At 46.3% G+C, this 144,179-nt stretch overlaps 1 protein-coding gene across 1 annotated transcript; it reads left to right on the forward strand.

The window, feature by feature from the left end:
• Nucleotides 1-24,092: 24,092 nt before the first annotated feature.
• On the forward strand, nucleotides 24,093-105,861 carry LOC115329269. The gene is made up of 8 exons (XM_040218004.1): nucleotides 24,093-24,159; nucleotides 29,374-29,486; nucleotides 57,831-57,905; nucleotides 57,962-58,107; nucleotides 65,737-65,774; nucleotides 81,108-81,219; nucleotides 102,404-102,577; nucleotides 105,795-105,861. Exons 1-8 carry the CDS (start codon nucleotides 24,093-24,095, stop codon nucleotides 105,859-105,861), a joined length of 792 nt encoding a protein of 263 aa, XP_040073938.1.
• Nucleotides 105,862-144,179: the final 38,318 nt, after the last annotated feature.

The raw sequence follows: 144,179 nt of genomic DNA on the forward strand, positions 1-144,179 counted from the left end.
GGTAAGGCAAAGCGAAAGCCCCTGGCACCGTTCATTGCTGACTAACGCGCCCAATATTGCAGCTACAATGACATATTAGTTTCGAAGCGAGCGGCGCTCACTCACCGGGGCACCGCCATGTTTCCCTGCATCCCTGCCGAGCCAGTCACGTGATTTCAAAATCCCTCTTCTAGGTACTGCGGCTAACTTCAGCCGCGGTTAGCGCTTGAGCAAACGGGCCCTGGAAGCCACACACTTTAGTTTGAAATATCAGAAGATTGAATTATCAAAATTCATCTAAATATTGTAACGAATAAAAACATACTTATTTATTAAACTTAAAATCAGTGTGTAATGCGCCGAACTTGTGCTGAGAAACATAAATGAACAAAGACCTTTGATGGTGTCGGAGGGACAACTGCCTCAAGCAGCCATGCGAAGGTACTTTTGTAAGCGCATGGGTATCTAGACGTTTCTGAGCTGGAACAAAAAAAATTTAGAGTCATCTCATCATTCCAGTAACGGAAACAAAAGAGAGAAGGACATGCGCTGGCGGGGTCAGCGGCATGAGAGTCGATCACGCTGCTGACTCGGCTATTTGCATGTGTCATTACTCCCCTCTTGTGAAAGACTCATCGTCTCTATGCAACACAAAATTAAATTAACAGCTTAAACAAGACTAGGTCAAAATACAGAGTCACGTAAATAGCAGATTTTCACAGTCCTACCGAGCATACCTAGTTCAGTTGAGTCGGAAGACGTGAATCGCCTTCGGGTCGCAGAGGGCAGCGTGACAATGTTGATGTGCCATTGGCCAACGACATGAGACCTAAGTTGTAAAACTTAGGTCTCATGTAGCGAATAACCTTGAGGTGGAAGCACCACTTTAACAGTTCCTTGCTGCGACAATGAATTGGTGTTTAGATTCACAGTGGGTAGCCAGGGTGAAACTGGGCGTCGTGGCGACAAAGATTGTAGCAGTCATCGTCGGGAAGTTCTGGCTTGCATCAAAATGCGACCAAGCTGGCAAACTTCCTCCGTTCGTTCAGTGACATATCAGGCGTTGTCGTCCTGTTCGTCCTCTAGGCAGATACCACACTTGCCATAGGTATCGTCATCGGGTTCATCATCAAGGTCGCCGTCAAATTTGTAGTCGTGGTTGTCGTTAAAGGGCAACTCCGGACCATACTTTCAATTTTGGGATTATGACTGTTTTTAGTGCAGTCAGCGTCCCTGAATTGCAAGGTGTAATTTTTTCCTCGTTATTGTGCTTACTTTTAAAGATATGGACGCCTCAAAGTTTTGTTTGGGGCACCACCAACAAAACCGAAACTAGCCGCTCGAGGCCCTGTCAGCACTAGAAATCATTATAATGCAATTAAATGCAAAGGGGCAAGCGAGCTGGACAATAATGATGAAAATAATCCCTGGAGAAGGGGAACAAGTGGGACAAGGGACAAACATAAATCTCCAAACACAGCTAGGTGACTGGTGAGCGACCGAAAAAATCCGCCTGCTCCGGGTATCGAACCCGGGACCTCTCCATTACAAGTGGATCGCTCTACCAACTGAGCTAACCACGGGTTAGACGTCAGTAGAGCAAACAGGTTTTATCAGCTGCTACCAGTCTAACACCAACAAGGGTGAAGCTTGCAATTTAATGTTATAATTATAATGCAATTAAATGCAAAGGGGCAAGCGAGCTGGACAATAATGATGAAAATAATCCCTGGAGAAGGGGAACAAGTGGGACAAGGGACAAACATAAACCTCCAAACACAGCTAGGTGACTGGTGAGCGACCGAAAAAATTTTTTCGGCCGCTCACCAGTCACCTAGCTGACGAGCGTTGTCAGGTTGGTTGTTGACATTGTAGCCGGGTTTGGTCTTTGGAGTTGTCGTCCGTTTCATCATCAGCGTAGAAGTCGGCATGATGTTTTCGTCTAAGTGTGGTAGCCAGGAGCTTTGTCAAGTTCATTGTCCGGGTCGCTTCCGAGGCCATAGTTGAGGTCGTCGTTGATGTCACAGTTGGAGTCGTCCTCGGATGATTTCAAGGACTTCGCATTCACGATCGTCGTCTTCAGAGTTATCGTGTTCACAGATGGTATGCTTTATGGGCATAGACTGCGTTACCCTGCACACCCACCAATATGTCATGAACAAAAACAAACTTGATTAATAAAACTTCAGATCAATGTTAAATGCAGCAAACTTGTGCCGAGAAACATAAAGTAACAAAGACCGCACATACTTTGACAGCGACAAAAGGACGACTGACTCGAGCAGCCATGCGAAGCTCTTTTTGTAAGCCCGTAGGTATCTAGAAGGTTCCGAGCTCGAACAAACAAGATTCTCGAGTCATCTCAAACATTCTAGGCATGTAAACAAACGAAAGATTCCCCATTCCACCCAACTCCAGTCCAGAGAATTGGAATTTTCTAATACTAATTCTATTCCTTTGAACTCCTGGAAAGGAAAAACTGCGCCCATCCCCACTCCTGGAATGGCTGAACTGCTGCATTCCATTCCTCTCAATCCCTCCCAATTGTGAAAATGGCACTTGACAGCTAGTACTAAGTTACCAGAAAATAACGTCGGCGTAAAGCTGGCGTTGTGAAATGCGTACACAACTGCAAAATTCAAAACCCTACCCGCAATCATTGATTTTACTAAGTTGAGCGTTGGTCGCACATAGCACTAGTGGCAATTGGTATGGGGGCACTGCAGATATAAATCGCACCTCCAGGCGTAAAAGCCTCATAGCAGAGAGGAAAGCTAAGTCACCCATCTTTTCCACAAAAGAACCGTATGTATCCTCCACTTTTACGAGATACATGATAAGTGAGGAGTCACGTGTATTAACGAAATGCATGCGGTGTGACATTGTCCCTGCCTGGTGGCCTGCAACTGGTGCTGTAATCACGCATTGTCCCAACAGCCTTATGGTTGCATCTCGCAGCGCCAGGAATGACACTTTGGCTGTGTTCCAAATCTTGCCCAAATGGATCCGAGTTACTCCGGTGGGTCGTGTCACATGACAACACAGATTTAAAAGTGCTAAGCACGGGTAGGTTTTGGAACGCCGAACTACAAAACCCTTACCCTGGAGTAAGATCGAGTAAATTGCCCTTGTCCGCCTACAACTCTAGAGTTTGGGTTGCTTCACTAGGGTTGCCACTTTCATCCTCGAAGGAACATAAGCAGTCAGATAACCAAACCGTCAGTTACCTAAGTGCAATAATGCCGTTTCGAAAGCCCCTTTGACGGCATCGACGCAGCTTGCATTAGAACAAAGCCTATTCCATTCCTACTCTATTCTGGGCAAAATGTAACTACTAATTTCATTCCCATTCCATTCCAGTGCTGCCACCATTTTATTTGCATTCGATTCCAGGGTTGTGGAAGTGCAGAATCGTTTCAACTCTGGAGTAGCAACTCCTCAACACTGGTGACAGTCACCAAGGCACCCAGTTCAGTGCAAATGCTGTCCTCACAGCCCATCCAAAGCTGTTATTACTGTAACAGACTCCAGTACGACGAAGTAGTTGAATTCGGAAGCCTGTTGTGCAGATTTGTACCTTGCATTGTTTCCGGTATTTTTTATTTCTTTTGTATTTTATAATGGACAACAACCGTTGTAATCTCGGTATTGTTGCCAAACCTGAAGGTTTTATCATCGGTGCACTTTTAAATAAATACATATATGCCACAGCCGCAGCTCAGCGATGAGCACTTACACTGCGACTTAGGTGTTTCGTAAGTATTCATTTTGATTGTGCGATAATAATGTTAGCCTTCTGTTAGAATTAAAAAAACCAAAACAATATTCAACATGATGGATAATTTTGGGCACCCGCGGCATGTGTGATCTGAGCATTTGTTCTTTTCATCTGAAGTGTGTCTTTTGCTTAATACCTATAGAGTATACGATGTTGTGGACGGAAAATATGCTGCGACCAACTCCGAGCAATAAAAACATTCTGTTTATTCTCATGTCGTTGAGTTCGTGGCAACGAGTATGAGTAGCATTGTCATCTTTGGCGATGCCAAGGCTGAACCGATAGTCTGCCGCAGAGCTATCGCCCTCAGCTCTGCACTGTGAGGAATGGCACGATTTTGTTGAAGTGATTGCGGCTCCAGAGAGGTGTCGTTGCTGTTGACATGTACCGCAAGCAGAATGACATAATAGAGAGCAGGAAAGAGAGCGTTCGGAAGCCGTGCATGGTAGTCGACGCCGAGGTCAGGAAATGAGGCAGCAGACGGGGGAAATCGACTCGGTCGTGCTTTCAGTCCGGTTCGATCAGTTTCGAGTGTACAGCCTCGGACTGAAAGGGGGATGCTGGCCGACTGCGGGGCCGATGCAACATCCCCTAAGATGAGGAACCGAACTGAGAGCAAATGCCTGACATGGCAACGATGAGGAGACCCTGGTCGGCTAGCAACATGCCTTGTGAACAGTGTGAAAATGTCGATGAATATTCACTTGCCGAGCCGGTGGGGCAAGCAAGGTGGTCGCAGCCCATTGCTGGGAGATGCCGGCGCTAGATGCGACAGAGCAGAGGCGGTTGCGGAGGCGCTGCAGATGTGGAGGCTGAGAAAGTTGAATATGTGCCTACTGCATTTTCGTCCGAAAAGGCAGAGCCGTTGCCGTACCCTTGGCCACGAAGAACATTCCCCTGGATAGCAGGTGCTCGGAGTCAATCATCATGTCCAGGTCACCAATTTGTAGCACTTTCGATCTTGAGGACGGAAGAGACGGTGCAACAGGCTCTGAGTTTAACTGTGAAAACATTCTCTTTATTCTCGTACCGTCAAGCTCGTTCCGACAAGTAGCTTGCTTTTATACACTGCAGTCATTAGCATTACAGTTGATCTAAGTATTTTGCGACACTATTAATACGGCAGATTGGGCGAGTTGGTACGGCATAATTACGAACCAGCGCACAGGTAGACAGTTACTCGAAATCTTAATACACAAAAATATACACTCGCACAGCGCTAATGTGAGTTTTTTGTGTTTGGATTTTGGGTAACTGTCTACCTGTGCGCTGGTTCGTAATATTGCAACACTGCCGTCTTTAGACGGTGTGGAGGCTGAACCGATGAACCGCCAGAGGCCCATATCTGTATCTGTTTCATATACTGAATGCCTTTTTGAACGGCTCTGTGTTTACCTTTGTCTTCCAGATTTTTACTGCTCACTTGTTTTTTTAATTTTATTTAGACGATACTACAGGCCATTGAAGGCCCAAGTAGGCGTGGGGTACAACATATGCATTCACACACCTACAACAACAAACAAATAACACAACATTAAGAGGTTTACAACAACTAACCAGCAAATATAGAGTATATATATATTTAAAAGGGGGTGGGGCGGCACACCATGCATCAAGCAGCATGTAATTCAATCATTTGTAATAATAGATGTGAAATTTAAAACTCATATTCAAGATTGAACATTATCAAACAATTGTGAATTTAATGAAGCTGTAAATTTTATAGACTGTTACTTTTTATACAATTTTGTCTAAATTTGTCAGGATACAATCTGCAAGTACACATAAAGTAACTGAAAAGTTGAAAGAAGCAAATTAGAGATTGCAAAACCTACTTCTCAATAGATATTTTTTTCCCAAAGTATTTACGTGATAGTGCAGCTGAAATAAGGCTCCTTTTTCAGTTTTTTTTATTTGAAACACCTTAAAAATACATTGTTTTCTAAGATTTTTTTTTATTATTATGCTTGGAAAATTAAGTTACCGATTGTGTTCGGTTTATTCTAAACTATTTATATGAAATTCCAGAGTGCTTTTGTGCATAACAGTGACTAGATAAGGTTTTTACAATTTCTGATAAAACAACCTGACTAGTTTCTCTTTAGTGACCGTTTCGCCAAGGTGACAGCGGAACAAGTAACGGAGCCCGACGTCAAACTGCAGGAATTTGAGATATATGTTTTTTTAGCGAATGCATGCACGCCACTGTTCTGACATAATTGAATATCCTTATCGCTTGCTTGGGCTCAGCGGGTAATGCAGGTAGGCACTAGCGTGAGTATAAAGGCTGAACTGCATAAAGCGATTTAGCGAGCGACGGCGACAGCGACGAGTCAGCGACGTATTACGAAGATTTTTTACTATAGCTCGTCGCGTCACTCGGTTTTTGGATTTCTAGGAAACATCGTTCCGCTTTCAAGCGGCTTGCGTCGTCGCGCGAGTGACCGAGCGTCAGCGAAGCGGGTCGCCGTCGCTGTTCTCGTCGCTCGCAAAATAGTTTACATTCGGTTTATACTTCACGCTGTCAATAATATCGACTCGAGCGCGCATAATTTCATTTCCACGGGAGCGCGTGTAAATCAAACCCTAAACCAAGACGGGGGCTGCAGCCAGCAGCCCCCGTCAAGCTCGTTCCGACAAGCAAGCTACTTGTCGGAACGAGCTTGACGGTACGAGAATAAAGAGAATGTTTTCACAGTTCAACTCAGAGCCTGTTGCACCGTCTCTTCCGTCCTCAAGATCGAAAGTGCTACAAATTGGTGACCTGGACATGATGATTGACTCCGAGCACCTGCTATCCAGGGGAATGTTCTTCGTGGCCAAGGGTACGGCAACGGCTCTGCCTTTTCGGACGAAAATGCAGTAGGCACATATTCAACTTTCTCAGCCTCCACATCTGCAGCGCCTCCGCAACCGCCTCTGCTCTGTCGCATCTAGCGCCGGCATCTCCCAGCAATGGGCTGCGACCACCTTGCTTGCCCCACCGGCTCGGCAAGTGAATATTCATCGACATTTTCACACTGTTCACAAGGCATGTTGCTAGCCGACCAGGGTCTCCTCATCGTTGCCATGTCAGGCATTTGCTCTCAGTTCGGTTCCTCATCTTAGGGGATGTTGCATCGGCCCCGCAGTCGGCCAGCATCCCCCTTTCAGTCCGAGGCTGTACACTCGAAACTGATCGAACCGGACTGAAAGCACGACCGAGTCGATTTCCCCCGTCTGCTGCCTCATTTCCTGACCTCGGCGTCGACTACCATGCACGGCTTCCGAACGCTCTCTTTCCTGCTCTCTATTATGTCATTCTGCTTGCGGTACATGTCAACAGCAACGACACCTCTCTGGAGTCGCAATCACTTCAACAAAATCGTGCCATTCCTCACAGTGCAGAGCTGAGGGCGATAGCTCTGCGGCAGTCTATCGGTTCAGCCTTGGCATCGCCAAAGATGACAGTGCTACTCATACTCGTCACCACGAGCTCAACGACATGAGAATAAACAGAATGTTTTTATTGCTCGGAGTCGGTCGCAGCATCTTTTCCGTCCACAACATTGTATACTCTATAGGTAGTAAGCAAGAGACACACTTCAGATGAAAAGAACAAATGCTCAGATCACACATGCCGCGGGTGTCCAAAATTATCAATCATGTTGAATATTGTTTTGGTTTTTTTAATTCTAACAGGAGACAAACATGATTATCGCGCAATCAAAATGAATACTTACTAAACACCTAAGTCGCAGTGTAAGTGCTCATCGCTGAGCTGCGGCTGTGGCATATATGTATTTATTTAAAAGTGCACCGATGATAAAACCTTCAGGTTTGGCAACAATACCGTGATTACAACGGTTGTTGTCCATTATAAAATACAAAAGAAATAAAAATACCGGAAACAATGCAAGGTACAAATCTGCACAACAGGCTTCCGAATTCAACTACTTCGTCGTACTGGAGTTTGTTACAGTAATAACAGCTTTGGATGGGCTGTGAGGACAGCATTCACACTGAACTGGGTGCCTTGGTGACTATCACCAGTGTTGAGGAGTTGCCACTCCAGAGTTGGAACGATTCCGCACTTCCACAACCCTGGAATCGAATGCAAATAAAATGGTGGCAGCACTGGAATGGAATGGGAATGAAATTAGTAGTTACATTTTGCCCAGAATAGAGTAGGAATGGAATAGGCTTTGTTCTAATGCGAGCTGCTTAGATGCCGTCAAAGGGGCTTTCGAAACGGCATTATTGCACTTAGGTAACTGACGGTTTGGTTATCTGACTGCTTATGTTCCTTCGAGGATGAAAGTGGCAACCCCAGTGAAGCAACCCAAACTGTAGAGTTGTAGGCTGACAAGGGCAATTTACTCGATTTTAATCCAGGGTAAGGGTTTTGTACCTCAGCGTTCCAAAAACTACCCGTGCCCAGCACTTTTCAATCTGTGTTGTCACGTGACACGACCCACCGGAGTAACTCGGATCTATTTGGGTAAGATTTGGAACACAGCCAAAGTGTCGTTCCTGGTGCTGCGAGATGCAACCATAAGGCCGTTGGGACCATGTGTGATTACAGCACCAGTTGCAGGCCACCAGGCAGGGACAATGTCACACCGTCCGCACTTCGTTAATACACGTGACTCCTCACTTATTATGAATCTCGTAAAAGTGGAGGACATATACGGTTCTTTTGTGGAAAAGATGGGCGACTTAGTTTTCCTCTCTGTTACGAGGCTTTTACACCTGGTGGTGCGATCAATATCTGCAGTGCCCCCATACCAATTGCCACTAGTGCTATGTGCGACCAAAGCTCAACTTAGTAAAATCAATGATTGCGGGTAGGGTTTTGAATTTTGCAGTTGTCTACGCATTTCACAACGCCAGCTTTACGCCGACGTTATTTTCTGGTAACTTAGTACTAGCTGTCAAGTGCCATTTTCACAATTGGGAGGGATTGAGAGGAATGGAATGCAGTAGGTCAGCCATTCCAGGAGTGGGAATGGGCCCAGTTTTTCCTTTCCAGGAGTTCAAAGGACTGGAATTAGTAATATTAAATTCCAATTATCTGCAATGGAGTTGGGTGGAATGGGGAATCTTTCGTTTGTTTGCACGCCTAGAATGTTTGAGATGACTCGAGAATCTTGTTTGTTCGAGCTCGGAACCTTCTAGATACCTACGGGCTTACAAAAAGAGCTTCGCATGGCTGCTCGAGTCAGTCGTCCTTTTGTCGCTGTCAAAGTATGTGCGGTCTTTGTTACTTTATGTTTCTCGGCACAAGTTCGCTGCATTTAACATTGATCTGAAGTTTTATTAATCAAGTTTGTTTTTGTTCATGACATTTTGGTGGATGTGCAGGGTAACGCAGTCTATGCCCATAAAGCGTACCATCTGTGAACACGATAACTCTGAAGACGACGATCGTGAAGGCGACGTCCTTGAAATCATCCGAGGACGACTCCAACTCTGACACCAATGACGACCTCAACTATGGCCTCGGAAGCGACCCGGACAATGAACTTGACAAAGCCCCTGGCTACCACACTTAGACGAAAACATCATGACGACTTCTACGCTGATGATGAAACGGACGACAACTCCAAAGACCAAACCCGGCTACAATGTCAACAACCAACCTGACAACGGCCTCGATGACAAACAGTCTTCAACCGTGGTGACGAGACTGATGACGCCACTGATGATGACCCAGGCGAAGACTCAAACAATTTCATAAAAGACGATCCCGACTACGGCTTTGACAGTTATCCATGGACAATCCGGACGATGACTTTAAAGGGCAACTCCAGCCAAAACTCGAAATTAAAGAAATTACTGGTATCGCTGTAGTGACACAAAATACGACCCCAGCCAAAATATTACGTCCGTGGGATGCCGCATTCTCAACTAATGCCGATAATAAAAATGTGACCCGCCGCGTGCCGCTGCACCTTAGCGGTCGGCTAGCGGGTTGCCGATCACTAAAGCAACATTGGGCCGTGACGTCAGTATCATTCTTTTTTTCCTCCAAGCGTTACGCGGAGTGCGCTTCTTTGAGCCGCTACCACCGCTACTTGGACTTGTGATTGTCATGTTTAGCCATTGCTTTTATCTGTAGCCCGTGTAGCTTCGGTATAGCCTTTTGTTTATTTGCTTGTGAGGACTCAAAGACTGGTTTTAGCGAGCAACTCGTAGCGCCCAAGACTGCCCAGCTGTTCCTCGAAGGATGCCGAGTAGAACTTGTAGTGCTGTGGGCTGCTCAAACAACCCGCTGCACAACCCGGAGGTGCTTTTTCACAAGTTTCCAACGTACCAGAAATTGAAGAAGGTGTGGGTAAACGCTGTTCGACGAGTGGACTTTGGCTTTTACGCGCCCAAGGAAAAAAGAATGCAAAAACAGACATGTACAGCCCTAACGCAGCAGCCCGTGCCGGAGAGCCTCAAAGCTACGTGTCTGTTACTGACCCGCAGCGCGTAAGCGAGAGGGCCCCCAGTACTGTACTTCACTGGCAGCGCGTCGTAGAGCAACGCCGCTCCATCCACGGAGCCCCGATGACAATTTAGGCCTAGTGACAGAGTACGGAAGACTGCACACACGGCGACAGCCGCTGAGTACGGTACTGAACGAGTTCACTCGCTTTCCAGTCGCTACCTTTTGGGTATACTAGCGACAAGTACGGCATGGCACACGCACGGCGGCAGCGGCCGCCGAGTACGGCACTGTACGAGTTTACGGGTTTTCCAGTCACTAGCTTTTGGGTATACGCACTAACTCTTCCTACATGTGCTGGATATCTACCACATATACAGAATTAAAATAAAATCAGCTTACCTCCTACCTTTAGACGGCTAGCGCAACAGAAGTAGCTGCTGATCATCCTGCGTACTCGTTGAACGAGAACGATCCTGACGTCACGTTCACATAGCGGCTGATTTCTAGTGCTGCCAGGGCCTCGAGCGGCTAGTTTCGGTTTTGTTGGCCGTGCCCCAAACAAAACTTTGAGGCGTCCACATCTTTAAAACTACGCACAATAACGAGGAAAAAAGTACACCTTGCAATTCAGGGACGCTTACTGCACTAAAAACAGTCATAATCCCAAAATTGAAAGTATGGTCCGGAGTTGCCCTTTAACGACAATCACGACTACAAACTTGACGGCGACCTTGATGATGAACCCGATGACAATACCTACGGCAAGTGTGGTATCTGTCACGAAGACGAACAGGACGACGACGCCTGGTATGTCACTCAACGTACGGAGGAAGTTTGCCAGCTTGGTCGCATTTTGATGCAAGCCACAACTTCCTGACGATGACTGCTACAATCTTTGTCACCACGACGCCCAGTTTCAGCCTGGCTACCCACTGTGAATCTAAACACCAATTCATCGTCGCAGCAACGAACTGTTAAAGTGGTGCTTTGACCTCGAGGTTATTCGCTACATGAGACCCAAGTTGCAAGTCGTTGGCCAATGGCACATCAACATTGTCACGCTGCCCTCTGCGACCCGTAGGCGATTCACATCTTCTGACTCAACTGAACTCGGTAGGACTGTGAAAATCTGCTACTTACAAGACTCTGTATTTTAACCTAGTCTTGTTTAAGCTGTTAATTTAATTTTGTGTTGCATAAAGACGAGTCTTTCACAAGAGGGGAGTAATGCCACGTGCAAATAGCCGAGTCAGCAGCGTGATCGACTCACATGCCGCTGACCACGCCAGCGCACGTCCTTCTTTCTTTTGTTTGCGTGACTGGAATGATGAGACGACTCTAAATTTTTTTTGTTCGAGCTCAGAAACTTCTAGATACCCACGCGCTTACAAAAGTACCTTCGCTTGGCTGCTTGAGGCAGTTGTCCTTTCGACACCATCAAAAGTCTTTGTTAATTTATGTTTCTCAGCACAAGTTCGGCGCATTACACACTGATTTTAAGTCTAATAAAGAAGTATGTTTTTATTCGTGACAATATTTAGATGAATTTTGATAATTCAATCTTCTGATATTTCAAACTAAAGTGTGTGGCTTCCAGCTCCCGTTTGCTCAAGCGCTAACCGCGGCTGAAGTTAACCGCAGTACCTAGGAGAGGGATTTTGAAATCACGTGACTGGCTCGGCAGGAATGCAGGGAAACATGGCGGTGCCCCGGTGAGTGAGCGCCGCTCGCTCTGAAACTAATATGTCGTTGTAGCTGCAATATTGGGCGCGTTAGTCAGCAATGAATGGTGCCAGAGGCTTTCGCTTTGCCTTACCTCATTTAAATCGCAAAGCATGAGCATATGACCTCGCCGCATTTTTTAGATAGTCTTTCGATTCTGGCCATTCCTAAGCCTAAATGAACGCGATAAATGTTAGCATGGCAATGTCTTTGGAAAGTGGATTGCCTTGACTCAATCGGCCGGGCATTAATAGCACACAAAAGCAGACAGCGTCCCAATAAACCATAATAGACCTTTCTCTATAAATTTCCCAAGCACCGAGGTGCATGCTACAAGTGTAGTTACACGCGTTGCACGTGCTGGCGTCTGAAGTAGTAACTGTTCTAAAGCAAAAAGTCTAATACAAATTTTGTCTTGCACGTGCGTTGGTCAAATTTTTATTATGATTATTTACTTTGAATCTTTTATAAGTGGAAGGCCAGTGCGCGCGGACCGCAGAATTATACTTCCAGCGTTCTTCTCGAAGCTTTGGTAATTTAGAAAAAGGCCTATAGGGATGCTGTCTGCTTTTGTGTGCAATCAATACCCGACCGACTGAGTGAAGACAATCCGCTTTCAAAAGATGTTGCCAAGCCGACAATTACCGCATTCATTTAGGCTCAGGAATGGCCAAAGTCGAAAGACTATCTAAAAAATGCGGCGAGAGCCTTGCTCATGCTTTGTGATGAAGTGATTTAAGGCAAAGTGAAAGCCTCCTGCACCATTCGTTGCTGACTAACGCGTCCGGTGTTGCAGCTACGACATATTAGTTCCAAAGCGTGCGGCGCTCACTCACCGGGGCACCGCCACGCTTCCCCGCATCCCTACCGAGCCAGTCACGTGACTTGAAAATCCCTCTCCTAGGTACTGCGGCTAACTTCAGCCGCGGTTAGCGCTTCGAGCAAACGGGCCCTGGAGTTTGAAATAATGAGAGTCGACTGTAAAACAACATTTTTGCTACCCCAAGTAGCAATTTATTTTAGTGTAATTTCTGGAATCTTTTATTCAGACCAAACACTTCTTTTTCAATAAGCTTGTCGGACTTAAGTTGAACTGGTTTTGAATGCTCATAAAATTTAGACTATTTTTTATAGCCTAAACGTAGCAAGCGTTCAAAACAAATACAACCTAGTGCATCAGATACACAGAAAACACAATATTAGCAAATGCTACTTTTATTGAACACATCTGGAGTTTCTGTTGGATACATACAGCGCTGTGAAGAAGTACACCATTCTTATATGAAAATAAGCTTCCCACCAGTGAAATTTCTCAAGTTGGACAGCCTTGTTGTAAGTCAGGCATGTTAAAGGGAACCCTGCCCAAGTTTTCATAGACACTCTTACAAAGTTGTTTCATCCGTACAATAGCGACTTCAAGGTATATGTGTAGAAACTTCCCAAAGTGCAAACATTATGTGAAGAAACTGCATTTCAAAGTTGACGTCCTCGCAACCCCCCCCCCCCCCCCCCCCTATCGGTAGCTGCTCTACCGGCAACAATGAAAAGACCTATAGAAAGACCGCTGAGGCCACATAACGTAAGACATGGTGTCCAAGATTCGCCATGGACAGCATTGTTGGAAGTTGGACTTGTTTCTGCTCACTCTTTTACCCAGTCTGTCGATTGACAGCTATTTAGAGTGCATGATAGGACTATTTGTGCTGTAGACATAAAAACATGTACACGTTGCCCCCCCCCTTTGAATCTGGCAGGCGAGACCACTCGAAAATGTTTGAGAGTAGCTGTGTAGAACTGACATGTTCTAACATTCTGATGACACAATTATTCATATTAAAAGGTATGCTTAACCGAAATTCGAAGCTTGCAAAACAACACTGGGGCGGTAGGCGGGACGCTGCAAAACCCCCAAAACATCACACATAGAGCATTATTTCTAACGGATGGCCGTATTTTTGGAAACATGTGGGATTCAACAAGGCCGACGAGACATGTGATGTCGCGATTCTCATTCCCTCTCCTCTAGGGTTCATCCCCTTAAGCAGGTGAACCGAAGCGGGAATGAGAGAAGCGAGGCCGCTTCCCCTCATTCTAAAGTGTACCAGGAGAAGTATGATGTCACATTTCTTGTTTGATTGTGCCCTTTCCTTTCCAAGAATACGGCCATCCGTTTGAGATATTAATGTACGAGTGACGTTTCGGAGTTTGTAGAGCTCCCATTCAAAGCTTCCGCGGCCTCATTTTATGAAATCCAAATTTAGGTCCAGCATCCTTTTAAACAAGCTGTTTCAAATATTAGCATAATGAACATACAATTGGACAACTTGCTAACTCACAACAGCATCCTCCCGATGATGCCGTACAAAGGTTCTGTCACACGCACCAACCGAGGGGATTGCTGCAAGTCCATCCACCCTCAACTTTTAGTCACCTTTGAGACTGAAGAACTGCTGTATGAGGCCCGTCCAGCCACTGCGCACACAAAGAGAAACACGGGAAATAACACTCAGTGACGAGCAAAGTCTCTGGGCGGAAAGCCCTCCATGACAAATGAGCACTGTTGGGTTACGGCAACGGCGTAATACACAGGTTCTGCTTCTTGGATGCCTTCACCGCTGTGGTGGGTGGTTGTAGCTAGTCGTAGCAGATAGTGTCACGTTTGTTGCTCATACCAAAACACCAAAGCCGTGTAGTATTCTTGTTGCCGAAGTTCATAAGCCTATGTTCCCGGTCTACACACACTACACAAAGCCAGCCACGAGCAAAGCTAGCTAACCCCGTTTCTGCTTCGGCGACAAGCCGCCAGGGCGGTGACACCGCCGCTGAAACTTCTGCCTCGGCTCTTCAAACCAGGGCCCCTCAGTGCACAAGCATGACACTTGCTAGGCTGCTCTGCCTGTACCAAGTGACACGCGCCCGCATGTTCCCTCTCATAATTCTTCTGACTGTACTATCGGGGAAAAATGAAATGCGAACAGAGGAGTGCGTGGCTCGCGGTACAGGCTGCGCCGCCTGGAAGTGAGCCCAGGAGCGGGGGTGCGTGGCCTACTTCGATGTGTTCACGCCCCTCGACTGGCGCTCCCCCAGCTTCGGCAGTGCGCCTCTCAGTGCGCTGAAAGCTGTCACCGCTATCTTTGCCTGCTCGGTGAGCGCGGCGAGCTTCTTTGCACCGCACGCGCTGAGCCAGCAAAGATAGCGGTGATAGCTCTCAGCGCACCAAGAGACCAAGAGGCGCACTGCTGAAGCTTGGGGAGCGCAGAGGGAGGGGCGTGAACACGTCGGAGTAGGCCACGCACCCTCGCTTCTAGGCTCACTTCTAGGCGGCGCAGCCTGTACCGCGAGCCATGCGCTCCTCTGTTCGCAATTCATTTTTCCCCGATAGTACGTGCCCCGTATTGTACACGGCCATACTGTGCACATGGCGAAAGTTCCCTTTTGAAAGTGCTCCACGGTCGGCTTACAATGCTGCGAACACATAGCACATGACCACTATAGGTGACGACACTTTGGACACTTGCCATCCGTCGTTGTGGCGCAAAGTCGCTTTCTCAGTCGTCCTCACAAGGGGCAAGGAAATGCAGGCACTGCATAAAAAATCAATACATATTATAACACTGGCTGTGGCAAACTAGTTTCAAAGATGATACAGTCATGTCTTCTTAATATGGACACCTCCGTACTATAAAAAGATTTTTTTTCTATAATGTAAGGTGTTTATATGAGAAAATTAAATTTAAGACAAAAATTGGATAACAAGCATAACCAAACAAACAGTTTATTCAGCTAAAAGATAATGAGATGTGAGTTTGCTCTATCGCTTTAGAGCCGTTTAACATGTAGCACTACTGTCGTTTACAAGAACAGAGACCCAGGCTGTAAAGTGATGATCGGCTGAATAGCAAAAGATGTTGCACTGTATGCACAAGCCGGATGTAATTGACACTTAGCTGCCGGCAGTTAGGATCCTATAATCTTATGATCGCAGACGGGAATTACATCTGGTGCCTACGGCTGGAATAATGTCTCGCTTTGTAATAGAAAAAGCACAAAAAAAAACACAGGATGGAGAAACCGGGTGTCACAAATTCAGGCTTCTCTTCATTTTTTTTAAATACTTTTATGATCTTTTTTTTGGACCACTTTAAGTGTTGGTACGGTCGAAAAGGGGGAGTGTGGTGCCACATTTAATCTCAGTTCGTCCCGTCGTAGTTCCTTTCTAAGTCCCCAACGAATTTGCTCGTTTGCGGAATGGGTTTTTGTTAACGGGCGACGTAGATCATCCCAGGTCACAGTTTGTGGCTTTGACCTCGCGGACGGAGGGGTGCGTCTGCTGGCTCGCGTATGGTGCCGATTTGACATGCAGGGGCGCCGCCGGGATACAAAGATGTTTACGCTGGCTAGCGCGCTTTTTGAAGGCGGCGGCTTTGCTCAGTCTGCCGCCTGTCGTGTTCTATGTATCGGCGATAATTGATGTTTTTGGACTCGTGCGGGGGAATGGATGGGCACATGTGTTTGGTTGTCTGAAAAAAGTAATAGGTTTTGCCATTTGGGTCGTTGCTGTGTAGCTTTGTTTTTCTTTAAAGTTGACTGACCCGAAAAGCGGGGAAACGGGAGGTTGGTCGGTAGACGAGCCTATAAAAGGGGGTTCGGGAACAAAGAAGGTAGTCCAACCCCAGAGCTGGCCGGGTCGCTACTCAACGTGGTTACTCCCTGCAGATGAGTCTTGGAACGTGTAATTTTTGGCTTCTGCCCTGCCTGTCGGACAAGTGTTTGAGTTTGTTGTGCTGAAGCGTGTGTGGCTGTGTGGTGCGTGGTGTCGACCTCATCAAGCCTCTAATTGGACCGCTGGACTTCGAGACGCCGTTCTTCGGCCGACAACTCCAGACTACGGACTGCTCTGGACTCGGCACCTACCGGAAAGCTAAGCCTGGTTTTCTAGGACTTGTCTACTGCATTCTCTGGCTCTGAAGTACGAATTGTTGAATGTTGGGAAGATTTTTACACAGTGCTACTTTCTGTCGCGACTGTTTTGGGGGATTATCCCATGTGTGTAGCGGTAACGTTTGAGCTCTATCTCGGTTTGCTCTCGTTGTTAGTGTCGGGTTTTCGTCACTGTTTTGTTGGCTTATTCCGGTTTTATGAGCGTCGAGTCTTTTTAGTATTAGTTTCTGGCTCGCAGGGCTCCATAGCTTTGAGCTGGAGTGTGGTTTGTGTTGAGTGCTCTATTGCCGTGTACAGCTTAGTTTTTCACTTTATTAAATCTAATCTTTTGTTTGCTTATCCTACCTGTGTCATCATCTTTCTCTACTGATTATACACCAGGCGTGGACCTAGCGCTAGTCAATGGTCTAACTTAGCTCTCTTGTTCTTTTCCCGTAATTTCTCGTTTATTCTCAGAGTGGATCATAAATTATTTTTATTAATTTGAACCCCACTCCGTGACACCGAAACAGATGGGAAAGCACCACAACGTATTAAACTCGTCGAACATTAAATGTTCTTGAATTATACCTCACCCATGCTTGCTACGTGATGAAGCCCAAAGGTTAGTTCAATGCCAATCAATATTAAATGTCTTTAGATGGGCACCTGCTGCCCGATCATGGCCTTTATTGCAAAGCACTGCTCACACATTTGCGAGTCCTGCAGTGCCTTGTGGAATGGTGGGCGATACTTGCCGTTCCGCAAGGCACTGCAAGACAGATCAGGCTCAACTTTTGAATGCCGACGTGCTTACGGAATGCTGCAGCAAACCAATCATTCGCCGAGGGAAAAAGAAAGAAAGCTGCATGCCTCCGTGTGCTCATTGCCAGTGTTTTCTGCTCTGCTACGTACCCTGCTTGTGTGCTGTGATTTGCAAGCCAGCGCGGGATATATTTCCTTGATTTGTTTGTCAGTTCAGCTGTGCGAGGTTGTGATTGAAACAACCAAGAAGTATAGACCGCCATTCTTTTCATCAAGCTAAGGCTTCGCTCATCCGAACCGGGGACGATGACTGCTGTTGTTTACATGATTTTCGACAGCTATGTGGAGTGGCTTTGTGTTAAAAATTGCATTCCTAAGTGCAAAAAGAAGTTACCGCAGACTATATTGTTAAAGGTTGATTTCAACTCGCAGGCTCTGGCTACAACCACCTTAATATTCATTCAACATTGTTTGCATTTCTACTTACCCGTGATCGCTTCATTTGCCAAACACGTTAGTGGCCAGTCACCTTACCAATGGAACTAATGTGCTGGTGTCTCCGGCGAAGAATTCCCTCAGGGCTACATGCAATGCACAACCCAGTTTGTAGCCGGTTGTGACTGAAAGCTTTCACACTGGGGAAACGTTGTTGTCACAAACGCAGTCAAAGAATGCGATAGAATTGAGGGAACAGGGGGATTGTCCAAGTTGACTGACTGCATGAGCATATGTTTCTATCGCCACCGTGTTTCCTCCACGCAGGCGACGGAGAAAACGATATAGAGACTCCTCGCGCTTGCCAATGCCAAGTTTCTCTAAAACGTCGAAATACGAGACACCCAGCAGCGAAGTGTCGATATTGCCGGAGAGAGCGGCGGGACAACGATCAGCGCAGGATCGCGGCTTCGCCACTCTTATGCGACGGTGTCTTCGGTTTGCGCTCTCTGCAGCTTCCACCGGGACGCTAGCCGTGCCTAATTGTGCTAGCTTTGAGCACCACAGTTCATAGGGTTCACAGCGCCCGAGCGAAAGCTCGCGCAAAAGAACCGGCGAGCAGTCGAGTTGTTTCCAATCGACGGGGTGGCTAAACGCCGGTTGTGTGAATCGGGCTTAACGCCTGAGCCGGTTTGCTCAAAGCAAATCTAACGTTCTTGAATGTCATGTAATAAAAATCTGAGACGTGCTACATTCTATACAAACTTGATAAAAAAAGAAAAAAATCAAACACTCACCTTCGGCTGCTACGTCCGCCGTACCGCTTCAAGGCAGAAGCAACATGGCGCTCGACGTTTTGGGGTGTTGGGCTGGGGTGTTTTCAGTGTTGCTTACACGCCTAGTCGTGTAAACCGAAACCGAAACACCAATTTTTACTACCCCAAGTAATTTTTTGACGATTTATCACTAGCAGAGCGTGTAAAAATATGCTAACGAGTGAAAATGGGGTGTAAACAGGCGAAATATTACAATTTCGCTAACGGCGTGCTTTCTGCCGTCAATGCTACGACGGAGTCCTGGGCGGGTTCGCTCATCTTGCGGCAGCGGACGGGCTGCGGCCAAGAGAGATTTTTCTTGTCTCGTGACCGGCTCCACGGGGACAAGGAAGTACCTAGCGTCCCTGTCTAATGACGGAGAAATCCGTATCGCTTCAAGCACAAAAACCTAATTTCTCTCGTTGCGCTGACTGCTGGGACTTTCAACTGGAGTCCAATGGGCCGCCCCTTTATACTGTATGAGCGGCAGGTAAAGTTACAGCCAGGGAGGGTAAATATAAGCCAAAATGAAAAAGAAAAAAACAACTCACGAGATAAAAGCGGCGGCAGTATATTTTTATTCTTCCGCCAGCGCCGGCGGCTCGCGCCTTCTGCTGTGTTTGAGAGGTCAGAGCGCCGGCGCCTGGAAGTCGCGGCGCGAAAGTCACGGGTTAAAATCGCGCCAAAAACTCTCTTTCTTTTTCTTGTATTTGACTGCACTCACACTAAGAATGTAGACAAGGCCCTATGAGCTCTATAAAATCATTCGTCGGGTAGTTCGGACTTACCAGTTCGTTGTTCATGACCACGGAAGAGCGCATACATGTCTCTGGCTTTCTTTACCAACTCCCCCCACGCCTACTGCATCTGCCGTACACTCCATGGAAAGCTGACAATATCGTCCCATGCCCGTCTCTTCGTTCGCCAGGTAACTGTGCTACTGAATTTCTCTAGAATTTGTTGTTTCCGTTTTCCAACTGCTCTAATTCATTCCATTTGTTGATCCACACTCATTTTAGGTGTTTGGGCTAGAGGCACGGTTTGCGATGTCGACGCCTGCTTCGTTTTTGCATTCGGTTGTGATCGTCTGCCATTCTAACTAAAATTCAACAAGTAATGTGTTAGTATTACAATACGATTGACACAGCAAAATGTAAGGAGTAAAAATATACATTTTATTAGATTTCATGCAAGTAAAAGTATGATCTTTTTTATTTCGGTTTTACTACTTTCGCAGACGTTTGACTTGCTGCCCAGCCTGCAGGATTTCGCTCAATCAGTGCATCCACAGCTGCTAGGCTTTATTACTTTTTGCTTATTTGGAGGAAGTTTTTTTGTGTTTTTATTTAAATTGTCACAACTGCGGTTTTTTAGTACTAAATAGGTGTCTCCAGTTATTGAAAGGAGCCGTAGCAAGAGCGTTGTATATTTAAAAACACAAAAAATTATAGTTGCTCGAGAAAGGATGCTTGTTTCGACTCCGTTTGTGTGAAAGCCATATCGGGGCGATCAAGGCGTTAACTTGACTTGATCTTTTTTTTTTCTTCCCGGTGTTTCGATTGAACAGGTGGGACTAACAGTAAAAACCGTGTAAGGCGCAGTAGTGCAAGTGGATGTTTCGTAAAAAGGATCACAGTTAAAAAATGGAACCCGCGAAAAATACAAAAAAAAAATATATAACGTAGCGCAATTTGAACCCGGAACCTTCACGTCGCCGTTGACAGGTACCGGCGCTCTAACCTCTCGACCGCAGAAAAAGGCGCGAGACGTCGGCGCTGGCGGAGGTATATAAATATATTGCCACCACTTTTATCTCGCTTGTTCTTTTTTTTTTTGGCTCATATTTACCCTTCCTGGCCGTGACTTTACCTGCCGCTCCTACAGTATAAAGAGGCGGTCAATTGGACTCCAGTTGAAAGTGCCTGCAGTCAGTGTCTACGAGCGAAATTAGGTTTTTGTGCTTGAAGCGATACGGATTTCTCCGCCATTAGGCAGGGACGCTAGGTACTTCCTTGTTGCCGTGGAGCTGGTCACGTGACAGAAAAATCCCTCTTGGCCGCGGCCGCAAGATGAGCAAACCGGCCCTGGGAATCTATATTGCACGTTTTGGACTACCAGGAGACCAGGGAGAAGGAAGTGACGTCAACAACGCTCTTTGTATGTTGATTGGTGGAGTCGCTGATGACGCGTTGTTTGGTGCTGCTAAGATACGTTCATTCACAAATGCGTCCCTTCCTACTTCCTAGTCTCCTGGGAGTCCAAAACGTGCGACATAACCCCCCTGGCCTTCTGGCATTGCTAAAGGCGCGCGTCGCTGCTCATGGGCCGCCTGAGTGTCTTGCGAAGAAATCCTCGGGGTTGGAGTCACCGCCGCCTTGGCCTCTTCTTCATCCATTACGAGGTTTCTGTCCTGGCTTTCGATGGTCTCACTGCCAGCACCTCGAGCGTACGGCCGTACGCAACCCGAGGCTTCATGCCCGAAGGCTCGACACTCCTCGCACCTCGGCACTCTACAGTCGCGCCGTAAGTGTCCCGTGCGTCGACAGTGGAGGCACACCGGTGCGCGTCCGGGAATAACAACCAGCAGCGTGCCTCCGTAAAGGCGCAGCTGATGCGGCAGGGACTCCGGGGTTAAGTCTTCAAGGAGCACAATGCGTACGATGACAGCAGTGGAATCCACGTCTTCCAGGCCCTCGATTCTCCACTTCTCGCGGGTGACACCCTTGACCTCCCCGTATGGCTGGAAGGCCCGTCGAAGGGCGTCTGCAGAAACGTCGAATGCCACCCAGTGGACATTTACTTTCAGCTCTTGTTTTTCTGGATCAATGACCAGGCATGGTCGCCCCTTCACCAGCATAGTCCCCTCTCGCAGAAGCTTCTCTTTGGCGGAGGTAGTGTGCAGCTTCAGAAGCCAGACGTGCCCCGTTTGAAACGCGCCAAGTCCTGCTACGTCTTCTCGAACTCCCACCTGGTTCAGAGGCCCTACGAAGTCTTCAGCACGGTACGGCCGCCTCCGGGTATCAGCATGCAGCACTAGGCTGCATTTCATGACTTCTCCGGTCGGCAGGGTAGGCAGTATCACTGCGGAGTCATTTGGAACATCGCCGCGTACGGCGTCACCGCGGCTCGGAACCGCCGTCATCGGACTCCCAGGGGAGCGTTCCATTCCACGTGCGCGCGCTACCGCGTTCGAAATTGGAATCTCGACCACCGATCAACCCCAACACCCCCCCCCCCCCCACCCCTATTTTTTTGTAGTGAATCCACTCTCAGTTTTATTGCCGTCGGACCCAAAAATATTTAATAAATAAATAAATAAATACATTAACGAGTGCAGCAGAAGTAAAAGAACTTGCACAGGGCAACTTTTTTAAATAAAAAATTAAACACACGCACACACAAAATAAAGAGGACTTAACTTTAAAATAGCTAAAAGAGGCTGACAATTACGCCAACCGCATTTTAGTTTCGAAACGGCCTGGTGCCTTTGCGTTAGCGATAGGCAATCTCGCGACACATTTAGCGCTGAAGGGTATGTAATTCGGCTAGTTGGTGATTCATTGCACTTTAATAAAGACGCTAAAAAAATGAAAGCCGTTTACGATTCCCAATAACGCCGGTTGGAGCGCAGCTCTTGATGAGGATGGAAGCGTACTGAGGGACAGGTGACTCCTTAAGGTCACGTGACCTCATGGGAGGTCGGGTGACGTCAAGGGGTTCACGTGACCTCAGGGGAAGGGGGTCACGTGACCTCAGGAGAACCACGTGACCTCACGGGGTCACGTGACCTCAGGGGGTTCACGTGACTCCAGGTGGTCACGTGACCTCAGTGGGGTCACGTGACCTCAGGCGGTCACCTGACCTCGGGGGGTCACGTGACCTTGACGATGACGATTTGATGACGTCATCAGTGACCTCACTGATGACGTCATCAGTGATGATGACGATGACGATCCGGATGCCAATGACGTCATCAGTGATGATGACGATGACGATGCGGATGCCAATGACTTCATCAGTGATGATGACGATGACGATGCGGATGCCAATGACATCATCAGTGACGTCACTGATGACGTCATCAGTAATGATGACGATGACGATGCGGATGACGATGACGTCATCAGGGTGCATGCAACCTGAATTGCATGCAACAGGTTGTATTCAACTCGTTATATGCCAGTTGCATGCAACTCTCGAAGGAACCCGAGGTCCTCCCGAAGGAACCCGAGGTCCTCCCGAGGTGCTACCGAAGAAACCCGAGGTCCTCCCGAAGGGACCCGAGATCCTCCCGAAGGACCTCGGGTTCCTTCGGGATGACCTCGGGCTCCTTCGGGAGTCCTCGGGTCCCTTCGGAAAAATTTACCCATAATGCACCGCGCGGTTACGCCGACGGCGACGGCGACGCCGCTCAAGCCGGAAACGGGCGCCCAAGAGCTGCGCTCTAAAATGCCACGACAGACAGGTTAAAGGACGACGAACACCACGAAGCGTTGAAAGCGTTCTTTCCGCTTTCAAGCGGAAAGAACGCTTTCAACGCTTCGTGAAAGCGTTCTTTCAACAAGGGCGCAGTCAAGTGCGAAGAAGGTTATGATAAAAACTGATTCATGGCGTCGCGGTAGTGGGGCGCCCCTAACATTCCCAGGCGTTACTAAAGGATGCCTAGAAAACTAATGATGTATATAGGCAATTTGTATCAAGTAAAACATAAAATTGAGGCATCTTTCAGAAATAAATTTTGATGTTAACCCAAACGTGTGGGCCTATTTCCACAGAAAATAAATAATGTTCACAATTTAATTGAGCAGCCGTTTTATTTTCCATACAATCCGCTCCGATATTTACAATATCTAGAGTTATAGTGACATAAATTTGCATAAAATCTTGCAGATATTTAGTTTTCAGTCTGACCCTTTCGAAGCATATATGGACAGGCTATGTCTTCTTATGCACCCAAAACACACGTTCCTAACAGATTGTGTCAGACGATCTTGAGAGTGTTGTGGAATGTTTAAAAGAAAAGTCTTCCTAGCACTCATCACTTCATTGAGGACAGCCACGCACATGGCTGATGTGACGCCGATGTTTCTGAGTAAATGGCCGCAATCGCATGATTTAAACAACATTAAGCCTTCTTCAAATTACGATTCACTTCTGAGATGTTGAAGAATGTGTTAGCACTTTTTTTCTTTTAACGCGAATTTTACGTCCAAAAGGAGAGCTATTCTTCAATTGATGCACTTGCCTCCTTGTTTTTTCAGGTATGTCGCTTAAGGTAATTGCAGATGCGCACGCTAAGAGCAACAGCAATATAAAAATTATTGAACTCCGTAAGTATTTACTTTCGGTGCGAATTTATTTCCTGGGCGACTGATATTTGTTTGGCTAGACTAGAAAAAGAAAGATCCGTCCAGTTATGTTTTCTGGACTCGGTTTTCTGGACCAGAAACAAAATATAACTCCATGAAAAATATATGGTTATGTTTGAAACAAGAAAACATTCAAGGTTTAATTACCAATAAACAAAATATTTTGCGGCATAAATGTTGATGTAAAAGAAGCATGAAATTTATAACGTGGAGAAGAATATAGCGGGGAGTTTTCGTACACCGCGTTTTCCACTCCGCTAAGCCCTCCTCAACGAAGAAACCGCTGCTGTCCGTGCGCGCCGATGGCCTCGACAGTATAGACTTCCGCGTATTGTTGCGGGTCGCCGAGAGCGTTGCGGGACGGCGAAAACGATATAAGAAAGCTCTCTATTGCAGTAGAAACTACGTATATTCTAAAATATTCAGATTTAACCGATGTCACTCTCCTCTTTAATACCCTTGTAACACGGGCACACTTAACTGCAGTTATGCTAAGCCACAGTAAGCGCACAATACCTCCCGACAACCTTCTGCGGCTATTCAGACAAAGCTACGGGCACACGGGCGCTTGACCGAGCATCTTGAGCATCCATATCAAAGCAGTGCACGCGCACTCTAACTTCTAAGATAGCTATCCGAGAGTATAGCGCGGTAACTGTGTTGAAGCGTGGCAGCAGTTAAAGCTGAGTTAACCGCGATTGAGGGTGCCAGTGTAACACCGGCATAAGTGGACACTCAAAACTATTCAATGTGGGGCGGAAGGAGAAGAAGAATATGATGGAACATACTCAGTCGCTGAGGGGCTTCACCAACAAATTTATATTCTAATACCACGTAGCCTCTATCTCGCCTGGGAGCTTTGAAACACTGACTGGGTTCGTGGTTATCTTTTTTCCGTTGAGCGAAATCTTTATTCATTTATTTTACAAGGTATTCTGGACCCATTTGGATAAGAGCCATTGATTCGATTAGAGCCATACCGAGCCACTGCGGCTACACTCTAAAAAATATATGCGCGTCTACTTACCCGCAAAACATAAAAAAAAAAAATCTCTGCAATCTACAAAATGAGCTCAACGAATGATGAGGTGGAACATCCGTCTAGACCTAAAAATGAAGTCTGCGTTGTGGCATTGCGCAATGCAAAGCGCCATGCTTGTATTGCAATGTCACAGCGCAGACTTAATTTTGAGGTCTCAACAGACATTTCGCCGCAGCATTCGCTGAGCTGATCTCTTAGGTCGCAGAGATTGGATTTTCGAGTGTTTTTCTGGGTAAGTATCACTCAGGTCATTTTTAAGAGAGTAGCATTCCGAAATCACCAAATTGTCCGTTATGATTTTTTTCGTTCTTTTTTGTAGAGTCGAAGATTCATTCACTTTTTATGATTTAAACTTAATGTTGGTAGGATTCCGTGATATCGAAAATGCTGGGCGAATATTTTGTAAAACTATCGTTCATAAACAATGCGTGCAACTATTTCGTAATCGAGAGTGTAAGCTAGAAAAATGATACACAAACCTGTGACAAGAAATGTTTCCGTGCCTAGATGTTTATACGAAGACAACACACACACACACACACACACACACATATATATATATATATATATATATATATATATATATATAGTTAAATATGTTTACTTGCATTACCTCATAACTGGGTTTCGTTCCGCGGAGTAGCAACCGAACGGGATTTAACCGATTGCTCTTTTTCCAATCGCTTATGATGACGCCATTTTGAGAATCGTCTGTCTCGAGTCTATTGTCACATATACAAATACCTAATACGATACCAAGAAATGTTATAAACAAAAAAACTGCAAGGATTACAATGATTGAAATGCCAAGAAAACGCATAAAGCCTTGTAATCAATAAAACGTAATACTCCGAGTTTTCAACATTACGTTGGTTTTCTCGGTTCGATTTCATTATATTTTCTTCGCTCGTACATTACACGTTTCTTTCGCGAGGCACTATACACCAGAGATGGCAAAATTACTTCCAAGAAGTAATTAAATTGCATTACTAATTACTTTTCTGAAAACTGCAAAAATGTAATTAAATTACATTACAGATTACCGCAGACTAAAGGTAATGACATTACATTACAATTACTTTCCAAAACTAATGAAATTAGTTTGAAATTACTTTGACATTACTTTTAAATACCTTGAGGCAGTAATTCATGTTCATTTTATTTACAGTATACACCAACACAGTGTTTACAGACCAAGCCCTCGTTTGCCCACACAGCGCGTGCGCAGGAACCAGATCTGGTAGAAGCGAGGCGCTGCGCATGCGCAGTGCCGACAGCAGCGCCAACGCAGTGATGTGACGTCAAAGACCTTAGTTGGTCCATATGTACAAAAACTCAGATCTTCCTGGTTACACCACAACAATCTTATGCGCCTCAAAGTGAACAATACTGAACAGTGGTTTTGCTGGCGCACACCACATAAGTGTTAAACATATTGAATAACTTCTTCTTTAGATGGGACTCAAAAAGGCAGTCGACTCACCGGTTTCGCTGTTCATTCATCGGTGAAGGTTCTTAGTAAAAGGGTGATATGTTTCCGTCTTCCTGATTTAGAATTTGTAGTCCGTGTCAGCTTGTTAAGTCGCGCAATGGCAGCTCGTTTTTATAAGGATTCGTCACGGGAAACGTTTCCCTTCCGTCCCCAGGTGCAATCCAAGTCTATTCTCCCAAAAGCACTTACTATGCTTGGCAACAATTTTTCTTGGCATTTTTGGGGAGAGGAGGAGAGCCCGCGCACAGCTTTATTCAGCGCCCAAATTGGGAGAGGGAACGCGTGCCTATACCTTCCACTGCATTGCCAAGAAAAGTTGTCGCCGAGTATTCGCAACTTTCAGCGATGGTGGTACCACGGCGTGAGAATCGCGCTCCCTAGCTCCTGGATGATCGGCTTCGCAATTTTTTGTGATTGCCTACACCTTGCTGGCTTGAAAACGTAAAGTAAGGCTCTAATACTGCCCGTATATAGCAAAACTTGAAATACTTACGCGTCGCAGACCCAGCCTCGTACTGCTGTCCTACGACGATCATCCAGATGACAGCCATTTTGTTAGGCACCCGTCCGCCCCCCTATAGGTCGTGAAGGTTGTGAATAGCTGACCTATTCTCGGTCATTCCGTTCAAGCATTCTTCCCAAACACCCGAAGAGCCTTAGTTTTTGTGCATTGTCCCACAAAGGGCCTGTATAACTGATCAGCACAAGCGTCGCCAGTTGTGGAATGGCGCGAGCTTCCTAAATTGTGTACTTTCCCAACAAACGGGGGGCAGTGTCTCCTTGTAGGCTTATTCCCGAATAAACTTCCCAAAGGACGGCAGCGAGGCATAGCGCGAGCTGCACCTGCTTTCCTCGAGGACGCACGAAATGTTCTGGGGCTTTGACAAGGCATTTGGAATTTACTATTTATTCCGGTTTTTGTTGTTCACAATGGTCGTAGCTTTCGGTTTGACCTTGCTTGACGAAAAGTACAAGGCTGGGGATCTGTTTGTTCGGTCCTCTTAGGTTTTAAAATGCGTTGACTTCACAGGTGACGGGTCCTTCGCCTTGTAGCCTATAAGCCGGTCACCCCTAAGCTGACAGTGCAATGGGAGACGTGCTCGTTGGAACAGTCACACGTCTGTCTTTTGCCACGTAACCACGCTCTCGTTCTTGCCCACGCGCAGAAAAAAAGGATGGGTCAGGTGGTTAAAGAGAGGTGTTTTATTAGTTCTGGTTAGCAAGCAGCTCCCACCGCACTGTCAGATTAGGGATGAACGAAGTATAGTATCGTCGTGATGACGCAACGCCGTGAAGCTGTCGTGACTGGAGTTCGTAAGCCTTTGCCTTCCAGCGATGTCCACACGGAAGCTGTTTTACTTCACTACTCCAGCCCTCCTTTGTGCGCCTTTTTATCTCTTCGTACGAGGCTTAGCGTTCAGGTGGCCTTTGATTATTTCCTCTGATGCTCTTTCACATTTCCCCAGGTAAACTAATTTTTGTTTTATTTATAATGCTTGCAAACGAATTTTCTAATTTAGAACAAAAGCAATTTCAAAAGTAATGAGTATTTTATCCAAATTACTGCGTGAGAGTAATTCATTAGATTACTAAATTACTAGCCTAGAGGAGTAATTCATTACATTACTCATTACTCCAAAAAGTAATTTAATTACTGTAATTACATTACACTAATGTCATTACTGCCATCTCTGCTATACACTAGCACTTTGAACATTAAAAAGAATAAGCGTTTATTTCAACACACAGAAATAGTTAACTGCCATTTTATAAGCGGAAGTTTTTTAGCTGCTACTTTGAGCTTGAAATAAATTTTAAAGAGTAAGATCGAGAAAATCAAACTGGGGTTACGGCCTGTATAAATAAACTAAGCATCCCAGAAAGCTGAAACTGCGTGCAAATGTAACGCTAGCGGTGGCAATAAAAGTCGAAAACTTGAACACCGGACATTATCGGGATGAAAAGATAGAAACGAAAAACAAAACTTTTCTATGTGGCTGTGCTTGCTTAAACCTAATATTTATCGAAGTGAAATTTAATATTGTAAGCAAGTGTTGAAATTTTGTCGGTGAAAAACCCTTGTCAGCGAGAAGGAAAACAATATTTTATTTTTTCACTGACAAGTTTTTTTTCACCCGAAATAAATGCTACGGGCGCCCACAATATCAAATATTCGTGTGACGCAAATTACGCCTAGGTGGACGACTTCTAATAAAAAAAAATGTTTGTCTTCCTTTTGTATCTTTCGATCCCTGCAAGGTCACCTGCTCAACATTTTACATTTTATTACCACCACTAGCGTCACTTTCTTGCAGAGTTTCAGCTCTCTGCAATGCGTGGTTTATTTATGCGGTACGAAACACCAGATTTTATTCTGTCGATTTCACCCTGAAATTTATTTATAACCAAAAGCTTTTAAAATGTAAGAAGCAAGCATGAAATAGAATGTAAAAAAAACTGTCATAATAAGAGTCGAAATTGTTTTTGCCATCCAGATTCTGTTTTATTTAAAATATTCGGAATAGAAGGCTTTTTTTTCTATGTGTAAAGTCGTTTAAAACATCAAAATGACTTTGATTCTCAGTCCCTTGTTTCTTTGTTTTTTTGTTTTATTTCTACTACATCCTCTTCTGCTTTCCAGGTGAATTATCTGCTAAAGGTTCAGCTCATCTTGAACTTTACTTTTTGTTTAGTAGAGAGCACAAAAATCGTGTCGAAAATGAGCGTGTATATTTAGAAGAGTTTGTGGAAAGGGTAAGTAAATCTGAATTACGTGGGACAAAGGAGTGTAACAATATCCCTCTAATAATGCTGGGATATGGCCTCTAATAGGTTACTTTACCAGCTTGACTGCATTTTTTTACTTCCTTCGTGAATATTTTGGTGATTAATTAATATATTGCTATTTTCGCGAACAATGGCCATAAAGAATTAAAGACTAAACTAAATAATTCTAAAATTTATCTGGCCAACTCCAGTCATACTGCTTTATTCCTGAAATCTATTTAAGAAAGAACCATTTACAAAGCGCACAGCACAAATTCTGGTTCTAGAATAGTTTTTAATATATCAAACTCACGACCTTATAACTCTATCTGTTACACTGCTATGAGTTTTCGCAAAGCTAAAAACGTAGCTAGACAACTGAGGGTATCAAAATATAACGTTGACACTTTAGGAAATTGACACAATAATAATGACACAACTGCGACCCAAGTATTCCCGCAAGCACGATCAGTGAGCTAGATACTTTTTTGTCGAGGTGCAATGTTGATGATAAATCGCATTATTGTTCTCGGTCGCTCTTTCGATAGTCACGCTTTTCGCAGTGAGCCCTGCAGAATATTGATACAGTTAGGAAAGTAGCGGCGAACCAGTGCTGCAATACTCGCGCTGGGTTTTCAATACGTCGCATGATAAATCTGCATTTCTCGCTCGCAGTGGCAATGCGGCTAACAAGCGAATAGATAAAAACATTAAAACGTATTACATTGGAGCTTACAAACACTTTGTGTTACTTCTATCAGAAATATTGGGCAAGGTGAAACTAAACTTACCCGTGTTTACAAATCACTAAATGGCTGGATGTTTGAAGTGAAGACCATATTGATACTACACAAACACATATAAGCGCTTTCTCGTCGTTTCAGGTTTACAAAAATCGTTTTTACTTCTCTCTTTTAGCTCGCTCCTTGCTCAACTTTTGCGTGATTTCGCTCAACTTGGCCTCAACAGACCGATCTCCCAAAGCTTTTCACGCATGCGTGATCCAGCCATAACTGTAGGTCAACGTAGAGCCACTAAGTAAGCTACGTTTCAGAGTAACGACACTCGAGCTATCTTGGTGGTTAAAATCATAGGTTGCCACTTTTCTGAAGCTTTATCTGAAATCGCAGAACCGTGTTTCTGGCCTCCAGAAATGTTAGAACAGTTCGCGACAAAGCAAAACGATATCACCTGAGCTTCCTAACACCGTGTCGAAAGCTGAGAAAGTCTGGTTTTTGAATTGCGACGATCCAGTGTGCGTATTCTTTGCTCGAATCACCAGGATGGCGGCTCGCACTAGCAGATCCGGGAACGGAGTACCGATACTCTAAGCGTTGCTCATTAGATCGATCTCACTAAGCGTTCGGCGCATGCGTGACGCCGCCATGACTTTATTTCGGCATGACGGCCGTGCATGCGAGGGATCGTATACCGCCGCGTGCTCCACCCGCTCAGAGCTCCAGTGGGGTTGTCGCCCCTGGAGAAAGACTGAATTTCCCTCAATGCATTGCGGCAGCGGTGGCGTAGTCAAACTGGCTGGTGAGATCCATAAAGTTATTGTAAGATCGGTCTTTTAGTGGATCTAGTTCGCAGGAGGCAAGTGCCAGTGCACCTGACAGCCCGTGCCGTCGCCTGCTCTGCTCGCGCCACCCCCCAGTGGGGTTCTCACGCGTGCAAAAAGACTATTCCCACCGTGCATACCGGCAAATGGCGGCGCACGAAACTGGCTGGAGAGATTACCTTATTCTAGTATACTGTACTGAGATCGGTTTATTAAAGGGGTACGGAAACGAAATGTTTGCACTTAATTTTTTTTTAGTTATGGTCTATGCTGTGAAATGAAGTGTAAAGTGAAGGGAAGTAAACTAATTTTAAAACAAATTAACAGGTTTTAAAATTGCGCCTAGGGTGGTCTCTGAAGCTTCGTTGGAATGCCGCCACCTTATGAACTCCTAAAAATCAACGCCATTTCACCGCAGCATGGCTCACTCGTATTTAGTCCTGAATGTGATTTCGGGTAGAACGCTAATGTGTTTACTACGTTGTACTATCACGATCAATTTTACCACCCTCCTCCCAGTCAGGGGGGAAGCGCTCCGCTTGACACCTCCTCATTCGCAGCAAACACAAAGAATGCGGTGCTACAAGGTGAAGGTCGCCGCAAACGAGCACCAACGTGGTAAATATTACCTCCCAGAGGTAGCACCTGTTTGGGCGCGGCCAGAGCCTGGGCGCTGCGATTGGCTGTGGAAAGGCGCAAACGAGTTCGCTAATTGGTATCCTCGTATGACACGTCATTCTTCGCGCATGCGTGGGAGAGCGCCTGCCCGGTGCCGGGCGCGTTCCCCTCCAACGCTCCCCGCCGGTCATAACGGTCTTTCTTCTCGAACGTTCGAGGGAGGCGTCCCAGCGCAGGAACGTTCTTTATTGTTCTGTTCGGCTCAGTTTCTTCTTACGAAGTCACGGAGAGCGCTGCATTGACTTCAATCGAAGGTCCAAGTCGTGTGCACCGTATGCAGGTAAGGAAATGTTCCGCGCGGGCGACAGTTGGCGTCGGTTATGACCGCCCCGGGAAGGCGCCTCCCCCCCCCCCCCCCCCCCCCCCGTCTTAGACAAAGAGTTGGCGGACACGTTTGCACGTTTGAAGGCGTCGACAATTCGATAAAATTAGTGTGTGGCGCGAACGCAGACCCGGTTTAGACCAACGAAGTTCATAAAGAGCAACAACAGGAATGACTGTCGCTTGCGCTTTCTAGCGCATCTTTAGAAGGTTGGCATACACTGACACTGCAGTACCGTAGCGAGGAGCTCTTCCCGGTGTATGTGTGTGCGGGTGGAGGAAGGGGGAGAGCGGCGGCCCGGCGAACCAAAAGCCGGGCGACAACACGCATTTTGAATCGGGGGTCGCCTACGTTTAAGGAGCAAGGGGGTAGGAGGTTTTCTCTTTTTGGGGCCGTTGGTGGCTAGCGTCGGACGTTGAATTGAGGATCTGATCAAATGTTTAAAAATCTCCTAAGGTGGTCGTTATCCTTTTTTTTTCGCAGATCAGTAGTCGATCAGGCATTCATCGGCGGTACTGGCCAACCGGCGCGATTGATTTTCAGCGACGTTGATATTCGTGGAAGTCAGTTTCAAGCACTAATTTTATTATCAACGTTTTTCTTGTTTTTTTTTTTTTATTTTAACGAGGTCCAATAAATGTTTTGGTAAAAGGTCACGTTACCTTGAAATACCGAATATAGATGTCTGAGATAATTATTCGTGCGCTTCCCAAACATTAATAGTACCATATTACGGAATAGGATCATGAAGTTGTTACCGGCAGCGAGACTAGCAATTATATTGTCTTGGCATTTTCTTTGCGTGTGGTGACGAGGCATTTCTAAAAGTCTGATCATTCAGTAGGCTTGTTAGATATGGCTCAACTTTGCATCATTTGAAGTTGATTGAATATATTTCTTTCGTCCTGCAGCAACAATGTAGGGTGATTTCGTCGAGGGTACTGGATGCCTGCTACCTTCGACTCATCTCGTGACAGTTCTTAACACTATTTAATGCGCGTAGCGGTAGCCCGATATTTTATTTTGATTTTCTTGTTCTCATTTCTGCACTTAAAATGGGGCTCTTGATTTTTATGCTTATTTTGTGTGTGCTGTTTGTTCATTTCTGAGAGAAAATTAAGAGTATACTTCAAGTAAATGAATTAGACTAAGACACACCAGGCGCTTGAGTTTGTCTTTTTCGGTCTTCTTCTTTTGCGTTTTTGTCCTCGTGTGCTTTTCTTGTCATGTCTAAATAAGACATACATTCAATTTTCTTCTGGGAAATTATGTCGGCAAAAATATTTACATATTTGCTGGAGTTCGACATTCGGCAGCTAGAAATTATTCGCGCGCTTCGCAAACATTAAAAGTAGTATATTACGCAATAAGGTCATTGAGTTATTGCCGGCAGAGAGACTAGCACTTATATCGTTGTCTTGGCATTTTCTTCTTTTTTTTTTTTTGCGTGTGATCAGGCCTTTCTAAAAATCTGGTCATTTAGCAGGCGAGTTAGAAATGGCTCAAGTTTCCATTATTTGAAGTTGATTGACTATATTTCTTTCGTCCAGCGGCAACGTTGTAGGGTGATTTCGCCGAAAGTAGTGGATGCCTGCTACCTTGGACTAATCTCGTGACAGTTCGTAACACTGTTTACTGCAGGTAAGCGTAGTCGATATTTTATTTCGATTTTCTTGTTCCCATTTGTGCATTTGAAATGGGGCTCTTGATATTTATGTTTATTTTATGTGTGTGCTGTTTCTTCATTTCCGAGAGAAAATTGAGGGTATACTTCGAGTAAATAAAATAGAGTAAGAAAAATAAGGCGCTTGACTGTGTCTTTTTCGGTGTTTTTTTTTTCTGTGTGTTCGTCCTTGTGTGCTGTTCTTCTCATGGTATAAATAAAACATACATTCAATTTTCATCTGGCAGAGAACTTCGGAAAGACATATTTGCATATTTGCCGAAGTTTAGCAGTTAGGGTTGGCGGTCATGGGAGTCTGCTGTGGTGCTGTGTAGCTGATGTGGTGTAGTGCTCTGTGGTGTATGCTCTTCTTCCTCTGTCCTTGTCTTAAACTGCAATCACATTTTTTTCACTTACAATACACACTCCCCCAACAATCAGCACTTGTATATACTAACCAGCTACACTATACTCCGCGACAACTTTTCTTGGCAATGCAGTGGAAGGTACAGGCCCGCGTCCCCTCTCCCATTTTGAGTGTGCGCGGGCTCTCCTCCTCTACCCGGAAATGGGGGAGGAGGAGAGCCTGCGTACACTCAAAATGGGAGAGGGGACGCGGGCCTGTACCTTCCACTGCATTGCCAAGAAAAGTTGTCGCGGAGTATAGTTGTACCCCTTCGACTAAGATTTGTTAGTCACCTATGTAAATCGGGTTGACAAATTTAAACATGATCGGCGAATACAAAGTGCTGACTAATCTACGTTTACCACTCGCCATGTGATAATTTTACCTAATGGTGGTTAGCCAACAGTTAAACTGGTCACGTCTGGTAAGTATGGTTCATGCTTTATAATGCTGGAATCAGTGGCCCATCGAACGCTCCAAATGCGTCTTAGAAAAATTTAATAATGCTTCACGGTTTCTTTAAATTGGGGATGATAGGATTCTGCTTCATATCACATGATTTCCAAATTTTTTTGGTTCCAGGCAGGAAGTGCAATCTACCCGGTGGCTGTCAGCTCAAGCCTAATTAATCCTGAGACGCCCAGCAATGTGGCAGCGGAGGAAGACCTCGAAGCCGCGTCGCCTCTTGAGGCAGTCCTGGTTGCATTCTGCCTCTACTTCATCTTTATCGATGAGTACCATCACCAGTTCAGGCACAGACTATTTCACTAGATTACTTAATTGATCTGACACACTCAAATGTGGAGTCATGTGCAACACATTGCTTTCAAACCTAAAAAAATGTCAAAAAGTATTTTCTTGTTCTTAGTGTCTTTTTATGCAGGTTTAGGAATTTCTTTATGTCGTTTGTTTAATGCTTTTTTTTGTCTGACATAAGGCTGGATGGTTGATTTAGAGAGTTACAGAAGGTCAATGATATTGTCACGGTTGGTGACCAATAAACAAGAAATAAACAGGAATAAATAAACGTTTAATGTGGCGAACTTGTGCCAAAAATGAAAGGGTAGAAAAGATAATAACAGAGCGTCGCGGGCGTCGAAGTCGGCGTAGCAGCAGAGTCGAACGCTGGGGCGAAACTGACTTGACAAGGTTGCGGGCGGCCTCTTATCTCGAAGATTCGGCGGAGAAGGTTCGAGCGTAGCGCGCTCGGGGCGAGAATGAACACGCACTTTCTGGAACAACAAAAGCAGGGATAAAAGGTAGAAGTTACGTCTGGAACAAGAATAAACGAGAACTTTCCAGAGGTTCGTGATCGAGCGTTGCTTTCTCAGCCCTGCGCGCGGCAATATTGCTTTATAGTCACATTTTGTAATTTCCAAAATAACAGCTTTTTGCTTTGTGCAGCATTGGCATACTTAATTTATTTCAGTCTACTTCATACTCGCTGCCTGAAAGCATTCGAGGGTTGTGGTTCCATGTTCACAGTGATTTCTGCTTGCAAGGTTTAAATACAATATGGTTTTTGATGGCTTGCAGTGTTTAAATACAAGCTGGTCAAAACTGATTTTTGCGATTCATTTGAAGTGCGCTACATTACTTTGGCCCTCGCGGTAGTTTGTTGCAGCTCATTAGCAGCAGGATAAACGAGCCCTTTCTTCTTTCTATATTAGAAGAGCAAATCCCCGAGTCTACTTTCCTTTACTCCAGCTTTCATTCCACTTCTGTGTATAGAACGGGTATAGTGTACTGCTGTCCTTGAGTTGCAACGCACTACTCATTGCTAGTCGTGTCTTGGTTTGTATTGCTGTTTGCAATATGTGTCATACATAATCTATGTTATATCACAGTGCGTTCATTTTGATTCCGGTTGGTACAAGACTCAGTCATTTGAGTTCACCCCGGTGAAGCTTCCCTATTCCAAGCAGTGTTCCAAGCATTCACCGTTATTTTCCGGGTAGACACCGATTGTTTATGCACTTTTTGTGATAATTTTGTTGACTGTCGGAAACTAGAGCCCCGAAAGTGTTGTTCCAAATGCCTTTATTGCGCTTAGCAGTTTCATCTTAGAACGTTTATGAGATGTCTGGTCATGTCATCCATTTGTATGCCCTTGTGTTTGTGACAGCCACAATAAAGCCATTGTCATTTACTTTCAGAACTTGGCCGTCTTCATCAATTATAAGACCCACCCTTGAAGCATGTACTATCACACCCAGAAAGGGCCATAGTACCTTTTTTCGGGGGGGTAAAAGTGATTTCATCAAGTGTACATTTAACCTGTATTAAGGTGGTGAACTGGGCCAGTTTGTTGCTGTTATACAGGATGAGAAAAACAGCTCGTAAAGCGCGGACTACGAAGAACACGACAGGATAGCATTGTCCTGTCGTGTTTTATTCTTCGTAGTCCGTGTTTTTTTAGCTGTTTTCCTCATCGTGTACATTTAACCCCAAAGTGGATCATAGTTCCCTCCTTAAGGGGTAAAAGCTGAAACTAGGGGCATGTACTATTGCCCCCAAAGTGGGCAACTGTTCCCTCTATATGGAGCGAAAACCAGCCCCCTATAGCAGGTGCTGTTGCTTTCAAAAGAAGGTAAAACCAGAACCCTCAATTATGTCGTCTTACCTCTTAAGGGGGTTGAAGTTCACCCCTAAAGGAGGTAAAGGTGGACCTTGAAAGGGTGCACTTTAACCCCAAAAGGAACTAAGGTTACCTCCAAAAGGGGGCAATGTTGAACCCTTACCCAGGGAGTAAGTTTGCACCCTCGTTGCAGGGGGTAACGTTACCTCCAAAGGGGGTTGTCCTATGTGCGAGTAGTTTACCCCGTTAAGGAGGGTACTACAGCGCCCTTTTTTTAAGAGTGTTGTGCTTCTGAGATAGCTGCGAGCATGATGCGAGAAATACATTTAGGTGACTCCTCTCGCCCCCCTCGCCGGGAAGGAGATGCGGAGAAGAGTGTGTTAGGATGTAGCTTCGAGCAAAGGCTGGTTCGTTTCCCGCCGACGTAGAGGGCGCTCGAACCAAGAGGACCAGAGTAAAATGGATTAAGAGGCCGCATGAGGCCCACTTGCGCGAAGGGCGAACGGCAAGCCGCGCGGTGACACCACGAAGATAAGAGCCGTTTATACTGAGAGAGTTTGGCCAATGGCGGATCTTGTTGCCCGCTAGCAGTCGGGGATTTCGGGATAACGCAAAAAGGCGTTACTTCTTTATCTTTATTCCTGAGAAATAGCACGGAATCCATGAGTCAGAGCCCCAAAATGGCGGACGTAAGTACTTATCCCTCAGTTGTCAGAATACGCTGCCTTGGTTGTCAAACTGTAAAATTTTATTAAGAACACCAAACTTTCTTAGTATAAACTAGTACCACTAAATAAGCTACGCTTCAGAGTAACAACACTTCGCAATATTGCAGATTAAAATCATGGTTGTCAGTTACCTGAAGCTTTATCCGATGTCACAGGAAACGCTTTCCGTCCTCCACAAATGTTTAAAAAGTTCGCGACAAAGCGAAGCACTATTACATGAGCCTCCTAACACCAAATTTAATGCTGAGGAAGTTGCACTTTTGAATCATGACGATCGGCAGTTGCGTCTGCTCTGCGAAATCACCAAAATGGCGGCGCCAACAACAATATCAGGGAACGGAGTGCCGATACTCTAAGCGTAGCTCATTTAGTGACTCTATTATAAAAGGCTCCGACGAAACAGATTTGAGGAAGAAGCTCTTCATGCTGATATAACTCAGAAGAGGCGAATAGACAGTGATGATGATGATCATCATCATCATCATTATAATACTGTGGCTGCTTCCTTTACTAAAGGAATCAGCCGCAGTATTATTTCCAGCATTCCTGGACACAACAGTTTTCTATTAGCAATGGGCGCGACCAAAAGCGTCGCTGCGGTCAGCTTTCTTTCCACGATTGGCCAGACCATGCGCATATGAGCATTGTCAGTTTAGAGGGCGCAACCCTCGTGTACGAGATTGCCGCAGGCAACCCTGCGCCACCGCGGAGGCGGCTTCGTATGTTATTTTCAACAGAATAAAAGTTACTTCTGGGTCTGGCACGAACGTGTTCACACGAACCTTCTTCTTGCCCTGCATTGTCTCCACATGGTGTCAGGAGTGCCTAACGTTATGCCTAACGAAGTAGGCATCGCCTTCGCATGAATTGTCTCCGCCGTAACTGCGTAGTTCGCTCGCCCGTCGCCCGGCTTTCGATCGCCGTGCTTTTGCTCGCCGCCGTCCTGCTCACTGCCATGCCTAACGACGAAGGAGACGACGCCAAGCCTTCATAGCAGGGCCTTTCCCTGCATCAGCCCGACCGCTTCGACTTCAAGAACGCCGGTTCCTGTCTGACGTGACTAAGCCTTTTCGAGGACTACGCCTTCGCTTCCGGTCTTCGACAGGCGTCGGAAGAAGTTCAGGTCCGCATATTTCTTTATTGCATGGGGCCGGAAGCTCGTCCTCTTCTTGCGACGTTCGGCCTCGGCGACGCTTCTAATGACCACAAGGTGGTCTAGAGAAGTTTACGGCCCATTTCGTTTACCCCCTCAACAAGGTGTAAGAGACGGCGTGTTTCACCGGCGCGTCCAGCAGCCGGGGGAGACGGTGGACAGCTACTATGCGGAACTCTGCAAGCTCTGCAAGAGATGCAACTACCCGTCACCCGAGGTTGTGGAACGCCTTGTCCGCGACCGCTTCATCGTAGGCTTACGCGACGCTCGCCTCGCCGACCAGCTCTGCCGCAACCCCAAGTTGACTCTCAAAGAAGTATGGGTGCAGGTGAGACAAGCAGAAGACGCCCAAAAGCGGAGAGACTAGCTCGCAGGCCACGACACGCAGTCTCGACCGGTGAGCCTCGACGCTGTCAAATCTCGGCAGCAACAAGCCGGACACGTCAAGCACAGCTCAGCACGCGACAAGCGCACCTCAAGCTCTAGCTCGTGCGGTTACTGCGGTCGTGCTTCACACGCTCGCTCGGAATGCCCCGCCCGCAACTCATTGTGCAACCACTTCAAGAAAAAAGGCCATTTTGCGGACGTCTGCCGTTCCCGGAAGAAACGGTCGACGCAGGTGACAGCGCTGGGATTGTAGGCCGTTCGCAACTTTGACCAAGGCAAGTTCGTGGAAGTCACTGTCAACGACTACACGGAAGTATTCAAGGTTGACTCGGGAGCCGAAGTTTCAGCCGTCTTGAACACCTTCCCCAACCTGCCGCCGTCCCTCGACAAGGTGGACAACACCTTCTTCGGGCCAGGGCAGCAGCCACTCAACGTTCTTGGGTCCTTCATGGCCACTTTGCTGTGGAGAGGGAAGTCAACCCAGCAAAGGCTGTACGCGGCAAAATCCCTCTCCGTGCCTCTTTTGGGCTTTCCAGCCAGTCAGGCACTTCAAGTCGTCAAATTCTTCGACGGCGTCCCATCGAAAGAAAAGGACCTTCCTACCGTCAAATTCTCTTCTCAGACTCGCGATAAGATGTTTAATGGCCTCGGATCTTTCTCTAAAGAACACAAGAACCACCTCCGGCCAGACGCTGTTCCATTTTCTCTTAGCGTGGCAAGGCGCATCCCCATCCCGTTGCGTGAAGTCGTCCGCAGGGAACTGCAGAGGATAGAACAAGAAGGTGTCATTCGCCGAGTTGACACGCCAACACCATGGTGCGCCGGACTGGTGGTCGTACCCAAAGCCACTGGGGGTCACAGGCTTTGCGTGTACCTTACGAAGTTAAACCGGGTGGTCCTGCGAAAACGCCAGGTCCTTTCCACGGTCGACCAGGTCCTGGACCTGCTGGGAGACGCAACGGTGTTCTAAATGTTGGACGCTAAATCAGGCTTCTACCAGGTGAAGTTGCGGAATAATCGCAAGAACTCACCACATTTATCGCACCTTTCGGACGCTACTGATTCCGTCGGATGCCCTTTGGCATCACCTCTGCGTCGGAATGTTTCCAGAAGCAGATGTCCAGGATTTTGGAAGGCCTGGAAAGCGATGTGTGCATGATAGACGACATACTCATCTTCGGACGCACTCTCGAAGAACACGACTCCCGCCTGCAGCAAGTCCTGATGCGACTATCCCGGGCAGGCATCACCTTGAATGAGAAGAAGTGCTGCTTCCGCTTGGAATGAGGTTTCCTTCCTGGGGGTGATGGTATCTGCAAGGGGCATCCGTCCTGACCCAAGCAAGCTCCAAGCGATCAAGGAGATGAGCGCACCAACTGACCTAGCAGGTGTAAGACGCGTCATTGGTATGGTGAACCACCTCGGGCGTTTCCTTCCGCATGTATCGGACATTGCAGCTCCTATCAGAGCGCTCCTCGGCAAGAATGCTGCATGGAACTGGTCCTACGAACAAGAAACAGCATTCACCAAGCTCAAGTTGATGCTAGTATCGGACCGCTGCATGGCGAAGTATCATCCGGCGTACACAACAGTCGTCTCAGCGGATGCCAGTTCATTCGGCTTGGGGGTAGTCCTTCGACAAACTCAGCCTTCCGGTGAAACAAGACCGGTTGCTTTCGCGTCGAGGTCCCTTACAGCGACTGAACTACAATATAGCCAAACGGAGAAGGAAGCCCGGGCGGCTTTATGGGCAATTGAACGGTTCGACGAGTTTCTCCGTGGGTTGGTCTTTGACGTAAAGACAGATCACCTGCCACTGGTTTCACTGTTTTGCAAGATGGACTTAGAAGTGGTACCTCCACGTATCCAGCGCCTTCGACTGAAGGTGATACGGTACCAGTTCACGATGTCGTACATCCATGGGAAGCTTCTCGCAACAGCGGGCTCTCTGTCTCGCGTCACCACGGAACCTGCCGATTCGTATCGTCCTCTAGACACAATCGAAGTGTTTGCTGCGGAAGTCCTTCAGAGCTCATCCCTACAGCTGAAGGACCTTCGAACTGCCCAAGCAAGCGAGGGGAAGTGTCACGCACTCACGTCAATGTGCCACAACGGGTTTCCTCCGAAGTCGAAGTTACCTCTCCACCTGACGAAGTATGCAAGCGTGTTGGACGAACTTTCGGTTTGAGATGGTTTACTTCTGAACGGCACTCGCATCGCGGTACCAACAGTGCAACGTGCGACAGCGCTGACTTTGATTCATGAAGGTCACCAAGGCATTACCAATGCAAGGCTCGGGCCCGGGAATCAGTATGGTAACCAAGTATCAACGCTGATATAACAGCACTCGTGGCACAATGTGAACAGTGCACGTTGTACCAAGACAATCCGGCAGAGCCACTTCGGAGCACGCAGCTTCCAAGTATACCTTGGGACTTTTGGGCACTGACTTGTTTCACCTGAACCGACAGACTTACCTCCTCGTGGTCGACTATTATTCCAGTTACCCGGAAGTGGTCTCACTCAACTCTGCAACAGCTGGGTATGTCATCCAACTACTTAAAAGCATTTTCCCTCGTCACGGCATCCCATCCTCTCTGCGTTCAGAGAACGGACCACCCTTCCAGTCCCACGAGTTCGCTCGGTTCATGGCACCTTACGGAATCGCACACCAGACAAGCAGCCCCAACTTCCCACAGTCCAATGGAGAGGCAGAGCGCATGGTGCGCTCGGTGATGAACTTGCTACGCAAGGCGCACGATCCGTGCCTGGATTTGCTCAACCACCGAGATACCCCGGACCTTCGGGTTTCAGTCCGGCACAATTGTTGATGGGGCGCCGACTCCGCACTCGACTTCCCAAGGAGAGGAGATTGCTGGTGCCAAGTAGCAAGCCGCAGGAGGAGGTGGCCACCCAGGCCGCGAAGCTCAAACGTCGCCAAGTTACCGACTTCGATCGCCGCCATCGGGCTAGAAGCCTCTCGCCACTGGAAGACGGTACCCGCGTCTGGGTTTGTCCAGAATGAGTAAAGGCTACTGCCCTCAGTCCAACACAACGTCCCAGGTCGTACGTGATGGAAACCGATGAGGGAGCAATCTGGCAGCGCAAACGGAGAAACTTGGTGCCTTTCAGGACAGGCAGTGAAGATTCAACCGCGAGAGAAGCGGCTCAAGGACTGGCTCCTTCTCAAGAGCCGGCGGCACCTGCAGCACAGGAACGGGCTTCACCTCAACAACAACCTGCAGCTGCAGCTCAAGGATCGGCTCAACCTCGACAGCCACCTTCGCCTACGAGCCACAACCTCCGGCGCCACGAACCCGACTTGGATACCTTACCTGTACAAAGAACCAGGTATGGCAGACGGCTGGTGTGTCCCAGGAAGTTGAACCTTTAGTGTGATTCTGAGGGGGGAGATGTAGAGGGCGCAACCCTAGCGTACGTGATTGCCGCAGGCAACCCTGTGCCACCGCGAAGGCGGGTTTGTATGTTATTTTCGACAGAATAAAAGTTACTTCTGGTTCCGGCACGAACATGTTCACACGAACCTTCTTCTTGCCCTGCATGGTCCCCACAGTCAGGTTGTCAACTTTGACGGTGTTAGTTCCGGTTACGATGGCTCCTAGCTTCCACTGTGCATTTAAAACACACCATCGAACTCGTCGTCGCACCTGGTGGTAAGTAGCCAGGGTAACAACTGGTGACGTCATGGCGAGGCAAACCCAGTCGGGACGTCACGGATGGAAACCATTAGAGGGCGCCACCGATATATCTCGGCGCTAACGGTATCCACACGAAGGAGAAATCCGCCACTTTCCTCCGTGGAGCTTGCATCACGTGGGACATACGTCATCCTTTTTTGACGCCTCGAAGCGCCGTTCTTCTCCGTGGCGGAGGCGCGGAGGCTTCGTTCTGTCAGCACGAAAGATCCGCAGGTGCACGCGGCGGAGCCGGGGTTGGAGTTTCCCGGGTTGTTGACGTCACGACATCCGTCCGCGGAGTTCTCCTTCGTGTGGATACAAGGGGTATCCACACGAAGGAGAACTCCATGTGGATACCCCTTGTATCCACACGAAGTTGCGCAACTAACGCGCGACTCTAGCTCCCGTAGGGAGCCTATACAGGAACTCTACTGGACACGGTCTCCATGCGCCCTGTCTTGGCCATTCTCAGGAATACGCAGTAAAATTATAATTTCAGCCAAAATACAGCAGAAATCCTAAAGTTCCCCGGGATATCTATAGATGGCACTAATACGGTCTTATGTTATACCAACTTGAACCTCAGGATTGTGTACTTCTTTATTCCTGGGCCCGATATAATATTGTTGCATTGTGTCCTATAGGGCACTTCGAAAAAACTTTAATTTTCATCTCACTGAAATGAAGAATCGTAAAGTTCCCGAGGAATATAATAGCTGCTGACTCATAGCACACACCGCAGTTAAAACGTCGGTATTTTAATTAATACATTTTATTCCTCGAGACTCAAATTCGGCCCGCTTTCTGCCCCTCTAAAGTTAGCACTCAGCCGTGCACAAAGAAGCTTGCGGCCAAGCTACCTTTACATAGGCTCATCGGAAAAAAAATTTGTACGATTTGTTTGTGACAGCATATTAGAAAGTTTTAGTAGATCGTTCCGATACCTCCGATAGCCCCGATAACGATACTATGCATGCACAAGGGAGGCGGTGGCGGAGTATCGGATACTGTTATCGGAGTCACGGGAACTATCTACTAAAACTCTTTGTTGACTAAGAATGTGGCGGTTATAATATGACTATATAATAATTAGGTGTTTACAATCAAAATTAGTGCCCTGGATTTCAAATATGAGCAATTGTTATTTAGGGTCAGAAACACTTGCATTGCATATATTTTGCATTGAATTTGCTAGTGTACGTAAAGTTTTAGCTCGCTTACAGACACAAACTGAACAAAATTCGTTCAGGCGTGTATAACTAGAAATAACTAGAAATATAACTAGGACGGCGCGCCGCTGGCCGTTCGATTGTGTGTCTTTTTATCCATCTTATTTTATTTATACATAAATACGCGTATAAATAAAGAACATAACGACGACGACGTTGAGAAGATGGCACGCCGGGTGACGGTGGTGCCTCAATCTAAGCCCTGGGCCTCGGTTCCTCGGAGGCGGCAGCTTCTACTTTGACTGGGCTACCTCCTTCGCCTGATGCTTCGAGACCAGTGGACCCGAGTGAGCAACAGCGCCATGCCATAATGTTCCTGGGGCTCCTTCATGTACCGATCGAACAGCGTGCCAGAACCCATGGCTCGCTGCTGACCCGCCCAACCTAAAGCCCCTTGATAAAGGCGTTTTTTCAAGTACCGCCAACCATTGTTGTGGAACCGCGCGAGACACGTGCCACGAGCGGGTGCTCCGCCGCCATTCGCTTCCTAGAGCCGCTCAATTCAGTGCTGCGCCGCCATTCGCTTCCAAGGGCCGCTCGAGATGCGGGTCCCGTGCACTCGCGCATTTGACGCTACTTGCAGGACAAACGCAAACATATCGAGGGGCTTTAGCCCAACCCTCCTCCACGAAATCTGGACTTTTGCGAATCGGACTGCCATCCTCCCCAATACCAACAATCCATGTCGTTGTCATCATGCCATGTATATATATACTCACCACATTATCATGTTCACTAGACGCGGCACCGCGGGCCTTCATGATACGGGCCTTTCCGCGGTGCCGCGGCTCTCCAAAGCCAAATAAATAAAGACTAAAAACTAAGGACCAAAGAGAAAATTCTTGGCTGACCAACAGCCGGTTGCGCCTAAAAAGAAAGAACAATAGAGTTTCCTCGTTTAGAGGATACAGATTCCAAAACTACACCATACTAGTGGCGCACATCACTGAAATAACATACGCAATACAGAAAACAACAGATTGTCTCTTGAACGCAAAACGGCAAAATACACACATTCGGGAGATTTTTTTGTTTCTAAAAGCCAAATTCAGAAACCTAAACTAGGCTAATGTTTGCTGAAACTCGGGGTATATCGTGTGCATCGTTTCTAAAAAGTATCTAACAAAAACACCACGCAACACATTTGTCGTTGTTTCACTCCTCGAGACACTGGCTTGCACTAGAGTCACTAAATAAAGCTACGCTTTCAGAGCACCGAAACTCCCAAACTGCGCGTCTGAAGCACGTCAGGCGCCGCCATCTTTGGTCCACGTGCAGATGGAGGAGTGACTCTAGCCGAGCCAAGCCGAGCTGTAGCCGTCGTCTGCGCCAGCTGCCGCAGCCGTAGCTGTGGCAGCGAATCAAGGTCGTGTTGTTCGTATCTCGACGCAACGCGGAAAGTACGCGTGCTGAGCGACGAACTTCAGCGTGCGCGCGCAGTAAACAGTAAACATCAGCAGGCAGAGGACCGACTGACCCAAGATGGTGGCGTTGAGAAAACGTGGGGATACTGATAGCGACTCACGTGACTGCCGCTGTCCAATGACGCCGCAGCGAACGAGAATATAGTTGGATAGAGCGTCTCTATTGTCGGCAAAATGTCAAAGAAAAGGAATGCGCTACTTTGAAAGCGAGCTTATTTAGTGGCTCTAGCTTGCACTGGCGCACCGACCGCCGGCGTAGCATGGCGCGTAGTCGTGAAATGCCGGCGACTGATAATAATGACAGCTTATTTGCCAAAAAAAAAAAAGAAGACTCAGCGCAGACCTCCCCTCCTTCAGGGCTGGATTCGGCGCTGTATCCGTTCTGTCTAATGCAAATGAGCAGAGTGTAATGTATTCCCCATAGTAAAGTATTTGGCCAGACGGAAACGGTGAAAATGGTGGGAGGCCGGAGAGATGCACAGAAGAGGAGGTTCAGATAGGCGGTCACGCGCTTCGAATTTTCCGTTTATCTTGCTCTAGGCTGCTTACATGTCTTTCTGTCTGAGAATGAAGACATCCATTGTTGCCCTGAATGTGCCAGCACGTGACGCTCTCGCACACTCGGTGCGTGACAAGACGGTAAAAGTGGCGTCTATGCAATAAGCATAGTTCACATGCAGCGGTTTTGGCCCTAGAGCGGCGCGATTTCTGCCGTCGCGGCGCTCTGACCAGCACCAGCAATTCTGCGGCACGAGCGCCGCGACGGCAGAAATCGCGCCGCTTTAGGGCCAAAATCGCTGCATGTGAAACCCGCTATAGCCAAAGTAGAGTGTACTAGAAACGACAAGTGCGGCCACCGGAGTGCTATTTAGGTACTTCCGCATGTGGAAAAAACCGGTGAATCCAAACCACTTCGCTCGTAGCGCCTTCTCGGACGCTACGAGCGAAGTGGTTTGGATTAGCCGTTTTTTTAACGAAAAACACGTTCCGTTCCATACGCAAGCTTGACCGGCACACTGGTCAAGGTCATAGAAACAATAGAGCGCTGGACTACATTTTTTATACAACCTAGACGTCACTCATAACGTACATAAAGTCACCGCGACCTGAGTTGTTGTCACAACACCATGCGACATCAAGACGACGCCTTGACGCCAACGTCGACGTTGACAACGTGCGTTACGCGACATCAAGACTGTGTTCTGACGTCATATTGCGTTGACAACGACGACGATGTCAACGTTGACGTTGATGACGACGACGACATTGTCACAGGACGTCAAGACGACGGCGTCTTTGTCAATGTGACGTCATAAGGACGCTTGGTGTCAGTTCGTCGACGTCGTTGTCGACGTGACGCACTTTGACGTCACGAAGACATCCCGACAACTTCAGGACGTTGTCGTTGACGTCATCGTTGACGACGTTACACGAATTCAGAACTTCGTCGTGACTGCGCGTCGGCGTTGGTACTGGCGAAGGCGCCGACGTTACACGCCGTCAAGTCTTCGTTGTGACGTTGACGTTAACGGTGACGTCAGGACGTCGTTAACGTGACGTCATAGCAATGTTTGACGTTGCGTGGGGCGTCGACGTCAACGCCGGCATCGACGACCACGTCCACGTCGTCCTCGACGCGGCGCGCGACGTCATGACCGCGTTGTAACTGCGACTTGATATCGCGTAACGCCGTTGTCCTCAACGCGACGCGATGTCCCGACCGCGTCGCAACGGCGTCTTAATGTCGCGTAACGGCGTTGTCCTCAACGAGATATCACGACTGCGTTACAACGGCGACTTGATGCAGTGAAACAGCGTCATCCTCGACGTGACGGGATGTCTCGACGGCCTTACGATAGCATCCTGGCGTCGCGTAACCTCGTAGTTGACGATGACGTCGTGGCGTCGTCGTAACGCCACGTCATCGTGTCGTGGTGCTTTGACGTTACCTCTGACGTCAAAAGCATAAAAAATACAATATATCCCCTAAGGGGCTATATTGCCGATATGATCTTGACCTCTGTCGTTGCTCGATCGCACGCAGCGAAGGTGGCGCTTCGATCGAAGTGGCTTGGTTTCACTTGATCGCTTTCCACATTTTGAGGTGCAACTGAAAGCATTAACAGAGCCTGTATCTCGTCCCTCTCGTACTTTCTAGTACATTCTAGTGAAAGCTACGCGCTCGAGCTGAGTGACAATAGATTGCGTGCGCTTCAAAATGCAAAAAAAAAAAAATCCATTCGGCGAAAAAATGACTGAGATGTCACAACTCGAGCATAAACGCGCGTGCGAATGAAGGCACTCTATCTTGCTCAAGGCTGATGCGCCACGTGTCATGAGAATCGGGAACTAAAAGAGGGTGTCCCAGAAAGCTGGTCATGTAACGGCCGGTCTCGATTAATTGTGCCGAAGCCTGGGGGTGAATTCCGCGCCCCCTGTGATGTGTTTCATGCCACCAATCCGCCAGTCGTCTTTTCGTCTGCTGATGATCTTCCAAAAGGCCTCAGTATTACTGGCTTTCTCGCTTGTTGTCGAGAAACAAAGCACTGTCGCTAGAGGCAGGACATCTCCGAGTAGTCGGTTCACCTCTTCGCTGGGATAAGTGGCAGATGCTTGGATTCCGCCACAATGAAGTTTGATGTGCTTCACGGATTCGCTCGCAACCTCGCATAATCGGCACACAGTCGACATTATTGTCGACACTGTTTGTACACCAGTGTGCGCAGGGCACACGCACAAGCGTCGAACAATAGGCGGCTGCCCAAGCTGTTGTCGTTCAGCCGCGTCTCTGCCATGATTTGCTGTTTGAATTCCGCATATATTGTCACGGTTGACTTTGCTCGGGCAGCCTTCAGCCATTTCACATTCTCCTGTTCGCGAACCCTCTTGCGTACAACATACTTTTATTTTTTTTCTGTGATGGCCTCCACCGGTTCTGCGAAAAAGCCGAACTTCTCCTGAAGCTAGTAAAGGCGCTTTCGCCAGCGGCTCAGCAGAGAAGGCATATGTGTGTATACGAACAGCCTCTTGGGCCCAGCGGCACCGCTCTATGAGTCGAAGCCGCCCGTCGTAGGAAACCTTGCTTGTCCCCTCTCTCGCTCCAAAAGACGACCAGCCCAGGTCCTCCTGCACTGCCTCATTCGCAACCGTGCCATGGCAGCCCAGCGCTTGGCGTCCTACTTCTCGTTGTCTGCGCTCCAAGGTGGTTCTTATTGTTATGAGTGCGAGAAAAGACATGCGAACTGGATGACAGCTCACAACACACTGATCTTTAATAACCCACAAATAATACATTGCCGTCCTTCCTACACCAGTTTAGAAGGCGGTGCAGGTGGCGCTAGTAGGCGGTTGACACTCCTCCCCCCTAAGTGAAGTTTTATTTTTTCATTTTCCTGGAGAGTACCGCCGAAAAGGTCGCTTGATTCTTAAGCTCCTCCTTAAAATAGCGGGACTCTCCTCGACCAGGGCAGGGGTTGGTGATGTGCATGTTTCCCCTGATGGTGTCGGCTGCTGCTCAGGTTCGGCTTCACTTGGTGCGGTATTTTCCATCGGTAGCGGCAGCTCGGGATGCTGTTGAAGGACGACCTCTGGCTGGGAGAAGGATGCATGGGGTTCAGACGAAGGTGATCTCCATCTCTATGCCAGGACGTTCCATCTACCGGGGTAATCTCGGCTGAGGATGCACTCACTGGGCCCGAAACTGAAGCAGGCACCCAAGGCGGTCCGGGTCTGAAATTCCTTGCAAATACCGGCGTACCAGAATCGAGCAGTGGACCACAACAGCAACCTTGGTCAGCGTGCAACTTCTGCTTCGGTTGTTTCAGTTGAACGGTGGTCCGAAGGTTGGGGTGCATGACGTCTAATGGCGTTTTGATTTTCCTGCCCATGAGCAACTCGCATGGCGCTCGACCCGTTAATTCATGCGGCGTCGTGCGATAGTAAAATAGAAATCTTGCTACCCGAGTTTTGAATTCACCAGGCGCACTCTTCGTGAGCTTGTCCTTTATAGTTCGAACTACTCTTTCTGCTGCTTCATTAGAAGCGGGGTGGTATGGTGGTACCGGCATGCGACGAATGCCATTCCGCTGCAAGAATTCAGCATACTGGCTGCTGTTAAATGCTGGCTCATTACAGAAACAATGAGGTCGGGCAGGCCATGGTGCGTGAAAACGGCCCTGAACACCAATATCGTGGCCTCTGCTGAGGGTGATGGAACAGGATGTACTTCCACACACTTGGAAAAAGCGTCTACCATAACTTGGAAGTAGTGGCCCGTGAATGGGCCCCCAAAGTCGACATGGAGCCTGGACCAAGGCTTCTCGGGAAAAGGCCAAGGCGTGATGGGTACGCCACGTGGAGACTTGTGATAAGCTTGACAGACATTGCAGTCTCTCACTTGATTGGCGATAGCATTATCGATGCCTGGCCACCAGACATGGCATCTGGCAATCATCTTGGTTTTTTCTACTCCAGGGTGTCCAGCATGAAGAAGTTGAAGCACTTGGGGCTGTAGGAGCTTAGGCACTACTACACGAGATCCCCACAAAAGGCAACCTTCGTGTAGGCTGAGTTCGTTGTACCTGGCAGAGAAAGGACCCCAGTCTCCACCGGCAGGAAAAGCTGTTCCAGTGAGCACAGCCTGCACCACCTGCGAGAGCATAGGATCTCTCTTTGTCATTCGAGCGACTGTAGCTGGAGATAAGACATCAGAGTAGGACTGCTCCAGCATGAACACGTCGGCTGGCGTGCTATCGGGGGCGCTGTTCGTCGGAAGAGGCAGTCTGCTGAGACCGTCGGCGTTCCCCAACAGCCTTCCAGGTCTGTAGATGAGTTTAAACTGGTAACATGAAAGGGTCAAAGCCCACCTTGTAACTCGGGGAGAGGCTTGGCTTGGCACCGCAGTTGTGGTCGGTTACCGCAGTGAATGGTCTCTCCCACAGCTATTGGTGAAACTTGCTTACGCCGAAAACCAAAGCAAGAACTTCTCTGTCAACTTGACTGTAATTTTGTTCAGCCGGAAGTAAACACCGTGACGCAAACGCCACTGGTCGCTCTCTTCCATCATTCTCGATATGCGCCAGCACAGCATTAACACCGTACGGTGACGCGTCGCAGCTGAGTAGAAGCTCTTTTTTGGAGTCGTAATGCACCAGAACAGGTGCTCTTGTCAAGAGCCTTTTACTTTCACAAAAGGCTTGCCGTTTCTCCTTCTGCCACGTCCGCCTCTTGCCCTCCATGAGCAGCAGATGCAGGGGCCGAAGCGTCGATGAAAGATTTGGCAACAAACGTCTGTAAAAGTTCATCAAGCCAAGGTAACTTTGAAGTTCCTTCGCGTTACGAGGAACAGGGGCGTTGACGATGGCATCCACCTTCTTTGGGTTTGCAACCAGTCCGTGGTTGTTAATGACGTGGCCCAGGTACTCCACTTCAGGTGCAAAGAACTCGCATTTTTCCAACTTCACATTGAGATGGGCATCCTGAAGTCACTGAAGAACGCTCTTGAGGTTCTTCAAGTGGTCCTGATCATCAACACCCGTGACAATGATGTCGTCAAAGTAAACGGCTACGCTTCGTAAGCCTCGGAAAAGATTCTCCATTTCGCGCTGGAATATGGCCGGGGCCGAAGATACTCCGAACGGGAGCCTATAGCACCGAAAAAGACTCATGTGGGTGTTCAACACGTGGAACAGGGTAGGTTTCCAATCGTGACACGGGATTCACTGTCACTTTATAGTCTCAGAATATGCGCACCCTGCCATCCTTCTTTCAGAAAGAAACAATGGGGGCTGCCCAGTCCGAAGTTTTGACAGGTTCGATCACCCCCTCCCGTTGCAATCTCTGGAGTTTCTGGGTGACTCCATCGCGCAGTGCAAATGGGAGAGGTCGGGGCTTGCAGAACTTTGGTGAAGCATCCGTGGGCACAAGAATTTTTTGCAGAAATTCCCTTGAAGACGCCTAAGCCCTCTTCGAAGACTCCAGAGAATTGACTTATAATGGTTCCGACATCAGTCAGCTTGTTCACAGTCTCGAGTCCCTCGAAGCTCAGGCCCAGAGCGCGAAACCAGTTCCGGCCAAGCAACGTTGCTGAAGGTTCGGTGGTAAAGAACAGTGGAGAAACTTCCTCATGACCTTTGTACTTAATATGAACGTTTGCTTTGCCTTTGACTTGCACAAGGTCTCCAGAAAATCCCCGCAAAAGAACGTTTGAATGTTTGGGACTCATATTGGCACATGCAGCGTGAAACCTGGCTGCAGACATCACCGAGACGCTTGCTCCGGTATCTAGCTCCATGGAAAGAGGTTTGCCGAAAACTTCAACGGAGATCAGAAAAGGTGGTACCGTGGCCGATCCACTTAGGTGCCACATGTCGTAAGTCGTCGCTTGCGAGAATTGACTTGAGTCTTCAGAAGTGTCAACGTCGTTGTGGACTGTGTTCATCTGAGCCGACGGCGTTGATCTTTGCTGACCTCGACGAGGCGTCCGCGAAGCCTTTGATTTGGGCAGATTCACGTTCTTCCTTGAGTTGAACACCGCCAACAGGTGACCTTTCTTCTGACAGCAATGGCACGTCGAATCAATGTGTCTGCATTGAGGTGTCAGGTGGCTTCTCTCTCCGCAGCGATAACAGCTGGTATTTTGGGCTGGGTCTCCAACCTTGTGTGTAGACAGAATGCTTACACCAGCCTGGCAGAGATCGCCGGCATCCTTCTTCGCAGATTCCATTGCGAGCGCAGTTTGAACAGCAATTTAGAAGGTGAGGTCCGGTAACTCGAGCAGCCGGGTCTGAATCGTAGCGTTGTTGATGCCACACACGATTCTTTCGCGCAGCATGTTTTCAAATTCGGTTCCGTAATCACAATGCTCTGATAAGAATTTCAGTGCTGCAACGAAATCGCTGATCGATTCCGCTTCAGAACGTACCCGGGTGTTGAAGTAAAAACACTGAACCACAGCTGAAGGTGTAGGAGCGTAATGCTTCCCGAGTACAGCCAGAATCTCGGTGAGTGACTTGTCCTGTGGTGTCAGGGGCTTCACCAGGTTCCGAAGTAGGGTGTACGTCCTTTGGCAGCAGCAGCTCAAGAAAATCGACTTCTTTTTCGCCGCAGCGACGTCGTTGGCGTTGAAAAATTCATGAATTCGTTCCACGTAGGCAGGCCGCTCATCGCCTCCCCCCTCGAAGGCTTCATTACGGCCGAACGTTGGCATTCTTTTTTCTTCTTCTTCCTCGTCGCCAATTGTTCCTACACCAGTTTAGAAGGCGGTGCAGGTGGCGCTAGTAGGCGGTTAACACTTATGTCTTACCTGGCACCACCACCGCCTTCCACATTTTGCGGTTCACCATGAATCTATTACAGCTCCATAGGCTGCGCTTACAGAGAATGTTAGCTCCCCGTGTGGCGGATTGACTGAGGTGGACGTAATGATGTTTCAGATAGTTTGCCTCGTACGACAACTCAACACCTAGGTACTTATACTTGTTCAGTACCGGTAATACGACAAGGCCAAATGCGAGGCTATCGAGGTTTTCTCTCTCAGTGCCCGCGAATTGTATCAGGGCGTATTTGGATATGTTGTACTAGAGACCAAGCACGACAGCGTCATCAGCACATTTCTGGAGAAGTTGTTGCATCTCCGTTTCACAGCCCGCCGTCAGCACAATGTCGTCCGCGAAGGTCAGACCCAGTAGCACCCAGTTTATGACCTCTCCGTTTTCCAGGTGCAGTAGCGAGAAGCCCAGTCCAGTGTGTCTATGCTGGAAAAAGCGGTGGAGAAACTGCATCGTGACGTCGCTGGTGGGAGGAGCCTAATCTCCATCGCCAACAAACTACATCAGAAGAGAACTGCACTGTGACGTGTCCGGTGACGTCGCCGAACTGTGGGGATTAAGTTGAAATTACTTCGTTTCTTTCTTGCTACAGAGAATTTCGGAGAATCCCAAAACTAGGCAGTGAATGGTTCGGCGTTCAGTGCGGCATGGCTGCAAGATTTCAATCGCAGTGTGCTAGTTTTCCCCAGCACTTGCAGGAGCAGACTGACGAAGTTGGTTCGCTTGGGTGATTATCTCCGTTGGGCCCCAGATTTCTATATGGCGCGGCCAACGACCTCCCACCTGTCGTGACGACCTCCGCCCGGGACCCTCACGGGCCCCGCTGTGACCTCCGGGGACCTCTCGATGAGATTTAGGCGAACGTCCACTTATTCCGCACGGGTGAACGCCATGTGTGCCATGCCAACTCTCATGGTGTACGTGGTGGGGAAGGAAGGCCTCGATCGGACAGTCCGCTTCCGTGGAGGCCTTAAGGTCCTGCCATGCGCATGCCGGTTCGAACGCGTACTTCGCTGGTCGCGGAGACACGTAGTTCCGCGCAGCGTGATTAGCTTCCTCGATGAGGCGGGCGCACCGGACCTGCTCTTCAAGGGTCTCAAATGTGAGGTTGCTGAGGTAATCGTGGTATCTTAGGTGGCACTGTCTTCTGACCCGAGCTACTCGGTCCGACTGCGGTGTATTCGGGTCCGCCCTCTTGAGCAGCTCTAGCATGACCCGAACGCACTGGACCACACTTTCCTCCGGGTGCTGCATCCTTGCGTCGAGCTCTCGGAGAATCTGCGTTGCGTAGCCTCCGGGCAGGAACTCTTCTCGCAGTCTTGTCTGTAAGTCCGCCAGGTGGTGAAGGGGGCCTGCGACCACAACCAGCACTCGGCGCTGGCTTCCAACGCCAGTGGGACAATGCGGTCCCCGATGAAGGGTTCCGATGCACCGGAGGCAAGGTGGTACGTCTGCAACTCACCCAGGAAGTTTGCCACGGACTTGACGTCGTCGTACCTCGTGTAGACTGGAATCGTCAAGTGTGGTCAGGACTCTCGCGGTGGAGTCTCCTGCCGGCCAGGCGTGAGGGCCAGGCGCTGCATCACGGAATCACACGTCACCGGGACCTTCGCGAATTGGGTCACTTCTGCTGCTGCGGCCGTCGCGGCTCCCTGCTCCCATGTGAGCATGCCTGCAAGCGCAACAAAAAAAGAAACGTCACCATAAACCAACACAAGCACAAGAGAAGCGAAAAAGTAAGAAAAGAAACGCCCACCTGAAACTAACAAAAGAGCGCAGAACGATTGCCGCGGCCAGAAAAGAAACAGTTCGAAACACGCCAATACAACGCGCCGCCTCTGATCCGTCTTATGAAGGCGGCGCGCGCGATGTGCGCGCGGCCGGCTTGACTCCGCGCCACCCGGGAAAGTCCGCCACCTGTGCACCGTAGGTTGGAGACTGGGCTGGGGAGCCACCAGGGTGCCCACAACCTTAAGTCCTACATGAGCACGCTAGACCTGCTTCTCTAAAAAAATCTGTGGAAACGTGCATTAGCAGGTGTGCCCGAGTTGTTAGCAAACATTTTCAGAGGAATTCGATTAAGTGACAGCGATTCCTGTGTGATGTTCGCGCAGTACGGCGAAATGTTGGTGGAAAGTGTGAAGACAGTGGTGTACAATGTTTCTTTTATTGTTGTCTGAGTGCACTATTTCCACACAATGTGGCGAAGGGGTGCATACTGTCCCTTTTGCACTGATACTTGAGTGCGCTTGCCGCGGTGTTCTCGTAGTAGCGGTCTGTAGAAGACATTACGGTCATTGTTTTGCGGAAAGGGGATGCGGGTGAAAGAATTGAGGTAGATGTAGGGGGCATGTGAGATTGGGGGTCTTCGTCTGTCCGTAAGTTCATCTGTGTCCTACTCGTCTATCCGCAGAGCGGGCAAGCTAGCCTAGCTGCGCGCATGCAACGGCGGCCTCGGCGGAGTAGGCGCTTTCGACCCGACGGATCCTTCTCGAACGGCGCTCTCTTGCAAGCATGCGCGCCACGGGGACTGTATACCGACTGCGGTCGCGGTCACCGAGTGCAACTAACGCAGTTCCCGAGAGTACGGCGTCGTCGAAGATGCGATCAACAGAGTTATCGTGGGCGCCTTCATTTTCAGCGGTATTTTGGGGCGCGTTCAGGCCCCATCCAACACTATATCCGAAAAATAGCGGCCCCAAAAGCCCAAGCCCTAATGCTCGTTTTGAGTATACGCATGCGCAGTAGCGACGACGTTATTTCTTAGGGTTTGCGGACGTTATTCCAAAACTCCCAAAGGTTCACAACTTGTTCCACGCGTCTATAATGCCAACAAATATCAAAAAGCATACTTACCAAATGTGTTGAATTGCAAGTCGGACTGTCGCGTCGTGGACATTCCACGCTCTTCTTGAACATCATCATCATAACAGCAAACTTCACAGACAGATAAACTTAAATAAATTAGAACATTTCTATGTGTAAAAGCATTTCCATCCTCCGAGACAGACGCACCCAACGCTCTGAAAAAAGTTTGTGCGTCTACTTTCACGCACAACACTCGGAGAGCCAATCACCGCAACTTACGGAGGGAGCTCAGCAAATAACGATGCCGAAACAAATGTTTAGACCAAAAAACGCCGTCTCAGTTGTGACATTAAGCAATGCAAGCCTGCCGTTTTGCATTGCTTAATGTCACAACTGAGACGGCGTTTTTTTGGTCTCAACATACGTTTCGGCATTGTCATTCGCTGAGCTGCCTTCGTAAGTTGCCGTGATCGGCCCTCCTAGCGTTGTGTGTTAGAGTGAAGGCACGACTAGCGCAACTATGTCGGAGAAAAAAGAAAGAGGAACTGGTGTCGCTAGCGAAGGTGATCTGTTTCCTTAGAGAACCGAAACCGAAACTGACTAAATCTCGATAGAAGGATGCCGTAAAAATATTTTCAGTTTACACTTTTGTATTAGTAAATAGTTTTAACGCACCAAGCTCCAAAGTATTAGTTATGGTATTGTCCTAAAATTCCGTCAGAAAAGCAAGCATTCCAATATGCTATTTTCCTCTAAATTGAGACTGTATGTTAGTCTGATTCTAGCATTAACTTCGGCTACGAAACTATTCGATTTTTTATAACCCCATTGATGTATAACGATAGTGTGTTATGTAAAATGGGTTGAAACCATTTTTGCCGTCCGAACATATTAAGAAAAAGATAAGCGCAACATTGTCGCATAATTAACTCCACTAATGTACTCTTTATACATGCTGGATTTTTAGCGAGGACACATCTTTGGACGTGGAGTAGATATTTGTATCACACAACCCAGGTTACATAACACATGCATCAAATTTAGCGGCGTATTTGTGACACGAACTATATTTACCTCAGCTGGATGTCAGACAAATATATCAGTTCCGCCCCAGGCAACTTTGCGAGAGTAAAGGAACGTGTTCCCATTTCTCCGATTCTCAATTGTTGCGTCCAATGTGCATTTGCATTGTTCTGACTGACATATGTCTTATTGGTTTGTACTGCTCAGATAGACATGCAGAATTGTCCTAGGCATACCTATTGGATCACTCGAGATTTTTACCATAGTCAAAAATACATTCCTAATTGGCCAGAAAAATATTTCGTTAGACCGATAAAAATTTCTAATGGTCCAATAAAGTTCGTATGGGGCCAGTCTAACCTCCTGTGGAACCAATAGGAATGCCTATTAGACGGATAGAAATTCATAAAGGCCCTAGAAACCTTCCTATGGGACCGATATACATTCCTATGAGATTAATAAAAATTCCTATTGGACCGACACAGATTCCTATAGAACAAATCGAAATTCCTATCAGACCGATAAAAATGTCTATTGGTCCGATACATATCTTAATTATAATTTTTGATAGGGAGTGTACTGAAACTGAAACAGTGCATGCGACATGTTTTAAAGTACAAAATCTTACTTTCTGAAATGGCCCTAATGGAGTTTAACATCCCAATAAGGCCATACAGGTTGTGGCTTCCTGTAAGGAACCATTTAGGACTTCCCATTTGAGTATATGCGGGAGCTGGTTTGTTTCCTCACGGTTCATAACGTAACTGGTTTCCCACACAAAGAACCCAAATAGGAATAAACAGGAAACCTTCCTGTAGCTCTTCCCATTCACAAGTATACAGGAACCACCTTCTGTAACACTTCCTGTATACCATTGATATCCGCTTTTTCAATAGAGGGCTATCACTTGAAGAATATACAATTATATTTGTTTAACCAGTCGTCTTTAATTAACCAAGGTAACCATGAGACAGGTCGAGGATATATACTTTCTTTAATTTCATTTAATAAATTGTCCACTACCATCAAGGCTTATTCTAAGGTTCTTAGATAATCAATTATATTATTATTCGGAGCCACATATAGGGCAGTTCTAAGTGTAATAAAACGACGAGATGCATTGATGCACAACACAACGGCGGCCACCGCAAGACCGCAGATTTAATTATGAATTTGCGTTTTCAGGCTGGCCGTATAAATTTAAAAAAAACTGTAAAAATAAAGTTCGTTTCTAAATTTCACGCAGGCTACTTTGTTCCTTTAAAAAGTGTTTTGCATTTTTTAATTACATGTAAGACTAAAATACTCTACTGCGTCTCATCACCTGTCGCCCTTTTTTCTTTCAGATCAACGATATATTTTGGACTCGGAAAGATATACTCTATGTAACGTTCATTTTTTTACAGGCCAGCGTGTGGAATGTAAGCGTCATCTGCGTGTGCATATCTTTCTTATTTATAGTATCATATTTCTGCAGCCCGGCAAGCAAGCTCAGACTGCCACCGGAAGTCTTAATGCTGAAGTGCTAAAAAGACTCCTAAAGGAACAAGTGGCCAAAGTAGAGAAGAAGTGGAAGAAAACGCACCCCCATGAACCCATTAGTGCCGCTATTTTTGTTACCACGTAAGTTTCTTGATTTGTAAAAAACCTTTCTTGTAGGGCAAGCTGTTGAGCTGATACTATATATCATCTCAACGAAAAGACCCTATTGAAAATTCGTCTATTGTGCCAACCAGGATTTTTTAAAGGTTTTGACGTACCCATCAAACATGTTTGATGTGTTTAAAATGTTTGTCAAAGATTTCTAAGGGTTATGACGTACCCTTTGAACTCTCTTGGTGGAAGGCTCTGCCCCTCGTAACTCTCAAAGCTTGTAATGAATTTATGTGAAAACACTCCTTTGCGGGCAAGGAGGTCGACGTGCTCGGGAATGGACTGCCGAAGACAACAAAAATGTTCTGTGCCCTTAGAGTGGAGATTTTGCACGAGCGTCTCCAAGCTTGCATTAAGAAATGCGAGACTGTCAATAAAGCGAAGGTTGCCTGTTTCTAAAAAAATAAAATTCTGGCATGAGCTTCCGAGTACGTTAATGTCCTTGGACTCGAACAAATTAAGTTTTCCTAGAAAAAAGCTAAGGTCATAGGAATGGCTATGCGCTATGAGTGGAACAGTATGTTTGTTGATTCGATACTTTAATTAACACTGGGAGAAAAGTGCCCGCATATACTCTTTTGTCGTGTGGTCGTGGGCGCGATTTTTCATTTTCTTGCTAAAGCGTTCGAAGCAAATGCCACAGCGAGAAGAGTCCAAGTAGGAAGCCTCGTTTTCTCGAGTCATTTCAAGAGGCACTTCACTCGACCTAATCAATCGCGGTATTTCCTTCGATAGAAAGTTACGAATCAAAATGAATCTTTCTACGTAGTCCGGCCCGCGATAGAGGTATTCCTCAACAATGGATGAGTCGTTAGAGCAGATGACGAGAAGGCAGAAAGAGCTGGGGATGTGATTCTCGTAAACATTTCCCGTCGACTGGGTCGGTTCCAGAATCGCTTCAATGTCGTCACCGCTACAAAAAAGAAACTCTTCCATGACATGCGTGCTCCGAAAGTACAGGTGGTCACCCTTGTTTGGGAAGACCGTTTTGCCCTGCTTCATATTCCCACACATTGAGAGATGGTTAGATAGGGTTTTCTGCCTCTGAAACCCAGTCAGACACCTCTTACAACGAAAGCGTAGGCTTTTGGCAATTAAAAAAAAAAGTCTCGCAAAGTTTGTAAAGCCCACAAAATGGTTCTAAATAAGGAGGAGATCGACATGTTGTTCCAACTCGACATGAACTACCTTCAGTGGGTAGACAAAGTTTTTGTTGCTGTCATATACAAACACGTTCAGTGAGACAATTTCTTCGCTCAAAGGCCTCCACGTCCTGTGGAAAGGTTACAGGGAACGTTTTCGGAAACACATACTGTCACATATGTTTACGATACGAGGATGCTCTTCCTCCGTAAAACCCGTTCACAGGATGCAAAGCGGCGAGCACCGCAAACACAGAGCACATGACCGGTTCAGATTTGTGAAGACGTTCACTGTCATTAACGAGGCATTGCTTTGAGGCAAGTGGCTTTGGCAGAGAAAAATTTCCGCAACCAACAATCAGAGGAAGAAATCGTCCCAAATTAATAGCACAAACTTTGATCCCGACAAGAAAAAATCCCGAGCCTTGTTCCTTATAGTGTTCTAACTGGGCAGCTATTTCAGCGCAAACTCGCTTAATTGAACAACTGATATTACCGTCCACAAATGCGGTTTGGACCTGACAATGAAAAAAACTGCACAGTCACATCAATGTCGTCATCAGGAAGGAGATGTCCGAGCTCGACAGCAAGTGTAACAAAATAACGCAGAGGCCGAGCAAAATATCTGAGCACAATTGACATATGCACTGCATGTTGGCTAAACAATATGTGCACGTCGAGCGTTTCTGTGTCTATTTCGTGTAAGTGTAACTCGTACTGAGCCACGTAATTGTGAAGAGGGCACACTCCCTCGTAAAACGGAATGCATGGTGAGGAGGTCACACTGTGAACCGAGGCTATAGATGAACTTGTAGAGATTCTGCAGTCGAATAATATCGGTCGTCGAGAGAGCATAGGTGACAGGACAGGTAACCATGATGGAAATGAGGTGGCTAGACGATATTCATAGATATACGACAAACAGATGACGAAGTTGCTAGATGATTCGGGTCGTCTAGGTGTCGGTGACATATTCAGATACCGAAACCAAAAATCCTATTAGCGAGAAAAACGCCAGGAGTTTAGACTGCTCACCTTGCTGTGCGAGAAGGGTGTGATGTCTTCCTAGGGCAGTTCCGCGAAACGCTTCGGTAAAAATACTTTTACCACCTCGTTCTCCAGATGGAGGGTCTCACACACACACACACACACACGGACGAGCCGAAGCAAGGGTTCACTCGACAGACCGTCAGCACCGATATCTTGACTTTGGACTGGATTAAGCCAATGCTTAGAAACATAGACGATGACGACAATTACAGTGAAGACAGAGAGAAGACACCTCCATATTTATACTAAGCGGCTTAGAAAATACCGACTCGATGTAAAATCTGAGCTGTGACATTAATCAATGCAAGCGTGACGTTTAACATTCCATAATGTCACAACTCAGACTGAGTTTTTTGGTCCAAACATATGTTTCGGCATTGCCATTCGCTGAGCTGCCTCTGTAAGTTGCGGCGATTGGCTCTCCGAGGGTTATGCGTGAAAGTAGACGCGCAAACGTTTTTAGAGTGTACTTCGTTTCATCTTAGGTCCGAGCGCGGCCGATGTTGTGAGCCGAAGGGCCAATCAGGCAGCAAAAGAGGCACAACGTCAGAGAGCGTGGTGTTTTCGGAGGTTCGCAAACACCGGGACCACAGCCAACACCACGATCCGATTGAGCCAATGAAACAACGGCAAACGTGCGTCGTCAGAGAGCGCGCTGTATTCGGAGGTTCGTTATCACCGCGACCACAAAAGACCCAACGATCCAGTCAGCCTGTGAAACGGCGCCAAACGTGCGTCGTCAGAGAGCGTGCTGTTTTCGGAGGTTTGTTGTGATGTTTGCGTGACCCCTCAGGCGAATTTGAGGCAATAAAATTAAGTAGTATGTCAAAGCGAATTAAGAGGATTCAAAGTGAACTAGGAAAATAAATAGCCTGTCCTTAATTCATCGACGCTTGGGCTTTCACCTTCAAGTCGTCTTAGGGATAACGTAAAATACCCTGTGAATTTTCCTATGCGCACATACACTTCGCTTGTCATTACATTGAATACAGTACAGTTCGCATCCAGCGGGAACATTTATATACACAGCACTTACAATTATAAACATAAACCCCACAGACCCCTCAAAGAAAATTGGGGTGTGTGTATGTTTATACAGCCTGGAACTTAGTTTACCTTAACGATCGACTTGTCTCCCATTTGTAGATGAGAAATTTAGCCAGTGCAGATAAATAGATATTTTTTGAAGCTTGGGGAAGTAAGCCGGAGTTTGTGCTTTCTCTGGCTGGCTACTCCGTGCGGAAGGATAGAGGGGAATAAAGACGATTAGAAGAAGAGCAAGTCACGCGCACATAAACATAACACACACACGCACGCACTCAAAGTTGATCGATCAGTCCGCTGTCTTCGACATACTTTTGCATAGCTTTTAAGACGATGCGTTGATGCCGCTTGTTCTTCCATGGGCCTAGGATTTTTTTCCATTCATTGGTCTGGGATCCAGCTGGTGAAGTATGTCACGGAGACGGCCCTTTTTCCCAGTCTACGTAGCAGTGCTGGCACCGCTCTGGAACTTTGCTGTTTCTAATGGTTTCGTTTATTCGTTTGGCAAAATTAGCGGTAAAAGCGTCAATGCAACCGAGGTTTTCATCGTGTTTGACTGGGAGACTGAAGTACATGGAGCCTTCGATACCGCTGGCACTCAATTAGCTCAATTGCGTTTCTTAAAAAAAAAAAAAAAAAAAAAACTTGCGTGACGTGCTTGAAAAACGAAACTGAAAGAAACTGTGGAGGGAAGGAGGGACTTTTCTCCAGCCTCCCTGGAGTAGGAGAAAAACATCTCGTTGTCCGCTTGGCGGCGCGTCAGTAGAAGGAAGGCAGCCTTCGTTGCCTCCCTTCTACTGACTTGTACAGCAATAGGCCCTCGTTAAATCTCCCACTTTATCGTCCCTGCAGCATTTATGCTTTATAGCACTTTTGACGACGCATGGTCTACGGGCTTGCTTCGTCACCACTTCAGAGAGCCTTCGTTGCCGCTGACGCTCAGTCAGCTCATTGGTTTCTATTAAATAAAAACCAGTGCGATGCCTCCGAAAAACGAAAACGAAAGATGATGAGGCGGGGGGAGGAACTTTCCTCTCGTCTGTCTGGAGAAGAAAAAGAAAACATTGTTTCTTTCTCCTCGTGTCCGCTTTGCGGTCGAGTCAGTACAAGGGAGAAAAAACACGTCGTTTCTACCCTTTTTCTATTTTTTTGTTTGAGTGTAGAAATAGTAGGGCTTCATGCGGCTGATCTAAGCCACTTCGGAGGCCCTGGAGCGATGATCTATTTGTTGGCTTATAAGGCATGACTTCATAATTGGTTGGGAAGAGCTGTCAGACAATACAAAAGTGCTAACGAACTATTTGAAGAACTTTTCTCATATGCCCAGTGCACACAGAGGAATCCACAAGAGGACCTAGTTGCTTATGTTATAGGTAGCGTGAAGGTGACGGTCGTCGTAATGCAGTTTACATGCGTAAGCTTTAACTGTTTTATGGTGCGAACTGACGCCATCAGTTTTAAAACCGCGCCAAACGGCACCTCACATCCTTTTTCCACGTGAAGCCAGAACCACGCGAAAAGCTAGACAACGGCACCTAAAGTCTCTGATCCCAAAGGAGGTGAGTAAAGCTGATGGATTTTCGGCTTCGGTCCCATTTGCTGGTGCGCGTCTACGAGGCTCCCATTGGCTGTTGCGCGTCAGTTTCAACGACCGCTTACCCCATGGCGCTGCGTGTGTGTCAGCGCGCCGTTGACACGGAGCGTCCAAGGTCAGAGCGGCAAGGAGAGCGCGCGCGCTGACCGGCGGCGAAAAGTACGCAGCAGACGAAATAAGGGAGAGGAGGAACGGCATGCATGCTTTCGCATTAACAACTCATAAGAAGCGCTTATGTGCACCTCAAACCTTTTTGTTGCTGACTTTTCGAGGTGCGCATACGGACGAAATGACGAGCATCTTTTCTTCTGATATGATCTCCTCTGCGCACGGCTGGACGAAGTGGTCAGCTCCGTGGGAAAATACTATTTTAAGATGTTTCAAGGGCTTGAACGCCTGTAGCAGGTAGTATGGATATAGTCTGTAGAAGATTGTCGGGCAATATTATATGCTTATGTTATGTAAGGCAGAATGGTGTCCCAGTTGTTGGGGTTGTCGGTGACATAAATTGAAACCATCCCAGCAATAGCACGGTTAAAGCGCTCGGTCGATTCTTTGATTTCAGAATGATAGGCTGCTGTAACTTTATAAACTGCGGAAAAAGGAAAGGACATCTTCTAGGGCATAAAAGAGAAAAGGACCGCCTCGATCACTTAGTGTGTATTGTGGAGCTTCGTGGTGCGCCAGAATCAAGTGGATAAAAAAATGTGCGACTTCGTATACAAATATTAATAGGAGAACTACATCGTTGAAAGTAGAAAAAAGAAGAACTTGTTTCGGGAAAACTGCGACGGCGGTTTGCAGATGGTGCGTGTTTACTCTGGAATGTAGCCGAGAGATATTTAAACCATCGAGTGTGCGCTAAGCCTTGTGCTGCCTAAAGTAGAATTTCCCAAGCGCGATATCTTTATAAAAATAAACCAAATACGAAAACAGAGCCCCCCTTTTCTTACGGAGATGATCGATTGAGGCAACAATTCCCATCAGAACCTACGTAACTAAGTTTGGAAATGCTCGATTAAGGTCACGTGACTGGAAAGAGATGGCAAAAGCGTTGACCACCTCTCCACCTGCTTTTCTCTTCGCCACTCGACAACGCAGCGCATGTTCCATTGAAAGTAATCTGCAAAGGAGGCTTCCACCATTAAATTGCAATCGTTCCCCTTGTTTTGAGTTAAACTCTCACTTCATTCTGGACGCTCTACAACCCCCGTTTTTGACTTTGCGCCATCTCTCAGCAGCATATACAAGTCGGCAAGCACCGTTATGGCTCCGCCTCCAGAAAGCTGTAGTTGTAGATCTTTCTAGAGCTATTAAATAAGTTACGCTTGAGAGTAACTACACTTGAGCCATTTTAGTGCTTAAGATCATTGTGGCCGGTTATCTGGAGCTTTATCAGGAATCGAGGGAAACGGGATTTCGTTCTCCAGAATTGCGAAAGCAGCCCCCGCCAGAGCAAAAATGCCGTTTCCTGAGCTTCCCGACGCCATATCTCGAGGTCAGGAAGGCGTATTTTCGAATCGTAGCGATCGTTAGTTGCGTCCGCTCTTCACTAAACGCCAGGATGGCGGCTCCCAGGTGGAAATCGGTGACTGAACTGCAGATATTATAAGCGTTGGTTATTTAGTGACCCGAAATTACCGGAAAGAGGCTCTCTTTTTTTCTTTTTAAGGAAATAAATTAAAATGTTGACATTGTTCCTTCAACCTCCCACCATATAGCCGCATGTCTGTAGTAAATGGCGACGCGATGCGTTGAGAAACCAACTTTTTGCAGACCAGCTCATATTTGATCGACGCATTAGTGTACACGCTATATATAAAGCAAAAAGATATTTCCGAAAATATTGAATTATAAATGGACGCCACAAGACGTTTTTGCTTTAGTGAAAGTTAAATCTCAAGCTCCAGCTCATAAAAACTTTGAAAAAGAAAAAAATTATAAAACAAGCGTTCCATAAAACTTATATTTTACTAATTGCTAAAGCTTGGGCTTGGGCTTGGGCTAGTAGGTTGTACATTGATAGACGTGCTGCGCTGCGAAGTTCTACAGAACAAACGCGTGACCAAAAATTGAAAGGAAAAGGATGAGTCACATTGAGATGAGGAAAAACACAACGAACACGAATGGGCGCAGACTAACAACTGTTTAATCTTTTTCTTTCTTTTTCCTTTTCAATGCATGAGTTTCCCTATGCGTGAGTTTGGAAAAGAACGAAAGCAATTTTCGGTCAGGGGTTTGTTCTGTAGAACTTTGCAGCGCAGCACGTCTATCAATTATATTTTACATCTTTCTCCTGAGTACTGAAGCGTTAGTCCTTAAATGAGTAGATAGATTGATAAATTGTCCTTAGTAGTTGGTCATGGGAGAAAATGAGCGGCTTCCATGCTTGATCACGAACTAAGTATACATTTAAAACAGAACAAACTGTGTGAATAAAACTTTCTTGGCTGTGTTTGTGACGTGTCATTTGTACCTTTTCTTCTTTCTTTTTGGATTTTATTCTGTCTAAAGAAAACATATTCTTCAATTTGATAGCTCGAATAGGGGCTACAAAATCCTGCGTTAGTGCAAATATTTCTTTTATCTTCTTTATTCTCATTGGCCGTAAAAGTTCTGTGACAATGCTTAGTTTGTGAGTACTTTTATAAAATAATTAATTAATTTTGCTTCCTTTTGATTTGTTTTGCACATATAGAGTGCCAAGCAACAGAAACCAGATAGGGGAAATTTCACATAAATTAAACTAATACACGCCTTTTCTCGCAGGCAAGAAATTGGGAGCGAAACAGCAAATCTTCCCACCGGTAAGCAGATAAGTGTAAATCGGTTTTCACTCGCGCTTGCAGCCAAAATAAACTTTATATTAAAAAACAAACAAAAAAACTGACACACATACGGTTCGACAAACTCACACGCAGTGCTAGGTGGTTAAAGGGGGGGATGAGAAATTTGTGAACTTTATTTGATTGCTTGCTTCTTGGAGTAAACTTTAGCACACGACATAAACAAATTCACTGTTAATTGTAATTAGGATATGTTTAGCTTGTCAAATTGCTACTGGTTTAATCGTATAAAGATTTCGTTGCTTCACTAGTTGCTTCATCGTTCTTCAAACAACCTGTAAGTAGTTAGGAAACGATATAGGGAGTAGATTAAAAGTTAATCCGTGTACTGGATAGATAAGTCTGTCATGAGCAAAAGGTTGATGCTCTATGTGCGGAGCTATTTTCCGATCATTGGCACTCGTGATGTGAGATATGTTTGAGGTACAGCAATGGACATTGTAAGCTGAAACGACCAGGCAAGAACCAAACGATACCGGTGGTGCTGCGCGCCAAGTCGAACTAACAACGAGAAACAGCATGCGAACGAGAACACAGTATTATGTTACTTTATTTAGCCTGATCATGCTTTCAAACTCCGTGTCACTACTGCCCACGTACTACCAATGGGCTCGTTTTTATTGCTGAACATTAAGAAAGTGTTGAGAATGCCCTACAACAATGCCAGGTGCAACCTTAACCGAACGAGAAAAAAAAAGGGGGGGGGGGGGGTAATTATGTGGGATTGAACTGGTAAAAGGAAAAAAAAACGTGTTGGCAGTCTATAATATAAAAATTCATTTTATTTTAGCACGAGCTTCCAAAGGCATATTGAAATAACATATATATATATATATATATATATATATATATATATATATATATATATATATATATAATACAATGACATACGTAAATACACACATACGCAACACTGAACTCAATAACACGGATAGATACGATTTAGTAAAAAGTAAAGCGCCTAAAACAAATCCCACACCTCTACTCATTTTGCGGAACAGGAATGCGTAAGCACTCAAGCACTATTCAAGCCGATTTTATTGTGCGCTGATCCTGTCGCTTTGTGATATACGCCGGCTACAATTTCACTCCAGATGCCAGCTTTCCCGGAGATAGGCTGTGAATATTTACGCATATCCTCGTGTCCAAAAAAGACCCTAAAAAATGCAAGATGAATAATAAACAAAAAAAACAGTTTCAAGGCAATAAAGCAAATACAGTTTTTTTTTCCTAATATAATGTGGACGCAGGTGACTGAAAATAAAACATGCGGAAATGAGGGGACCTAGAGTGGAAATTTCACGGCTGCTCGCCTCTGTGGACGAGCGATATAGGACCACCCTTTCTGTTAGGGTGCAGAATGTTGTTAAAAGTCGTAAAACTACTCCCCTCCCCCTCTTCCTCCCCTGAAGGCACAGGCAGCTATCGGGAGGACAGGGCAGTCCTGTGTATACTGCGTTTCACGATAACTTGTTGAACTGTGGCGGCTGCGGCCCCCGCGACCCAATAAGGGCGCCGGAGCAAGGCACGTGATAACACCCCATGGTGGAGGCCATCGGGGCCTCGTTACCGCCACAGCAACAAAGCTCCGCGACAAAGAGTAGTTCTAGGCTTCCTTTTGTTTTTTAACGGCAATTGAAATCGACCGAATCTATCTATAACGAGAAGATATAAAGCATCACACCCTTACAAAAATTTTTAATGCATTTCTTTTGAAAGTTTAAGGAGTCTACTCATTGTGTCTTTTCGAGTCTCAATAGAAATGCAAATGAGCTTTGTAACGAATCCGTAAGGAGTTTACGAGAACTATTGGCCACCGCGTTCCAACTGATGTTTCGACAAAGCAACCGCATAAAGTTTCTCATGTATTTCATGTGAATATAATTTGAAAGTCTATTGACAACGTTTCGAGTATGTGTTGAAAAGCAATTGAGGTTTTGTAACGAGTCCCTAAGGAGTTTACGAAAACTATTGGCCACCGCGTTTCAATTGAGGTTCAGCCGTGCCACTTCAGAAGAATTTCTAATAGATTTCATTTGAAAGTCTAGATACACTGCTTTGAGTCTCTGTTGAAAATCAAATGTTTTTTTCTACCACGTTGTACTTGAGGTTTTGACGTGCCATCTCATTAGGTATATTCCAACGAGTCGGAATATACCTAATGAGATGGCCCATCAAAAGCTGAATTGCAACGCAGTAGAAAATAACATTTGATTTTCAACAGAGACTCAAAGCAGTGTACCTAGACTTTCAAATGAAATGTATTAGAAATTATACTCCTAGCGTGGGTTTCTAGATAGACGGCTCTAAGACGGAAGACGGCAATCGGTTGCATGACATGTGGTCCGGATCAAACCGTTGTTTTGAGGGAAGGGGAAAGTGAGTGCAAGTCTCACTTTTATGTATGCCTATATACGCATGCAGTGTTCGGAAAATGCCTGCATAAAACCGTGGGAAGGAGTAATAACTCGTTTATTAAAAATGCAAAATTCGAGTATACAGTACACTGCCTCCGTGTCCATGGGGGACCTTGTACTGCTTTCGTGTCCATGGGAGACCTTGTACTGCCTTCATGTCCATGGAAAACCTTGTACTGGCAACCTATAAAGAAAAAAGATGCACAGTTACACGTTGATCTGCTTATCTAAACTTCAATGTCCGCGCAAGGCATCCTGTTCACAGCGCAGCACTACCTCAGCGCTGAACAGTATTACAAACCGGGACATCAGTCCTCTAGGAAAGGAGGACTCTCAGAACACACGATACAAGCTATGGAAGTAGCAGTGACTCGTTGCCTTAACAGGACTGAGTTAGCGCTGCACTGTATGTGTGAACCAGCCCTAAATGCGGAAAGACACATTCAAAATTCCTACATTTTTGCTCACCCAGGCACTTAATTTACAAACTACCTTGATAGTTTAATGAGTGGCACTAATAACATTGTCAGGGGCACCATAATGCAAAAGTATATTTTGCCCCCGAGTCTGCGAGAATCAATCGCTCACTGTTTTTGCCGCCGCATTGCACTCTTTTATTTCGGCTTTTGAAAAGGTCTACCAAAGATAAGCCAGCGGATGTTGCCGCTTATGAAGTTTACCAAATTCAAACATAGAGAAGCTAAGACTTATAAGCATCTCGTAGAATTAATATGGCAATTCGAGCCAATTGATCCATGATCGTAGACAAGCGCCGCAAAAAACACATGGACAATAAGTGGTGGTAAACACTGGTGCCAGTGTTTTATGCCCACAATTGTTGTCCCTGTATATTTTTATTTACTTTTTGTGTTTGTTTACTATCTTGAAGTAATTTTAATCACAACGGACACGAAGGAAAGGGTAATAGGGTTCTATGCGGATCATAAAACCATGCTCCGAATGGGTGAGTGTCAACTGCAGCTTTCACAACAGTGGCGAATCCAAAATCAGAGAGGGGGGGGGGGGCGGCCGCCCCCCCCCCAAACAAAGTTGACCCCCCTCCCTCCCCCCTTTTCGGACAACAATTTGACATGAGTGGACCCCCCTTGCACAAATAAGAATGGGAGAATAGTATCCTTAAAAATTTTCCGCCCACACCAAAACGGAGGTCTGGATCCGCCACACTAAGTTTGAATTATTGGGAGGATCGAGACATCAGAGGCCGAATTCAAAAAGCAAACTTAAGATAAAAAAATTGCGTATGACAAAACCCGAGAAGAAATCCTTATTAACAAAACAAAATTGTCGTAACTTTTGTGTGACTTACAACGAAATATTACAACATTATCCAAAGTGTCTCACAAACTTTTTAGGGCAAACATGGCCGCACATCACTTGGCTATTTCGCCGCGACCAGCAATGAATATAGAAGAGTGGGCAAAAGGCATGTATTTTGCGCATTGTTCACATGCATTCCTACTTGAAGCAGCCTAAGGACAATGCTAAACTACACACAAAGTATTCAGCCGACGAGTCTGCCGAGCTGTCCATCCTGCCCGTTAGAGCTAACGAGGTGCAGGACAGCGATCAACGGCGAGATGCGCCAATGAATCAACGAAAGAAAATGCCACACAAATCTTCAGTGCACCCAAAAGGATCCTTCACCTATGAATGGCGTGAACCTGATTTGGTGATCACTAGCGCCCTCTCGTACTTCAGTAGTGATATTCAAAGTGGTGAGCAGCTGTGCGACTCTACCACACGAAAAGGCACATTCCTGACTGGATGTGCCTTTTTAATGCGAAAGCATTATATGTTTATGGAGCGGAAAATCCGAGTTGTACCAAATGTTAACAGAGGAATAAAAGAAAGAATAAAATGTGCTTCCACGGCTGAGATTTGAACCCAGTGCTGCTGTGTGAGAGCCGGGCTTGTTAGCTGCTCTGCTAACTCAGCCGCTTAGGAATGCGACATTACTCTCCCCTCAAAAAGAAGCTTGTCCCATTACAGCAAAAGACGGCATGTCTTTACCCATTCTTCGTTCCTGTTTATCTGAGGCTGTTTTTTCATCATGTTTGACGGCATCGGCGTTGATGGGCCCGAAAGATGGCCATAAAAATATGTCCTCGGTTCGATGACATCACACTCCACGTGACGACATGACGTACCATGATGTGTGACGCCGTATGATGTAATGTAAAACAAATATTAGAGGGGCACTTAGGTATCCCTACATGGATTGAATGCGAAAGCATTGCCATTCCTAATAGAGGAAAAAAAAGGAAGTGTCGTTAGGAATGGCAATGCTTTTGCATTCAATCCACAAAGGGATACCTAAGTGCCCCTGTAATAATTTGTGTTGAGTAGAGCTCAAATAAACGCCGTACGGTGCAGTATATACACGATTAAGTTGCTGCTAGTCGTGAGGCTTAATGTTTTGCACCAACAATACCATAATCTTTCCTCGGTTGCGACGAAGCGCCACTGCGCTACGAACTTGCTAGAAATTTCTGCATATGCGACCACTTTCTTCTGGAAACCTATGGTGACCTGCCACTCACTTTTGGCCAAAGAACAGTGAAAATACCAGATGTGAAAACAGCCATAACAAGCATTAAAGAAATCAAGATGGGGGTCATAGCATTAGCTTCCCAACGTGGCGAGACTAGCACAGCATTTCTGCTACTCGCCGTTTATAAGACAGGAGTCGACTTTTTCCGGTCTGATCTTGAAAACAAAGTTTGGTTCGGTTAATTTTGTAGCAAAAGGCCCGTGCTTTCCCATTTGTAGGGTCATTTTCTCGGTTCAAAATATGACACAGAGTCCTTCCCATAAAAATGCATGGGTGCCCGCTAGGACTCTTCGAAATGATTAAATTAACTGAGGTCATGCTATACTCTGTTGCCACTCTAGAATAGCAAAGCCCCTCCCACAAAGCCCTTCACTCTTTTTAATAAGCAAACACTAGAGATGAGGAGAGCCAAGAGGACACCGCCAATCATGGCGAGCAAAGGGAATTGTGGGAGGGGCTTGTGCTATTCTATAGTTGCAACGGACTATAACAAAAGTTTACAGTACCATGAAAACAAAAAGACCAAGTATGCACAGAAATTTGCAGGAAGTGTAGCAGGGAAAGAATAGAAAAAACTGCAGCTGCAATATTTACCCTTTAAATTTCCCTCAACAGCACAGCAGAGACGACATGCTGGTCGTCAGAGCTTGGAGGGCCAACCCCTTGTACTGGGAGCACATGTAGTCTGAAACAAACAACAAACAAAAAATTAAATGCATGGACAATCCGCACATGCTGTTATTTCGCTTCATTAGCCGCTTCAGAGAAAGCAAGCATGCACACCGTTGTCCGACCATGTCAACTGCTAGCCGAATCTTCCTGCCGCCAGAATTAAGATATTGCTTGCGCTATAAAAAAAAACAATTACACACTACCCAGTTGGCACGCTGAAAGTTCAAACATTGAAGAAACTAACTCATAAAACTTCAATGCAAGAGCTACACCTCGTGGACAATACACAAAAGTATGTTCAGTGTAAACCTTGGTGCACTGCAAGGCTGCTTTACCTCAGCCAGTTTGGAACATCTGCAGTTTCAAGATATTATGCCTGAAAATTTGTGACAAATTAACTGGGTTAAAATTTTTTAATTGACACCCGGCCCAAAGATTTAGGAAGTATACTAGTGGGATAATTTCTAACTTACCATAATTATTTTCGGCATCCTGAAGGCGTCGCTTCAGGGTCCAGTTTTCATATTGGACCCACCTCACCCTCACAGCTGCAACCACACTGAAATGTTTGCAAAGTTTCAGGCAGGGTAATTAAACGTCTGCAGTTTCTCTCGAACACCGCTGTCACAAATTTTGTCTTTTTTGTCATTTTGTTCTGTTTAAGGGAGGTTTGGGGGAGGGTCAATTGCGATTCTCGCACATGTTTACCTGAGCGCCAAAGGCATGAGCTCGGATGAGACTATACTCCCTTTCATACTTAGGGTGCAACGCTGTCAAAGCTACTGGCGCGAGCGTGGGGCTTGATCTCGTTAATCATTTGCACGCCTTCTTGCGCAAGCAAAACCGTAGATGAAGCCACGTACCCGCGCCAGTAGCTTTGACAGCGTTGCACGCTAAGTATGAAACAGAGTATAATGCCGGCCGAGCTTCAAACCAATGGGAAGAGGAAGACAAGAAGAAGGAAGTGGGACTTGGAGCGTTTCAGGTTGACCAACCACGAACCCGTGACAACCGCATAGGTCATTCAACACAAGTCCCATACCACTTAAACACCGTGTCAAACTGCATTTTGAAGTCAGTCCCAATTCCAACAGTGTATGAATAAAGACATTCATTTCGTGGCATGCCTTGAAATGAATCAAAGTGACGCAAGCTGGGAACACACTGCTGCTGCTTCATTTGGGAATAACTGCGGCCCTCGGCTTTATCACATAACAATTGCAAAATGAAAAAAAAGGCAAAAGGAACAACTTCTTTATCAATCTAACCGACAAATGTAAACCCAGTTCAATTCTAGAAAGCCAGGGGACCGACGTTTGTCCTTACAGTACAATCCAGTCCACTTCCATAACTTCAAAACAAAAGATGGATATCCTCCTCAACCATTTTGACTGAAAAGGAATATTGGCTCTGCATGAAGCGAATTCCAATGAAGTCTAACTTCTGAAATGTAATGAAGTATTATCAATGTAATCAATTTATAGTTCAACGACATCAGTACACTACTAAACCAATAAGACATTTTCTAAAGCAACGGACTGAAAGTAGCATTCGGAATTCAATATGTGCTCTGTTGAAATAAGCTACAATATCTTGGACCATACACAGAATGAGTGGCAACTTTTCATTACGCTACACATAGATCTAAACATTAGGACAAATAAAGCTAACCCAACTAGTTAAAAAAAGAAAAAAAAATTCTAGCTTAATGAGAAAACGTGTGCCGAGAAAATAGGGAGTTTTAGGATATCGGGCGCTACTTTACATTCTTACATTCAGACGGCAAAATAGCGAGGATTGCGGCGAAGAGTTTTAGAACAGCGTTTCTCTGCCGGGGACCCCCCAAAACGCAAGCATCTCGCGCTTAAAACGCCACCAAGATGTCGCGACAGCTTTTATTTGAAAGTTAGAACGTTTAATCATGAAAATTAAACAAGCTTTTTGTCCAGAGTAACATTTTTATAGTTGTTTTATACTCAATGCCGCATGTTTTGTTTTTGTCACTGCCAAGCTGCTCTGTTGTACCGGAGCATTGAAGGACTCTGGTTGTACTTACGAAGCCCAGACGATCCACTACCCAGGCATGCTTACATGTCTGCCACGATCGTAAGTACACGCGCCTCGATAGCTTTGCGCCTCGATAGCTCTGAGCTGTGAATCCAGCGATCCGTGGCGTTTTTTAAACGCTTCGAGCATACCGACCGCGGGCGCCGAGTGCGACTCACGCAGTTCCCGAGCGGGCGACGGCGTCGAAGACGCGATCAACGGAGATGTCGTGGGCGCCGCCTTTTGCGGTACCCACGCTGTTATCGAGAAATAACGGGTCCCAAAGCTCGAGTCCGAAGCTTGTTTTGGGTCTGCGCATGCACAGCAGCGACGAGATTACTCTAAAACTCCATAACGTTCACTTCTCGTTCAACGCGTACAATGCAAACAAAGAAGTATGCTAACCAACTGCGTTGAGTGGCTTGTTCTGTCGCGTCGTCGGACTTCCGCGCTCTTCTTGAACATAATCATCACAGGAGAAAACTTCACAGATAGATAAACTTGATTAAATTAGCACATTTCCATGTCTAAAGGCATTTCCATCCCGCGACGCACCCAACGGTCCCAAAACTGGCGAAACCATGGCGGAAAAAGAATAAAAACAAAGAACTGCTGTCGCTACCGATGGGGCGTCGAAGACGCGATCCTTAAAATATGAAACCGAAACCAGTAAAAGTTACAATACTGAAACCGAAACTGACCAAATCGCGGTAGAGGGGCGCTGTAAATAGGTCTGTTCACATGATGCATCGTGTTGGCGAATCTTGTGTCGCAAAACTAGGTTTCGGGAAACAGATTCCCCGTCTGAACTCGACCGAAAAAGTGGCGCGCCTCCGAAAAAAGTGGCGCGTTTCTCGCTTCTGCAGCAATTTTTCGCTGAAACCTCACCGACGCCCGCCAATCACCTGAAGGAGAAACGCGGACGCTGCCAATGGCCGCTCGATGTCGCTATGACGTCTGACCTTCGAGGAGGAGCGAGCTTTTGGAGGAGTCTGATTTTTGGCCGATCCCGTATCCGAGCTTTGCTGAAAGAAAACAAACAAACATGGCGAGCGACAAGCCCCCCTATGCGACTAGCGGGGAAGCGGTGCGTACGGGCGACGAGTCTTGGTCCTACTCGGTTGCAGGTGTGTGAACGGCGCCTACAGTACGGATTGGGGGCGTGGTGCAGATTCGTCAACAGTCGCGGCGGGTGCAAGCACCGTATATAAACATGATGACTGGGGATAACGTTCTATTAGCGGTGTAAAAATGTCCGAAATGCTTCGAGATCATGTCGCGGTTTTTCCCGGGTTTGGCAGGACTAGTAAACCCCTTGAGCCGAATCTGACGAAATTCGTTGAGTGGCATTAATAAAACAGGCTGTCCTTTCACACTGTGCGTACTTCATATCATTTTGATGCGAAACGCTTGGTATTCCCGATGCAGATGAAAAGTGTTTGGCGAAATTCTCGTGAGTCAATACGTCATAGGTTTCGCGCGTCAAACTTTACGTGTGAACAGGCCGATTTCGCGAAATCTTGGTTTCGCTAAACTGTGGCGCGTTGAAGAGATACATCGTGTGAATAAGCCTTTAGGAGTAAAAGAGGGTGAATACAAATATTATTTTAAGCACAGGAAATAAATCTGAATATCAGAACTAGCACCGACGCGCTATTTGTTTCGGGTGCAATGCAGTAGGAAGTAGATTTATTGATTTTTTTTATAACACTCATTTCAATGTGTAATGAGTAAACTCAAAAGAATTGCTATTGATTGGGTAACGATAAACCTCACTTGAATTTGTAATGAGTAAACTCGAAAGAATTGATATTGATTGGGTAACGATAAACCTCACTTGAATTTGTAATGAGTAAACTCAAAAGAATTGATATTGATTGGGTAACGATAAACCTCACTTGAATTTGAAATGAGTAAATTCAAAAGAATAGATATGGAGTGGGTAATGATAAAACTCATTTAATGATGAGTTCCTTATGAGTTTCATTTGACTCTATAAAAACACATTAGAAGCTCAATTGAAACTCATTGTTCATTTTTGTAAGGGCAAATTGATGAGTTTCAATTTAAACCAAAAAAACTGACGCCAGGTTCATATCCGCTTGAGTTTTTCTAGCCTTGTAGCGCCGTGGCCGTAGGCGATCGCCGGCGATCGCACCCGTGTAATCTGCCGTTTCGGCTCAAAGCACCGCTTTGTGCCCTGGCGTTACACCCGTCACAGATTCGCGGCTAAATTGAGCGTGCGGTTGTCTCATGAACTGTTCCCGTAGCGCTGGCTATTCTAGCAAACGGAACTGTTGCTGCGGAGGACGCTCATCGTAAGCTGGTTGGTTTCGAAGCAGACTACTCTTGGACAGCCGGTTCCTCCCCTTACAAAATGTTTTAATGAATTTCATTTGAACGTTAATGGAATCTATACATTATATCTTTTCGAGTCTCAATAGAAATGCAGATGAGTTTTGTAACGAATCCGTAAGGAGTTTACGAAAACTATTGCCCACCGCGTGGCAATCGATGTTTCGACGTGCTACAGGATAAAGTTTATAATATATTTCATACGGATATATTTTGAAAGCCTATTGACACCATTTTGAGTTTGTGTTGAAAAACAAGTGATTTTTTTGTAACGAGTCCCTGAGGAGTTTACGAAAACTATTGGCCACCGCGTTTCAATTAAGGCTTTGCCATGCCACCTCACCAGAATTTATAATATATTTAAAAGGAATTTAGTTTGAAAGTCTAGATACACTGCTTTGAGTCTCTGCTGAAAATCCAACGTTTTTTTTCTGCTTAGTTAAAATTGAGGTTTTGACGTGCCACCTCATTAAGTATATTCTAATGAGTCGCAACACACCTAATGAGATGGCACATTGAAACCTCCATTGCAATGCGGTAGAAAAAAAACTTGACTTTCAACACAGACTCAGAGAAGTGTATCTAGACTTTCAAATTAAATTCCTTTGAAAATACTCCTAACATGGGTTCCTAGATGGACAGCTCTAAGAGGGAAGACGGCAATAGCTTGAGTGGCATTTGATCCGGATGTAGCCGCTGTTTTGAGGGAAGGGGAAAGTGAGTCCAAGTCACCAAGTGTCAATTATTTGTATGCCTATATATGCATGCAGTGTTCAGAAAATGCCTGCACAAAACCGTGGAAAGGAGAAATGACTAGTCTATTAAAAATGCGAAGTTCGAGTAAATGGTACACTGCCTTCGTGTCCACGGGGGACCTTGTACTACCTTCGTGTCCACGGGAGTTCTGGTAACATATGAAGAAAAAAGATGCACAGTTACACATTCATATGCTTATCTACACTTGAAGGTCCGAGCAAGGTATCCTGTTCCCAGCGCAGCACTACCTCAGCACTGAATTAGTATTACAAACCGAGACATCGGTGCTTCGTATGAAAGGAGGCGACTCGGAACACACGATACAAGCCATGGGAGTAGCGGTGACTAGCTGCCTTAACAGGGCTGAGTTATCGCTGCATTGTATGTGTGAACCAGCCTTAAATGTCGAAAGTCACATTTCACATTCCTACAGTTTTGCTCACCCAGGCACTTGATTTACACACTATTTTGATAGTTTATTGATTTGCAATAATAACATTGTCAGGATGGCGCAAAAGTATATTTTGCCACATTTGTCTGTGCGAATCATTCTTTCGCTGTGTTTGCCGCCGCGTTGCAGTCTTTTATGTTAGCTTTTGACAAGGTCTGCAAAAGATAAGCGAGCAGAGGTTGACGCTGATGAAGTTTACCAAATTTGAACATAGAGAAGCTATGACTGATGAGCATCTCGAAGAATTAATGTAACAATTTGGGCCAATTGGTTCATTATTGTTGACAAGCGCCGCAAAAAACAATGGGTCAATAAGTGGACGTAAACACTGGTTCCGGTGTTTACATGCACTTCCTGTCCTGTGTTGTTTTTATTTTGCTCTTGTCTACCATCTCGAAGAAGTATTTTTCATCCCAACGGACAGGAAGGAAATGGCAATAGAGTTCTATGTAAATCATAAAGCCATGCTCCGAAAGGGTATCCACTGCAGCTTTCACAATTTGATGCAATATACCAAGTTTAAATTATTGGAAGAATCGACAATTCAGAGGACAGATTCAAAAGCAAACTTACGATAAAAAATGGCTTATGACAAAACCTGAGAGGAATCTGTATTCACAAAACAAAATTGTAGCAACTTTTGCGTGGCGCAACGGAATATTACGACATATTCCAAGGTGTCTTACAAACTTCTTAGGAACTTTTGTGTAGCACAACAGAATCTTACGACATCATCCAAGGTGTCTTACAAACTTCTTAGGGCAAACATAGCGGCTCGTCACTTGGCTACTTCACTGTGACCAGCAATGAAGTTAGAAGCGTGGAATGAAAAGTTGATATTGACGTATTCCGGCCGTTCACGACGAAAAACCACGGCTGCGACTGCTAAGCGCGGAAAGCAGAATGCTGAAGGGCGCATTTAGGAATCCGCGTACCTACGTCGCCATATCCATCACCACAGCTTGGCGTATACGGCAAGAACTACCCTATTCAACATTCCAACAAGTTCGTAATTTCGGACACTTCATGAATCCCAGTCACAATGTCAACTAGTGAAAAACACTTTGATGGTTCATCAGATGACGTCTGACTGGCACTGATGGATTGTTCCAAATTATGCATGCGGCTGTCTTTCATGGAACGTACTTCATTGAAGATGTGAATGTGTACGTTTGTTATTGCATGAAGCACAGCCTATATCACATAGAAGCTGGAACGTGAAACCGCTCTGTGGTACGTAAATCACAAGAAAAACCACTTTAGCAGTTTAAGCGTCTTGGCGATAGTAAGCTAGAAACCGGCGAGAACACCGTCAATGTCCGTCAAACTCACCATAACTTCAGACATGTGATCCGAGACCGCTGGTGTACGGACAATCACAAGTGCAGCGGCGTAGACTTTCCATTTTCCCGGGGGGGAAGGGGGGGGGGGGGGTTGGGGGGGAGGAGGCACGCTGAGAAGTTCTCCAAACAAAAATGCTTTTCCGCGCAATTTTTTTTTTTTTTACACCGGCATTTATTACTAGTTTATTTTAGCGGGTACATTTTACAGCGTATGTATATTGCCATGTGTCCGTCGCTGTGTGTCAATGTCAATCACCGTGCAAGCGTAGCCGTGTGTTCATCGCCGGTACCACGGCGCATGCGCCGGCGAGCACAACTCTGAAAAACAAACAGCTTGAGCCAGCTGCGAAGTTAGGGGGGGGGGGGGGAGGGGGTAGGACCCAGGCCCCTGTGCTTCTGAAGCAGTAATCCACTCGGCCACCAGTCTTTTCTCTTTAATACATGAGAAAAAAAGGACTGCTGCTGCTGCAGAATATCGGGTCACGCGCTCATTAAAAAGGCAACGCACAAAACAGTGTTCGAACTTAGCAGAGGCTCAAGATTCATTAACAAGACAACGTACAAAACAGTGTTCAAACCAAGCAGACCAAGCGGACGTAAAAGTGATCGATGCCGCGTTAAATTCTCGCCAGAACTTGAAATTGAAGCTAACGAAAGCGCGCTGGGATTGCATTTTCCATGTATTTTGTCTACAAATTCAACGTGGGCGTTATTTTGTTTACATGCCACTATTAGAAGCTCGAAACATGGCACGTAAACAGCGTCTCAGTAAGGATCATGGCCCGGTGGAGGGGGGGGGGGGCGGGTTTCTGCCCTCCCCGGATCTCGCCAAGGGGGGGGGGGGCGGGGGCCACGAGCCCTGATGCCTCCCCCGCGTAGTCTACGCCTATGCACAAGTGAATCTGCCAGAAACACTCAACGTCGTATGAACAAAGCCAGCATAAACCTACTCACAAAGAGTAAAGCTGTACGCCAGTGGACAAAATACTCGATAAAAGGATTTAAGTTAAGTTACTATCTACCTGCTTCATAAAGAATTTAAAATACTACTCAAGTTACTTTCACTGTAAAGTATCTTGAGTACAGTACATATACTTCGAAATGTAATTCAATTACTTTTCAAGATACTTCCGCAATGCGTAATTTGTAACGACGTCAGTGACCACGACAATTATACAGCTGCGCAAATCTGGTTTACCGGAATGGTTTTTTAGTACGCAACAACGCAAAACAGGAAAAAAAAGTACCACGTAGGGATTTTTTTTTGCTGTCCAACTATAAGGAGCAAGAAATTGTCACGAATGGCAAGTGATGAGGGGGTGAATAGCTAAAGAAGCTAAACATTTCTTGGGGCGAAGGTGTGCCCAGAACAAAAGAAAGGAAGGCTAGCGTCGCAGGCGTCGATGTCAGCGAAACAGCAGAATCGAGCGCTGGGGCGACACTGACTCCGGACCGCCACTCCGAGCACGTTTTGTACCCAAGTGGGTTTCTAGAACATTCGGCGTAGAAAGTTCGGCCCGTGGAACATTCGTGACTCGATCAGACAAAAAATTCCTCGAGCTTACGAGGATCAGTCGAACAGCACGTGTATCCCTGGGGAGCTCGTTAACCAACCCCCCGCCTACATTCATGCCGCCTCGCGGCGACAGCATGCGGCTGCTAATTCAAGTTGAAAGAATAAATAAAAAAGTGAAAGCCTCATTACGAACCAGCGCAAGTAGACAGTTATTCAAAATCAAAACACACAAAAAAAATACACTCACACAGCGCTGAACTATCAAGTTAATTGTATTTCAAACTTCGTCTTCTTCGACCCCAAGGAATAGGTTGCCAAGGAAGAAAAGGGGAAAGACAAGGCAAAGGGGGGAAGGCAAAAGAAAAAGAAAAGGAAAAAAGATGAATAGAAGACAAAGAAAAGGAAAATAAAGGAGAATAATACTAATACATCAGAGTCGAAGAGTTACAAAAATTACAAAAATAATGACAAAATAAATCACGAACAGGTGTAAACCAGGTGATAGGCTGGCCTACTGTCGACTACACTTTCGGCGTAAATAGTTAGAGTGATGAAAAAAGTCCAAGAGTTACAGGAATTAGTTGTTAAGTAATATCAGATGTAAACAAAAATCAGTGGTTTTAATGGCTTACTGTCTTAAACACCTTCTGTCTAAATAATGTAGTTCTTTCTCCGATAAAGCTTAGCTTTATCGGAGATGACGCAGCTTTAGGCGGCTGTTCGGGATTTGACTTAGCTTGGCGCACATCACTCGAGATGGAAAGTAATTAAACTTTAATCTACTGTCTCTCTAAAAATAGAGTGCCTCTCATAAAAATATGCTTAGCGCGACAGGATTAACTGCCGGGCAATTAGGTCTTTCATATGAGATTGTACACTGGGCGTCCAAGAATGCCTATAGTTACGGATTTTCAGGTACGTTTAAGCACGCATTTCAAAGCCATGTCTACGCGCTTCAATTGTCTCACACCATCTCTTAATTTCGGTCTATCATTTTAACACATTTTGCTGCTTCTGTGTTTACACAAATAAACAAATCATCAAACCATACACTTTTCTTTTTGCGGGTAATTTAATAGCTGTTTTCAGGACGTACTCTATATTTCAGTGATTTATTTGAGTTCTCCCGGGCAAATGTACCTCTCACGCGTAAACATATGTTTCAGGAATCTCAGGACAAATCGGAGGAATTTGTGTGCCGGGTGAGAAAGTAGCGGCAGTGACAGATGACGGCAACTACAGCGGCGTCAGGGCCGCTGCTGTTCAGCTATCGCTTCTGTAAGTTCACATATTGCGTAGAAGAACAATAAGCATCAAACGCGTAAACTTATATTATATAAACTTAATTAAACCTGCGTGCAGGCAGGTCTTCATGTTGATATATAAACACGATATAGTATAGGAGAAATACTAAAACTTGTCAATAACTTTGTCGAATGTATAAAATCAAAATTGCTCTGAGTATGTTTTACATATTAATGAAACGCCTGCTAAATCTAGCGCTAGAGTTTCTCGCAACATTTAGTCGACGATTAACGTTGCTTTCGTTAAGCTCAAACACGCTTTACAACACATTATGCGTAAATTATTCTGCCTTACCTGCTCTCCTGTCCTAGAGTTAATAAAGAATCTCGTGAGGAATGATCTGTAATCTTCCAATGCATTTCCATTTCCTTGGAACGCGGGATCATAAAAAGGATTGATGGATTTATGAATGTTATTAACTATACCCTTTGCAACGGGAGGTAACGTGCCCCACCTAACCTAAGTCTAAAAAGACAAACATATCATTCTTCCCTTCCACCTAAGCCAATTTTATCCCCGTATCACCCTGCCTCTTCCTCCCGGCGAGAAAGTCGCCAATTCTTCTCTGGTCAAACCTTGTCGGTGTTACCCCAGCACCAGACCCACTTCAAGACAGGGTTGAGACTGTGGACCGGAGCCACGCGGGTGGGAGTCCTAATATTCATCTGTCCCACCTGTCCCCAGCTGTGCTAGTTAGTTGTGCATCATTCAGTTTTTCTTAGATAATTTTCACAAATCTTCTAATCGCCTCTTTCTGACGGTAATCATTTTATCTTTTGTCCTTCCATCGTCGCCAGCAGAACCTAAAGTCCCGGCCAAATCCGCTACCCTTTAAGGTAGGGCAGGGCAAAGCCCGAAGCACTCTAAATCCAAGTGCTCTAGTGTCTAGCTCTCATTATGGCAGGCGGAATATTATATCCTTGTCTCCTGAAATTTAGCCCTATACGATCATTGTCCTCAAAACTCCCATTCTCGCCGCAAACACTAAAAAACTTCTCATTGAATTGTCACATTTTTTTTTTAAATTTTATGTTCTGTTTTTTTCACCTGTACATTATCAGCGCAGATTCTTCCTGCATTTTTACCTCCCACAATTATCTTTCTGCCTCTTTTACTCTTTTTTTCACTGAAGTAGTCTACTCAGTCCCATCACAAGTGTGTAGGTAATTGAATATAATCTTTAAGATTCGTTTTGTCCACTCCGTGCTTAAGCCATTCGTGCATAAATACTTGAATACCTTCCGTGCCCGCCACGTATCATTCATTTCGGCCAACCTTTGTTCAAATTTGAACTTACTTATTGCTTCCCTGCACTCCAAAGACGACCAGCCCATGTCCCCTCTACTCCCTTATTTGATGTCATTCCATGTGCTCACAGTGCCAATCTGTGTGTCAAATTTTTAATCCTGATTGGACCTTTGATTTTATGCACAGTACCTTATTGCCAAGAGACAGTCCTGGTACCATCACTCCTTTCCATATATCTCTGACCACAAAATATCTTTTTAGTTCCATAGAACCTTGAGATTCATAGTTGATCAATCTATTTTATCTTTTATAATTTTATTATCATGATCCTCTAGATGTTTTGTTTCGTCATTAAACCCGACTCCCAGATATTTTTACTTTACTGCATAGTGTATTACAATATATTTTATCCTCAGGGGTTCCATCTTTTCGTCGTTAATACCATTGCTTCAGATTTGCCACTACTAAAACTCAAGCCCAAGGTGTCCCCTTCCTCTCAACATATTCCAGCTAGTTCCTGTAATATATCCTGACTATCTGCCATAAGTGTTATGTCGTCCGCGTAGCCAGTTCTGGTATTACCTGTTCAGAAGTCTGCATTTTATGTCGCCCTCACTCACCCTCACCCTCATAGCCACACTAACTTAAGCCTTTCACTCACCCTCCCCTTACAGCTACACTCACCTGGAGCCCCTCACTCAACCCTCATCCTCACAGTCACACTTACCTTCAGCCAAATTCACTCACCCTCACTGAACCTCATGGCCCTCACGCACTCATGGCCTTCACGCCCCTCATGCACTCACCGCCCTCACTGCCCTCATGCACTCATGGCGCTCACGCCCCTCACCGCCCGCAAAGCCCTCACGCACTCATACCCTTCAAGCCGCTCACGCAATCATGGCCCTGACGCCCCTCACGCACTCACCGCCCTCACGGCCGTCACGCACTCATACCCCTCACGCCCCTCACGCATTCATGGCCCTCACGCCACTCAGGCCCGCTTGAGATGGGGCAATTTCGCCCAGAAACTTGACGTCGCAACACAAGCAACACAGGTCGCCCGCGTTCACACGCAACTACCAATTGCTGCAATTTGCCGTCATCATTATAAATTGTTATTTTTCTTGCACAATTTAGACACAAAATTACGCGCCATAAACGTGTCTTTATACATTTAAATCTCGTTGTGAATACTAATGCACATTCTGAAACAGTTTATTTCCAAAAACGATTCATTTCAAAACAGAACCAAGTCTTTTGTTCTCATCATCCCCGACACGAGGTATCACGTGAAAATACCGCATCCCTGAATGGACGCCGCAACTTCAAACATCTTCTAACTGCTTCGAGTTGCTCGCTTGTTTCGTGCCGGACCTGATCTCAGGAATTCGTGTCGATCTAGGGAAAGCTAGGGAACAACCCGCCAGTAACACCAAAATTGTTCAGGAAGTTGCTCCGTCTGAAGGGGGCCTCACGCACTCACCGCCCTCACGCCCCTCACGCACTCATGGCCCTCACAACCCTCACGCACTCACTGCCCTCACGGCCCTCACACCCCTCACGCCCCTCACGCACTCACACCCCGCACAGACTCACTGCCCTCACGCCCCTCACGAACTGATGGCCCTCACACCCCTCACGCACTCACCGCCCTCACGGCCCTCATACCCCTCAAGCACTCATGGCCCTCACGCCACTCACCGCCATCACGACCCTCATGCACTCATGGCCCTCACACCCCTCACGCACTCACCGCCCTCACGGCCCTCACACACTCACGGTCCTCACAGCCCTCACGGCCCTCACTCACCCTCACACTCATGAATTTTTTCTGGTTCAAAACCTCACTCACCCTCACCTCACCTTTTAAGATGAGGTTGACTGAAGGTGAGTGAGGGCTCTCATGAGTAAGGTTTGCCGAGGTATGCCTGTATTACATTTCTCCTTCCTTCTATATAACTCACATCAAAACCTAAGTTTTTCTGCTTTAATTTCTTTTCACTTTCACTGATATATATCATGAAGAGTAAAGGTAACAATGGATAGTCCTGCATAAGCCCTCTTTTTATTGCTGCGGGTTGTGTAGTTTCCGCTTCCCATATTACAACTACCTTATTGTCTGTGTACAACTGCTGAAGAAACCTAACCAAATGGGCATCTAAATTATACTTCTTCAGTTTACCCCAGAAATTTTACTGCCTCACATAATTGTACACTCCCTTGATGTCCAAATGAGCAAATCATAAAAGAGTTTGGTTCTTGATTACTTATTCTACACATTGGGTGGTGACCAAATAAGTTATCTTCCAGTCTTCTATCTCTTCGGAACCTATTTAGTTCACCCAGTGTTTACTTATTTTTTACCCATTGCTCCATTCTCCGCTTCAATATCTACATAGCTAATCTGTGTGGAATGAAGTTGCCGTTGTTGGGCCATGTGACTTAATGTTGTGTTTGTTCCGTCTGCCTTTACATATTAGTCTCATTTTACTTAGTTTCCCGTCTCCTTGGTACTTCTCCTCCCATATTTTTTTTATTAATCACATGCCATTACTTGATTCTGCTTGTTTTTGCTAGTGTATTTATGAGTTCCACGGGTATGTCGTCTGGGCTTGTCGCTGTACCTGCTGCAACCTGACTTTCTGCCTTTTCCCATTTTCTTTTGGTCGTCTCCATTACTACACAATTCCGCTCCTCCTTTAAACTGCTGCTGTCAGTGCTATTCACTGTCCCTCTTTGCTTAAGCCGGGAGAAAGTCTCTTCGATTGTCTGCCTAATATATTCCCTTGCCTTTTCTTCCTCTACTCTTCTCCCCTCCTGTGCGGTCAGTAAAGGTTTGAAACCCTCTGTCATCCTCCCCTGCGCTTGAATGCGATCTAAAAACCTTTTTGCCGCATTCGTTGCTTTTTTATTTATTTCCATCACCCGCTGCACTCCTGTACTCCCAAAGTTGGCATGTATTAAAGCTGATGCCTCCCTTTTCGATCTTAGAAGTTCTCCTATTTTGATTCTACATCACCTTGCAAGGCTCCCGTTTTCATTGCGCACCCTGCTCTCTAGATGCCACTTGGCAGCGCAATATGGCTGTTTTGACTTCCTTATCCCACCAGTTTTTTTTTTGTTTTTTTTTGTGTTTTCGTTTTTGCTTTTTCTTTGTTTAATTTGATGCTTCCCTAATTCTGTTTTAAAGATTCCTATCACATCCTTATTCATACAATTTCTTGCTGGCTGTTTCGATAATATGTTCTCAACAGTGTTGCGGAATGGGCACCCCCATTCCATTCCAATTCCATTCCGGGGAATTAGAGATTTCGATAATTCCATTCCTTTCAACTCCACTGGGCCCATTCCCACTCCTGGAATGGCTGAATCGTTCCATTCCATTCCTCTAATTCCTCAACGTTAAAAGTGTAACTTGACAGCTGCATTACGTTGCAGGGCTGGGCAGAAATATTCAAATATGTTTTTCGAAATACAAATACTGGGATAGATGAAAATAGTTGCTAAGATACTAATTTTCAGGTCTCAAATATATCTGTAAAAATATATAGCGTTACGTATCGGAAATACATTAAAAAAAGGCAAAAAGTCTTTGGAAATACAAATACAAGAATACATTTACAGAGGGCAGAAATGTAAATCTGATAATGCAATACATTTTTTAAATTTCTTTGGGACACCAACTGAGATGAGGCTTTAAGTTTGAAGAGAAAGTTTTTTTTTTTTTTTCATGTTCAGGCTGTTGCCTTGAACATGAAACTTTACCCACGCTGCTGTATGAAAGGATAATACATACTTTCGTTGTAGGTGACCTCGTTGAAGATCATGCAGGCAGTTGCATTTGATATTTTCGAGAAAACTGAAGCACATGTCTTATCTCCTGTTACGGCTGAAAAATCGATACGGTGGCATCCCTGTAGTGACGGTTCTTCCTGCCGACTCTCCATCTCCAATGCATGAATGGCAGTCTTCAAATTTCGCCTAGCATCATTCAAACAGAGACCTTGTGGATTGCGACCTGAGATGGCCGGCACAGGTGCGAGCTCTCCGAGAAACAGCGCGCTCGAGACGAGTCGCAGGTGTACGAAGCCTGGGTCCACACAGCGAGGCCACATCTGGCCTCCTTCCTGGGTATCGGATCACCAGAGAAGCAGGTCACGCTCACGTCGGCTGTTGACGTACCCTTAAGCCGTACAATATTACGTACGCAGACGCACTGGTGAAAGGCGCCACCGCCGCCCCCCCCCCCCCTCCCCCCTCTGTTCTATGCTTTGACGTTTGTTTTTTATATTGCATTTTTTTGCGTATAAGACTGTTATGGCCTTACGCGGGTTCGCAGTTTCCCGCTCATTTTATTTCTGAACAACCGACTCCCTGACTGGCTTGGTATAGCTGAACGTAAAAAAAAGTAATAAATAAATAAAAGAAAAAGAACATGGCCCATTCCATTCCCATTCCATTCCGGGCCAAAGGCATCTAATTTCATTCCCATTCCATTCCCCTGAACGTTGCCGCCATTCCATTCCCATTCCATTCCGGGGTCGCGAAAATGGGGAATGATTCCGGAATCATTCCAACTCCGGAGTGGCAACTCCGCAACACTGGTTCTCAATACTTTTAGATACTTTTGTATTTGAGCTTCACTTAGTTTCGGATTTCCCGCTTGTTCCTGAGCTTGTTCTGGTTCGGACGAAAATTTAATCTTAGTTCTTTTGGGGTCACTGCCTAAGCTTTTTGTACCTTCCTTATATATTTCCACACTTCCTAACGTGTCATGCAGTTTGTGGGACATGAGGCAGTAGTCTATTGTTGAGTGTGAATTTTTTCGTTCCCAAGTTATTTTCCCGTCGCATTTTACTTGTGCATTAACTGACACGAGGTCCAGGGCATCAAAAAAATTTCTAACAACTTTCCGGTTCTTAGACGTGGACCCGTCAAACTCCTCTAAGAACCCGTCAAACCCTTATAAACACTTGCGTGAACCCGTCAAGCTCCTTTAAGTGGGCGTTCCTGTCTTCTATGATAATTGTCTCCTGACCAAAGCCAAATTCTATGATGTCCTTTAATAGACATGTTAAGTGGTCGGTATTTCCCCCCCCCCCCCCCTTCTTTTCAGGTAAGCAAACCCCAGAAGAGTTTTCAGACCTGTTACCCTACCTTCCAACCATAAATGTTCTCTGAAAATTTCCTTCTCTCTTTCCAAGTTTTGTCGTTTAACTAACACGCCTGGACCTTTTTCTTTGCTTTCACCTCCCTTCAGGTTGCATCCCATCCAGGAGTAGCCTAATATGTGCGGTGGTTAACCCTCGTCTTTAAGGCGCTTCTCTGCTACACTATACACTGTGAAATTTTCAGCCTTTAATATTTACTAACCTCCTCCCACTTTTTTTTAGTTCTACATCCCTGCATGTTTATGAGCCCTATATTGAGTCGATTCTTTTTCGTATTTCTCCGAGACTTCCTCCAGCTTTCTCTTCTGCCATTGCGGTACTCACACCCAGGAGCTTCCCGCGACTCTGGAACTGGTACATATTGTGCTGGTACATCTACACCGGTGCTCTCCGGGCTCTGTGGGTCCCCAGAAAAATTGCAACGTGCCGACCCAGCGTCTCTCCCACTCTTCTACTTGCATCTCAACTGTAGTGGATTCCACCCCATGTAAAAGGGCAGCCAGCCAGCCGCATAAACCTCCCAGTCTATCTCTTTTACGCCGTACGCAAGTTGTCGCTGTCCCCTTAATCACTCGTTTAGCCTTAATGAAGCGCCTCTCGATGTCAAGAGACTGTCTTCAGACACGTAGGATATTGCATATTTTCACATTCATCGTCTCACCGGCCGCTCTTAGTTTACCCATTCCTGCCTCTATTTGCTTTCCCAGATTCTGGCTCCTCCCGTTCAAAACGTCGTTAGGTCCTGCGTGTTTTAAGACTACGTATTTCGCCTCCATGTTGTTCTACTGTTTTGCCCTCTTTCACCTTTAGCCTAGCACTCCCTCTACGATCTGTGCCACGTTAGAGTCTCCCACTACTAGGACTCTCCTAATGCCTTCAGCGGCTCTCCCTCTACTGGCACTACGCTGCTACCCCCTCCATTTACCACCGGTACCTGGTGAGGCTTTATCAATCTCCCTCTTTCGTTCCTCTTTTGCGCTGCTTCACTTTAGGTACCATGAACCTCCCTCGTGTCCGCACTGTCCGCTCCCTGCTCTCTAGCCCTTTGCACCTCTGGCACTGCCCTCGCTCTCGACTCCCTCTTCATCTCTTCCCACTGTGCTTCGAGGTCGACCCTCCTCTCGACCTCTACTGTGAGAATACTCTGCAATTCTGTCATAATTGCTTGTCAATCCTCGCTTTCCCCTTCTCTCCCTATACTACATTGATGCAACGCTCGACTCTATCCCCTCACACTCCCTTTTCCTCTCTTCTAGTCTTACCTTCCAAGCTTACCCCTGCCGCTGCTCCTGCACCTGCTTCTCAAGCTTGGCCCTCTTCTCCCGTTCCTCGTTACGCTCAGCCTCCATGTGCTCTTGCTTGCCTCCACAGTCCTTAGTAAGCTCCTGCCAACTCACCTCTGGCTCCCCTTTCGTCAACTCCCAGACCTGCGTCTCGAGCACGGTGTAAGATACACTCTTTAGGTGAGGACACGGCGGGGCTGAACGCGCGGCGCGAGGAATCAGATAGTGTTCGTTTGACGGGCATACGAAGGGCTGCATCATTCCGCTGCCACCATGCCCGCGGCTGACAGTGTCTCCGGCGGTCAAACGGCGAAACTGTGTGAGAGCGAAGCAATTTATCTCGTCGCCACGCCACCCCGATACACCATGGTCTTTCTGCACGTGGGACAACCTCGTTGGAGCTCTGCGCGTGTGGTACATGGGGCGGCACGAGCCGTCTTGTACGTGCCCACGGGTCGACGAGCGACCTGCCTGCGCCGCTTGAAACCATAGTGAGAGAGAGTGAAGAGCGAACTTCATCGGGCACGTCGCGAGGAGCGCAATGTCCTCACCTGAAGAGTATTATCTTACACCGTGGTCTCGAGCACGACCCGCCTGTCCCGCCCTTTTTTAAAGGGATACTGAACCGAAATTTCGAGCTCACAAATTAAGGCTGGATGGATAGGCGGGACGCTGCAAAACCCAAAAACATCACTCATACAACGATATCTCTGACGGATCGCAGTATTTTTTGAAAGGAATGTGCGACTGAAAACGGCCGACGAGGCGGACGGGACAAGTCAAGTGAGATTCTCATTCCCTCCCTTCATACGTCCCGTCGAGCTGGTGAACCGAAGCGAGGAGGAGAGAAGCGAAGTCGCTTCCCCTCATTCTCAAATTTTACAAGGGGACAATGGCGTTGAAGTCCTCGCTTGATCGCGCTCTTCTTTTCCGAAAGTCAGAAAGTGCGGCCATTCGTTTGAGATATCAATGAATGAGTGATGTTTTGGGGTTCGTAGCGTCCCGTTCAACGCTTGTGCGGCCTTATTTTGCAAAATCCAAATGTCGGTTCAGTATTTTTTTGTTTGTTTGTTTGTATAAGTTTATTTGAGACAGAACTTACAGAATGTCTCGGGGGACATGGCTAAAGGCACTTTGAAGCGCCTGACGAGGCCAACCCGCCCTTTTTGGCAACAGCGGTAGAAAAACAAAACAAGAGTGACATGCTTTCACTGCTATACAATAAAAAACAAACACAAAAGAAGACAAATAACAAACAACCAGGGGTGTGCGAACACAGGTGGGCCAATTATCTATAATATTACATTTTGCTACAACAGGTCAAAAAAAAAACATTTTGTGCTATTACATGCATTTATCATTCAAGAAGTTTAGGACATATTTTTCGTTGTTTTATTCATCCGTAAATAAAATTTCTTTCACACTTTTCTTATAACTAAGGGGTGACCTAGCGCTATTTAGAAAGTCTAAAATAGTTGGGTGTTTGTTCAAAAAATCTGGTATCTGAAAACTTAGCTTCTGATCTCCATAATTTGTCCGTGAACGAGATTTCATTATTACATTTTTTCTTAAATTGTACGGCCCATTTTTCGCGGGGTACTTTGTATGGAACAGCCATTTGTCAGCATGAAATTGCCGCCAAATCTCAAGGGACAGTTTATATTTGTGTAGATCTCTTAAGTTTAATATTTGGTATGTTCTAAAGTATGGTATGGCATTCCTAAATTTTTTGTTTCCAATTGCTCGTAATGCTCGCTTTTGTATAGATAAGAGACGATCTAAGTTTGTTTGGGACGTACTTGACCACACTAATAGACAATAACTTATGCGGGAGTGTATGAGGGCGAAATAAATTTGACGTTTAGCTTTTCGGGGGAGATAATACCTTAATCTATTCAAAAGACCAACAGCTCGACAAAGATTTCCTATGATCGAATCAATATGGGGTGCCCATGATAAGTTTTCGTGGAATACAACTCCCAAGAATCGAATAGTTGAAGACTGCTGAATGAAAGAGTCCTGAAATTCTAATTTAAAATTTGACGGTAATGTCATTTCTTTCGGTTTAAATAGTCAGTACTTAGTTTTGTCTACGTTTAAATAAAGATTATTTGATTTAAGCCACATGTCTAACCCCCTTAACCATTCGTTTGCCCTACCAAAGAGATCGTGTATGTCTACACCGGACAAGAAAATATTGGTATCATCTGCATATAATACTATATTTGAACTACCATGTATGTTTACAATGCCATTGATATACACCAAAAAATAGTATAGGTCCAAGAATAGATCCCTGGGGAACTCCATATCTGATGCGTTGAAAGTCTGACTTCACTCCATTTATGGGTTACATACTGCGTTCTGGACGCGAGATAGTTTTTAAATAATAATAACACATAGAACTCCATAGAACTGAAGTTTCTTTAAGAGTATGTCATGTTGAACGCAATATAATGCTTTTCTAAGGTCAAGGAATATGCCTAGCGTATATATTTTTTGTTCTATATTCTCAAGGATTTGTTCTTTTATTCCAAGCAGTGCAACTTCTGGTGACTTATTTTTCTGAAAACCGAATTGCTCCTTTACTAGAGTATTATTTCAGGCCAAAAATTTAACAAATCGTTTATTTATAATATTTTCAGCCAGCTTCGAAAAAACTGAAAGCACAGAAATAGGTCTATAGTTGTTTAAATTATTAAATTATTAACTGGTCCACCTTTGTGTATAACAGCCACACGTGCATGTTTTATTTTGTCCGGGAAGACGCCTGTAAATAGAATGAGGTTACAAACGTGAGCCAGTGGAAAGCTGAAAATCCCTTTAATAGCCCCCCCTCATCTCTTCAAATCTAGCCTTCCACTCTCCATCTGGCCTTTTAAAGCCTTTCTCGATCCTCTCAAAGAGTTGGCAAGCGAAGCTACTTGTTTCTGCGTCTAAAACGCTCTCAAAGGTTTCTTTTTTTAATATTATTACCGTTTGCACTTTCCGCATTCTACCGTGTTCAAGTGCCCATTGACCTTCCTACCCTTTCGATTTATCACCTAGCTACTCGAAACCCGCGCGTCTACCACAAAGAAGAAGTCCGCCAAAAAACTACAGAAATACCGACCCAACTCTACTTCCCATGGCCCACCCGGCCGCTTACGCTAACCTAAACCACCCAATCCTGCCGCTATGCATATATACCGCTAGTACACCATGTACGTTTGAAATGCCAAAAATATTAAGAAAAAGGAAGTTCGTAGCGTCTGCAGATCGAGGACACATACGCTCCACGAGCCTACACGGCCGTACCATTCAATTCATTACATTCGATCGCGATCCCTGTGGGCCCAGATTACTTACGGCGCTTCAATATATACACACAAAGAAATAAACACATGAAAAGTGGATACTTTATCTTTTATATTTATTTGACAAAAAAAAAAGTCCGAGAAGCACTTCTTATGAGTTGTGAATGCGAAAGCCTGAATGTCGTTCTTCCGTTCCTCTTCATCATGCGCCGTCGCATTCCTTTTCGTAAGGGGGGGGGGGGGGGGGGGGGGGAGGGTTCGCCCATATGCTTCCAGACCCCACCGTCGGCGGGCGGAGCGGGCGTACCCAGCGGGAGGAGGGGAAAGCCTCTCGAGCAGTCGTAGCCGCCTGGCGGATCTCCGACGCACTAGACGCCTCGTCCCGGCCCGCAACGCCGCGCTGCCACACCGCCGCGCGAGAGCCAATGGAAGCCTTGTTCCTTGATGACGCGCGCCAACCAATGGGACCGAAGCTTTACTCCGCTCCTTTGGGATCGGAGCCAGACGGCAGTTAGTTTCCTTCTTCTTCTAAGCGCTGTGAAAGATAGTGGGGGGAGGAGAGGGCCACTATGGGCCCTCTCCTCCCCTCCCCCCCCCCCCCCCCCCCCCCCCCCCCCCCCCCCCCCCCCATCATCTTTCACAATGCTTAGAAGAAGAAGGAAACTAACTGCCGTCTGGCTAGGCTTTTCGCGTGGTTTCTCCTCCGGGCAGTCAAGTTTGGTGTACACTCTAAGAAAAAATGGAGGAAAAAAGTAGCAACGGCGCGTCTTCCTCCCTTCTACTGACGCGCCCCCAACCGGACGCGAGAAAAGGGGAGGAACGAAACGTTTTCCTCCTTCTCCAGGCAGACGGGAGAAAGCTTTCGCCCTCTCGACTCATCTTCTTTCGGTTTCGTTTTTCGAGCAGGTCGCGCACATTGTTTAATAAATAGCTGTTGAGTTCATTGAGCTTCAGCGGCAGTAAAGGCCGCCTGTAATTCCGTTTTCTGGTCTAAACGTGCAGAACATTTCGGTTGCATTGACGCTTTTATCACTAATTTTATCAAACGAGCAAACGAAGCCGCTGGAAACAGCGAAGTTGCGGAGCAGTGCCAGCAGTGCCACGTACACTGGGGGATGGCCGTCTCCGGATTGCGGGACTCGCGCGCGCGGCGAACCGATGGAACTACAGTCACTACAGTCGCTACAGTAGCGAAACCACGCGGAACTGTGTCGACGTTTTCGACGTTATGGAAACCGCAAGAACTGCGTCCAAGACAGGCAGGTTTTGCTGCCGGCTGCCTGGGTGCCCTCCGCGCTGAGTTCGGTTCTGTTTTCCGATGCCGAGTGCAACCGGCGTTCAACGTGGTTCTGTATTTGTGCGTGTCAGCAACATAGCTGCAACATCGTGATGGCAGTGTTGTGGGTTGTGAACAGAAGACTGGAATTATCGCCGATGTGACCGTGTGTTCGCGTATCAGTGGTGTAACAACAATATGAGATCGTAAACTGTCGGGCATTGATGCAATTGGGCGGGCCGTGATGAGGGGGGCGGGGTGTCGCAGGTTGACATTCCGCTTTACATTAAAAAGTTTAATACCACTTGAGGGATTACGTGCAATCGATCAACGTGCGGGTAGTCATGTTGGAACGCTGGTCTGAACAGTAGAAGCTCCTATCGCTATCGTACAATGGCCAATATGACTGTCGGAATTGTCTCGTCCCCGAGAGCGATTGCGCTCTGGGGCAAGGACTGAACAGTACGAAATCGTGACGGAAAGTACGTATATTTACAGTATGGAATTACGGCATTAAAAAACAATAGAAGGTAAAATCGAAAAAAAAAAAGCTGTCCTTTATTTTGCTGTTTAAATATACTACGGTTCCTGGAGAAACTGCCCTCCAAGTGGCGCGCTGGGATGAGCGCTAGACGTTTTTGGGCTCGCCACGGCGTAGCTCCGTACACCGAACACCTGCCGCAAGTCGCGGCTTTGACTGCATTCAAGTTGATCGAAAAGCGATTTCTCAGCATGTGAAGCATTACTTCCAGCTGAGCGAATATCCGCTCTACAGAGATTAATTCAAGACGGCAATTGCAGCTTTGCGCGAACAGCACAAATAGAAAAACCAATAGAAATACAGGCTACGACGTGCCGTGTGGGGAAACAAACTCATGGCTTCGAACCGCATTAGGGCGGCTCGATTTATAGGCTTTCAAATAATTACGGCTTGATCGAGCGTTTACTTTTAATAAGAGATTCATCCCTTGAGCCATTTAAAATACTTTCAGAGGTATGACATTGCTGGGAAAAAATCAACATGCTGGGAATATTTTTTATTGCTGTGGGGGTCACCGAAATGTTCCGTACGTTCAAAACGACCAGTATAAAAGACGGAAACGCAGAGCACGGGTGTAGTGTTCGGGTTAGTGTGGTGTTCCGTTGTATTAATATTTGTGTGTGTGCCGTGTATGTGCTCAATGTATGTTCACCTAATGCTCGTAATAAGTGTAATGTGTGTGTATAGTAGAGGATCCCCAAGCGCAGGGGAGCGGCTCTGAAGCGCGGTAGTGGCATGAAAAAAATAAATTATTTTTTGTAGAACATGAATTGGGCGGTACCAAACGCCACCTAGCCTAGCTGCTTGCAATTACTCTGCTTGACCCCGCCATCTGGTGGCTAGCGATTTAACCTTTCACGCTACGCGAAAAACAGCGGCTTCGAGTTTGTTCTTTCGAGAGCGGCTTTTGGTTTCGCTGATTGAGTTTGCCCTTCTCTGTGATGTGCGGTTGACGAAGGAATTGTGATTCGAGGAACACCAAAGGTAAGACTCAAAGTGCGCGAAGTAACTGGGTATCGGTTGTCTCCGTTTAACATCGCAGTGCTGTCGACGAGAAGACTGAGTAACTGCTTTCGAAACGCAAGTTTCTGTACCTGTGGGGGGAATCTGGCTTCGGAAATAAACACAGTTTGCGGAAAGCTCGTGTTACGCTTTTATTTGCTGCTGCTCTCGTCCCGTACAAGAGACGTAGCGTCCTCGTCAAGCCTTATTGAGCTCGATTTGCTCGATTCGGGGCCGCATATTGAGATGCAAGCGACAGAGGAACGTTGCTCCCCTGCTTCAGGGACGAACGTTTCTCCCTTTATAAAGGAACATAGGTTACAAGACCGTTCCTCCCCTAAGGGAGGACTATCCATACCCTTTTTTCTAAGAGTGTAGGGCGCCTGCGTACGGGACTCCCGTCTAAGGGTGGTGTCAGCTTTTGACCCACCAGTTGCCGCCACCCGCCGACTCTCAGTGCTGCCAGTTCGGGTTGCCATGGTGACGCGGCGACGCTGCACCATCTGGGGGCTCTGACAACGGCAATCTTAGTGTACGGCTCCGTGTCTATGTCGCGGTCCTGTCCTGTTTACCGCGGCTCCTTTTCGACGACGACATTCCCGATAGCGCTGGCGCACGCTACGCGCTTTTATAAGACTTGAGGAGCAGAAATGCCCGGATGTTGCGTTCCGCAATGTACGAGCCACAACAGGCAAGGCGTACGAATGTTTCGCTTCCCGGCTATCCCTAATTGAAAAAGACGCTGGCTTGCTCAAGTGAAACGGGACCGCTGGGAGACCACTCCTGCTTCTCGTGTTTGCTCCGCGAGTATATTTTATGTTCTGTTGAGCCCCTTCCTCCATGTGTAATGATTTGTCCGTCATGTGCGGTCTTCGTTACCGTGCGTTGTGGGTTCGAGCCGTCGCGGCAATAAAATATCTTAAAAGGACACCGACTCTGACTTTCTCATGCCTGCGTTCATTTGTTTTGATTTTACGACGCACGCGTTTGCTGTTTTGAGAGCCTACAAGGTACGTTTGACGTGACGCAAAATAAACACTAAAATTACGTTACAAGTTGAAGTGATGGGCGACGTAACCTCAGCCTGCTATTGTGCGTTACGTCCGACGTTACGTAACAACATCCTTCATTTAGAGCTGCGTGTACTCGGTCAGACTCCTCCCTCCATATTCGTATAGTCTCCTATATATTCTGTTTCGTTACGTGGCCGAGTGGGTTGGAACTTTGTCGCCGAGCTTGTGATCACTTTAAGAGTTCGGTACTCGCGATAGTTTATGGGATTTTGCAATCTTTGTTTTTTAATGGTAGCACGTTGGGGGTCACGTTATTGCTGCGTACAAGTACAGCTCCGATAATCATATGTGTCTAGGAGCGTACTCGCGATGGCTCGCGTTTTTAGCATCTGCTGTAAAGTGCTAGCGCGTTTGAACTCAAAGTTTATGTGGGTAAACGATCGATGAGAATCCGTAGGAGCAGTGGGCTATAACCATATCATGGTGTAATACGCCAAAACAACAGGGACAGACAAAACGAAGGTAGAACTAGACAGGACGCGGCGTAACTTTCAACTGAATTGTTTATTTAGAAGACAGAATTTAGGAAAAATATAATATAAAAGCAGGCACACGTGGCAGAACAACAGATATGGTCCAAAAACACACCCCCCTCAAATGCCAGCGTCATTGGTTCTTCAAATAGTAGAATTCTTTATCAGTCAATGACAAAGAGGGAGCGCTTATGCAAGTATTGTCGTGGTGGGACCTAATCAGGAAAGCTTCATGAATTTCTCTTGCCGTGTTTGTTTTATAATGGCCCATGACACAGGTGTCACCAAAGATGGGGCTGCACTTTTCAGAGTTGGGCCCGCAATCGCAACGGTCACAATGAACCGCTAAGTGGCCAGACGGGGACTGTCTGATCGCCAACGCATGCTCTCTGACCCTATCATTAATGCATCTCCCCGTCTGGCCAACGTACACCTTACCACATGACAAGGGGATTTTATACGTGACACTGGTAGCGCACTCGCGGAACTTGGTGACATGTCGTTTTTTGCATGACTCTCGTGCCACATCCGATTCGTCTCCTAATCGGCTTATCCTCTTACACAGCGAAGAAAGTTTGTTCGGTGCTGAAAAAACGACTGGTATGTCAAAGCGATGGGCCACCTTCTTCAGATTGTGGGACATCTTATGTATGTACGGTAGGACAACAGGCCTACCTACTCTCTTAGGAGCCCTTTCGCACACTGCGCTGTTGTCTTTTCTCATCTTTTTTGCTAAGGGCTCTGAAACATCTCGAAGAACATGACGGGGGCACCCTGCCGCTTCAAGTCTGCTGAGTTGAGAATGAAAACTGTTGTTCATCCTGTGGGGGCATGATTTCTTTAGCGCAGCCCTTAGGCAAGATGAAGCAATGCCCCTCTTCACTAACTTGTTCTTCGAGATGTTTTAGAGTCCTTAGCAAAAAAGATGAGAAAAGACAACAGCGCAGTGTGCGAAAGGGCTCCTAAGAGAGTAGGTAGGCCTGTTGTCCTACCGTACATACATAAGATGTCCCACAATCTGAAGAAGGTGGCCCATCGCTTTGATATACCAGTCGTTTTTTCCGCACCGAACAAACTTTCTTCGCTGTGTAAGAGGATAAGCCGATTAGGAGACGAATCGGATGTGACACGAGAGTCATGCAAAAAACGACATGTCACCAAGTTCCGCGAGTGCGCTACCAGTGTCACGTATAAAATCCCCTTGTCATGTGGTAAGGTGTACGTTGGCCAGACGGGGAGATGCATTAATGATAGGGTCAGAGAGCATGCGTTGGCGATCAGACAGTCCCCGTCTGGCCACTTAGCGGTTCATTGTGACCGTTGCGATTGCGGGCCCAACTCTGAAAAGTGCAGCCCCATCTTTGGTGACACCTGTGTCATGGGCCATTATAAAACAAAAACGGCAAGAGAAATTCATGAAGCTTTCCTGATTAGGTCCCACCACGACAATACTTGCATAAGCGCTCCCTCTTTGTCATTGACTGATAAAGAATTCTACTATTTGAAGAACCAATGACGCTGGCATTTGAGGGGGGTGTGTTTTTGGACCATATCTGTTGTTCTGCCACGTGTGCCTGCTTTTATATTATATTTTTCCTAAATTCTGTCTTCTAAATAAACAATTCAGTTGAAAGTTACGCCGCGTCCTGTCTAGTTCTACCTTCGTTTTGTGTGTCCCTGTTGTTTTGGCGTATTACACCATGATGCAAAACCAACTAGCCCAACTAGCCATCCTTATAACCATATACATGCATTCTCAAACCCGGAGCTTGCCACTGATTCCAACCGGATTGCCCATTCTATGCCACAGATTATAACACCAAATATTTCATAAACCTTCTATTGGATGCAACCAAGGAGAATAGATGCAAAGCTAAGTTGCTAAGTTACGGACAGCACGCCAAACATTAGAGCTACAGAACAACAACACGAGTTCAGGAATACCATTCACTATCACGATGACTGCAGACCACATGCTCACTCGTCATGGGGTGTGTTCATGTATACTGTATATTGTTTACATGAACGACAGGAGTCTGCTGCATGGAGGCTCCCTAGTTTGGTGTGACACGTTGCGCCATCTAGCTCAAAATATTTGTATCACTGCGAAGGCCCTTTCGCCAGCCTGCTTGCTCGTGGGGCTATTCAGGCATCACCTTGAAGGTGTTGATTCATGCGTTTTTGGTCTTTAATTCTTGACATTGCAATCGGATGACGCAGAAGAGCTAACGCCGAAGCTGTAGGCACTGTTGCGTACTGGACCGTCGCAACCCTGGAGTTTAGCAGACGCGAAGCTGCGCAGGTTTCCGTCGAAACCGTGGACAATACAACGCCATCGGAGATGAATAAATTCGATAAAGCGTCTAAAATAAGCATTTCGTTTGCATTGCCTGACTTGAGATGCATTTCTAAATGCGCTATTTGACTCGATATTTGAAATTATTGCTCTCGAAACCCGGCGTTGTCTTTGGATTCTATGCGATGACTCTAGAATCAGATCAGTCCTTTGACATTCTCATTGCTCTCTGCTCCACGGACACATCTTTATCGAACGACGTTTTGTGGACGTTTGATCGTAGTTACCGAAAACCGAAGTGAGCGTTTTTTCCGCTTCGTCAATTGCACAACGGACTGTCGTTTGAGCCTTCAGCATGATCGCGTAGCTGCCCAAGATGGTTGTTCTATTTCGACCCGTGTCTATGCGGTCCTAACTTCATCCCTGGTGCGAGAAAAGTCTACCCAAGAAATAACAAAAAAAAAGTACTTACACCACGAGAAAGGGTTATTCAGGCGGCGTTTATTTCTGTTCTATGTAAAAGCGAACAGCATATTCAACCGACGAAAACGAGCATCAGCTTGCGCCGAGCAACTGCGTACGACACCGTCCAAACTACAGCCAGATGGCACGAAAAACACATTCCTCGGACACCACAACCGTCTTCAACACGCGAAGAGGGGTCTAGAATCAAGCTGACCACCAAAATGAGGTCAGCTATTCATGCGGGGATAGTTCGCTTGGAAACAAAAATCTGGGTAAGGATGAGAGGGAGGGAGGGGCGTTTTTAGTTCTGCTTTTGCAGTGCGCTTTTGTAGAGGAGGGAAGCTCGATGAAGTCTTCGCTTTTGTAATCTTAAAACACGCGCAAACTACGTAAAAAAAAGAAACTGTTTTAGCTCCCGTTTTGGGTTGTCTTTATCTATCGAGGAAGGCACCTACTGAAACTCCCTAATGCTAGAACGGCACAACCACACACGGATGCACATTTATATATTTAACGTTTGATAGATTCTTAAAACAGTCGGTAGTGTAACGCGCGACAACACAACGCTCGGAGTTGGTAATAACGTAATCTCGCATAAGTATGCCGGCAGCGCTGCCGATTTTAGCCGTCCCAGTATTGCCTCATTTGGCCACGGTGGCGCTGATGATCAACCGACGGTGGCGCTCTCTGGAACCCTGCCCAAATCACTTGGAGAAAGGAGTTTAAGTGCCGTTTGCGCGGCTTCAAAACTGATGAGACCCCAATTATTGCTTTCGCATTAAAAAAAACACTCGTGCGATGCAAAAAACAACGAAAATTTACCAGCACATAAAAAACGTAAACGTGACGAGGCAAAATAAAAAAGCATTATGTATTGTCTCCTCCCTCTTTGCAGTCTTCTGTAACTTCCTCACTTTTTGCCTACGTACACAATACTGCCGATATTATCATTTTGACACACCCCGAGACTTAATGCTTAGTAGCAGGATTGTCCTCGCATTTTGTGTTTGAATAAACATATTTTCATTCATTTATTATTTCGGGGCCACTGACGTTAGCGCCCTAGATTCGTGGTACTCTCCCCTCGCCTATACTACCCATTCCCAATAAAGCAGTCGAACAGTAAAAATATGCAATAAAGTTCTTAGCTAGAAAATGGCACCATCCCGAATCCTCAACCTTTTTTCGTCTCCGGCAAGAAGGTATTGATTAAAATTAAACCTGCTCTGACACACAATATACTCAGCAGCTCAGCACATATGAACGGCGCCGTGTTTTTTCGACCCTTTTGCGATTAACTGATGGCTAAGTCCCAGGAATGGAACGCATGCTCCGAGAACCTGTTGCACTCATGCTTTTTAGTTCGGTGTACTGCACTTTTTTAACCCGTGCGTAGTACAATCAAGTAAGAAATGTTTGATGTGTTCTTAAAGGGGCACTGACACCCCAAAGGTCGTATTTATTTTTATTGTCTAAAACGATGCAAGTTGCAGCCATAGACACGCAAAAAAAACCGCATCGCGAAAAAAAATTTTCCCGCGCGCACGCGCGCCTTTTTATTTTTGGCGTTTGATTCTCCCGCCTCTCGCCTCCTCGCTTCTTTTGATCGGTGACGTCAAAAATCAGGAAATTTAGAAGCTTTGTAGGCGGCATCTTTATAACATTTAATGACGGCAATCCTAAAACATGTTTTTTAACGCAATTGCGAACGCGCTACGGCCCTTCTTTTTGAGATACCAAAAATCGGGAGTTCGTTGTGGTGCCGTCTCCTCGATTTGTATCCTCCAACGGAAAACAGGCGACACCGCTCAAAACCGGTCCGCCGCAACGGCGGCGCTCGCTCCTTTCCTCCTCGCTTTGGGTCGCCATGGCAACAGCAGGGAGTGGTGACAGGGAAGTGGACTCTCAGGTCTCCGGAATTTTTGACGTCAAGGCACCGGCGCCGATCACGCGGGAACTTCGAATTCGGCATTTGGAAATTGTTTTTTTACTTCCCAAATACTGAATTCCCAAATTTCAAATTTTGAGGGTAATGTCCCGGCATCGTTTTCAACCGTTTCGGATAATAAAAAAAAAAATATGATTTTGATGTGTCAGTGCCCCTTTAAAGTGCGCAGACTACTGAAGGCGTCTTCAACGTTTATTTTCTTTGTGTTATGACTGTACCCGTCGTTATTTTGGTACCTTATTTTGCCAACGGGTATACGTCTCGGTCATTCAAAATTTCAAAACCATTAATTTATTTTTGTATTTAATTTCATACATTGTTCCCTTAAAGCGCCCGTTGGGCTTTACGTAAGGGGGGGCTTTGAAAACAAACAAAAACAAAGAAAGGAAAAACACAGGGTTAAAGGTTGCTAAAAATTCAGAAAAGTAGCAACTGCAGCTCTGAATCCAGGTGAGTCTTGAATTGTAACAATATGTTCTGGCAGAGAGTTCCATTCTGAAAGTGATAATTGCAGTGGAATGAATTTAAAAAGGTTTTTTCTTGGTGTAAACACATGAACTTTCTAAGAATGGTCTGTACGAGGAGAAATGTGATGAGCCGCAGGACAGTACAATTCTCTTTTTAAATGGGCCTGATAATACAAATCGTATAATGAAACTAGTCTGGTCGATTTCCTTCTTTCCGCGAGCAGTGGAAGGCCGAGTTCTTTTTTAGCGTAGTAATGCTAGTGTGTGTGTAGTTTTTAAGAATGAACCGGAGTTGCCCGGTTTTGGATAGCTAAACTCTAACCGGAGAAGATTTCGCTTTGTAATACCTCTGCTACGCGGGCATTCTTAATGCCATCCAATCGAACAGTTTCCTAGAATCGTCGATTCAGCTCGTGATTCCACTCTGTGTGTCAAACACGACAGGCACTAATTCATCAATTATACAAGGATCTTCGGTCTGGATGCCTTTGACGGGCCCATGGAACAAGGATATATATGCAGTTCGTAATTCGAAAGATTGAAACTGTTTCGTAAGATTTTCTTCCTTACTATGAAGTTTTGTAGGAAACACTTACACTTCTTTTTATTTTCAAGAATGGGTGCTGTGTATGACGGCCAGAGACCTCCACGAACCGATCTCGTAAGAGGAGGTGACGGAGCAGCCCATTGTAAACCTGAGGAGGGATTTCTCATGGGCCAATGGGGAGATCGCAAAAAAAGTTTTAGATTATCTACATGCACGCCGAATCAGCATATATTTGTTCTTAGGTACGTGTGCTTTTGATAACGTTTATTCAGTCTTAATCTACGTAACTTTTAGAACAACATTTCGCTTTATGTTTAATGCTTGTGTATCCGTGCTGACTTTATTATGAGACTGACTGGGGCCCTCATGTACCCACCCTGACCAAATGAGCGTATCACGGGCAGTTGGCTGTGTACGCTTTACCGCTTCATGAGGCTTACATTGAAGCAATTTTCGCTACGCGTCAGCTACAAGAAGCGCATTACTTGTAATCTAATATATTTGTAAATTTATCATTGCCGCGTTGTTTTTTTTTTGGGGGGGGGCAGTAATTTGTGATATAATTTAGTTACAAAATCTTTGTAGAAATATGGTTTATTATTACTCATTACTTTTATAAAGTAATGTGAAAATAATACTTTAAGTAAAGGCCTCAATCAATTCAAGAACAAACGAAAATAGTTTAGTATTGTGATAAGGTGGCCTCGAAACTGCGATGTCATGCCACGAGGTCTGCAGAGACCTGATAACAAACACTATATAAATACGTGTTCCCCTTGAATAAAAATTGTTCGTCGTTGGCTTTCAATTTACGAGTTACCACAAGTACTACAAATTTGAAATATTGTAAGTCAAATGGGAATGTGCCACAGAAAAGTGATTTCGATTACATCCAAGGCGGTCGTAAACTTGCGGATAATGGGTACGCCACCATTTTAGCTCTAATTGATAATTATAAAAAGGACATTCGAAATTAGGGGAGAAGTCGTACATTCAGATTGAAAAAAAAGAATAAAGATATGGGACGATGACGACGCAACCATATCTTTCAACTACCAACGGGCATCAACAAATTACAAACGCGAGCAATTATGCTCACTTTTGGAATTTTTATATGTCCGTGACTAGTTGAAAGATCTGATTGTGTTGTCTTCGTCGTCCATTTATTCTTTCTTCAACCTTGACCTGTACAAACAAGCGCTTCGTTCACTAACCGTAGTTAGATCATCATATTACGTAATTACTTGTGTCATTGAAATATGCTATTTCTATCTTCGAACTTTTCTAACTTTATACAACATTAACACAAATGCAAGGATGTCGCCCGACCAGTGTACCATGCGTGCAAGAACATGCATTCTGAGCGTGCCGGCAACTTCTACACTATCTATTTCAAGAGATTTTTTTAAAAAAGCAGAGACATGGGGCAAGTAAGGTCTTGTTTGAAATTATGAAGAGTCATCTGTGTCTCATAAGCTTGTGACAAACTTTTTCTCCGCTTTATTAGGTCATGCTTACCAAATGATTTTAAAAACTTGCACCGTAAAATTTTTTTTTTGGTGCATATTCATTGATAAACTACCAGAAAAGTAGCGTACGTTTTGGGAAATGGCAGAGGCTCGAGCAATATAAAAATTAAGACATTCGATATGCACTGTGCACGTGCTCAGCCAAACTGAGCTTTCGCGTCCAGGCCTTTCCTAATGCTGCACGCAAATATTAAGATCATAATAACGTCCTCATTTTATTTTTATTTTGACCTGAATAAAATAGTAATAAGGATAATTAAAAGTAGTCAAACACAACAAGTGAAAGCATAGAAGTTGTATTCAGTATTACTAGAGAGTTATGTGTGCAAGGTAACGTGAAAGCAATGTGCAACGTAAGAGGTAAAGTAATTAAAACAAACTATGATAGTAAATACTTAGGGTAATGTGGTCAATTAAAGGTTCGGGAGCTTGTTACTGTAATATATTCCTGGTTCTAGGTTAGTGGGCGTAATTATCCAAAAAATATTAAAGATTGCTCCAGTCTTTTTTTGTTTTGTCACGAATGACGAGGTGACGAAACAAAGGATAACTGAGGAAATTGAAACCTTTAATGGGGCGAAATTGTGCCCAAAACAAAAAGGAAACAGAAGATAACAACTGAGCTTCAAGGGCGTTGATGTCGGCGTAACAGCAGGATCGAACGCTGGGCTTGCCCCGGCGGGCCCCGGCTATGCCCCGGCTCACCTTTTGTAGCCGCGTGGGTTTCTGGAACATTCGGCCTAGAACGTTTGGCGCCTACAGAATTCGTACCTCAATCAGACCAGAAAGTTTTCGAATCTGCGAGAGCGCCAGGTAGAAAGAATGAATAAAGGAATATTTCTCTCACTGGAATCGACCCCAGACCCTTCGCGCGACAGCCAAGCACGGTAACCATTCGGCGACGTACGCGCTCGCTCGGCGACGCGCGTGGCAGTATTTCTAAATGGGGCACGCCTTCGCTCTTCACATTAGACAAACCTATTTGTTACCAAGTTCAGTTCGGAAAAGTGTTGGGGGCATCCTCTTTGATAAGAAGGCTGAACCTAGCTGGAGTACCTTTGCAGGCAAGGTCGACGGAACCATTTGACATGTAATTTCGGGTTTCTCTTTATTTTTCGAACAAACCCTGTTGATCTTAGCGTGGAAAATTATAAACAGGTTGATCATTACTTATGAACGTGGGGCCTCGTATCTAGCTTACTGATAAATAAAGTGGGCTGGTGTGTACTCTCTTGCTTCTCATATGGAACACATTTGAGTAAAGCATCAGAATAGCTGCCTCAAAGCGCCCCTACCAAATCTGGATGGGTTCAAACTAGGTAAAAAAATATCAGGCATAAACTCTGTGCCATTTAAATTGGATTCTCTAAATCCGCGAAATGCTTTAAAATTAAAATTGACCTCTGCTTTGCGTTTACTACAATAAAGAGCAAGTGTGGAAAAAAAAACGTTGTAAGTTCAGAAAGTACGTTCAGAAAACGACGTAAGTTCGGAAAGACAGTACGTAAAAGCAGGAAACGGGACAACACACTTTTTTTTTTTTTTTTAGAAACAGGACCAAGCTTTTCTAGTGCATTATTTCACAACTTGATTTGTTTTATAAAAATGTAACTGAAGAAAAACTGAAGCTTTCAAATGGATTACACAAGAAGACATACATATTTCCCTGTGGCTTAAAAGAATTTGAACGCAAGAGCAGAAAAAAAGTCCGTAACAACACTTTCCCAGTTTTTAAAATGACAAACAGAATAGCATAGAAGCGGGAAGTTATGGGGAAGTTAGTGTTTTGAGGAAGTCAAGGAGAAGTAAGTATTTTAGTTTTAGTTTAGAGAAATAATACCTCACATTAATATGACCTACAAATTGTTTCACATCACAAGACAGTGATAAGCTATGGACCTCTCATGCATAATCTTATTTACAAAAACAGACACCGTGGACCTGAATGTTACGGAACTTCAGAAGAAAAGGCAAAAATGTTGAAAACTACCAAGTAATACTACTTGCAAAGGAACGAAGTGATGACTGCTTATCATGAAAAAAATAAGCCACTAAACATCACGAGATTCCACGACCCAAAACAGGCCTCAACTAAGAGTGTTTGTCCACATGTGTTGTTCTTCGCAGAGGGGTTTTCTGGGGTCGCTAACACACTGAGAAAATATTGAGTTGAAATTTTATACACTTTCTTGACCTAATAAAATTTTTATCCGATTACATTTTGTCCACTTTTTCCCCATGTTTGTGCAGAGCAAAGACCTGCACAGGCCAATTATTAGGGGCCCGGCCGGGCCTACCTCGGCCCGCTGTCTCTTGGGACCGGGCCCGGCCGGGCAAGGCCCGACGCTGATTTTCATGAGCCCGTGGGAGCCGGCTCTAATTTTGGCCAGTATGAATGGCTCACACATTCCGAGGTATGACAGCTCGCTTGCCATTGATACACATGTTAGCCACGGTACCCCATTATCAAAACCCATAGTTCGCCACTGGACCACGAGATAGCGGTTCTTGTACCAGAATCGGCGGAGGCGCTATAGACCGACACGCGGGCTTGACGTCACGAAGCTGCGGCGGCGCTGCGATCGCGCTGGAGCCGGGTGGTGTGGGCAAAAGGGCGCACGTTTTGATGGGCATCATAGCATTTTAGATACCGCAAAGCTGTGTAGCAGTTAATTGCACTGAAAGGTACAGCCAACGTATCGGGTGAGTTTCCACAAGTTTCCGGCTGACTCTAAAAGGCGCAGAAGGTGGATAATATCCGTGGATCGAAAATAATGGTCGCCTCGCGCGGACAACCGTTCGTGCGGCAAGCACTTTCTTGAAAGCAAATGTGGTGTCCATTTCAATCTCCGTCCTGAGGCTTGCTTATGTGCAGGAAAACCGTCGTCTGATCGAGACCACCGGGATTTCGTTCCCACGATGTTCGAGCACAAAGCACCGGCCAAACGCTCGTCGGTGGCTCGCTAGGCCCACGTTATCAGGCGGAAGGAGATCGGCGACAAAACGTCAGTGTTGTTGGTAATATTGAGAAAAAAAGTAACGAGGTACGTTACTCGTTACTTGCAAATAAAAGGAAAGCGTAACCGACCTACGTTACCTCAAAATAAAAGCAACGCGTTACCGTTGCCGATAAGAAGTAACGCACGTTACTTTTGCATTACTTTATTTTAATTATGATTTTACTCGTTATACTGCTTTGTTGGTACCGGCATGCATAAAATAATATTTCAAGAAACATTATGTTCATGCAGAAACTGAATATAATTACTTTATTTCTTTTTACGGTCTCACCTAAATACTCACAAAAACAAATGCAAAGAAAAACGCAAAAAACTGAAAAATTCACGTGGCTTGACGCCCGAAAACACGGAAAAAATTGAAGTGTAATTCCTTTAAGACTTGGGGAAAAAAAGAGCAACGAGTAACCTAACTACTTTACCCGTTACTTGAAATAGTCACGTAAATGCTCTACCCGTTATTGTTTTAAGAAAGTAACGAGTACGTCACCACGTTACTGAAAAAACTAACACGTTACCGGTAGCGCCGTTACTCGTAACGAGTTACCACCAAGACTGCAGAACGTGCAACGCGTTACCGCTTGTCATGCCTTGTGGTCATGAGGGTAGGAAAAATATCATACATTGATTCGAAGACGCTGTGTGTATTCAAACACTTCATAAATACACTTCAGGTGACCCAAAGTCTGCTGATCCCGCCGGCAGTGCGGAAACCGGCTCGAAGTAATCGTAGGCCTCGAGAGACTTGTACGGCTGCACCGTGTCGGCCGTCAACTGGCTTGGCGAAAAAACTACATAAACGACGACGTGAGCCGTCGACGTCGGTGGCAGCAACTTCGCATCGGAACTGCACCAGCTCTTGTTTACGGGGTACGGATTTTCGAAGGCAACGCCGTCCACGCAGAGTTTGTCTCGATACCGCCGCCCCTCACGCGCGAGTAGCGAGCTCAAATAGTCGGGCATAACATACGACATACGTTGGCAGAACGTACGGCGCACAAATAAAGCTAGAAGCGTCTCTACAGTGTCAAAAACGAGCGCACGCCATTGAACGCAAAGGCGAAAAGATGGAGAGCCTGGCCTCTTCTTTCCACATAGCTGCTGCGCATGCGCGGGCCTTGCGGCCGTGTTGGTAAACAGAGCCGCGCTGCGTGTCGGTCTATATCCATCATGAAACGACATTCCGTTCTTGTCCCTCGGCTGGCGTCGAACCAGCGACCTCACCCTCAGTAGTCCGACGCGGTATCCCTCCGCTACGGCGGAGGGGTACCGCCACATCCGTAAATCATATGTGTGTCTTTAATGCATCGGCGCTTAGGCATTCGCCTTCAAGTTGTCCTAGGGATAGCATAAAGGCCGGCACACATTGGGCGTATTCTCGACGAATTTACGCGCCTTTCAGCGGGTGTAATCACGGCATTTGGCAGGCGCTTTCATCACAGAATGGAAGAACAAAATGTCGCCAAACCACACACGACACTTTTCGTCGACGTCCCCTCGGTATTCGGTGCAGAGTAGCCAGACTCAGGCTTTTCATGAAGGAAGGGAAATATATAAATCGGCCGCCTATATTAGACAGTTTTAGTATAGCGTTGCTGGCTCTTGCGTACGCAATACGCAATAGTATAGCGTACGCTAAAAATGACCTGCTCGGACCGAATTTAGTTGTGCGTTACGTTTTCGAGTGAACACCGCGCATGATCTTGGTTAGATTTGCTAGAGCTAGATTTGCTAGAGCTAGAGTTAGATTTGCTTATAGCCCAAACATGCTCCTGGAAAGAAATATTGAAAATGAAAACGTGTCCAATCATTTTATTTCAAATTAAACCAAGCCGCAGCTGCCTCGTCAAGCGCGCTTTTCTGCGGGGTACAGAGGCTACGAGTAAAGGCCGGTTCAGACACTTGCGTTTGAGTGCGTTTGACTGCGTTGCATCGAGAACCGAAAGCGAGTCACCGGCACATCTGTGCTTCGTATGAAGCGTGCAATCCAATTCAAAGAATCATCTTAGCACACGATATAAGTAGCAGGGATGTCCTGGTTTCTCGCTGCCGCAACGCAGTCAAACGCAGTCAAACGCAACTGTCTGAACCAGGCTTAAGAGTGCGTAGCCAAATTCGAACACGGAGCCTCCGTCAATCGTCCCGTTGAAACGGCACCTTTTATCAATGCTATCGCGGAATGAAATTCATGACCCTGATGTCCAGTGCATAGCGAGATCTTCGGCGATTTCTTTTAGAGTCGCTCGTCCGTCGGCGATGAACTGTGCGAAAAGGCTTAACGTTGAGCAGATCGCAGCGTTGACGCATATTCCGAGCGGCGAACATTTTCACTGTGCACTCCTTCAGCTGCACGACGATCTGATTTGACCGCGGTAGGTTCCAGAAAGAATTGCCGAGCTGAACACCACGAAATTTTACGTAACACAGAACTTCGAAAACACCACGTCGCCCTTGCTGCGCCAGTCGAGGTAACCGCCATCTTTAAACTGGCGCTCTCGTTGGGTCCGAGATCTCTCGAGAGCGTCCCGCAAAGCCCGCTAGCCCGCCTCGCAAAATCCCCAGCGTTGCGTGCGTACGCAATACGCTAGCCCTCCTATTGCGTTCTGCGCAAGCGCACTCACGACCCGCAATTTTATTGCGTACGCAAGGCTTTAGCGTACGATCCACTAAAACTGTCTATTATTGCGTTCCGCAAGCGGACAGAAAAAAGGCTCGAGGTACACCTAAGCACTTCTCATGAGTTGTGAATGCGAAAGCACGCGTTCCGTTCTTCCGCTCCCGTGTTTCGTTTGCGGCGTATTTGCGTCGGCCTTACTCGCAGCTCTGATTTTGGACGCTTGTGCTACAGACGCGATCGCCTGTAACACGAAGGTCCTGACCTTATGTGATAACAACTGAACTGACACCGCCCGGCCAACGTGCTGGCATTTTTAATAAAACAAGAGGGCAAGTATACTGTATATCCCGTTGCCTATCTCACTCGGGTATTACTATTAACCAAGCTCAGCATGTCTCGCAAGAGAATAAATCAGTTACTTCGACAGTTCTTGCTCTTCTGGCGATTTGTATTAGAACACTCTGAGCGAAAACTTGTCTTTTAATTGTGATTATTTTTTGTTAAGGTCCGTTTAAGGAAAAGTTTTTCATACGAGGCGGAAAATCCTTCTCGCCACCCTTCCGATTTCCCCCTCTCCCACTTTGCCGTCTCGACGACGGGGGGCTCCTTCTGTTGCTGCATCTTGGGGATCAACTCATTATCCGGGGTTCACTAGGACAGCGCAGCGGCGCGGTGGGGGGAAGGGGGGGGGCGATTTCGTATCTTCCAGGGGTTTCGTTTCCGGCTTGAGCGGCGTCGCCGTCGCCGTCGGCGTCGCAGTCGGCGTAACCGCGCGTTGCATTATGGGAAATGTCCCATAATGCACCGCGCGAGCCCCCCCCCCCCCCGGGGTCACGTGACCTCAGGGGGCGGTCACGTGACTCCCCTGCGGTCACGTGACCCCCCTCCCCTTGAGGTCACGTGACCCCACCCTTCCCCGAGGTCACGCGACCTCCGAGGTCACGTGACTCCCTTGAGGTCACGTGACCCCCATCCCCGAGGTCACGCTGTGTCGGAGTGTATCACCGACTCATTCGGTGCTGTGCGTGCGGGCACGTGTGTGTGTGTCTGTGTGTCCCACCGTAGGCGCTCGCGCCAGATTACGAAGAATCCTCGCCTCGCGGCCAGGGGAAGAAAAGAGGACAAAGAAGAGGGACAGCAAAAAAAGGGCGGTTAGCCATCGCAAGCCTTCGCACGGAGAAAGTCGTAGCAGTTTTCCGTGTCGCAAACTCAAGCCGAGTTTGGATAAAGATATGTGCCGGGAAGTAGTGCTGGATACTGTCTCTCCTCAACGTCGGGCCCCGACGACGGTGTGTGGGCAGCTCCTAACCAGAGTCTTCACAATTGGTGGCAGCGGTGGGATTCTACGTTGAAGGTTTCGCGGGAAAGTAAACCCCCGCAATCGAGACAGTGCCCATGTCGTCTGAAGAAGCAAGTACGGCGGCCATCAACACCGTAGTCGAAATCATGGCAAACTCGATCGGCGCCGCAGTGCTCGTCTTGGGCTCAATGGTGCCCTCGTTTTCGAGTGAGGGCAGCGGTCCCACTGTGGCAGACTTTCTTCAGGTGCTAAGCCAATTAGCTCAGATGGGAGGTTGGAGTGATGAACAACAGATTGGCATCGCTAAATGCAAGATGATCGGAAGGGCCTACAACTTTGCCTGGCACGATGAAGAAATGAGAGCGGTGAAGAAATATCCCGAGTTCAGGAATCTAATGCTCAGGAGATTTGACAATGAACCGGAAAGTCTGAGGCTTGAGAAGTTCATGGCTGCCAAGCAAGAGACTAAAGAGGACGTCCGAGAATTCGCAAGTCGACTGCGGGCGCTGGGTGCGAACACTATCCCGAAGTTCGAAGGGGCCGGCACGGCTGAATCACGAGCAGCTGCAGATAGTGTGCTGCAGCAACAGCTTCTCTCCTTGTACGTAAATGGACTTCGAGATCCTGTCAGACGCTACGTGCTATCAAAGGGTCGAACTAGCTTTGCCGACGCCGTGGATGCTGCCGCTGCAGAAGAGCGCAATGAGAAGTTAGTTGCACCCGGGGCTGCAGTACGTGCGGTCGATGCGCGCAAGGAAAAGAATGAGACGGACTTACTCTCTCAGCGCCTCGACAGGCTGGAGAAGCTGTTTGCTGACAGCATCGCTCTTCAGCGGGCGCCGATGGAGAGGGGTCTCCCTCGGAATACGTCAGTGCGTCTCCCAATGCGTTGCTGGTACTGCAACCTGGTCGACCATAGAATAAGAGAGTGCAGAAGTAGAATCGAGGATGAAAGGGTTTCACTTCCGAACTCCGCACAACAAGGGGTACAGCAGCCCCACAGGAACGAAGAAACATGAAAGGTCGCTTCGGGAGGGCCCCACGGGCAGGGAAACTAACAGGTCCCCTTCCGAGCGACACCGGCGGAGGGGGAGAAATAAACGTGGCCATTAGGTTGTGCGGGGAGAGCGGTCCGGCGGTGGCGGCAAATATTTGAAAAATGAAGCTACGTTTTCTTGTGGACACCGGGTCAAAGGTCAGACTATTTCAAAATTCCGTCTTCAGAGAACTGAGTTAGAGTGGTCGCACGTTCAACGAGCACCTCGGGGGCACGCGCACGCGGTTGACAGGCGTAACAGGAGAAGAGCTGGAGACCCGTGGTTGCTATACCATACCACGTAGGATCGGGAAGACCTCGTACTGCCATCCGTTTTTTATCTGCAACGACAGCGCGAAGATCCCCATGTCCGGAATCTTGGGGCAGGATGTTGTGCGCGCCCACGGCTTGGATCTGCTGACCACGAAAGAGGTCGTTGTGCTCGACGGGGAAGAGGTTCCGATCTTGAACTGGTCACCATCGCAACCTGTGCGGGGTGTATGCTCTGCTGGGACACCTGTCACGTTGGTGTCGGAGTGCGTCATTCCACCAAGGACCGAGATTATCGTGGCTGGTAAGCTCCGAGGGAACCCGCCCCGCGGCGCACTGGGTGTGGTGGGGATGGTAGAGATTGAGCCTTATAGGCTTCTGGGGTTGATGCTCTGGCGCGTGTAGATCAGAGGGGACGTATGCCTGTCAGGATAGCAAATCTTACGTTGTCGGAAATGTGCCTGCCCAAGAACAAGCGGGTCGGAGTCTTTGTTGACGTGGAATCTTACCCACAACTTGAGGAGATGATACTGAGTTGCGACACGGTCGACGGCATGTCGGAGGTGGCTTTCTTGGGAATGTTTGAGCTGTCCCACGTCCACCCCGGGGAGAGAGGAAGGATCGCTCAGCTCCTGTGGAAGTACCGGGCGGCATTTGACTTAACAAAGCTGGACATCGGCCACTGTAGCACAATCAAACACAGAATCAACACGTCGGATGCTGCACCCGTATACCGCCGAGCCTATCGGATACCATTCGCTAAAAGAGACGGGATGGAGCAACAGGTGCAGGCCTTGTTGGACAAGGGTATCATAGAACACTCCGTTTCTCCCTGGGGTGCACCCGCTCTCCTGGTTAAGAAGCCCGACGGGTCGTTCAGGTTTGTGGTTGATTATCGCGAACTAAACAAGGTGGCAAGAATCGACCCATACCCCCTCCCAAATATTCAGGAGGCCATTGTTCAGCTGGGCACTGCTAACTACTTCACCGTGGTCGACATGGCCCCAGGGTTCTGGCAAATAGAAATGGACGAGAGTGACCGAGGAAAAACGGCCATCAATACGCCGTCAGGACACTATCAGTGGCGATGGATGCCCATGGGGCTAGTTAACAGCTCGGCGGTATGGCAGCGCACAGCCGACGTAATCCTTGCTGGTATTTTGGGGAAGTCGTGCCATGTGTACTTAGATGATGTGATTATATAAAGCCATGACTTTGACCAGCACCTAGCGAATGTGGAGTTCGTGCTGATGCGGTTCCGGGCAGCGGGTCTGAAGTTGGGACCCTCCAAGTGTCAGTTCTTGTGGGAGGAAGTGAAGTACTTGGGGCATATCCTTTCGAGGCAGGGTGTTAGGCCTGATCCTGACAAGCTAAGGTGTGTCCATAATTTCCCGACCCCTCGGAATGCGCAGGAAGTACGACAGTTTTTTTTATTGCTTGGATATTACCGCAGGTATGTGAAAAACTTCGCGGAAAACGCAAGGCCCATGACGCGGCTCACCTCGCCAAAGGTAGACTTTGTGTGGGACGAGGAAGCACAGACGGCTTTGGAGCAAATGAAGGATGCTCTGACCAGTGCCCCCCTTCTGAGATTCCCGGACTTCTCAAGAGAATTCATCGTTATGACTGACGCAGCCGGTCAAGGCTTGGGCGCAGTGCTGGCTCAGGTTTTGATGGACAGGAGCATCCGATAGCATTTGCGAGCCGCCAGCTGAACGAAGCTGAGAAGCGCTATGGTGCCACTCAGTGTTGTACGGAACGGCGTTCCAAGGAACGGCGTTCCTGGAACGCGTTCCTTTTCGGAGGAACGAAGGAACGCCGCCGTTACATTTTGTATCAGTGGAACTGGAACGGGAACGCGTTACTTTTTTACTGGAACGGAAGAAGGAACGGCGTTCCTTTTTTTTTTCGTCCAGTGGGGTAATTTGTAATTTATTTCTAAAAGGAAATTCTAAAATGTATAAAAATAACATCATTACGAAGAGCAAGGTCTCGTTAGCTTTTTTGTTAATTATCTTAAGGCACACTTGTGCAACCGTGTACGACCGTGAGAGACAAGACCTGTTTTTAAGCAACTTATGACGGCGAAGGGCCTGCTCCGCTGCAGCGCGTCTGGTCCTACGCCGTCGTAAGAAGCTTAAAAACCGGTTTTGTCTTGCTGAGTCGTACTCAGTTGCATGTATGTGAATGCCACTTTAAGGCCCGTTCACACACTTGCAACCCAGTCGGACCGACCGAGACAAAACCGGTTTTTAAGCTTGTTGCGACGACTTAGGATCGGATGCGTTGCTGTAGAGCCGGTTATGAGACGTCGCAAGAGTTTTAAAAACCGCTCTTGCCTCACTCGGTCGTACTTGACTGCAAGTGTGTGAATGGCGCATTGGGGTTTATTTTGTGAGGTTTTCTCTTGGTAACAGTTAAGTGCAGGAAAGCTAATGGACATCGATATTTTTTTCAGTGGCCGAGAGTGCAGTCCAAAAAACCAAAACTTTTAGTCGAAAGAAAAGACACAGAAAGAGGGACGTCTCAAACTCAGTTAATTTCTTTGATTTCACGAATCCTCATACACCAGAAATTTAACGCCGACTACAGCCATCACTGAACTTTCAGAAAGAGGCCTACAGTGACAACAGAACAACAGGTGACCAGACATCAAACGCAACCTTGTATCCCGAACATTGGTCAATTAAGTACGCACACAAATTAACCTCTATTCATTCTCCCGTTGTCCCCCACCTTAAAACAGAACAACGAATTCTAACCTTCTCGAAGGACTGGCAGCTTTCAAGACTGGCCTTCCAAAAACCCTACCCTTTTCTCCACTTCCTCGTCTTGCGGACAGAAACATCGAGCAGCAAGTGTTGTTACGTTCAAACACGGAACTTTGTTAGATTGAAACGTGTAAGATTGTTGTAAAGCACGCGTGCAACAGTACATTTGGCTCGTCTGAATTGCCCGCCACAAAAATGAATACGGCCCAAAGCTGAGATTTTTAAGCGTGAATATATCAACAAATGAAACCTTGCTTCCGCTTGTCTTCTTCTCCTGTCCTTCCATCACGGCGTTCAAATTAGTATGTTGCCATTTGATGGGATAGATTAAGAAACATAAAAAAACTGTTTGATCCAATTGAATATGGTAATCATCAAAATGCATATGTAACGTATATGTAACGGTACGTTCCATTTTTTAAACTGTAACGGGAACGAGTTCCTTTTTCACAAATGGAACTTGTAACGGGAACGCGTTCCAAAAATCAGAAGGAACGAGGAACGAGCTTTCGTTCCTTTTTTTGAGGAACGTGTACAACACTGGTGCCATTGAACAAGAGTGTCTGGGCGTAGTGTGGGCTGTGCGCCACTTTCGATGCTATCTATTCGGACGGCATTTTTGTGTTATTACGAACTGCAACGCCCTCAAATGGCTGATGTCCGTCCGTGACCCAAACTCGCGCCTTGCGAGGTGGAACTTGCTGCTTCAAGAACATAGCTTCGAAATCGTTCATCGTGCGGGGAAGTTGAACCAAAACGCAGACGCGCTGAGTCGGGCGGTCGTTCGCGGCGTGGCGGACTTCAGACCAATGCTGGACCTAGAGCGTTTTCGACAAAAACAGAGGAACGACGATGAGCTGGTGAGCTTTATTAAACAATGTGGGAACGCTCCGGGTCGGCACAGCGAGTACTATCTAGACCACGAAGGTCTACTTTGCCGACGAGAGGGAGACAGGCGGACGACACCGGAGACATCGCGCGGCCACGTCGTCGTTCCAGTTTCACTTCGCGATGAGCTGCTGAGAACAACGCACGATGCTCCTTACGCTGGACATCTGGGGGCACGGAAGACAACGGAGAGGCTCTCTCGCGACTACTACTGGCCGCACCTGAAGCAGTACGTCAAAGTTCATTGCCATCGCTGCGGCTCCTGCTCTCTGCGGAAAACTCCTAAGGGCCGCAGGCCTGCGCCTCTACAAATATTCGAGGAAATCTCAAAGCCCTTCCAACGGACGTCGATGGACATCATGGGACCACTGCCCCTATCAACCCAGGGAAATCGCTATCTGCTCGTTTTTGTTGAACACGTCACCCGGTACGCCGAGGTGATTCCCATGCCCGACCAGCGGGCGAAGACCGTGACCCGCCTCTTCATCGAGCGTGTTGTAATGCGCCACGGGACACCTCAGCAACTTTTAACAGATGGTGGTGCAAACTTTACGTCAAAGCTCCTGCGAGAGGTATGTAATCTCCTCGGAATCCAGAAGATTTTTACAACGCCTTATCACCCCCAGTGTAGTGAAGTGGTGGAGCGCCTCAATTAGACTATCCGCGGAATGCTTGGTCACTATGTGGACCGTGACCAACGGGATTGGGACGTATGGGTGCCCTACATCACCTTCGCGTACTACTCGGCAACCCGCGAGAGTACTAAATAGAGCCCCTTTTTCAATCTTCATGGCCGCCATCCCGAGATGCCATCAGTCCTTTACCAGTCGCCAACGTTACTAAAACACTCAGTTGGGAAACTCGCCGTCAAAACCTGGGCCGCTGGCGTCCACCGAGACCGAGCTAAATGCGACAACAGCGCCACTCTTTTTCGTTTGTCTGTACTGTGGTCACCTCGAGCTTTTTGAAAGCCTGTTTTTTGCGTAAAAACAAACGGAAAAGACTCTTTTTGTATGAAATGTATTGGAGTTTAGTACCAAATAATGGGCGCGTGATGTTTTTATCATCTTTAGTTCGCAAGGTTTTGCGGAACAATTAATATTGTTTTTATAAAACCATGCCTCAGCGGGCCTTTCAGGTAGCGCGTCCCGACCTAGGTGCATTTTAACTTCAGGAGTTTAACACGGCGCGTCCGCCGGGGAGACGGGGGTTCACCCCAAGCCAAAAAATAGAAGTCACGTGCAGTTTCTCGAGTGGCCGCTGCGGGAGAAATGGTGGCGTTGTGTTCGTCATTAGCTCGGTGCTCGGAGACAGATTGGGGCCATATTTTTAGGGCTGTCTCTATGGGAGTTTCCCAACTGAGTGTTTTAGTAACGTTGCCAGTCGCTGACGGGAAGTTACGGCACTTTAGATAACTACAGAGATGAACTGCTTCAGCGACTCTCATTCGCCTACGAGTCTGCACGCCTGATGCTGGCTGACTCTGCCGAAACAAGGAAACACCTATTCGACAGGGACGCCGCAACTTCGAGCTTCGCCGTGGGTGACGTCGTGTGTATCAACGACTTGGCCGGCGTCCGTGGGCTCGCCAGAAAGTTGCAGCCTAAATGGCGCGGTCCGCTTGGGTCGTAGAAAAACTGTCGGTGGTCGCCTTCCGAGTAAAAGACACTCGAACAAGGGGGCAAAAAATAGTTCATGCCAATCGCCTTAAGCGATATGGTGCCGGAGGCGGTGACCGGGGTGACATTGGGCCTCTTCGGGGGCTGGGCATGCCGATTGATGTTGGGACCCCTACTGCCATGCCCGCCGTTCCAAAGCCCCCCGGACCGTGTCCAGCGGATGAGAACAGAGTGGATTCTGACGAGGAGAGATCAAACGATTTCATCATGCTGGCACTCTTGGAGGAGTTGTCTCACAACTCGGCTGCTGCTCCTCCAAGAGCAAGCCAACCCGCGGGGGAACACCGCTATGCTTTGAGAAAATACGGTCCAGTTGATCGACCTTAATGGACACACGTACGAGAAACCTGCGGGGCCCACCGGGTGGTCTGTAATCTCCGGGAACTTTTTTAGTGTGCTCCTTATTGTTCTGGGTTCAATGTGTTGCCCCATTCTGTTCACTGCTCTTAGCGACCACCTGATGGTGTATTCTGTGCACTTTACCCAGTGCTTCGATAGGTATCCCATAGTGAGTTCATTACGGTCTGAAAACTAAGTGTCTTTATGAACCTGAATATGAACATCCCTTTAAGCTTTTCAGGTAAATTTTGTGTAAGAGAAAATTCCTCTTTTGTGTGGGCAAGTGTGACGGAGTGTATTACCGACTCATTCGGTGCTGTGCGTGCGGGCACGTGCGTGTGTGTGTGTGTCCCACCGTGGCGTTCGCGCCAGATTACGAAGAATCCTCGCCTCGCGGCCAGGGGAAGAAAAGAGGACAAAGAAGAGGGACAGGAAAAAAAGGGCGGTTAGCCATCGCAAGCCTTCGGACGCAGAAAGTCGTAGCAGTTGTCTGTGTCGCGAACTCAAGCCGAGTTTAGATAAAGTTATATGTGCCGGAAGTAGTGCTGGGTACTGTCTCTCTTCAACGTCGGGCCCCGACGACGGTGTGTGGGCAGCTCCTAACCAGAGTCTTCACAACGCGACCCCCCGAGGTCACGTGACCCCCAAGGTCATGTGACCCCCCGCCGAGGTCACGTGACCCCCTCCCCCCGAGGTCACGTAAACCCCCCGATGACGTCATTGTCACTGATGACGTCATCAGTGACGTCACTGACGACGTCACCGGCATCCGCATCGTCATTATCACTGATGACGTCATCAGTAACGTCATTGATGATGTCATCAGTGACGTCACTGATGACGTCACCGGCATCCGCATCGTCATCATCACTGATGACGTCATCAGTGACGTCACTGATGACGTCATCGGTATCCGCATCGTCATCGTCACTGTTGACATCATCGTCATCGTCACGTGACCCCGCAGGTCACGTGCCCCCCCCCCCCCCGACGTCAGTTGACCCCACAAGGTAACGTGACCCCCCCCCCCCAGGTCACTTTACCCACCCCCACAGTACACTTCTCTCCTCCTCAAGAGCTGCGCACTTTCATTTTTTTGTCCTATTCCCGTGCGAAAATAAAAACTGCGTTTAAAAACCGACCACTGTGCGTCTTGAAAAGCGCCGAAAGGATATAAAAAACAGGGACAACCTGAACGATGCGAGGCAACTTGCGTCACTGAGCTTGTTCTGGTTTCTTGTTTTTCTGAAGCCTTCCAAAAGGGGATAATAATTATGAACCGACTGCCGGACTTACCTCATTAGAGCAGTTCATTTTCATTACAACGGGCTTTCTTGAAGGGTCTTGCATAGTTCAGCTTGTACTGGTCCGTTTTTATGGTCAGTTCCTTTAAAACAATGAGCTCTAGGCCACTGGACCAACCTACCACATTCATAATTTGAGAAAGCGGAGAAGTGGAAATGCGACAAAAGGAAACATTCGCCCGCGTTATTTGAGGCAAGGTGATCAGGATTATATGTCGATTTTGCGGGTCTGGTTGATAATAAAAAGTTGCTGATTGTCATTGATTCATATAGCAAGTGGCTTGAGGTAATTCCAATGTAGATCGTCAGTTCCCTTATGGCTATCTAAGCCTTGCGTACCATTCTTGGGCGGTTTGGGTTGACAACGTCATCTATTGGCAATGTCATTCGCCTGACGACGGCGCCCTACCGCCCACAGCTGAACGGGCTAGCTGAGCGGGCCTTACGCACCGTCAAGCAAGGACTGCCGAAACACCAAGTGGGATCCCTTCCGATTCGGCTGGCCAGACTTCTCCACCGATACCGCCGCACTCCTTTAGGTCATGGCAAAACCCCAGCCATGAGGCAGCTCGGCTACGAAATCCGCTTTTGCCTCGACAACGCTCTGCTTCGACCATGGACGACGAAGGAGTTACAACAACGGACGTTCCAGAAAGGGCAGCCAGTGTGGAGCCGTAATTACAAAAGGGGGAATAGGTGGGAACCAGCTAGAATAGAAGCAACCACGGGCGCCAGAACGGCCCATGTGCGCGACTGGCAGGAGGGCCAACAGTGAAGACACCATGACCAGCCGAGAGACCAAGTCATCGCCACCGAGCCGGCGACCACAGTGAAAGCCATACCTACGGTAACAGAAGAATCGACGGCTGCCTCAACTGAAGAACCCGCGGTCCCGGTCTCAGAGCCTGCAGAAAGACCAAAAGAAGGCGTTTGATCACCTAGAACATCGTTTTTTGTGTGTGTATGTGTGTGTTCTCCTCGCTTTCGGCTTTTCTGATCATTTTCTTTTTTATTTTTAAAGTTTTATACGGGGATCTGGTTAGCGGCGTTGTTGTCAATGGCCAGGCCACACCGTTCTTTTGACGTCTCATGAGGAGTTCGCCAGGATTGCCCTTTGTCGCCGTTGCTTTTTGTTATGTCTTGATCTCTCTTCCATTGGACTAACGACCAGCCTTCGGTGTGTAGCTTTACGCTCCCCGTCTCAGGGTCCGTCAAGGTGTCTGCCTACGCAGACGATGTTTCATTTATCATGAATGACTCTGGGAGCCTTATTGGGTCCTCAGAATCGCATACGCAGCTCTTTCGGAGGCTCAGTGCGTCTTAGACTAGAGCACTGTTGTTCGAAGGGTTTGCCGACCCGCTTCCCTGTGATATCATAGCGACGAAGATTCTTCGCGCCCCCGATATCCTCCTTAGCAGCAACGGCGTGTCGCCCGCCACGTGGACCCGCATCGTCGCGGACGCCACGCGCAAAGCTGCTGTGGCGTCTCATTTCTCGTAGGTACTACGTGCTCGGGCGTACATCGTAAAGTCTGTGCTGTACGCCCGCTTTGGTTTACGTCAACGGTCGCCCTTCCGCTCTCCTCCGTTGTTCTCTGACTCGGCTCGGTGATTTTCTCGTTTTCCTGGGAGCTACAAACTGAGCAGGTCGCGTGGCCGGCTCTCCGACTTCCTCGTTTTGATGGTGGATTTAGCCTCCCCTGTCTCGCCACCTTCAGTCAGCTACTCGCCCCTAAGTTGTTGCTGAATTTGCTTGACGGCCCTGATTACGCCGGAAGAAGCCTGATTCTTTATCGACTCAGCACTCATCGGCGAGTCCTGGCGCCCCGTGGTCTGGAGAACCGTGTACCGCGGCTGAGTCGCCGTTCGCGTTTTACGAAGCGGTAGTACACGGGCATCAGGGGCTAGTGGCCGCGGCACACGACTCAGATGCCCGTGAGCTCCCAGCGTCGCAGTTTTGCGAAGCACTCTGCGCACCTGAACACTCTTAAGAAAAGGGGTACTGTAGTACCCTCCTTAAGGTGGTAACCGACTTGCACAAAGGGCAACTCCTTTTGGAGGTAACGGTACCCCCTGCAACGAGGGTGCAAACTTAGCCCCTGGGTTAGGGTGCAATATTGCCTCCTTTTGGAGGTAACCTTAGTTCCTTTTAGAGTTAAAAGTGTATTCTTTCAGGGTCAGCCTTTACCTCATTTAGGGGGAACTTAAACCCTTTTGAGAGCTAAGCCGACATAATTGAGGGCGCTGCTTTTAGCTCCTTTAGAAGGGAACTATGATCCCCTTTGGGGTTAAATGTAAACGATGAGGAAAACAGCTCAGAAAACGCGGACTTCGAAGAACAAACACGACAGGACAGTGCTGTCCTGTCGTGTTTGTTCTTCGTAGTCCGCACTTTCCGAGCTCTTTTCCCCATCATGTATAAGAGCAACCAACTGGTCGAGTTCACCACCTTATTACAGGTTAAATGCACACTTGATGGAATCACTTTTACCCCCTAAAGAAAGGTACTATGGCCCTTTGTGGATGTCATAGTACATGCTTCAAGGGTGGGCTTTATAATAGATGAGTACGGCCTAGTTCTGAAGTAAGTGACAATGTTTTATTGTGGCTGTCACAAATAAAATGGCATAAAAATCGATGGCATGACTAGACATCTTAGAAAAGTTTTAAGATGAAACCACTAAGCGCAATAAAGGCATTTGAAACAACACTTTCGGGGCTCTAGTTTCCAACAGTCGACACAATTATCACAGAAAGTGCATAAACAATCGGTGTCTACCCGGAAAATAACGGTGAATGCTTGGAACACTGCTTGGAATAGCGAAGCTTCACCGGGGTGAACTCAAACGACGGAGTCTTGTACCAACCAGAATCAAAATGAACTCACTGCGATATAACATATATACATTATGTATGACAAATATTGCAAACAGCAATAAAAACCAAGACACGACTAGCAATGAGTAGTGCGTTGCAACTCAAGGACAGCAGTACACTATGCCCGTCCTATACACAGAAGTAGAATGAACGATGGAGTAAAGGAAAGTAGACTCCGGGATTTGCTCTTCTAATGTAGAAAGTAGATAGGGCTCGTTTATCCTGCTGCTAATGGGCTGCAGCAAACTACCGCGAGGGCCAAAGGGATGTAGCGCACTTCAAATGAATCGCAAAAATCAGTTTTGACCAACTTGTATTTAAACACTGCAAGTCATCAAAAACCATATTGTATTTAAACCTTGCAAGCAGAAATCACTGTGAACATGGAACCACAACCCTCGAATGCTTTCAGGCAGCGAGTATGAAGTAGACTGAAATAAATTAAGTATGCCAATGCTGCACAAAGCAAAAAGCTGTGATTTTGGAAATCACAAAATATGACTATAAAGCAATATTGCCGCGCGCAGGGCTGAGAAAGCAACGCTCGATCACGAACCTCTAGAAAGTTCTCGTTTATTCTTGTTCCAGACGTAACTTCTATCTTTTATCCCGGCTTTTGTTATTCCAGAAAGTGCGTGTTCATTCTGCGCCCCAAGCGCGCTACGCTCGAACTTTCTCCGCCGAATCTTCGAGATAAGAGGCCGCCCGCGACCTTGTCGAGTCAGTTTTCGCCTCAGCGTTCGACTCTGCTGCTACGCCGACTTCGACGCCCGCGACACTCTGTTATTATCTTTTTTACCCTTTTATTTTTGGCACAAGTTCGCCACATTAAACGTTTATTTATTCCTGTTTATTTCTTGTTTATTGGTCACCAACCGTGACAATAACATTGGCCTTCTGTAACTCTCAGAATCAACCATCCTGCCTTATGTCAGACAAAAAAATCATTAAACAAACGACATAAAAAAATTCCTAAATCTGCATAACAAGACACTAAAAACAAGAAAATACTTTTTGGCATTTTTTTTAGGTTTGAAAGCAATGTGTTGCACGTGACTCCAGATTTGAGTGTTTCAGATCAATTAAGTACTCTAGTGAAATAGTCTGCGCCTGAACTGGTGATGGTACTCATCGATAAAGATGAAGTAGAGGCAGAATGCAACCAGGACTGCCTCAAGAGGCGACGCGGCTTCGAGGTCTCCCTCCACTGCCACATAGCTGGGCGCCTCAGGATTAATTAGAGCTTGAGCTGACTGTCACCGGGTAGATTGCACTTCCTGCCTGAAACCAAGAAAATTTGGAAATCATGTGATATAAAGTAGAAACCTATCATCCCCAATTTAAAGAAACCGTGAACCATTATTAGATTTTTCTAAGACGCATTTGGAGCATTCGATGGGCCACTGATTCCAGCATTATAAAGCATGAACCATACTTACCAGACGTGACCAGTTTAACATTTGGCTAACCACCATTGAGTAAAATTATCACATGGCGAGTGGTAATCGTAGATTAGTCAGCACTTTGCATTCGCCGATCATGTTTAAATTTGTCAACCCGATTTACTTAGGTGACTAACAAATCTTAGTCAAAGCGGTACAACTACTGTAGCTGGTTAGTATATAGAAGTGCTGATTGTTGGGCGAGTGTGTATTGTACGTGAAAAAAACGTGATTGCGCTTTAAGGCAAGGACAGAGGAAGAAGAGCATACACCGCAGAGCGCTACACCACATCAGCTACTCAGCACCACAGCAGACTCCCATGACCGAAACCCTAACTGCTGAACTTCGGCAAATATGCAAATATGTTTTTCCGAAGTTCTCTGCCAGGTGAAAATTGAATGTATGTTTCATTTATACCATGAGAAGAACAGTACACAAGGACGAAAACACATTAAAAAAAAAACACACCGAAAATGACACAGTCAAGCGATTTATGTGTCTTACTCTAATTTAATTACTCGAAGTATACCCTCAATTTTCTCTCGGAAATGAAGAAACAGCACACACATAAAATAAACATAAAGATCAAGAGCCCAATTTGAAGTGCACAAGTGGGAACAAGAAAATCAAAATAAAATATTGGACTACGCTTACCTGCAGTAAACAAAGTTAAGAACTGTCACGAGATTAGTCCAAGGTAGCAGCTATCCAGTACCCTCGACGAAATCACCCTACAACGTTGCCGCAGGACGAAAGAAATATATTCAATCAACTTCAAATAATGCAAACTTGAGCCATATCTAACTCGACTGCTAAATGAACAGACTTTTACATATGCCTGATCACACGCAAAGAAAATGCCAAGACAATATAATTACTAGTCTCGCTGCCGGTAACAACTTCATGAGCCTATTCCGTAATATACTACTATTAATATGTGGGAAGCGCACGAATAATTAGCTCAGACATTTATATTCAGTATTTCAAGGTAACTTGACATTTTACCAAAATATTTATTGAACCTCGTTAAACTAAAAAAAAAACACACACAAAAAAAGAAAAACGTTGATATTAAAAATTAGTGTTTAACACTGACTTCTACGAATATCAACGACGTTGAGAATTAATCGCGCCGGTTGGCCAGTACCGCCAATGAATGCCTGATCGACTACTGCTCTGCGAAAAAAAAAGATAGCGACCACCTTACGAGATTTTTAAATATTTGATCAGATCCTTAATTTAACGTCCGACGCGACGCAACAACGGCCCCAAAAAGAGAAAAAATGTAACCCCTTCACGCCTTAAACGTAAGCGACCCCCGATTCAAAAGGCGTTTTGTCGCCCGGCTCCAGGCTCGCTGGGCCGCCGCTCTCCCCCTTCCTCCACCCGCACACACATACACCGGGAAGAGCTCCTGGCTACGCCATTGGTTAACGTATGCCAACCTTCTAAATATACGCTAGTGAGTGCAAGCGACAGTCATTCCTGTTCTTGCTGTTTATGAACTTCGGTGGTCTAAACCATGTCTGCGTTCGCGCCACACACTCATTTTATCGAACGCTCGACTCGTTCAAACGTGCAGACATGTCCGCCAACCCTTTGACTAAGGAAGACGAGGGGGGGGGGGGGGGGGGGGGCGCTTTCCCGGGGTGGTCATAACCGACGCCAACTGTCGCCCGCGCAGAGCATTTCCTTACCTGAATACGGTGCACACGACTTGGATCTTCGACTGAAGTCAATGCAGCGCTCTCGGTGACTTCGTAAGAAGAAACTGAGCCGAACAGAACAATAAAGAACGTTCCTGCGCTGGGACGCCTCCATCGAACGTTCGAGAATAAAGACCGTTATGACCGGCGGGAAGCGTCGGCGGGGAACGCGCTCGGTACCGGGCAGGCACTCTCCCACGCATACGCGAAGAATGACGTGTCATGCGAGGATACCAATTAGCGAACTCGTTTGCGCCTTTCCACAGCCAATCGCAGCGCCCAGGTTCTGGCCGCGCCCAAACAGGTGCACCCTCTGGGAGGTAATATTTACCACGTTGGTGCTCCTTCGCGGCGAACTTCACCTTGTAGCACCGCATTCTTAGTGTTTGCTGCGAATGAGGAGGTGACAAGCGGAGCGCTTCCCCCCTGACTGGGAGGAGGGTGGTAAAATTGATCGTGATAGTATAACGCAGCAAACACGTTTGCGTTCAACCCGAAATCACATTCAGGACTAAATACGAGTGAGCCATGCTGCCGTGAAATGGCGTTGATTTTTAGGAGTTCATGACGTGGCGGCATTCCAACAAAGCTTCAGAGACCACCCTAGACGCAATTTTAAAATTTGTTAATTTGTTTTAAAATAAGTTTACTTCCCTTCACTTTACACTTCACTTCACAGCATAGACCATATCTAAAAAAAATAAGTGCAAACATTTCGTTTCCGTACCCCTTTAATAAACCGATCTCAGTACAGTATACTAGAATGAGGTAATCTCTCCAGCCAGTTTCGTGCGCCGCCATGTGCCGGTATGCATGGTGGGAATAGTCTTTCTGCACGCGTGAGAACCCCACTGGGGGGTGGCGCGAGCAGAGCAGGCGACGGCACGGGCTGTCAGGTGCACTGGCACTTGCCTCCTGCGAACTAGAGCCACTAAAAGACCGATCTTACAATAACTTTATGGATCTCACCAGCCAGTTTGACTACGCCACCGCTGCCGCAATGCATTGAGGGAAATTCAGTCTTTCTCCAGGGGCGACAACCCCACTGGAGCTCTGAGCGTGTGGAGCACGCGGCGGTATACGATCCCTCGCATGCACGGCCGTCATGCATCCCGTGAAATAAAGTCATGGCGGCGTCACGCATGCGCCGAACGCTTAGTGAGATCGATCTAATGAGCAACGCTTAGAGTATCGGCACTCCGTTCCCGGATCTGCTAGTGCGAGCCGCCATCTTGGTGATTCGAGCAGAGAATACGCACACTGGATCGCCGCAATTCAAAAACCGGACTTTCTCAGCTTTCGACACGGTGTTAGGAAGCTCAGGTGATATCGTTTTGCTTTGTCGCGAACTGTTCTAACATCTCTGGAGGACAGCAGGAGGAGCTTCAGAAAAGTGGCAACCTATGATTTTAACCACCAAGATAGCTCGAGTGTCGTTACTCTGAAACGTAGCTTACTTAGTGGCTCTACACTGTTAGCAAGTCCCGTGTATTTGGCGAATATTTGGGGTTAAAAACACGCTATTTACACAAATTACCATAAATTTACACGATGAGTAACGGATAATTCGTTCAGAAATCATGCGAGGTTGTAAAAAACGTGTTTTGGTTCGGTCATACACGCATAACCGTGTAGCCGACCTCGATAACACGCATCGCCCCCGGCGACGACCGCGGCATTGCCGGCTATCGAAGCACCGGAATCCTTGGGGACACACTTAGAAAGGACCGTCGAGACAAATGCCGCGGAAAGAAACATGTCTCGGAGACAGATATGCACTACAGCTACAGCTTTCGCTACAGCTAATAAAATTATCACAAAAAGTACATAAACAATCGGTGTCTACCCGGAAAATAACAGTGAATGCTTGGAATAGCGAAGCTTCACCGGGGTGAACTCAAATTACTGAGCCTTGTACAAACCAGAATCAAAATGAACGCACTGTGATATAACATAGATTCTGTATCACATACATTACAAACTGCAATACAAACCAGGACACGACTAGCAATGACAGGTGCGTTGCAACTCAAGGACAGCAGTACACTATGCCCGTCCTATACACAGTAGTGGAATGAACGCTAGAATAGAGGAAAGCAGACTCTGGGATTTGCTCTTCTAATGTGGAAAGAAGAAAGGGCTCGTATCTCCTGGTCCAAATGAATCGCGAAAATCGGTTTTGACCATCTTGTATTTAAGCCCTGCAAGCCATCAAAAACCATCTAGTATTTAGACCTTGCAAGCAGAAATCACTGTGAACATGGAACCCCAACCTTCGAATGCTTTCAGGCACCGAGTATTAAGTAGACTGAAATAAATTAAATGTGCCAATGCTGCACAAAATCCACAAAATCCAAAATCAAAATGCTGTGATTTTGGAAATAAAAAAAATGTGACTATAAAGCAATATCATTGACCTTCTGTAACTCTCAGAATCAACCATCCTGCCTTATGTCAGACAAAAAATAAAGTGAAAGCCGTTCACAACTCCCTGTAACGCCGAATTTGAGCGCAGCTCTTGAGGAGGAGGAGGGAAGGGTACTGAGGGTCACGTGTTCTCGGGGGGGGGGGGGGGGTCACGCGACGTCGAAGGGGGGAGTCACGTGACAAAGGGGAAAGGGTCACGTGACCCCCACAAGGGCACGTGACCTTGGTGGGATCACGTGACCTCGGGAGAGGGGGGTTCGCGTAGGGGGAGCCACTTGACCCCCCCCCCCCCCCCCGAGGTCACGTGACCTCGGGAGGGTTCACGTGACCAAAATTTCCCCGCTACATTTAGATTTAGCGGGGAATTTGTTTCGCTAGATTTAGCGGGGAAACATTTCCGCTAGATTTAGCGGAGAAAATGTTCCGCAAAATTTAGCGGAAAATTTAGCGGGGAAATTTTTCCGCTAAACTTAGCGGGGAAATTTTTCCTCTAGATTTAGCGGGGAAATTTTTCCGCTAGATTTAGCGGGGAAATGTTTCCGGTAGATTTAGCAGGGAAATTTTTTCCGCTAGATTTAGCGGGGAAATTTTTCCGCTTGATTTAGAGGGGAAATTTTTCCGCTATATGTAGCAGGGAAATGTTTCCGCTATATTTAGCGGGGAAATTTTCCGCTAGATTTAGCGGGGAAGTTTCCGCTAGATTTAGCGGAAATATTTTTCTGCTAAATTTATCGGGGAGAATTTTCCGCTAGATGTAGCGGGAGAATTTTTCCGCTAGATTTAGCGAGGAAATTTTTCCGCTAGATATAGCGGGGAAATTTATCCGCGAGATTTAGCGGGGAAATTTTTCCACTACATTTTGCGGGGAAATTTTTCCGCTAGATTTAGCGAGGAAATTTTTCGCTACATTTGGCGGGGAAGTTTTCCGCTAGATTTAGCTGCGAAATTTACCAATAATGCACCGCGCGGTTACACCGACGGCGACGCCGACGGCGACGCCGCTCAAGCCGGAAACGGGCGCCTAAGAGCTGCGCTCTAAAAAAACATTAAACAAGCGACATAAAAAAAACGTTCCTAAACCTGTATAAAAGGCATTAAAAAAAATACTTTTTTTAATGCCTTTTATACCACGAAACCATTCAGATGGCCACGAAACCATTCAGAATAACTAGCTGGAACAACCGCGACCTACCTTTCAATGAAAAAGCCCATTAACGACGTGCGTATTGGAGTGATCGTTTTCCAAATGTTTATTGCAGTCGTTGTAATGCAACAAAAATGGTTTACCGGTGTTCGAAGCCAAATCGAACGCGATCCGTGACAATGTCGGTTTGCACTATAAAATAACGAGGGTGAATAGGTTTGACATATCTTACGCGCACATTTCTCGACACTGACTCACCTTTCTGGGTAATCCTACGTCGTACACTAAATCCACGACCGCATGCGAGCACATTTCACCCACCTCTCTTTATCTTCATCACATCGATTCACACACTGGAAAAAAAAGACGACGTGAAAAATACGTGCATTTGCGCCGTCAAACAATACGTTAAAGCCTCGTTTTTTGAGAAGTCGTCAACCGGCGCGCGCGCCAGCTCGAGTTTGAAGGGAGCGAGCCGAGCCGGCCGAGCCAACCTCCGGACACAGAGCGAGTTGCGCGGCCCGAACACGGATGACGCCACCATAGAGGTGTACAGCAGGGCTCGCGTGTCGGAGGCGCTCATTACTAAAAACCATACTTGGGTAGTAATTCAATTACAGTAATTAAATTACTGTAATTTAATTACTTTTCCTGGTAATTTGTAATTGTAATAATTACTTTTGGCTAAAAGGAATTGTAATTGTAATTTAATTACTTTCTAGCGTCAGTAATTGCTAAATTTCAGGCACAATTACAATTACTTTTGCAAGATTTTGGAGCGGCGGCGCTTTTCCCCCCTGGCCACGGAGACGACAGCACTGCCAAAGCGACAGGGAAGAAAATGTCTCCCAACCTGCTCAAAAAAAAAAAAAAAAAAAAGGGAAAAGAGGGATGGGAAAGAGACGCTGGGATAGAACGGAATGAAGAATTTTGTAGACTTTAAAACGATTTAATGAAGAATTTGAGAAATAATTTAATAAACGAGGGGGCTACGTTCGCATCCGTTTTTGTTCCTGTCGTAGTTGAATCTGACACTTCGTCTCGTTCGCTTCCTGTTGCTCCTGTTTCTAACGGTCTTTCTTATTTCTCATTCCCACACGGGGGCATCGGGGGTCGAAGTCAAGATGGTTGGCTCCGATCACATCATCCGGTCGAGGCGGGGAGGTTCGAGGCTCTCCTTACGCGTCTTCGCCGCTAGCATATTCGCTTACATATTTCAGTCAAGTTTGGGGACTTTTTTGTTCATGAAATTATTCTCTTTTCTTTATGAGTTTTTTACGTCCTTCTCTTCTATCTCGTATGCTGGTACCACTAACAGTAAGTCGTGCTACTCTAACATCGAGGCGAAGAAGCAAAGAAGCAGCAGGTCTCATTAACACGACGCACCCTGCCTTACTTCCAACTGTTGTTGCTACACTGCTCTTCCTTCTCCCAATCCTCGTCTGCCTTTTTGTATAAATCTTCATTATTTAGTGTTCGCTCTACCTAACCCTTTCAACCGTTCGTCAGCCTGATTGGACGAGATCCCAAAACTTACAAACCGCGGCTTTAGACTGTAGGGAGCTTGTTTTTACATTTGTTGTTCGTTGAAGGCTTTTTTTTTTTTATAGAGGGCTTGACTTGCACTTTGTTTTTACACCTCTATCATGACCCTCCACGCGTTGTCCTCTCGTCCTGGCCTGTGGAGCCGTTCCGAGGCGCGCAGTGCTGCTTTGCATTGAGAACCTGCAACAGTCTTATCTACAATGGAAAAGAAAAGGCTGCCGGGGCCTTGTTACGAAAAATTCTTTAAACAGATTAGCAGCAGTGTAAAAAATATAATTGTGAGGTGCAAAACTCTCCGCACCGTCTCTGAAAACAAATTCAACAAACCGAAAGGCGACCTCCAATTTGCGGAAACATTTGCAGGTTAGCAACTTTTTTGTCACGTTCAATAATACTTTGTTATAAAAAAAATAATAATAATGGCTCGTCTATATCTTCCACCTGCAACACGCTCAAGTAAATCATGAAATTGAGGCGTTCAAGAGGCCGCAGTTCTGGAATAATTCGCGGATTCTAATTTTCGCGACGCGGTGGGGTAGCACTGTAGATTCAAATGTGTTTACATTTTCCGGAATTGCTCGCGGGACTTATTTTTCGCGAATTGTAGGCGAATCGCGAAATTCGCGCAAATAAAGTCGTTTACAGTGCATTATGAATTTGCATAATGCACTGTAATTTGGTTGTTCTTGCCATGCTAAATTCAAATCGGTCTTCTTTATGAGACGCATAACATCGATACAATCATTGCTGTCCTAATGATTAGCTGTGTGACAATCCTAAATTTATTATCTATATCAGGAGCTTTTTCGGTGTTAGCGTGCAGTGAATTAACCTAGAATCCCTGGCAATAGAGTTGCTGCTATAGACCCTTTCCGAAATTCAGTGCCATCTGGTGGTTTGTAAAGCAGCTTAGGTTTTGCCATATCAATGGCGGGAATGAACTTGTATCGGCACCGACACTTTCGCAAGTCAACGCCACGCGTGGAATTGTTCAGTGTGAGTTCTTTCTCGACCCTTTTAGTTCGATGGTGACCAAGAACCTGCATTCGGAACAAAGCTCCAACCCACTCAGATGCTTCGAGAACATTTTATACACCAAAGTGCTTTAAAGCCGATTGTGTGCCGCCCACAGATTGACTGAATCTGAGTTATTAGAAATGAACGCTTACGTAGCTCTTGTGTTCCATTCCTACGTCGCGTCGTACTGACCCCCCGAATGTACAGGCCTCGCAAGATCCGCTTAGGAGCATCTTCAACGTCTTCCTTTATCAATCACTAGAAGGCCGCCATTGATATGGCACAGATGCCGTTCCAGAGATGATGATAGTGATCAAAGTGGCCAGACTGAATTTCGGAAAGGGTCTATTGTGACACTAATTTTGTGAAAGCGACCACAGTTCGCGTGCTACGGTTACCCACATCCGGCATGTTACAAGTCCACAGACAGGGAGAGGCAGCGAATCATCGTGGCTGAAATGTTTTCGTAAGTTGCCGTATCCTTTAAATGTTTGACGTCGTTTACAAGTTTCTCTTATTAGCTATTTTTACGTGAGTTTTATGATACCGTACTGCCGCATATATGTTTCCTTGTATTATTTTTAAGTTTATTTTTTGTTGGTTTGACTTGGATACCGTTTGCATAAGCTCTAAGGAGATTCACATCGCACCTGTGAATTTTGTCGCCATTTATTTTTAGTTTTTGAGAATATAAGAATGCAGGAGTTCATTACTCCGAACTATTAAGTTCTATAATCCATTTAACAAATTTCATAAAAGGAAAGTACAATGCGTGGCATTTATACAGCGGCCATATAACTCGTTTACAGTTATATGGCCCAAAGTGGGTAACTCTCAGAAATAAGTAATTGTAAAGTAATTGCATTACTTTTAAAAAGTAATTTGTAATTGCAATGAACTACTTTCGCGTAGTAGTAATTGTAATTGTAGTTAAACTACTTTGGGAGCTAAGTAATTGTAATTGTAATTAAATTACATTTTGAAAGTAATTTACCCATGTATGAAGGTGTACAGCAGGGCTCGCGTGTCGGAGGCGCTCATTACTAAAAACTAAACAAAACAATAATGAATCAAACTTCATTCAACTTCAGTTATGACTGCATATTATTTCACTAAATGCAAATTACGTATTCCTGAAAATATAACATATTTTTTTAAAAGTTAATATCAACATCGCACTTGCTTTTTTTTGCTTTTTTTTTTTTTGCGTTTCTAAAACGAAATTGCTGCCTGTGCGTATGCGCGCTTGCGCTCTGGGCGTTCTGAAACCGGTGGACCGTTGTGGAGGCGTACGTGGGTCAGCCGGGTCAGCTCGGTGCTTTCGCGCTTTCGCTCGCCTTCGGAGCGTTAAGCTTCGGCGCCTCGATCATCGGATTGCGCGAGCCTCGCACTTTCGGGCAAGTGGAAAGCTTTTCGTGTCTTTGAACCACCTCATTCGTGCGGTTACGCAAAGTCGTGCCCAAGGAGCGTCGGGGACAAGAAACACCCGTTCGTTCTGATCCCAACTGACGACGGTGAGTTTGAAAGTTTTCACCCCAATCGAAACTTTTCCTAAGCTGATCTTCCAGCCACCAATTGCACCATTTGAGGGTTTTGTACTCTTAAGCCTAGTTCACATGCAGCGGTTTTGGCCCTAGAGCGGCGCGATTTCTGCCGTCGCGGCGCTCTGGCCAGCACCAGCAATTCAGTGGCACGAGCGCCGCGACGGCAGAAATCGCGCCGCTTTAGAGCCAAAATCGCTGCATGTGAAACACGCTTTAGAGGTAATTGAATATATCGTTTCATTTTTTAAATTTACCGTATTTTCCGGGCTATAGTCCGCACCCGGTATATAGTCCGCAGGGAGAAATTTGGGGTCAAAAATAAAAGATTTTGCTTACATAGCCCGCACCCGGTGCATAGCCCGCACCCGGTGCATAGCCCGCACCTGGTGCTTAGTCGACACCAAAATCTTCTCATAGACGGCACACGTTTACAAATGTCTGCATTTTAGCTCACACTAAAGCCTATAATGTGCATAAATCATCATTAACATACACTTTCATGCACAAAATTTGTCACGTCTCGTCATAATAAACGATCTTGAAAAACATAGTTCCTGTATAGTCCGCACGCGTAGATAGTCCACACAGCCAGAAATTTCAACTTTTAAACACTTATAGTCCGCGGACTATAGCCCGGAAAATACGGTACAAAATGTCACCGTGATTTCATTGCAATGCACCCATTTCGACGAGCGTTCTTAGCACGGTTTTGTGGATGAAGACCGTCCTGCAAATGTTTTATGATCTGTAGACTGTTGGCGAAATATCACCTCCTCTACCTCTCGTCGATTCCGTACACAGCAGTGTCGATCCCGTCGAGTAAATTGTAGTCTCAATATAAATATTCTTCTCCCAGTTTTTTAATATTTCGGAGTTCACATCTTATAATATCTGCCCGTTTTTATTAATGTATCTCGTGTAGATTTTTTTACAGCCCTGCGACTAGTTTTGTCACGTTTTATTTCTTTCAGAAATAAATAGAAAGCTGGATAGTGAAATAATTTAATTTTTAAAGACACTTTTAAAATCTTGAAAGATTTACGCATAGGAGGGCGGAATGCAGACAGCAGAGCTTGATCGCGAGATGTGCTATCCGTCCTTCCATCTGTAATTCGTTCGAAAGTTGTTACACCTCCCAACGCACTCCCCTCAAAACAATTAAAACTCGCGTTAGGCTTTTTTTTGTTTTCGTTTGTTGCACATAAAATGGCTTCATTTGCATTCTGTATTCTTTTTTTGTGTATCCATACAGATTCTCAAGGCATAAAAATCACTCCAACAAACCTCAGGGAGAGGGAACCCCGATAGACAAAACGTAGTATCCGTGGTAACTTTTTGTGAAGTGCACTTGATTGCTGGCCAACCTATCAAGCTGAATATGCAACCATCAGCATGCTAGGTTCCGCCGTAGTGATCGTTGCAGTCTAATCTACGATCAACTGTAATGTAAAACGAGAGTGGCTGGGGCAAAGAGGATTATAACAAAAACAAAAGGATAGTAGGAGCAGCCTTATGCAATGTTTCATAGCCCTGTTTCTCTTCTGCAAGTGTAAGTGCTGTGACGAGACAAACTAATGTGTTCTTACATTGTCCTGTGCAGACTCTGAGAGGATAGAGTACATACATACAGCACAACTGAAAAAGAACAATGAAGTGGCTGGTTCATCCCATGGGCATCATAGGATCTCGGTGACCACACCAAGAAAACCTGGTTCAACTCGTGGTTCAACTTGACGGCGCAAGCGACAGGTATCGGAAGCTCATCAAGAGGCCAAGAAAAATCTGAAATACCAAGTGGTCTACAGAGAGCTAGGTTATTAAGTCTCTAAATATTTTGGTTCAGGTCTGTGTGTAAGCAACGAATAAGTTTGCCCGAATTACAGTTCATTGTGCTAACTGTTTATTTGCACGCACCAGTCAGAATGACACGAGCTTTCAACTAGACATGAAATCTTGTGGCTGTGCTTCTTGAGACCCTCGAGAGACAATGTTGTCCACTGCGTCAGCAGGTTGCTCCTTGCACGATTTTTATGGAGTAAGATCATAGACCAGGGTGGCCCAACCGCGGCTCTTCGCTGGTTCAGGTGCGGCTCGCAGATCCCTTCTAAGGAACCCCTCCCCCCCCCCCTCCCCCACCACCGCCACCCCTTTCCTTTCGCGCTTTCCGCGTTTCCCAAGGATTTCAGAATAAAGACAGCTTGCGGTTTGGCATCCTTGTGCCCCCCTACGTACAGTCGAACCGCTTTTCACTCGTATGCTTCCACAGATCCTGTTTCTTTATTTGTTCACGGAAGTCTGCCGGACCCTAGGGGAAATGCATCAAGGACAGCGACTGTCAAAACATGCATGCACTTTGGCTTGGGGTCGAAGAAATGTTCTGTTTCGCGGCCTTTGTCACTCGCCGGTGATACATGTCCCCTTTAGATAAAGGAAGTTCCCTATCGTTCCTTGTTGAGAGTCGCGGAAGCCCGAGTTGACACCATTCATAGCCCCCTTCCCCCGCGACTCTTACAAGTTTCTTGGTTTTGTTTGCGGCTCATAGACCGGGTCAACCTGGCCACCCCTGTCATAGACTAACAGAAGCCTCTGAGCATCCACTTTGTTTAGACACGTTGTTAGCCTGCTAGTGGCCAACAACCTCTAGGCAGTCTTTTTTAGGGTGAGAGGGTGAGGGGCGAAATATCTGTTGCTTCAAACCAGGGATTCCAGGACCTTTGGCAGCTAGGATTCAAACTATGTACTTGGAGAGTTTCACTCCTTAAGATCTCAAGTTTTCGTGGACAATATCTGACCCACTAAAAATTTTTTTATTATCGTCTTATTACACAGGTTGAAGAATTGATGTTTTATCGTAATACACGTTCAGGTTGGTATTTGAGATTCCGTAACCAATAACCATTGAAATACCTTCTTAGACATACCTCACTGGTAGGGCTGTTTGCATACAATTCTCTGGCAAGCTGCATATTTACTTCACACTGGGTTTGCTTCTATGTAACACATATCAGAAATTATGATTATTGTGTTTTCATGCCACGGAAACAGACATTTCTGTTTGCTGTTACAGTATTTTCTCTTTAATATGGACATCTCCAGTTTCCAAAACAATTCTCCATATTGTTGGTCGTCCATAATCTTGAATCACTGCCAAGATCACAAAGAATAAACAATGAAGGTGGTATGTTGTTTATTTTCGTCATCTGCAACTGGGAAAGGGAAAGAACTACAAGTGATTCCGGCTGGAAACCCCTGAAAATTGTAAGCATTGAGTCACCACTGTCTTATCTGACAATTGTACAGCTCTGGGTAAATTCCGTAACCAAAGAGCTGTACTATTCTCTTTTGAAAATGATTATGATATTTAAAAAGAGCGACAGGACAACGGACACAGAAGGAGACACAGACACAGTGCTGTGTCTCCTTCTGTGTCCGTTGTCCTGTCGCGCTTTTTAATCATTATGAATCACCAACTCGCCCAACTTTCTACCCTCGTCATTCTTCTTTGCCTCACTAATATAATTCCCCCCATTTTTCGCGTTTGTCTTTACAGAGACCACAATAAAAAGATTAAAAAAAACATGTATTTATCCATTTCGCTCCCAAGCTAGCTGTCCATAGTACGTACTTCGGGTTTCTTTATTTAACGTGACGAGTTTGAATTTTATGGGAACACGATATCAGCCCCCAAAAATACGACCTATACGCATACCGGCGTGACCGAAACGATCGACCATGTTAGCGAGACATGACTATTGTGTTTTTCAATCGCGAAGACATATTCTCGCGCAATAGTGGCATCTGAGGTTTACGAAACTTTAAACAGTCACTTGAATAGTTGGTGCGCGCCGATTGCCTTTCAAAGTGAAAAAGCTGTCATGTTCGAGCTAACAGTGTCGCACATTGTATCTTCACTGTAGCACCTCTTGCTAACGTAGATACTGCGCGCATTATTAATTTTTTCCGCATGGCAACGTTTGTTTAAAGTGACAGTAAATTGTTTTTCCTTGTCATGCAAATGACTGAATAAATGCGACAACGAGTGCGAAAAATGCTGCATCTGTTTCGATTTCCTGGAAGACGCCGACGACAAGTAACGGACTGTCAACTGCTGGACACAAGGTAGGCAAGCAGAACTTACAATTTTTTGCCATAGTAAGTAGCATGGCACGCGCGAACCGTAAATTTCCGAACAAAACCTACCGCGGTACCGGCGGTACCGCGGTAAGGAGCAGCGGCAGGGCACGGCGGAGGGGCTGCGCCATGTCGGATTTTGAGCGGCTTCGTCTTCGCAAACGGCTAGAAAGCCGCTGAAGCTAGCTCGACGGCGTCAAAAGTAATTATTAAAACGTTAGCACTTCATTTTATGAATCTAATTCTCGATGCTGATTTTAGTTTCGCAATTTATTAATAGAGCAATGAGGCTTCGATTCGTTGCCGTAATGAGCGCCTCCGACCACGGAAGCGCTGCTGAGCACCCAATTTGCCCAGAAATCGACTCCATTGGGTCTATGGCAGTGACCGGGCACTGGCCGCGCCGCCGAGCCCAGTTGAGCCTGGCCGAGCCGCCGAGCCACCGAGCATGCGCACTGCTGCGCGCGACGCGGCGATACGCGAGACCGCCGGATGGCAGTTCGCCGAGTTCGTCGCGCTCCTCGCTCGTGAGCTGCAAGCGAAACCAACGCACTTTCAATCGCTTCGAAAGGTACGTATACACGACTTTATTACTTACAGCATTGAATGCTTTGCTTTGGTATACAGAGATCAAAGTAAACACCGAAGGACAGGAGAGAGACATGATGTTTTGAAATCGCAGCTTATTTTAACGCTCGTGTCCCCTGCTGAAAGCCTCTATAGCTCTGCTCTGTTGCAGGCGTCATTTCGACTGTGTGTACTCCAGTGTAACGTCAGTCAGTGTTACACTCGCCTAGCTTTGCTATCTTCTTATCTCATGAGCGGAATAGACGTAGAAACCAGCGCCGCGTCTCTTTCGGATACTCAGCCTCCAGCCCCCTTCCTTCCGGCGTTCTTGCCGCCGCGACCGTTCAACACATTGAATTCGAGGACTCGTTCGAAGAGGCGTTGTTTGAAGCTGACGAGTCGCCGAAGTGTTACCGGCCGCTTCTCTTTACGAAAGTCGCGATCGGCGCTCGGTTCTGAGCTCGTACGTTTTTTCCTCCCGGGTAGACCACGAGTGCCGAGCACCGATCTTTGGTGCCGACTGACGCCGAAGTTAAAAACGCTAGCGAGTGAGTCAAATTTTTGTGACGCCGCCCAACCGCCCTGCTATCGGCTACGCAGAGCACGTAGTGTAAAAACAAAAAGACGCGTTTTCTTATTTTTCCGTTGGCCATGTTTCACCACAATCGACGCGAAGGGAATCACGGCTGTACGTCGCTTGACTCATTACTCTGCCTAGATTGTAGATTGTCTCATTGCAGCGGAGCCTTTTTGATGTGATCTTATCTGATATCGTTATATTTTGCTTTTTCATCTTGGCTGCATACTTCTAGACGACCTTCTTCACATTGCACTCCTTGTCGATATGTCGCGGGACTAATTGGAATTCACTGTTTGCTCACTCCTTGGTGCACATATTTCATGTTCAACATCAGTTATCTGAAGCGGGCACCATGAAACCCTAAAATTTGTTCAGAGATATCTCAACGTACTGTAATAGAGTGCTGTTTTGTGTGTTGTAGTTTCGTACAAAACCAAATTGCACTTTGTAATGTACCCTATAACTGTTCAGTACAATTAAAGTTGCCATGAAACATTGGCCACGAGACCAACGTGGCCGAAAAACAACTCGCATAAATTTCTTCATGGGTCATTTTGGATGTTGACAAATTTTCTTGCGAATAATTAGTGTGATGCAGATATGTTTGTTCTACTTTTCGTACAGTTACTTCAGCTAGATAAACCCCAGCAAAGGCAGCAAGACACTCTCATGGGGTCACATCAAGGATAACTGCATTCCTGCTCGAGTCTCGAGTCATGTCACCGAACTTCACTGAACATAATGGTACATTCCCTTTCCTTAACTTTTCTCTCTGAAATGTGTTTTTAGCCGCCTCGGTGGCTCCGAGGCGAGAGCGCTGGCCTCCGGATCCCCATGTGGCGGGTTCGAATCCCGGCCGAGGTGCCTGCAATCTGACGAAGGCTTATTGCGGAGAAGGCGCCGTGTAACGGAGCTTTCGGTTGCACGTCAAAAGATCCCCACGTGATCGAAATTAATCCTCAGTCCTCCGCTGGGGCGTGCCAGATGACCGTCGTTGGTTTGGCACGTAAAACCCCAAAATTTGATTGATTGAAATGTGTTTTTCTGTTGTTGTTGTTTTTGTAAAAAAAGGGTAGCACAACGTTTAAACACCCGAACCTTCCTAAATGGTCTCTGTACCAGAAAATAGGGTGTCTTAGGCCCGCTTCAGAAGGAGGCAACTTTTCCGCAATTTCGGGGTTGCTGGTGGGTTGTTCCATAGCTTTCCCTAGATGGACACGAATTGCTGAGATCTGGTCGGGCTCGAAACGGACGAGCAACTCTGACAACTCTGAGACGTTTGAAGCGGCAGCAGCCAATCTGGAATGTGATATTTTCACGTGACACCCCTGTGGTGGTAATGACGACAACTGAACTTGCCATCATCATCATGAAATTTGATTTTCCTTGCACTATTTAGATGCACAGTTATATCCAAAAAACATGTTCCTCTATTTTTAAATTGTACTGAGAATACTAACTCATCTTTTTGAAATGGTTTGTTTTCAAAAAACGATCCATTTCATATCAGAACCAAGTCTTTAGCTGTCATCGTCACCACCACAGGGATTTCACGTGAAAATATTGCAATCTTGATTGGGTGCTGCCGCTTCATACTTCTCCTAGTTGCTCAAGTTGCTCGTCCACTTCGAGCCGAACACGATCTCAGCAATTGGTGTTGATCGGGGAAAACCCGCCAGCAACTTCAAAACTGCTGGAAAAATTGCCCCGTCTGAAGCGGGCCTTAGGGAACTGAAATCAAGGGCAGTGGAGCTCTCAGCTCAAACCCACGTGGAGAATTTTTTTTTTGCATTTTTTTAGTTTTTTAGAGTTTTAGAGTTTTAACGTATAGACGGATAATTTGCACACTAATTCACATTCAGAAGTGCTTTTATTTACACTCTGTGGCTCCCTAGTGTTTGCAACAGCTTCTTGGTGAGCTATTGCGAGCTCTGCAAAGGGAGGGGCATCTTCCCACCCTTTGCAGGCTGCAAAGCTGTAGCACACAGCTCTAGCAGGTCGCACCTCGCACACTGGCTCCATTAGGAAGCATAGGTGCAGCATGAGTCACACCACACCGTAAGGCCATATAGGGTCGGGTCACAGCACCTGGACCATTCGTCACTGCACTCAGGTATGGTGTGGTGGCATGGTCGGGGCTCATGAAGCAGGGGTACAACTTGGAAATGCTGATCTTCATCACATTTTAAACACATTTTTTTACTTTTGTGTCGAGTTGTCAGCATTTTAAGGGTGAGGAAGCAAGCAGCAGCGATAGCAAGAAAACAAAATGAAAGCCACCCTTACTAAGAATCTATTACGAGCGCTGGGAAGACGCAGGGTATAATTAAAACGCTTCTAAAGGTGGATTAGCATATAAATTATCTGCTAGTGCCTCAAAAATAAAAAAAAAGCAATTTAAATGTAATTAATAAGTGTAAAAATATACAAAAAGAGGACTTAAACTTGAACAACAGAGTCTGTAAGTTTGAAAGTTGACCCGAAAGCTGACACCTTAAACCACTCGGCCACCACCCAATTTTATTTCCAGGTCGTTCTTAGAGGTATATAAATTTCGTTTGCAGCTGTCGGCTGCAGAGAGATTGTCTGATTTTTATTTACTTTACTATTCCCACCAAATATGACAAGTGACCAAGAATAGAACCGCATTTGTCGGCCGAGGCACTGTGCTTGCATCAAGCCTGTCTTGCTGGGTTCATATTTCGCTCATCAAAAGAAAAAAAAGAAACTGACTAATTCTGACTTATTCTGGTGTGCAGGTACCCTTGACAGTAAACTCTGCTAAATGGGCAAAATATATATTATACTTTTTTTTAGCAAATATGCATTGTTTTAGCTAAATGAGCTACACTATTTGACTAATGTGAAACCGAACGAGCCTCTCCACCTAGGTTTGTTTTCATCTCTCGCAGACACTCTTTCCTGCTTTTTCTGGTTTGTATCAGACTTTTGTGTCTCTGTCCGGCCAGAGCATCTGTGTTAGACTCAGACTGGTTTCTTTAGGATATGTGCAGGTATTCTTCGCAGCAAATGGCTGCCAATCAGGAACATGAGTTTGTTCTCGGCCACCAAGAGCAAGTATTTTCAAGGTGAGCTATTGCCCGCCTATACGAGTTTTGTGTTCCATTCCCCTTCGATTCCATTTCCTACGAGTAGTGGTCTTGCATTAGTAGTTTGTTGTCTCTCTTCTGCAAAAACACCCAAGTTTGTGTAAGACCGGGTTCTTTCTTATACATGCAGGTCTTGGTGGCAAGCACCAGCCAATCAAGGCCAGAAGTTTGCTCTTTGCGGCTCATGGCAAGTGTTTCAAGGTGAGTGTTTGATGCCTACCTGAGTTATGTGTTTCATTCCTCACAGACACTTATTTCCGGTCTTTATAGTGGTCTTGTGTCAGGCTTTTGTGTCTCTTTCCGGCCAAAGCATCTGTATTAGACTAAGACTGGGTTCTTTCGGATGTGTGCAGCAATCCTTGGCAACAAGTGGCTGCCAATCTGGAACACGAGTTTGTTCTCAGCCACCAAGAGCAAGTATTTTCAAGGTGAGCTATTGCCCGCCTATACGAGTTTTGTGTTCCATTCCCCTTCGATTCCATTTCCTACGAGTAGTGGTCTTGCATTAGTAGTTTGTTGTCTCTCTTCTGCAAAAACACCCAAGTTTGTGTAAGACCGGGTTCTTTCTTATACATGCAGGTCTTGGTGGCAAGCACCAGCCAATCAAGGCCAGAAGTTTGCTCTTTGCGGCTCATGGCAAGTGTTTCAAGCTCGCCTGCGCACTCACTACAATATCAAGGTGAGTGTTTGATGCCTACCTGAGTTATGTGTTTCATTCCTCACAGACACTTATTTCCGGTCTTTATAGTGGTCTTGTGTCAGGCTTTTGTGTCTCTTTCCGGCCAAAGCATCTGTATTAGACTAAGACTGGGTTCTTTCGGATGTGTGCAGCAATTCTTGGCAACAAGTGGCTGCCAATCTGGAACAGGAGTTTGTTCTCAGCCACCAAGAGCAAGTACTTTCAAGGCGAGCGATTGCCCGCCTATATGAGTTTCAGCATTTGTCAAGGAGCGCAAAATCAAAGCCCGCGGGTGGGCCATTGCAAAAATGTTGACTCGGAAGCGCATAGGGAGGAAGCTTTACAAAAGTTCCATTTGAAAAAAAAGAAAAAACATTTTCAGCCCGAGTTAACTCGGGGGCAGCACGGAGCAAACACGCCATGGTACGAGTGGTTGAGGCTTTAGTAGGAGTGGTCGATGACTCGGTGTTTGCTGAAAATTATTTTTTCTAAATGTTTGGTGGTCGAATATTCGGGGATGGGCATTGGGTCGGGATGTTAAGGTAAAAATTTTATCCACATGCCGGGATTCATGTACCTTGTCCCCTAGAGAGTTGGACAAGGCCTTCAAAATTTTAGGTTTGCAAAAGGGGTGCGTCAGTATTGAAGTCTCATTTTACTTCAGGCCTCTCAATTTAAAACTCACTATAAATGACATGCCTGAGATTCGTTTGAGTGTAGTTCCTCTCAGCAAGTATATCGTTGTGTCTCAAAAAGGTTTAATCTGATGTTGACCGCACCTCAGGTCTCCACCGACGATTCATCAGGACGAGACCGAACCGGGACACGAGGGAGGAGCGGCTTAAGCAAGGGAGGCTACATACAGGGCAGCTTCTTGCGGACAAGAAACGAAAATAGATAGATGGTGGGTGTTTCATATGCTATGCCTTTTGGAATGCACATTATGTTTGTTATGTTTCAAGATTCCTGCAGAGTTCAATTTCCACTATCCTAAAATACCGAGCATGCGTCCAGATCGCAGAAGCGCCTACTCCCTGTTTTCGGAACAATCCGCAAATAAGCAAAGGCATACCAGACACCCATCCACCTGTTTTCAGCCATGCTCAAAATATTAATAGAGCGCATCAAGCGCCCAGGTGCCGTGGCGTCCTTGCCACAATAGTGACGGTCGCGGAGCTGACAGATCCGTGCCTACCATGTTGGAAAATCTTGATGTCGGAAAGATGATGGAAAAGACTCATACAGGCGTAACCGTAATATGGGACGTCCTATACCAGCGAAAAGGCGGCTCCAGCACAGTGGATTAAGGCGGAACGGGACGGAACCATACAAGCGTGTCGTATTATTTGACATCCTTTACCAGCGGAGTGGAATATGTCGGGACCGTGGGCGCACGTGACCATGGAGGCGTACGGAACCATACAAACATGACGTAATATGGGACATCCTATACCAGCAAAAATGCGATACCAGCATGTTGGAGCCATATGGCTCTACCATGTTGGTATCGCATTTTCACTGTTATACAGGGCAATTTTTTTAAGCTTTACATATTTGTTTAACAAGGTCGTGAAAACTACACTTCTGTGGTTTGTGAGGTTAGTTATACGGCCAGGGTTATGTAGTATAGGGGCCGAACAGTAACGATCAGTCGGGTAATTAAATACAATTTGTTAATTAAATTTTGAATTACTGAAAACGAACACATGGTTTCAATTAGAAACTTGCCGAGAGTCATCGAAAACCACTAAATCAACTCTTTTTAGAAGGATATAACGCAGGGCTAGCATTTTACGCGTTCTGCAAAAACGCTTTATTTGGATCCGTTTCTAGGTTTCGGTTTCTTATCGGAGCGCATCTCTGCGCCCACGGTCCTGCTCCCCAGGGGTTTAGTTGCGCAACACACATGCGCCCTGCTTCCCTCCATCCTACAAGGGAGGCGAGAAGGTGACTTTGCACTGCAGCCACTGGTCAGCAGTATCGCAGGTGCAGAGATGCGCTCTGATAAGAAACCGAAGTCTGGAAACGCATCCAATCATATTAAACCTTTTCTTAGAACGCCATAAAAGAAATGTTGTTCCCGTCTTATATATTCACGAAAAGGGTTGATTTAGTGTTTTTCGATGATGCTCAGCAGCTTTCTAATTGGAATTATGCGTGTATTTTTACTAATTAAAAATTTAAGGAACATATACTTAAAGGGAAGCTAGAGTGGCTTTGTATTTGAGGAAACATATTTAAATCTTCATTTGACCACCAGAATCTGAAATACCAAAATTATTTGGTAATTTGGTGAATCGAGGCTGCATAGAATCATTTTTAAA

This window comes from Ixodes scapularis, unplaced genomic scaffold (assembly GCF_016920785.2).
Source record: "Ixodes scapularis isolate PalLabHiFi unplaced genomic scaffold, ASM1692078v2 PGA_scaffold4__175_contigs__length_147842914, whole genome shotgun sequence".
In the NCBI taxonomy this organism is placed as follows: domain Eukaryota; kingdom Metazoa; phylum Arthropoda; class Arachnida; order Ixodida; family Ixodidae; genus Ixodes; species Ixodes scapularis.

Bases quoted from the DNA above. Each gene is read 5' to 3' on its own strand.
- LOC115329269 (XM_040218004.1), top strand. From the start codon at position 24,093: ATGTCGCTTAAGGTAATTGCAGATGCGCACGCTAAGAGCAACAGCAAT. The intron at 58,108-65,736 runs GTAAGTTTCTTG...CTTTTCTCGCAG, and splicing joins GCCGCTATTTTTGTTACCAC to GCAAGAAATTGGGAGCGAAA. The intron at 81,220-102,403 runs GTAAGTTCACAT...TTTATTTTCAAG, and splicing joins GCTGTTCAGCTATCGCTTCT to AATGGGTGCTGTGTATGACG.